Raw genomic sequence first — 121896 nt, 5'->3', positions numbered from 1 at the left:
AGGCAGGGGAATGGGACTAGGTGGAGTGCTATTTCAGACAGCTAGTGCAGACTCGATGGGCTAAATGGCCTCCTTGTGCACTGTAAAGATACTGTGATAATAATGCATTTCAAATATCATAACACACATCATAAAGGACTTGCACTTATATAGCACCTTTCTCAACCTCAGCAAAGCACTTTACAGATAATGAAGTATGCCTAAGGATAAAGTTCTTTAATATCTCCAAAATGTTTTCCTCACTGTAGATATAGAATGTTAATCAAGTGTGATATCATATTAACAGGAATAAATTGGAACATAAACTACCAGAGACAAAGCATTTGTGGTTACATTAGTATCTTTATTGCAACAATACTTTTTAAAATCCCCATCACATCATTCCATCCTTCTCTTGCCATCTCCAAGATGGCATACCCTCCCATTCATTTCATCTCTCTTATTTCCACCTAATCCCCCATCCCATCCTTTCTCCCTATGCTATTTCCATCCCTCATTCCATAATACCATGCATTCTCCACTTCCCCCGCATGCCATTTCGCCATCCTTCTAGCCAAGATAACTTTGTTGTAGGACTCCACTTACCTTCAGTCATATTTTTTCTCCACCAATTCCCCCCACCCCTCCTCCTGCACCCCAGTCTCCACCACAACCATTTACAAGTACCCATACCCCATGTGCTACTAAGTGCATCAGGCTCTGCCCACCAAAGCTACTCACTGACAATTAGAAATGTACACAGACAAAATCTGTGTATCATTATAAATAGAGTCAGTAGATCACAAGACTCCTCAAGCCTGCTCCATCATTCAGTACAATCATGGCTGATCTTCTACCTTAACTCTACTTTCCTGCCCATTCCCCATATCTCTTGATTCCCTTGAGAGATCAAAAATCTATCCATTCCAGCCTTCAATATATTCAATGATGGATTACCCTCAGGAACAGAATCCTAAAGATTCACAACCCTTTGAGTGAAGAAATTTCTCAGTCCTAAATGATCAACCCCTTATCCTGAGTGTGTTCTAGATTCCTGTGTCATGCTGAGCAGGCATGAAAGCATTACAAATTTTTAAAAACCTCTAAGCCCTCTTTAAAAGAGACACTGTTGATCTTTAAGATGGCTGTCACAGTTCACCAGAGTTTACAACTGCAACGTTGTCAAGATTCTGGAAGGCTCCAAGTGGATTGCCAGCAGGCATGCCCAGACATGAAAAGACTTTGAAATTCAAGGAGTGGTCAGACAATTGCTTTCTCCGACATTTGAAAACCTTGGCCCCTTTTGAACACTAACTGAAAAGGAGACTTCAGATACCTCAATGGAAGGTGACTTGGCATATTGTTTGAATCACATGATACAGTGGCCAATTTAGCTCTTTACTAAAGATATTGCAGAAAAAGTCAACCTGTTTCAGATCCATCTTGAACTAACTTCACAAGAACTTAAATCCAGAGAGAGAAGAAACATCCAGAAACAGCTAATGGTCTGCTGAAAGTAACTGGGCAGCTAAAAGTGCCAAGCTTGCAAAACTAGAAGCAAGGAACTCTCTCCTCCCCGTAAACCTGATTCCATCTACAAAGCTTACCTGTTAAAGCAACCTCTGGCAATTTGACAGTGGAAGCCATTGCAGCTGCAGAGACCACTCTACAATCTCAAAATCTTCACTTCAGATAACACAAACTTCAAAACATATCAGGCCCACACCAAATAATAGACTAAACTTGATTTGCATTTATAAGTATCATTTATCTTCATCTGCAACTAATCCTTGTGTGTACATGTGTTAATAACTTTACCTTAAGTAACTTTCAGGGCAATAGTGCGAAATAAACTCACCTTTTCCTTTTTAAATTAAAAGGCATTGCAGCTGGATTATTTTAAATTGAACTTCTCACTCCACAGGTGAGCAAATATGTACACACACACACTTCATTGCTCATACATACTTTGGGAAAACACCTTTAGACCGTCCATGACATCAGACAGAGGAAACATATTAAGCCCTTTCAGAATATTGTATGTTTCAATGAGATCACCTCTAAGGTCCAAAGAGCATAGGCCAAATTTACTTAGCCTCTTCTCACGTGACCACCCTCTCATCTCAAGGGTCAATCTAGTGAACATTTGCCTCCAATGCAAGTGTATCTGTCCCTTGATATGGAGATGAAAACTGTGCATAGCACTCCAGGTGTAGCCTCACACCAAACAAATGTAGCAAGACTTCCCTCTTCTTGTACTCTTGGACTGAAACTCAAAAAATGTATTTAATCTTATGCTACATTATTTAAAAAACATTAATATCTATGCCACTTTCACTGTAAGATGCCTTAAGTAATGTCATTCTAATGCAAGTAATCCTTAAGATGTATTTGTATTGTTCAGAAAAGTATGTTCTCATCAGCAAAAATGGTCAGTTTTACAATACAGTATAGTAAAAAAAAGACATTAAGATGCAAAAAGTATATGTAATAGTCAAAAGTAATTGTACAATATAAACATACCATACTATTGCTTTCCATTGCTATGTGTATATTATATGTGTATGCATATTTGTATTTTGTGCATGTATATAGGTATATAGAGTAAATGAATCTGCATGTAACTGACATAAAATTAAACACTATAATTTATGAAATTTAAATCTGCACTCTGTTAGGATTTTGAAACTTGTTGCACCTTCAAAGTTTCTATTAATATTTGAGTAAACTAAATATTAGGGGCCAACTAGATGAGCAAATACATATAAAATTTAAACCCAATACAAATCTTGGGAAATGGAACCTCACTCTAAAGGGAAATACATTGAGGCAGATATCCTAAAGTTTCCCCAGATTTTCAAGATGTGAATTGATCTTATGGTTGTGAGCTGTTCAATTCAATAAAAAAATTGCATTTTCTCTTTTTAAATTTAGATATTTTATATTAATGTAATACAGAAAAGAAAGATTTGCATTTAGATAGTACTTGCGTGACCACCAGACATCCCAAAAGTGCTGTTAGCCAATAAGCAAGAAGGGTCATCACTCTTGTCATGTAGGAAACATGGCAATTTGCAAACAGCTAGCTCCCACAAATAGCAACGTGATAACAACCAGATAATTTGTATTTCCTGATGTTGATTGAGGGGAAAATATAGGCCAGGATCTCTAACATTCAGCTGAGAGGGCAGGCAGGCCTCATGGAAAAGACAGCACCTGTTACAGTGCAGCACTCTCTTAATACTGCACTGGAGTGTCAGCCTAATTTTGTGCTCATGTCCTGGAGTGGGACTTGAGGCCACAACTAACCTCCTGACTCAGATGAGAGTGCTACCAACTGAACCGCAGCTTACACTGACAGAACAGCAAAAAAAGTGAAGTGCTATATAGTTTGAGAATTATACTTTACAATATCAACATATGTTTAATTATTAAATGGTTCAAATAATGAGTACACTGATTTTCTTACTTGCATTTATTCCAGTGCCTGAAAATTACAATAAGTTTTAGATACAAGAAATTTGAGATATCCCCCATTCCAAGTTTTTGTTAAAACTGGAGAACAAATGTCCTGCATAACTTTGGTGCAAATACTTATCTCCCAAAATATACATTCAATTTTTGTAGGTCTGAATAAGCACATTAGAAAAAAATCATTGTAATATTCTCATTAAAAATTGAAAACACAAATATATTGTAGGGTTCTGAAGTGGCCTCAGTTGATCAAATTTCCTAAGCACACCTAAAGCTTGAATCTTTAAATTATGGCTTGCATTTTATGGATTTTTCATAAGCAAATCAAACACACAGCTCAAATGTATTCTCTTTTATTAGCCAGTATCAAGCATTATCCATAATATGATTTAAAATTCTCCAGCTGTGTACATTAACAGTGCCTACCACGTTTATTATAAATAGCTATGCAATACTGAAGCCTACCACTTAGGGTTAGGTAAACAATTTCACATGAATCAGCTGTCAGTTACATGCAGTAACAGCATAATTTTACATAGAAATATGACAAAAGAATTGCTGCTCTCCTCTCTAGATTATCAGAACTATACTTCTTTGTTTTAAAATATATTAAAATAACATTCATTGCCATAACCCTAAAGCTTCAGTTATTACACTCACTGCAAGTAATGTACAGACCAGCATACTCTGTCACATATAGTTCAATACAGAGAGATGTAGCAGTTTTGTGCAAAGCTGCATTAATGAATTTCCTTCTTAATTTTAATTGTAAAAAGACACACTTCAGCAATTCCTAACTGTGCCAGTAGAAAGGTGGACACAGTCAACTTTCTTTAATCACAATGCAATGCATTCTGAAAGAAAGAATGAATAGCATTATCATCTAAATGGTGATATTTAATGGGAGCGCAGGACAAAAGCAGCTGAGTGACATTGGCTATCCTGCCAATGCAGTGCCTGAAAAATGAGTTTCTAGGACATCTCAGAGTATAGAAACACCTGCAACCTGCACAAAAAGGATCTTCTGGCACTGATGAAGGTACATCAGGGTGAAAGACAGTGTGTCCAACAGGGAGCTAATCCTTTCAAGATGTTGAACAGTTGTGCACAACCTTTTGACACAGTAGGTCAGATCAATGTGTCACAAGAAGCAAGTGGGCCAGGTGTGGCAGAATCATCATCATGTCAAACCTCCCATCTATCTTATGCTTCTCAAAGTTTTATACAATTTCCACCTGCTTTAATTTGCCTCTCCTTCACTTATGTTTTAGCTGCTCCTTTCCTTTCCCCTCTCTATTTGTCTCTGCAACTTTAGACAGGGAAACAGGGCGGCCTTCAAACTCAGAAGGGTTTTAATCAAATATGGCAGCATTGGAATTTAAGAAGGCATATATGCTAGAGACAGCAGTCTTGGTCACTTCTTTGTGGTTGGTGAGAAGAAGTGAGAGATACTACCAGGTGCTGGAGGCAAAGTGGGATGAGGGGAGTCTAGATACTGGTATATTGGGGGTAGTGGTGCTGACATACTTTAGGGTATTTCAAGTTGCTCAGAAGTGAGATGGCTGATAACCACAACTCTCCATCCTGTTGGGAATTGCCAGTCCTACATTCTCCCATTCTGAAAAATGGCCAGATCAGATACTTCTGCAATGTGTCTTATTTAGAAACTATGAGCAGCCTTGATTTGGCCTGTGGCCAGTAATTGGAGACTGATTGTTGTCTATGCACTTCATCTACAATCATTATGTAGAAGAAAGAAATCACAGGTAGCACACACAAGATAACACTGAACTGGTGAACCACTTAAATCAGAGAAGCACATGTAATTTGACAACATAAGCACAAACTGTAAATAAAAGATCATTTTCACTATCAGTCTGACAATTAGTTGTATTCAACATTGTTGTTTTTTTCCAAATTAACATCCACTCATGACCTAAAAATCTGAAAAGCATTATTTTGTCATGATATATGTCTATCCTGAAATAGTTCTGGCCTAGTACTAATATTAGGAGAATAGCCAGCATTCTACCCTGAAATAATTCTGTCTTAGTACTAATATTAGGAGAATAGCCAGCATAGAACCTTCTTCAGCTTTGCTCTGGCTGCAGATGGTTTCATATTGCTGACTCTGTACCCTCTTTGTCATTGAGTTTTTTTACTGCTTAACTATATCATCACGATGAACTGTGTGTAGATTCCAATCCAGTACAACATGCGACAAGATGATAATTTTGCAAACCTTCAGTGTGGAATATAATGATCTTCTCCTCTGTACAGCTGAGCAAATTAAGTTTTAGCAGTGCTGCTTCAAAGCACTCTGCCCTCAGAACTTTTGTTCTCACATATGCATTATTATATTTCCACTGCTTAGTACAGGGAGACCTTGCACTACACATGTCATGCCCGCAAAAACCCAGCCTTAAATTGCTCCTTCACCTTCAAGTGTAGACAAGTTGGATTATATTAAAATAAAAGAATTGATACATGTAGGCAGTTAATTGGGGAACAGCCCAATATGACAAAACTGTTGCTGTTAAATATTATACACCTGGTTGCATAGTGAACTTCATAAAAGCAACAGTTGACACCACAGCAAATGACTCTTGATACATCTCCATGGATGCCTGGAAGGTATCATTTGCATAAAAGTTCAGAAGTGTTGTATCCTTTGCTTCTAAGGACATGGTTTAGTGACCTTGAAGGTTTTCTTGGAGCAAACTAATTTGGTCAGTCAAGACTCTTGGCCAAATATTAGCTTTATTATATCTGCTCCCATTAGACGAGGAAGCTACATATGAGCCAGCCGTGTTAAGTCAGAACCCTGGCGACATCATTGTAGCAATAGAGTAAATGGTGAAATTAATTGATGTATTTACTGTTAAATGACATATACAATGAACAGAAAACATAAGATAAAAGGGATGAATGAATGTGTAAGATGTAATGACAAGGACTACAGGTTTCTGAGTTAGATGAATTGAACAACGTCTCCCATTTGAACTTAGTTTTGTTCAGACAATAAAACAGATTCAATCAAGAAATAATAAACATTATTACTGAAAATTGGATACAATCAATGTTCAATTATCAAAATGGCTGGCAGACATGCAGTCCGTTCATCAACAATAAACTGTCGAGTTATAGATTGAAATAAAAGAATGACTAGCGGGGGAAATTGGGGGCATCTGATTAAGTGCTGGCACATCATATTTGGCAGCCAGCATTCCTGGGAACAGGAAAATAAACCAATAATAGCTGAGCTGGAAGAGCATTAACAGGTAATGGAATTTCTCTTAACTATTTTAAATCTACATCAATTCATTAAAAAATGAGCTCGATTTTCATTAGAAAACGAAAGGATTATGAGATTATAGCCTTTCATCATAGAGTAATTAGTAATTTCTTAAGTAAGTAATTACTTATATTTCAAACTGTTAGTGACTAGGAGGCACTACCACAGCGGCATGCTGAGGCTGATATTTGAATCATTTAAACCTTCACCCTTCTTTAAACACCTTGCTCAATTAATAATAGCCCAGCTGACATTCAAAAAGAAGTTGAAATGGACAGATTCCTAATTAATTGTGAGGATAGCTTTGATGGTAAGGCATTGAGGAAATAACAATGCTTGAAGGGTGTTCCATAGGTGTGGCTAAGTAACACAGCCAAGTGGGTGAAATGAATTTTTTTCTTTCTTAATTTTCCATTCGTGTGCAGCAAAGTTTTAAAATTCATTATAGACAAAACCTTTACAAAAATGTAGCTATATAGAAATGGAGAGATGGCTCTAATAAATCCAGACTGTATTATTCTCTCTCATCCTTATTTTCCAGTTCTTCCCCTTTCTCACATCAGACTTTGTGACCGCTACCTGTTCACGCCGTATTAGATCCGCCTGTCTCACTTCTCTGAAATTACTCCCCCTATGATTTATCATTCACCTATTCCGCCATCTGTCAGGGATTCAATTCAACCACCATCCCTTCTCAAGATGTCTCCCAATATAGCTCTTCAGAATACTCCTGCTAAATGCCACATTTGCTTATAGCCGGCAATTGTGTGTTTGGGAGATTGGTATGGATGAGATATCCTTCGGAATAGTGTATTATTTCTATCACAAAAATAATAAGGCCTTCATTTACAATAAGTATAGGCTATAGTGAAGATGACCAAATATCAATAATGCTGTCACCACTTTTTGTCTCCCTCTCTTTTGTAGTATAATCTTTCTAGCTTTCACAAATGCTGTTGGACGGTACTAACGAGGTGCAGTCACACGTTCTTTTAGTGAACCTGAAGCCTTTAAGGAAAGATTGAATTGAGAAATCTAAGTCGTTAATGACTATTTGATCGTTAATATTCCTCCAATGATACAACTGTTTTATTGGTTCTTGAATTATACTACATAAGTAAGCTATTTTACCCTTTATACAAAGTAAAAGCTTTGACATAAATTTATACTTCACTACAATTTGAATCCTCTGCAAATAAAGAATATATAATCAGCTTCTAGATTAGTTATTTACACATAATTTAAAAAAGTTTGTTTTTGTTCAAATACTCTTCCCACTTCTGATTTGGCAAAACTCAGTGCTAAAAATGGCAACATCTGGTACAATGAGTTTTCATCAAACCCTATACAAAAAAACCTACAAAATACAAATGCCAACAACCTATCTGAAGTGGCGTGTTAACTAGGAGCCTATGTTCAGAATAATGTTATTAGTCCTTTTGGTACAGGCTTCTTGGCATACGCAACGCATGCTGATTTAATGTTTGAAAAACAATAGTGTGTGGTGATCCTGGAACAGGAAGACACTATGCATTTCTGCCAATCCACTATTGTCCCACAGACTTACTTTACTGAGGCTTGGAGCTCAAATTCTTGCTTTTCATGGGTATTGATCATTTGACCATTTACTGATCACTACCCGAGTGAATATTGTCAAATTGTATACACAGCATTCAGTTGGGGCTCCATTGGAAAATCTATTCCAAACAGAACATATGTATTAATTTCACTCCTGCTGAAATTCTCCATAGTCAAATATGTTTTTAAGTCAATGTCTTCCCGCATTGACTCAGTTATGGCGTCCCCATTAGTATATAGAAAGTCAGAGCAACAATTAAAAGCAGACAGAAGGGGGAGGAGAAGGTTTGATAAGCTGCAGAAGGCATGAACACATCTTCATACTTGTAGATGCTGACAACATCTTCAGATACTGGAGGAGAGTCAATATCATGTCGAGTGATTGAACCTTTCAGGTCAACACAAAGCATAAAAAGTAGTAAAAACAGCAAAAATATTAATCAGGTAAGATTACATGTCAATATTTTAAATGTATTTATATACCTTTAAGGATATTATCAAATTACTTCTTTTGGAAAATTTCGGGTGTGATTTTACATCAAAACTCATTGACTGGTCACAACTGAAACTATAGGTTTGGCTCATGAATATATCGTTTTGTATTACCATTGCTAAGGTTTTCTGGTGTTCGCAATAAAACTATCCTTTCAAGGGATAGGGCAGGAAAGTGGAGTTAAGATAGCTCAATCCAGAGATAAGGACCACTGCACCACAAGACCTCCCTCTGATTTCATCTATAGATTAGTTAAATTTTAGCAGCTATAATTTATAAATATCCTAAAAGATCTGAACGACTGTAATACTCTATTACAATTCATCTGTCACACTAATCAATTAGCTATGTCAGGTAAAAAAATCAAAATGTTGTTGATAAATATTATGCAATTGTGGCTTATCCAATCACTGCTACAACAGATGAAAAACTGACCTACCTTGTATAGCAGGACCCCATGCAAATAAGTAATACCAGCTCAAGTGAAGATCAATAATGGTTTCATCTCTAGGGACATATACCGGTCGTTTAAATCGACAAGTCACTCGGTTGTTCTCAAAAATACCTTCTTCATCCCTGGCTGGATTTCTTTTTATCTCTTTGGCCCATTGTCCAACATTGTAAAAGTGTTGGATTCGAACTCTGCCATTGTCATCATGCACACAGGCCATTACATCATCACCTCCCTACAAGCAAATAAAAGATGCATCCATTAACAAACTATGCATGTAATCTCGCCTCAATCAAACCTATTGTCAGGGTACAAAAGAGCATAATTACATTATAAGTGGTGTTAAAGTTCACAAGCTTAGAAAAAATTACACATTCAGTAGTCAGAGTAGTACTTGTGAGTGGGAACATATGTTCCTATGGGTTTCCACTCCAAATATCCTTGCCTGTTGCTGGGAATGCTTATGGGGTATGTCAGATGAAGGCAGGACCAAGTTTGGCAGTGATGCCCTATATGAAGAAGAGCCTGTGGACATTCAATGTTTAGGCTCACATAAGAATGGTCACTTAGGTGAGCACTGGAATCCCAGCACAATTATCACTCTTAGGAGGGCAAAAAATTCACAGGGAACTTTATGTTTACAAAAGTAAAGCAAAAGATCATGTTATGATATGGCAGGTGGTATTTACCAGGCTGACCAAATCCCAAAGGGAAACTTGGCCACGCTATCACAATGATTTTGCAATTTGTATTTATTATGAGGAGGTTTGTACACTGAAGTCAGAAGTAATGAGTCCATTACCACATTTAGAAGTTTTAAAGATTAAATTAAAACATTAGTAAAAGAAAACTGAAACACACAAGGCTACAGTTACGTGTAGTTTTCGTACAGTTCTCACAAGATTTCTACTTAACTAGACATCCAACTACACACCCCTTTCAGGCAACAACCTAAATAGATTCTTAATCTATAAAACATACAGCAATATCACCACAAACACCCACTGGTGCTGTAAGGGAGGTATTTCACAGCTTCTTTCTCCCTCTCACTCGACAATGGAACTCCAAAGGCTTTTAACAAAATCTTGGTTACTGGAACAGCAAACTTCTCCAGGGTGGCTAGAGGCTTTCCCCACACGTCTGTTTCACACAGTGCACCTTTCAAGGTCCCACACGGCCACCCCTCATACAGCTTTCCATCTTTCTTTAAACATATTTTCTCCTTTTAATCTGTAAATCCCATTGTTTCACCATTGCTTTGGAAGTTACTTGTCCCAGAATATAAAAATCTTTCATGTTGTCACTACAGCCAGCACTTTCAGGAAAAGTAAAGTGTATGCAGTGATCAGAAGAAATGGCTGATGTAATGCCAACAAGAAGATCCTGAAAGCTCTGCGATATAGCAGCCTGCAAGTCACCACTTCCCTCCACCCAGGACCTAGAAGCTAATGTACACTGTGGTGGTTAATCTATCCCCTAATGTCACCAGAGATCACAGCTGTATGTCCGGTGAGGACAGGGTATGACCACTTAAACATGATGCCCCCACAGTCAAATATCCCACCAACACTCGGTATCTGGGCTCACACATTATGCCCAAATGGCCATTCTGCAATATGGAGAAATGCTTGGATCCATGGAACATTACTTCAAGAAAAGTCAATGCTATTAATGCTTTCAGAAAGAATGGGAAAATAACGGGTTGGGGAGGGAGGTGGTGGGGTGATCTGGTATTGTAAATATCACAATTTCAGCCTAGGACTTAAGTATACATTATCTAGGTTCAGCTGTGATTTAGCAGAATTTGAGGAATGTTCGGTCAATGGGTTTACTTTTTGGAGAGATAAAATTATACATAAATCAAGTGACGTTAACTCATAAATGTCAAAACTAAGAGTTGATAAAATTCATCCAAATGCTTTTGCTTTTCGGCTGAAGTTGAAATGTAAAATAAAGGTTACCCTCCTAATAATAAATGAGAAACTGCATAATTATATTCATGTACTTCTTTTGTTTCTGCATTCATATTTCTATTAAATGAATGTAGTATAGAAATAATTGAATTGTTCTTTGTGGGGTGAGTGGTTTACCATTAGTTTGTCAGATGAGAATCCAACTGCAACCCAACCATCAGTGTCAGCACTCAGTTCAAATTCCACATCAGCACCTATCCTGCGGTAACTGAGGAAGTAATCGCACGTGTCTGCATCACAGCCAGGTTTCCCATACCTACAATTGGGAAGTAGGGACAGAGGATTAAAAAGGTAAGAATGTCACTGCAACAATACATAACCTTGTCCTATCAGGCACATGAACAAAGCAGCATTGGAAGTTTATACAGAGATAAGTAGTTGTAAATTGGAGCACTTGCTAAATCCATATCTTCTAAGGGCACGACAATTACAAGTTGTAAATTAGCATTATGCATAATCGCTTGCTAGTATCCTATTTGGCATATAGGTTGGGCACTTACATACTAGCACTCTACTGTGCAATGTTGGATCAAAAAAATCTGATTAATGGCTCAAATATTTTGGTCTTTGGATTGTCAGAGGTGCATGACCTAGATGCGTGTCAAGACCCTGCAGGAGTTCTGACACACTGACAATTCCATGAGAGTTGCCAAGAAAGAATTCCCCTACTCCATGGAACCCTTTGCAAATGTCTCTGATTCCGAGTTAGAGTCAGAGACTTCAGAGAGTTCTACAGTACTTACCTGGATAGTTACCCAGGAAATGTTAGACAGATTAAAACCTAACTTCGGGGAACAGAATTTTCTGCCTGTCGGGAAAGCCGTGTGGGAGCGGGCGCAGATCGCAATCAGGTCTGCGCCGCCAATTTACACGAGCAATCCAATTAAGGCCCACCCAGGGTGAAACACGGCTCCCAAGGACAGCAGGAGTAGGCAGGCAGTGGCAGGACTGCTATGACCATCGGGTCCAATGGCGACCCGGCAGTCTGTTTAAAAAGTGCTTCTGCAGCCTTGCAAAGGCTGTCAAACATGGCTAGCAGAAGGGTTTCCCAGAGCGCTGTTGGTGAGTAAGCTAGGCAGAAGGATAGGGCAGGGGGGCAATGTGCCCCTCGTTTCTCAGATGATTGCCTTGCTGCCCTCCTCAAGGAGGTGGCAGCACGGCGGGAGGTCCTCGTACCCCAGGACGGGAGGAGGAGGCCCCCCCACAGGACCAAACATGCCTGGGAGGAGGTGGCGGAGATCGTGAGCTCCCGCAACGTGGTGCAACGCACATGGATCCAGTGCTGCAAGCGTTTCAACGACCTTTTGCACTCTGGAAGGGTGAGAATCATGTTGGCATTGATCACGTAACCCAGCAGGTAGGCAATCCCCCCTGGCCGCCTCCCCCCACCTTGATTCATTGACGGCATGTGTCCTTTGCTGGGTGGGCCAGCAGATACTGCCCACGCCGAGATCACCCTGAGAGGGCGGTGATGAAATGGGTTCTGCACCCACAGCATGTGGTACAGTGACATCCACATTACTGCTTTGGGGGCAACCTGGACGATCTGCACCTAGGCGCAGTGCTGGAACTGCAAAACATGTCAAAGTCAGGGTGCTGACATGCTGGGAGAGGAGCTTCCATTTGGCAGGGCACCGATCCATCTGCTGCCCCTTGCGTTCCACGTGCTTGCACCTCTTCGCTTTGCAAGGTTGGACTGTGTGGTGCCAAACATGATGTAGGATGTAGGCTGCATTTGGCCAATGGGGTGGGGGGGGGGGGGGGGGGGGGGGGGCACGGTGGAGAGAGGGTGCAACAGGCCTGGCATCTTTGTGCGAGTGTGCGGCAGCTGCGGGGTGAGGAGGCACTGGAGTGTCCCAATCTGATTTGGGATGAGACAGCAGTGAAGAGATTCCAGGTAAAAGTTGCACTAATCAATGATATTTTCTCCTTCTCAGGGGAAGAATGCTCATAATGCCACCAAGGGATTGAGAACTTGCAGAGGGCTGGCCCAGTTGGCCATCATTACCAGATTCACGCAGGAGGCCTTCGATCTGGAGAGGTGCCATGCGCCCAGGTCCACCACGGTGAGGCTGGGGTGCCACGAGCAGGTATGTTAGCCCAGCACTTAGGTCACCATTAGTGTCCCAGCAGCCACGGCACTGCTGAATGTTCAGTGACTGAAATTTGCAACATGGCTTGACCATTGCATATGGAAGGATGAGCGCATAATGATCCAGGGACAGGGATGCATTTTGACATTTTCCTCACGTTAACTAATCATATGTCCTTGTTCTTCCTTTCAGCATCAGTGGATCAGGGCCTGGAGGAAGCAGCACAGGGGCCCCCTCTCACACCTGAGGGCCCTGAAGTCTCTGACCCACCAGCGTTACACCATCTCTGCCAGGCAGGCACCAGCGCAGATACTAGCACCTCAGTGGGAATTAGAACATTGGCTAGTGTCCTGGGGCATAGCGTAGAGGGCACTTCACAGTCGCTTGAGGAGCTGGTGGAGACAGAGTGCGCCCATGGTACCAGCAGTCAGAGGACTGCAGGGGACCAGGCACATGCTCAGACGGTGGCTGATGATGTGCCTCTGGAGTCGTCCATGAGGCTGCAAATGCTGGATGTCCAGCAGGGTGTGCGGGAGGATCTGGCGGAGATACAGGAGGCTATGCTTGGCTTGGTCTCCTGGTGGAGGAGAGCACGCGGACCATCGCCAATGCAATGAGCTTCATGGCCGAGTGCCATGCGTCCTCCATGGAGAGAGTGGCGACTCTCAGGGAGAGACTTCTCCAGAAGACCTATCAGGGCTTCCTGGGGATGCGCTCGAACCAGCAAGCCCACACATTGGCAATGACTTCACCTGGTCAGTGCCATTGTGGGAGATGGTCTGGGCACCAAGTTTCCCAGCTCGGTGTCCATCCATCTACAGTGAGCAAGGAGGTCCGAAGCGACCTCACGTCGGTGCAGCAGCTGCCTGTCGTCTCTGCATACTCCTCTCAGGGCGCTCCAGATGAGGGCAGCAGCTTCACCATCTCTCTGCCAGTGACCATGGTGTCCGGTGAGGCTGCAACGACTGGGGAGATGCCAGCTGTGGAACTGGCCACTCCCTCCCAGGTGGGGCCAGCACAGGCTCTATGGGCCAGAGGACGGCCGCCAAGGTCATTGAGGCCAACAGGATAGCACAGTAAGCAGGCTGTCTCAGATGCCAGTGCGGAGACAGCACCTAGGCATAGCACCCAAAAGCATAAATTTAAGGCACCTTAGGCACACCACGGGTTTCTCACTGGTGCTTTTGTGTTGCCCCACAATGAGATCATGATTAGTAACACCTTTGTCATTTTATTTCCTTAAGTTCATTTTGTTATCTCATTAAATTTAGACATGTGACCATGGCTGACAGTGCCTCTTTTCCTCTGCAGCTGGATGGTTACCCATGATGCTATGAGTGATTTGTGTCACATTAACTAACTAAGGGCCTTGTCAATAAAGCTCAATGTTCCTATCCAGGCAGATTTAGCACTCAGGGATCGAGTATGGAGCCTGCAGCACAGGCTTTTGTTGGAGGTCCATCTGCGGTGTTCTAGCTTAAGGTTCATTGGATTAAAGCCTCCCAGGTCCCTGCCTCCCCGGAGTATGCCCGGGTCAGTGTCTACCCCCTCAGCATTTCCCTGTACATGCTCATCCTCGGATTCACTGCTGGACTCATCGTGAGCATCCACAACCAATGCGTCTACGTCTTCATCGTCCACTGCGCCCCACCTCTTTCCAGCGCAAGATTGTGGAGAGTGCAGCATGCAACCAATATCAGCGACACATGATCTGGGGGGTACTGGAGTGCACCCCCTAGGCAGTCCAGGCATCGAAAGCGCATCTTGAGAAGACCAGTAGCTCTTTCCACCGCAGCCCTTGTGGAGACGTGGCTCCTATTGTACTGCTGCTCAGTTTCTGTTCTTGGATGGCAGAGAGGCACCATGATCCACCTTCTGAGGGGATAGCTCTTGTCACCCAGCAGCCATCCATCCAGCACTGAAGTGTCCCTGGGAGTGTCTGAGGATGTAGGCGTCGTGGCAGCTGCCTGGGTACCTTGCACAGACTTGCAGAATCTGCATCCTGTGATCACACACTTTCTGCACGTTCACGGAGTGGAAGCCCTTCCTGTTGGCGAAGGCACCGGGCTCACCTGCTGGCACCTTGATGGCCACATGTGTGCAGTCTATTGCATCCTGGATGCAGGAGAAGCCCCTGGCTCGCTGCGTTTGGCTGGCCTGGTCCCAAGGGCCTTAAGTGGCCTGTTAATTAATGGCGGGCGTGCATTGGATATCATCACGCATCCGCTCACCAAAATATCACGATGGCACACGGTGACGTCAGGATGCTCACCCGACATCACTGCCCGTCATTTTACGCGTCACCGTGCGGGGTCCGCCCCCGCAAGCCAATGGGAAAATTCTGCCCCTGGGTAGCTACAGAACTGACTCCCCAATCACTCTCACTGACATCCCCTGACCTGACTAACCCACCCAACCAGACCAGATTAACCCCGACCTATGTGCCACCCTACCCACCTGCCATCTCACCCCACCAACCCACTTACCTCACTCATCCTGCCCATTCACTCCTTCATCCACGCATCCATTCACTAACATTCATCTATTCACTTTCATTGAGCTTCTCATGGCAGCCAGTGCTGTAAAAAGTCTTTCCCCCAACACTACAATGCTGTGATGCCATTTTTCGATGGCTGCTGTGCTCTGCATTTCTGGACAGCTGGATTCGGAAGACATGACAAAAAATGGAGAACAGTTTTGAGACATGGAAAAGTTTGAGCGGAGCTGCAATCCAACAATGATCGCCGCTGCACGGAAGATCTGGGTCAATAGAGTTTTCAGAGTATGAGTTATTTTTCCTCGTTATCGCAAAGATTAATTTGGAAATCTTTAACAATAATACGTTGTAAAATGTAACTGTAGAAAACCACAGGAGCAAAGTAACATTTTATTATATAATCCAATATCCTACAAGCTAACTGGGTGCATCGTGTGGAAGATTAAGTATTGTTACTCCACAAAAGGTAACATTTTCGTAACTGTTACACAGATCCTCTAAAACACTATCAATTATGAAGACTCATTGCATACAGTATCTCTTTCTTGAGAACCTTCTGTCTTTTCTGTTCTGAATATAGAAGACTGAGAATGGATATGATAGAAATGATTGAAATTATGGAAGGATTGTATAAATCGAATGAAAGTAAGCTTTTCTGCTATATACAGAATCTAAACAGGTGCAAATTCATGACAAAAAAGCAAAGAGGGAATAAAGGGGAAAGTCTATTTTTATTAAACTGGGGGCAAGTATGTAGAAAAGACTACCAGCATAAATGGCGAACAAAACTTGGACCATTTGGTTGGGGGGGGGGGGGGGGGAGAAGAAGAGTGCAGGAGCGGGTGTGCCTCCGATTGGCATCCCCGGTTTTATGTGGGTGGGCAAATTAAGGCCCGCCCAGCATGACATCGGCCAGGAAATGCTACGCACTCCCCGTATGGGCGGGTGGCCGCCAGCCGGGCGTGCAATCTTTCATGCATACCTGAGCGTGCAAATCTCCATGAGGCTAAGTGCTGCCTCAGGGAGATCAGCTCCAATTTAAAATTTTTAATAAACATGTTTAAAAATTTTCCCTGCCATGTCCCCTTATGTGCTCTGTCACATGAGTTGGGACATGTCCATAAGTTTTATTGAAACCTTCCTTAAAAATGTAAACACGCTCATGAAACCTCATCCCACCCATGGATGAGGTTTCATGCTTTTTCCGAAGCTCGCCAGGGCTCCCGGCTTGCCCAACAACCTTAAGGTTGGACGGGCAGGTCCATTAACGACCTTAATTAGTTTTTCAATGGCGTCAATAGGCCGTTGACAGGTCAGCGGGTGCGCAGCTGACTCGGCTGCGCCCCCTGCTGACTTGAAAATGGAAATGACGTGGGCTGACGTCAGAAGTTCCACTCGACATCATCCAGCGTCATTTTGTGTGTCGGCGAGTGGACCCCGATCCCGTTTGCCAACCGGAAGATCCTGCTCCTGGAGTTTGCTCCACTTTTGTAACCACAGACACATGTACTCCGGGTGCAAATCAATTAGGGAGCTTAAAAGATCATGGAATTTTGGGAGTAAGGTACTTATGCATGTATTTGCATTACGCTCCAGTCTTGTCAATCTTTTATAGCCATCCATCTAACGTTCCAGCCACATGAACCCTCCAGCCACAAAACTAGCCATCCATGCCCTCCTCCCCACTCTAAAATGCAAGTACCGTCCAAATTTGCATGTTTGATGGGTTATTTCACACTGAAAACATTTTGTTGCAACAGGTTTTCTGATGTCTTATTATAATTGAGTTTTTTTTTAATTTTCATTGATACCTGCTGTATAATTTCAGTTTCTTTTAATGCACTTTAACAAAAATTAAACATTGAAAAACTCCCACAAGTGCAGGTTCCTCAATATGCTGTACCAAGTGTGCATGAATGATGATTAAGTTAGTTGAAATTTAAAATGTTCATAATTAAAGAGATATATTGTTGGGTTCAGTGCTTTCCTTGGGCAGTGACTGTTTCTGTTAATTTATGCCCATTTTAAGTTCAGGCATATTTTTGTCAGATTGGGAGGATATTGAGGCGTAATTTAATATTGACAAAATGGATCAACAGCGGGCATGTTTTCAGGTCCAACTTCTGGTTTGTACCCACAGAGGATATTCCATGCTCTTTATGAATTTAAGGAAGGAACTATATAGGTTTTTGCTAACAAATGGGATTCAAGATTATTAGAAATTAGGGCTAGATGAACCAAAGGTCTTCGCCTGTCTGAAACTGTTACTATTTAATACTAACCTTTTAAAATATAAGATTTAATTTTCAAACACTGCAACACAATATTGCAACAAAAGGTTATTTGAGTGATTACGTGCAATCCTTTCTATGCATCATGTACAAGTTGTACCATCAGCAATCTGTATCAATACATTAAATTTCCTGAGAGATATGAATAACTATGCAAAACCTCCATTGAGCAAACACTCCAGAATATCAATCCAATATTAAAATCTATATTATTCATCTACCAGGATACAGAATCCTTGTAACCATGACATAGGAGATAGGAATTCCGCCTAGTGCGAGCTCCACATTTGTGATATGTTTTTGAATATTTTGATCATTTTTCCCATTTGTTTCAAGCCCTGACCCCATTCTCTTTCCCCCCAACCCCCATCTCCAGAATGGGTCAACAGTGACCTTCAAATCCAAGATGACAGCTACCTGAGCTTCAAAAACAACTATCAGAGCTGCCAGAAAAGGTTCAATGATGGTGGGCATCACTATCATGTTGATAGAGTTGATTGCTTGATCTTTATTGGACAGGATGGTTTCTATGCTCTGCACAAATCCTTGACACAAATTCTCCATTCTCTGAAATATTACATGCATGCTCGCTGGCAGGCTGTTCAGAGCATCTCACATTTCCTGGTATATGTCCATCAGTAGGGCACTTGAACCCTCCAACCATCCATGCCCTCCTCCCCACTCTAAAATGCAAGCATCCTCCAACTGTGTATGTTTGATGCGTTATTTCATACTGAAAACATTTCATTGCAACAGGTTTTCTGATGTCTTATTATAATTTTGAGTTTTTTCTTCTGTAGCCTGGGACGTCAAAGTCAGCATGCAAGTTCTTTGCAGCAGAGCTAGTATGTGATCTCACTCTGCAGTGAGCTGGCATCTTTGGGATTTTATTCCCTCTGCCCTAGCCTCCTCTAACCTTGCCTCAAGGTGCTATTATCAAAGTTGCTGCAACATCATGAAGACTAGCCTCCTCTCCCTCCAGTGGCAGAATTACATCCACAACTTCCCCAAGTAAAATGGAAGAGATGGACAGGGTTAGCTTTTAATGTTAAGGGACAGCAGAAAGATAAATGGCTCATGAAAGCCTCCATAGCGGTCATGCAGATCATAAAGGGAGAGACAGAAATAATAAGGGAAAAAGGTGATAAGATTTGAGGATACTCTATGCAATGTCTCCTCTGGCAATGCCAGTCAACATGATGCTGCCCCGTCCATGATGCTCAGCCCTTGGGAGTAGTGAGGTTGAAGGTAATACCTTGACAACTCTGGTAAGGCTACTGAACTTTTTTTGGCAGTGCAGCCATTTCCTTGGAGCTGAGCTTCTTACATTGAACTCTTCTGTAAAAACCTTCCAACTGCAGGTGGAATTGTTGCCTGCAAGGCTTTCTGCCTCTGAGGGGGAACTAGATTTCCATCCTCCTGTCCACTGCCTGCACCAGGATTTCCAAGGCAATATCAAAAAATCTTGGTGCCTTCTCATTACTTGCTGCAGCCACTTGTGTGTACAATCACTTCTGTGTACAAAATTATCTCCCTGTTGTCTGTAGCCAGTGTGCCTCCCCTTTAAGGGATGCTGACTGTATTTATGTGGCTTCAGAGATGCCCAATATTCTGCTCCAAATAGACATGCAGTCAATGAATAGTATGGGTAATTCTGGCACCATGCCTGCTTCATTATCATGATCATGAAGATGGTGTGCTGTTTTGGAGAATACCAACAAGCATGTGATGCACTCCCTGATGGCCTTTTTTTGGATGCAATCAAATTTCTAGGCCCATAGACCTGACTCTAAAAATATTTTTAAAAATTTGCTCTTTCCCTATTAGGTTCCCAGTTCCAAACCACACTTTGTAAATATTTTAAGTTTATTTGTCCTCCACACCAAGGGTTACAAGCCTCAAATCATGGGTAAAAATTAATGCCTCCCAAGACCCAATTCAACTCGTCAAATTTTGACTGCCAGTGTTTTACATAGAAATTGCATAGAAATGGCAGAGAAACAAGCCATTCAGCTCAACCAGTCCATGTCAGTGTTTATCCTCCATATGAACAGCAGTCTTGATACCCTGTGCCTCCATGTTCCTGAAGCCTTTTTCTTCCAAATCTAATTTATTTTTAAAATAACGATTTGGTCTCTGCTTCAATTGTTAACCATGGTAGCGCATTATGCATTTGCAACTGGGTGTAAAAGGTTTTCTCCCAATATCTGTCCTAATCTTATATGGATATCCACTTTTCTAGACCCCTCAACCACTGGAAACAGCCTTTTCTTATCCTAGCCTTTCATAATTTTGACCATCTCTACCAAATCACCTCAATCTCTTTCATTCTAATGAAAACAGCCCCCATTTTTTAAATCTTGTGTTTCCTCACATGAGGCACCATCCTAGTGAATATACTTTGTATTCTCTCTATTGACTCAACATCTTTCTTGTAGCTTGGAGTATAAAACTTCAGACAGTACTTCAACTGTGATTTTACTAAGATTTTATATGGATTCATTATTACATCTCAATGTTTATATACTATAATCCTTGCCATAAATCTGGTACTTTTTTTTTTTAAATGGCCTTATCTGCTTGGGTTCTTTTAATATCTTGTGAATCATTGCTCTTCCACATCTTCCAAACTTCCTAAAGTATTCCTTTCTAAATTATATCATTTCACATTTATTAACATGTAATTCTATGGCTATTCTTTGCCACTCTCTTCCCTTATCAATATTCCTTTGCAGCTAGCTTCCTCTAGTCCTCAGAATGATTTACTATGCCTCTAATATTAATGTTGTTGGCAAATGTAGACACTACTCCCTCCAGCCATCTATCCAAATTGTTGATGCACAGTGAACAAAAGAAGTTCCAGAATGCAGTGGAAGCCCACTATGAGAAACTATCTTTAACTCTGGCTATTTCTTCCCTTCTATCCATTTTAGGTGTAATTTGCTACCCTTTCCAAAATTCCACACTCTTTAATCTTCTCCAATAGTGTCCTATGTGGTAATTTGTTGAAGGCTTTCTAAAAGCTACACATACACCACATTCACTGTACTCCACAATCCAGTCCTTAGAAGAACTCTATTGGACTTTGTTGGGTTCTATACATAGAAAGTGGCTAAGTATCGAGAATATGATGTGAGCAGAGAGCACTGTTGGAAAGTTTGGCTAAGGTTACTATGGGAAATCTGAGTTTGAAATGAGTTCTGTGATTAAACAGGCTAGAGACTTTGACATAAAGAATCTATTTCTGATGGTTACAATTAAGGTCAGAACAAGAGAAACAAAGGCAGTAATTGAGGTGTTAGAAAAAGATGCAAGTGTTTTTGGTTAATCACAATATAACCTAAATGAAGAATGAATAATAGATCAGGTTATATGAGTAACAAAAGGAAAACTAATTATAAGTAGAAGGCTATACTGTGACTGGTAGAGAAATGCTAAAGGTCACACCTAAGCACTATCCTGGAAAAACAGGAACAAAATGTAGCCTAATAGAAATGTACTAAGTAGAACAACATTGAAGAGATGAGGCGTGAAGCCAAATTTCTGTATTGCAGAATTACACAAAATTGATTTCTATCATTTTTAGACAAAGACGATAACACATGGGGTAGAATTTTTCTGTCAGCGTGTGGGGCATGGGGCCCGCAAGCCGACACATAAAATGATGCGGGGTGACGTCAGGTGGAACTTAAGAAACCAATTCAGTTCATTAATGGACCTGCCCATCCAACCTTAAGGTTGGAGGGCAGGTTGGGAGCCCAGGCAGGCTTGTGAAAAAACATGAAACTTCATCCACTGGCGGAATGAGGCTTCATGAGGGTTTTTAAATTTTAATGAAAGGTTGCAATAAAAGTGATGGACATGTCCCAACTCATGTGACAGGGTCACATGAGGGGATATGGCAGGGAAAATTTTTAAACTCCTTTATTAAAAGTTTCAAACGGAGCCGATCTCCCTGAGGCAGCACTTAAAACTCGGAGATCTGCGCACTTTTTCACGCGCATGCGCGAAAGAGCACACTCCCAGCTGAGGGAATCCCCCCCGCCCACACAGGGAGCACATAGCGCTTGCTGGCGAATGTCATACTGGATGAGCCTTAACTGGCCCGCCCATGTAAAATGGCAGCCCGCCGATTGGGAGCCCGACTACTCTCACTCTCTCTCTTTCACCCCGCCACCCACACACACAATGGGGGGGGGGGTATTTTTCCCATGGTAATAAAATCAAATTACTGCAGATGCTGAAGACCTGAAATAAAAATTGAAAGTGCTGGAAAAACTTAGCAGGTCTGGCAGTATCTGTAGGCAGAGAAACAGAGTTAACATGTTGAGAAATGACTCTTCTGACTTGAAACCCTAATTCTGTTTCTCTTTCCATAGATGCTGCTTCCAACACTCATTGCTTTTATTACAAAAGCACATGCTGCTGTGGTTCCTTCATATCCTGTGACATCCATAGATGTGTTATAAGTGTAAAAGATAATGTACCCTTGTAGTCAGTGGGCAGCTTGAACTGAAGTCAGAAGAGGTCAATCTCAAGCTCAAGATTCCCAAAGTTCCACATAGTGGACTGTCTACATGCAGTAATGTGGGCTCAAATCAGTTGCCTGTTATTATGACTGATTTATCAACACAAGATAGGACAGAGAGCAGAAAATCTTCCAAATTTTATATTTAGATGCGAGACATGGTTTAGTTGACAGCACTCTCACCTTTGAGTCAAAGGTTGTGGGTTCCAATGTTACTCCAGAGACTTGAGGACAAAGTTGAAACTGACCTTCCAGTGCAGTGCCGTCTTTTGAATGAGACGATACACCAAAATCCCATCTGCTGTCTCTTATCTGTTAAGGATCCCCAGCACATTTTGAAGAATAAGGGAGTTTTCTTGGGGGTGTTCTGGCCAATATTGAACCTTCGACTAATCTAATGAAAACAGTTTTATCTTATCACAAGGCCTTTTCTGGGGCCTTGCTGATGCAATTTTGCTGCTGTAATTCCTAAATATGAGAGTATCATAGTATCTTTACAGTGTAGAAGGCGACCAATTGGCCCATTGAGTCTGCACTGGCTGTCTGAAAGAACATTCCACCTAATCCCACTCCCTTGCCTTATCCCCGTAACCTTGCACATTCCCTCTTTTCAGGTAGCAATCCAATTTCCTTTTGAATACCTCGATCAAACCTGTCTCCACCACCCTTTTAGGAAGTTTGGTCCAGAATCCAACCACACTTGGGGTGAAAACATTTTTCCTCACATCCCATTTACTCCTTTTGGCAATTATTTTGAATCTATGCCCTCTAGTTCTTGATGTCTAATCTTGTATTGATTATACATCAAAATTATTTAATTAGCAAAAGACCTTTCGGACATACTGAGGTAGTGAGAAGCGTTATAGAATGAACTTGCAGTTGTTTCTTAATCAAATAGTAAACGTCGCTGACACCAGATTCTCGGATCTATTATAAGGTAAATGACGAAAATTTATAATCATAATCTTCTTTTCTAAAATTTGTTTCGGTTGTTTCTAATTATTTTCTCCATTTAAATGTTTATTAATTTCATCTTTAATTAAACATTTCAGTATTTTCAGTAAGTCCACGGATGGATTTGAAAACAGTGAGAATTTTAAAATCAAGATGTTGCTTGACCAGGAGCCAATGTAGGTCAATGAGCACAAAGTGATAGGGCAACAGGACTTGCTGCATGTTATAACATGGGCAATATAGTTTTGGATGACCTCAAGTTAACAGAGAGTAGAGAGTGGGAGACCAGCCAGAAGTGCATTGGAATAGTTGAGTGTAGAGCTAACAAAGGCATGGATGAGGGTTTCAGCAGCAGGGGTGAAGTCGAGCAATGTTACTGAGGTGGAAAAAGGCAGTCTTAGAAATGGCACAAATATGAGGTCAGAAGTTCAATTCAGAATCAAATGCGACACTAAGGTTGCGAATAAATTGGCTTAATCTCAAACTGTTGCCAGGGAGAGTGAAGGAATGAATAGCTAGCGAATGGAAAACAAAAACAAAAATACCTGGAAAAACTCAGCAGGTCTGACAGTATCTGCGGAGTGGAACACAGTTAATGTTTCGAGTCCGTATGACTCTTCAACAGAACTAAGGAAAAATAGAAAAGAGGTGAAATATAAGCTGGTTTAAGGGGGTTGGGACAGGTAGAGCTGGATAGAGGGCCAGTGATAGGTGGAGATAGGTGTCATAGACAAAAGGACAAAGAGGTGTTGAAGCTGGTGATATTATGTAAGGAATGTGATAATAAAGGTACAGATAGCCCTGGTGGGGGTGGGGTGGGGGGAAGAGATCGAAATAGGCTAAAAGGCAGAGATAAAACAATGGATGGAAATACACTTAAAAATAATGGAAGTAGGTGGGAAAAGAAAAATTTATATAGATTATTGGAAAAAAGGAGATCGGAAAGGGGGTGGGGATGGAGGAGAGAGCTCATAATCTAAAATTGCTTAACTCAATATTCAGTCCGGAAGGCTGTAAGGTGCCTAGTTGGAAGATGAGGTGCTGTTCCTCCAGTTTACGATAACCTTCACTGGAATAATGCAGCAGGCCAAGGACGGACATGTGGGTATGAGAGCAGGGTGGAGTGTTGAAATGGCAAACGACAGGGAGATCTGGGTCATGCTTGCGATCAGACCGAAGGTGTTCCGCAAAGCAGTCACCCAGTCTACATTTGGTCTAGCGAATGAAGTTTGGAGCAAGAACTGAGACAATGGCTTCATTCTTTCTACTATTTCATTGAAGGACATTTCTGTTCATCCAGTCCTGGACCATCACAACATTTACAGCACAAAATAAGGTAATTCAGACAATTGTCTCCGTGCCAGCTGAAAAACAGCTTTCCAGCCTAATCCCACTTTCCAGCTTGTAGGCTATGACATTTCCAAGTGCATGAGCAAATACTATTTAAAAGAAATGAAGTTCTCTGCTTCTACCACCCTTTCAAGCAGAGTTCCAGATGCCCCATCGCCCTCTGCACAAAAAATATTTGTAAACTTTCTTCCAAATCATCTACCAATTACTTTAAATCCATGCATTCTGATTATTGACCTCCCAACTGACAGAAATATGTCCTTCCTATCCTCTGTCTAGGCCCCTCACAATTTTATGCACCTCAGTTAAAATTTCCCCTCAGCCTCCACTGTTCCAAAGAAACTCAATAGCCCAGTCTATTCAATTTTCCACCAGTTAAAATTCTCCAGTCTTGGCAACATTTTCATTAATTTCCCCTGTACCATCTGTTATGACACAGCAGTTGGTAAAGGCTGAGTTATTTAAATCCCAGAGGGAAATTTGAACAAATATCATAACCAATATTTTCAATTGGTATGTTTGAGATGCAGCACTGAATTCAGGAATAAAACCACCAAGCCTTAAGAGGTTTTTTTTATATAAAGCTAAATTAAACATTTCTTAATTTAACTAATTAAACACATAAACATGTCTACAAATTACTATCATAATAACTTTCAAATAAATCCCCAAATTAATCACTCCCAGGTAAATCTTCACCAAGGCAACAATAATCCACAGACTTTAAACAGACACCAGGCAAAGTACATTTGACCTTACGAATTCAAAATTTGGTTCCTTTGCAGATCCAAATGTAGGCTTACAGGCTGGATAGATCTTAAATGCCTCTGACTAACACACAAGCTCCTTTCTGTTTATACCTGGTTTCCCATTTGAATGTAAATTTTCCATTGCATTACTAGTTTTAATTTAAATTTTACCTCTCCTAACAATAACCCTTTCATTCCACCAATTTTATTAGTAATATAAACACATCGCTTGGCATCTCCCAGCTAGGTGCAAGATTTTGCCCATTCTTTTGAATGGTTTATTTAAAAAGCAAATTGCACTTTACCCTTTAACTTCCTTCAGCAGGATTTTTCAGTTGGCGTGGCGGGGGGGGGGCAGCCCCAACACACTGACATGTAAAATGATGCGCAATGACGTCATCTTGCTGAGTTGCGATGATTCATTAGGTGGGTGCGCGCTGGAGGCAGCTGCATGCCCGCTGGTATGTAAACAGCCCATTAAGGCCACTAAGGAACTAATTAAAGTAATTGTAAACCCTGCCCGTCCAATCTTAAGATTGGCGGGCAGGCGAAAAGGCTAAGCGGCCTTCGCGTTTTTTAGGAAACCTCATCCACGAGCGAGATGAGGTTTCATAAAGCTATTAATTAAATTTAAAAATGTTCATAAATATAAAATCTTGCCCCATCTCATGTGACACAATGAGGGGACATGTTTAAATACATTTTTAAACGTTTTATTTAACAATTTCAAAAGCCCTGCAATCTCCCGGCGGCAGCTTTGTGCCTCAGCGAAATTGAAGCGCTCTTTCACGCACATGCACAAAAGAGCACAGGCCCTGACTCTCCCTGCTCCTCCCGCCCAACCACTGCTGCTTGTGTCTTCCGCTGGGTGGGCCTTAACAGGCTCCGCAACCACTCCCACCCGCTCCCAGCGAGAGCGCCCGCTGCCTGAAAAACTTAATTAACATCTCAAAAAACTACTATACATCATAGTACCTAGACTAGCTGGCTTTAATCTAATTAAGACACACAAAGACACAAACATAGACACAGACCCTACTACAAGTCCAATTTAAAAATAATTTCCAATAATATTAGACATTAATATCTCTTCATTACATATCTCTAATGCGAGCACATCCTTTTTTTAAAAAATTCATTTATGGGATGTGGGCTTCACTGGCTGAGCCAGCATTTATTGCCCATCTCTAGTTGCCCTTGGAAAGGTGGTAGTGAGCAGCTTTCTTGAACCACTGCAGTCCATGTGGTGTAGGTACACCCACAGTGCTGTTAGGAAGGGAGTTCCCAGATTTTGACCCAATGACAGTGAAGGAATGGCGATATATTTCCAAGTCAGGATGGTGAGTGACTTGAAAGGGAACTTCCAGGTGGTGATGTTCCATGTATCTGCTGTCCTTGTCCTTTTAAATGGTAGTAGTCATGGGTTTAGGAGATGCTGTTGAAGGAGCCTTGGTGAATTCCTGCAGTGCATCTTGCTGCTGCTAGTGTGCGTCGGTGGTGGAGGGAGTGAATGTTTGTGGATGTGGTGCCAATCAAGCGGACTGCTTTGTTCTGGATGGTGTCAAGCTTCCTGAGTGTATTGTTGTGACTAATACAGGGCACTCCAGCGAAAGCCTAACTAGCATTTTATACAGAATCTCCCTGCCTCAGTTAATAAAGGAAGGTATCCCATATGCCTCCTTAATTATTTTATTTACCCATTCTGCTACCTTCAGGGATCCCTCCATTCTTCTACACTTCTCAGAATTCTACTCTTTATTGTGTATTTCTTTGCCCTGACGCCCTCCCCAAATGCGCTAACTCATAGTTCTCCAATTGAATTCATTTGCCAATTATCTAACCACCTGACCAATGCACTGATATCTTTCTGTAGTCTACAGCTTTTTTCCTCACAACTACTCAGCCAACTTGTGTCATCTGCAAACTTCTTAATCATGCTCCCTACATTTAAGTCTAAATCATTGATGTATACACTACAACCAGCAAGGGAACTAGTACCGAGCCCTGCACAACCCCACTGGAAATAGCCTTCCAGTCAAAAATAGCACCTGTCAACTATTAGCCACACTTCCTGCCAGTGAACAAATTTGCCACTTTTCCTTGGGTCCCATGAGCTTTACTTTTCTGACCAGCCTGCCAAATGTGACCTTGTCAATGGCTTTGCTAAAATCCATGTACACTATATCAATGCGCTGCCTTCATTGACTCCCCTTGTTACCTCCTCAGAAAATTCTATGAGGTTAGTCAGACGTGATCTTCCCTTATCAAATCCATATTGACTGTCCTTAATTAATCTGTGCCTTTCTAGGTAACAATTATTTCCAATAACCTGCACCAGCACTGAGGTTAGGCTGAATGCCTGTAATTATTTGGTCTATGCCTTTCTCCCCTTTTAAACAACGGTACAATGTTAGTCGTCCTCCAGCACCATGCCTTTAGCCAGAGTAAATTGGAAAATGACGGTCAGAGACCCCACGATTTCCTCCCTTGCTTCTCTTAATAGCGTGGGATACATTTCATCCAGGCCTTGCAATTTATAGATTCATAGAATGGTTGCAGCACATGAAGGAGGCCAGTCAGCCCATTGAGTCTGTGCTGGCTTGATGCAAGGGAAATTTAACTAGTCCCACTCCCTAACCCTTTCCATGTAACCCATGCAAATTCTCTCTTCAGGTGCTTACCCAAATCCCTTTTGAAAGCCACAATTGAATCTGCCTTCACCACTCTTTCAGGTAGTGCACTTCAAATTCTAACCACTTGCTGTGTAAAAAAAAATGTTTTCCTCATGTTGCCTTTGGTTCTTTTGCCAATCACCTTAAATCTGTGTGATTCTCAACCCCTCCATCAAAGGGAATAGTTTCTCTGTCTACTGTCCAGCTGCCACGATTTTGAAAACCTCTTTCAAATCTTGCAACCATCTCTTCTCTAAGAGAAACCAGTTTCTCCAATCTATCTTCATAACTAAGGTCTCTGACAAAAATAGGAGTGGTTCTGCCAAATCTAGACACCCCGGTCGTCTAGAGGAATACAGGGGAAGATCAAACAGAAAAAGAAAGCATACGATAGGCACAAAGAACTAAGCACTGCAGATAGCCTAGACAAATAGAGGAAGTGCAGGGACGAAGTAAGGAAGGAAATAAGGAAATCAAAGAGAGGGCATGAAAAAAGATTAGCAAGTAAAGTTAAAGATAACCCAAAGATGTATTTTATCAATTCATTAATGCTAAAAGGTTAGTTAAGGAAAAAGTGGGACCTATCAGAGATGAAGATGGAAACTTGTGTGTAGATGCAGAGGCCGTGGGAAGGGTTTTGAATGAATATTGTCTCCGTGTTTACAAAGGAAAGGGAGGATGTAAATATAGTAGTCCAGGAGGAACACTGCGAGATATTGGGCGGGATAGTCATAAAGAGAGAGGAAGTACTCGAAGGGTTGGAATCCTTAAAGTTGATAAGTCACCAGGGCCAGATGGTTTGTTTCTGAGGCTGCTGAAGGAAGTCAGGGAGGAGATAGCAGATGCTCTGAGGATGATTTTCCAATCTTCACTAATACAGGAGAGGTACTGGAGGACTGCAGAAATGCAAACGTAGTTCCATTGTTTAAAAAGGGATCAAAGGAAATGCCAAACAATTATAGGCCAGTTAGTCTTACATTGGTGGTGAGCAAATTAGTAGAATCAATCCTGAGAGATAGGATTAACTGTCATGTGGAAAGGCATGGACTAGTCAGGGATGGTCAGCATGGATTTGTTAAAGGAAGGTCTTGCCTCACAAATTTGATTGAATCCTTTGAGGAAGTGACAAGAAGGCTTGATGAAGGTAGTGCAGTGGATATTCTGTACATGGATTTTAGCAAGGCATTTGACAAGGTCTCACATGGCAGATATGTCAGGAAAGTAAAAGCCCATGGGCTTCAGGGTAATGTGGCAAACTGGATAAAAGGTTGGCTTTGTAACAGGAAATAAAGGGTAATGGTCAATGGATGCCCTTGCGGATGGAAAGTTGTCTTAAGTGGTGTTCCACAGGGCTCGGTGTTGGAACCCTTGCTGTTTGTGTTATATATTAACAACTTGGATGTGAACGTGGGGGCACGATTGCAAAATTTGTAGATGACACAAAGATTGGCCGAGTAGTGGATAGTGTACAGGATAGCCATAATCTCCAAAACGATGTAGATGGGTTGGTGGAGTGGGCAGTGAAGTGGCAGATGGATTTTAGCATACAGAAGTGAGGTCATACATTTAGGGAGGTCAAACAGTTACAGGGATTACACAACAAATGGGAATATACTAAGAGGGGTAGATGAAGTGAGAGATCTTGGTGTACAAGTACACAGGTCCCTGAAGGCATCAGTTCAAGCAGACAAGATTGTAAAGAAGGCATATGGAATGCTCTCCTTCACTGGCAGAGGCACAGAACATAAAAGTAAGGATATAATGTTGGAATTGTATAAAACACTGGAGGCCGCAACTGGAGTATTGTGTGCCGTTCTGGTCACCACATGACAGGAAGGACGTAATAGCTCTGGAGAGAGTGCACAGGAGGTTTACAAGAATGTTGCTAGGGTTAGAGAAGTGTAGCTACGAGGAGAGATTGGATAGGTTGGGGTTATTTTCCTTAGAACAAAGAAGGCTGAGAGGTGACTTGATTGAGGTGTACAAAATTGCGGGGAATAGATAGAGTGGACAGGGTAAAATTGTTTCCTTTGGTGGAGAATTCCGGAACCAGGGGACATAGATTCAAGATAAGTGGCAGAAGGTGTAGGGGGAACATGAGGAAGAACTTTTTTATGCAGAGGGTAGTGGGTGTCTGGAATTTGCTGCCCAAGTGGTGGTAGAGGCAGAAATTTTAAACTCTTTTAAAAAGCACCTGGATCTGCACCTTAAGTGCTGTAAACTGCAGGGCTATGGGCCGGGTGCAGGAATGTGGGATTAGAAAGGGCACCTGGGTGTCCTCGGGCTGGCATGGACAAGATGGGCTGAATGGCCTCCTTCTGTACTGTAACTTTTCTATCTTTCTAAGTCTCTCATCGCTGGAACACTCTCATAATTCCTTTCTCACCCTCTTCATGTCCTTCCTAAAAGGTGCGGTGCCTAGAATTGTCACAATACTCCTACTGAGGTCAATAAATGTTTGAAAGAGGTTCATCATGACATCCTTGCTTTTTCACTCTATGCTTCTATTTATAAAGTCCAAGGTCCCTCTTTCTATTTTATTATTCTTTCACGGGATGAATAATTATGTAATTGTAATAATGTTGAGTTAACATTGAGTATCTTTTTCATTTATTCATATTGACTTTCCTCATTCTTCCGATCAAAATTAATCCCTTCACATTTCTCTGCATTACATTGTCTGTTTCTTGTTCACACATTCCAACAGTTTGTCTATGTCCTCTTGAATTCTAATACTGTCCTCCTCACAATTCACAATACTCCCAAGCTTAATATTTCCTCTCTGTACTTTCAAATTTAAACCATGCTGCAATTTTCCCTCAGTAACTGAAATGTCCAAAAAGGGTTAAACAATTTTTTAAAAAATTAATAACATGATTAAACATGATTTGTCTTTTGTGTCCTTCAATGCCTTTGTAATGCTTTTTGCTTGAAGGCCTCAACTACCCAAAAATCTGAACCTGGAGGTGATAATTTTGCCCAGGGCTGTGTCTGAGAACTCAGTTCGGATTGTATAGTCTGAGCATGTGCAGTATACTTAATTATTAAGGATACACGGTTGCCATTTAGCCAGCCATACTGTTAATCATATTTTTTAACCTTCTAGCACCTTCTGCTCAGTAGCTTTACTTGAAATAATATTTTTTAAAAAGGACAAATTTCAAAACCTTTTAGTTAAATTTGTTTTTTTAAAAAAGACTCTGGGCAGAATTTTGCCCTTGGTGGGCGTGCGGGCCCCACTGGCTCAGCAGCGGGCAAGCAGCCGACCCCTGCTGCCGAAATGGGGCCCGCCACCATTTTGAGTGGGCGGGCCAATTAAGGCCTACCCAGCAGTCTGCCCGACAGGAAGCTTCCTGTGCGGGAGGGGAAGCGATTCCCCAGCTGTCAAAGTGCGCTGTTTCGTGCATGCGCGCGAAAGAGTGCTCATCTCCCTGAGACTAAGTGCTGTCTCAGAGAGAGCGCTGACAGTATAAAAATCTTTAAAAATTGAAATAAAAAAAGTAACATGTCCCCCTCATGTGACAATGTCACACGAGATGGGACATGTTAATAAGAAGCACAGAAACTTTATTACAGTTTTTTAAAACAGACATGAAACCTCATCCCGCCAGTGGATGAGGTTTCATGTTTTTTCAGAAGTCCATTGGGGCTCCTGGCCTGCCCGCCAGCCTTAAGGTTGGATGGGCAGGTCCTTTTGTTATCTTAATTATCCTGTCAATGGCCTCAATTGGCCATTGACAGGATGGCAGGCGGACAACTGATTTCGCCCGCCTTCCTAAAGATTTAAATGGACTGGGATGACGTCAGGGGTTCCTCCCGATGTCATCCCGCGTCATTTTCTTGTTGGCGAGCGGGCCCCGCCCCCAAATCGCCGACAGGAAAATTCTGGCCTCAGTGTTAAGATACAAAATGAAAACATTAAAATGCTCTGATTACATGCCTGTTACAGCTTCTGTTTTATGTTCTATAAAAGTATATTGAGCAGAGGGCAAGATGGAGAGTGGAAGAAACACTGGAATTAGAGAAAGCAATATGTGAGAAAGGCTTCGGGTGGAATTGTCCCAGAGTTGCACAAAGTGGAGTAGTGGGTGGGAAACGTGCCATATCGTCCCATTCCTGGCATGTTCTGTCACATTATTAATGAATTCATGGGAAACACTCCGGATTGCTGGCAGGCAGGCTCGGATTTGCCCACCACGCCGTGACCCTCGCTCCAGGCGCCATATTTAAAATGCATCAGAGCACAGCCTACTTCATGTCTACAGACTGCTCTTAACCAGAGATGGCCCAGAAAGCAAAGAAATGGCAGCCCCCTAATTTAGTGACCCCTCCCTGGGGCGCCTGCTGGATGCAGCGGAAGGCCACCGCGAATTCCTCTCCCCGCCCCCCCACCCAGCTCTGGCTGCAGGAGTTCCACCAGAGTCATCAATCTAGCCTGGGAGGCAGTGGCAGTCAGCACCAATGGAGCACAGGTCAGCCATACAGTGCAAGAGGAGGATAAATGCCCTCATCCATTCCGCCAGGGTAAGGCAACCACTTCACTCTCAGCTCACACTTACAAACCCATCACACATCCAGAGGGATCTCACATCTCAAGGGACAACACCTCTAACACTCAAACACACCCTCACTTCTCCATCTGGCTCATATCCTCTGGAACTCGCCTCTTCATCCCATTCATGGTTCTGCTCACCACAGACATTCCATGCAGTGTCATGTGTCCTGCTCACACTCTCTCCATCTGTTTTCATGCAAAAGAAGCTGACTCACAACAACAGGGTAAGGTCTCAGGCCAGGGGTGGCATGGCCCACACTCACTGAGGAGCATGCCATTGCGCTGACTGATGAGGACGTGGACCATGCCTGTGGCGAATGTGGGATCGGCAGTGAACATCCACCTGAGGAACCTGACCATCCCTCTCTCTACGCAACTGTGAGTGCTCTCTCTCCTGCTTTTGATTCTGCTGCCATGCACAAAGTATTTCTACTTTGGTTCACAGGGAGCTCTGCCAAGCAACTGACATCCTCAGCCAGCCAGTCCCTCAGCTCCATCCATGTCCTCACCTCCAGCCAAGAGGACACCTCCTACATTGAAGAGCTGGAAATAAGCAGCCTGGGAGATCTGTTCTGTATGTGCGTTTACCCACATCCTCCACCAGTGCAGAGAGACACACCACAGTAGAACCTAGATGTAGAGCAGCATTCAGGTTCACAATCTGGTGGTCACCACACGGACACGTATCCGCAGCAGAAGGCAGGTTCAGCTGAGCTCCCCGGCACTTAGAGGACAGCTGGGGAAGTGGCATCTGTGAGGTCCGAGTCAGATGATGAGTCTCTGGATTTGGCCTTTCAACTCATCCTGGACAGTCAACAGCAGGCAGGGAAATATTACGCCCTCAACAGAGTGGCACGCAAGTTGGAGGAGTGTGTCCGCCTTCTCTCTGATGAAGTGTTGCACACATATGCGTGCACTGAGGTCTCCATGGGAAGGATGGTGGATGCCATGGAGACCCTGGACCAGCAGAACACGGAGATGCGTGCAGACCTGCACTCCATCACGGTAGCCATGGGTGAGTTCCTGCAGTGGCAGTGTGAGGGAAACAGGGCACCTCAACGTCTTTCCAGGTGCTCCTTCCTTTCAAGAAGTCAGGCCAGGGCCCTCGGGGACCCGAAGGGAGGAGCAACAGCAGCTGGACATCTTTGGGTCATCCACTCAGGAATCTCAGAGGCTGTCTGCCCCCTCCAAGACCCCTTTGCCTGTGACCCCCTCAACCTCATCCTCTGTCACCACAGAGGGAGCAGCTGGCCCACAGTAGGACAGCCAAAGCAAGCTGGGACCCTCATAGGTTCAGCTCTCCAGAGGACTCACAGATGATGTATCTCCACCCACACGTTGATTACACTCCCATGCAGCACTTGTGCTCATCCAACACAACGCTCTGCTCACTTTCAATTGCAACAGTGATGGGCATAGTCAAGCTTTTGATCAGCTTCCCTGTCCTTTCCGCTCCCCCAGTCACCCATATCTTCTCCCCCATCACAGTCGACCCCCCCCCCTTACATCACCTTTCACCTCCTCACTGTCAACTACCAATCTGAACCCTTGTCTTTCCAGGATGTCCAGGTGAACACGCATGTTCCCTACCTACCTGATAGTCCCATTCCCATCCATCTTGACCTCCCTGACCAACTCCTTCCCACCCCCAGGGTCTGTGTCTGACTCCGTGACCTCATCAACCACCCTCGCCGTGCCTTCTCACCCCCCATCCTTCGGGCTCCCTCTGCCCATTCTCATGCTCACCATTCTTTCCTACCACCCTCAGTTCGCTCTCCAGGGGCAGTCATTGGCTCCACAGATCCCTCCCTTGCACATTAACTTGGACATCCCCATCCCTTACTCCACCCTACTCCATTCCCCAGACGCCTGCCCCCCCCACTAAAATCCCTCCACCCCTGGCACACCGTTCCCCCCTCAGAGCTCCTTCCCCCCTCCAAACTCCCTCCCTTACACCTACCTCACTTGCTGCATTCTCTCTCGTTACACCTTCCACACCCTGTACTTCCTCCTCCCCCTCCCTGCCGCCATCTTTGTCCCTCAACTTTCAATCTCACCTTTGTTCCCCCACTTCCAACCTCACCTTCCTTCCCACCACCACCCTCCCCAGGTGCACCTTCCTCTTCCAATTGCACTGGACCTTCTTCTCACCCCTCTTGCCGATCATCTGTGGCAGCCCACGGTGAAAACTGTATTGTTCCAAGGCAGACCCGAGAAGTCAACAAGTGACCTCCCACCTTCTATGAGCTGCTTCATGATGAAGCCAAGTCCATGAGAACCCACCCAGCATGCGATGCACATATTCCTCCAGGATCCGGTAGCTGTAGGGCTCCAGCATCTTCTGCTTCTTGGATGTCCGCAATTTGAGCAAGACCCTAATGCTATGTCCCGACTTCTACATGTCACATTTGTCCAAACGTGTTCTGGGCTAGTGTGTTTTCCTGCTGGCATAATGGTAATCTGGCATGGGAGAACAATTTCAGTGGGCCTTACTTTGCATCCCATTACCGGATGCAAATTGGGTTCACGCCGGCCTCCTGTGGCATTCATGTTCTGTCCACCACACCATTGGATGATCCCGCTGTGATTTTATTCTGGCGTGAAACCAATTTTTGGCCTTCTCACTACATTGTCTCCCGCATCCCCCATCGTCTGCCATGATGCCTGATGCCAATGAAGCCAGAAAATTCCGGTCTTCATGTTAATGTTAGTTTGTTTGTTTTAAAGACAGCAATTGAATTTTGAAGTCAAATAACATTCCCACCTGAAAATGAGACAGATGCTGATACATATGAAAGAGAAAGCAGCAGACAGATGGCATCTTTTCTCAAGCTAAGGCTGGGATTTTCCAGTCCCACTCGCTGCTGGGCTGGAAATTCCCACCTAAAGTCAACGGACTTTTGGCTGTTCCGTCACATTCTTTTATCCTGCCTATAACGATTTCTGCAGGACCAGAAAATCCCAGCCTAAGTCGATTTTATTTTAAACAGCAAGTTGAATTTCGAAGGCAAACATGAAGTAATCAGATAGGTAGGGAGGTAGGAAATTCACTGGTTGAAAGTGACAGGGCCTTTAACAGGTTGAGTGTCAGTAGGGGAGTAGACAAATTGTTTAAAGATCAGGTGAGTGACAGCAGAATAAAGGGGAGATAATTATACATTGAGGATTGAACAGATATTTAAAAAGGGGAAGGAAAAGTGATAGTGATTGAGAGGAAATGGGGCAGTAAACCGTTAGATGAAGTTTAGGAAATGTAAGAAATGTTACATGCTGGGAAGAAGCACGGGCAGTTGGATGAGGAGATATGGAGGGAGCTACTAAGAGCCACATGTTTTCCTCAACCCTACCTTAAGAGCAGCTCTTTTCTTTGCCACATCAGGTCATGCCACCATCATCATTCTCCAAAGGAAAGACAAAAATGCCAGAAGATGACAAAGTGAGAAGGGAAGAATGGTTAAAAGAGTAGAGAAAGAGAAATTCAGGCATGCAGTGAACCCAATTGGTTGGGTACTGGTATTTATGTTAGTAGGGACTGTGGGAGGAGGCCAGGCTTTGAGATAAGGACTGCAACGTGATGTGGCTGATCTGCAATGTTGTGGGATTTATGGAGGAGCAGCTATCAGGTGTTGTTTTAAAAAAAAATTGTGGTTGTTATGAGTGTTATTGACTATTGTTGAATTCTGATCACCAGAAATCTGGGAGGAAAGGAATGTTGATATATTGCAATTATCATGGCATCACTGTTATAAGTTTTCCAACAAAACATTAGTTTGATCATGGCTTCATCAGGTGGCATTTAGAAAATAAATCTGCAGTTCTGGTACCCACCTAAAGCAGCCTTTAGTTTTTCCACAATCATCTACGCGAATTTTTGCAAAAGGGTCCACTGGAGGAGGGGATGGGAAGGCATAATCTGCAATACAAAAATTATAAAATACTATGATCATGACCAAAGAAAACATTTATTTTGACACTATTGGTTGAATAAGAACATAAGAAATAGGAGCAGGAGGGGGCCATTTGCCCTCTCAAGCCTGGTCCACCATTAAGACCACGGCTGATCTGATTTTGGCCCTAACTCCACATTCCTGTCTGCCTTCCCCACCCTCAGAACCTGTGATTCCCTTGTAGATCAAAAATCTGTCTAACTCAGTCTTGAATATATTTCATGGCCAGCCTCCACTGCTCTCTGGGGTAGAGAAATCCAGAGATTAATGACCCTCAGAGAAGAAATTCCTCCTCAACTCTGTCTAAAATGGGAGACCCCTTATATTGAAAATGTGCCCCTCGTTCTAGATTTCCCCATCAGGGGGAACATCCTCTCAGCATCTATCCTGTCAAGCCCCCTCCAAATTTCATGTTTCAATAAAGATCACCTCTCATTCTTCTAAACTCCAAAGTGCATAGACCCAAACTACTCAATCTTCCTCAAAACAACCCCTTCATCCCAGGGATCAATCTGGTGAGCCTTCTCTGAACTTGCTCCAGAAAAAGCATGTTCAGGCCCGTGTCTCTGGAAATAGTTTGGAGGCAGCCACAAGGGCTGCCGAGTACCATGGCAGACTGGTTAAAAGGCCCACTTCGGTGCTCTGGAACTCCATCCCGATTGTTTTTTTTGATATTACACCTTCCGGCCATCACCCCTCACCTTCACCCAGTCCCTATCCACACCAACACTTGCTTCCACCCACCCTCAGGGCCCCTTGTGCCCTCTATGTAAACCTATGCCTCTCCACCCATCCCCAATGGCCCCTCATGTCCTCCATGCCAACCAATGTACACCACTCATCTTGTGCCCATTATAGCCACTATTCCAACTTAGTACCAACTCATGCCAACCCATGTCCTCACCCACCACCCTTTGTCCTTACACTCTCCATGTCAATTTACCATGGGCAGACCTCAGAACTTTATTTTGTATCAGTATGGCTCATAACTACTACAGACATCTCTTGATAAAAGCCTATTCAATTCTTTTAAATCCTCTCAGGTATCCCACATCAAAGACAGCAAAACCCTGAATAATCACTTGGAGCTGTCAACCAAACTGTAAACATAGAGGCCCCCACTGTGATGATAGGTTGTGGAAGCAGTCAAAATACTGTAATGATAGCCCTTAGGGTTATGTCAACAAACAGCTCTTGAAAATGCATGTACCAATTTTTTCCAACACAGAGACACAGCAGAGTTTTTTTCCCCAAATTTAAAGGACAGGGGATTTAAAAAACCTGATAACTTGACAGTTTCACAGTCTTTATCCATCTTTTCTGAGCATTTATGTCTACCTATAAAAATTGTAAGTCCACATTGCAGGAAATGGACCTCGCTCCAGTGAAAATGGGATTTGTTTGAAGTAAGCACAGAGTTCAACTGTTCCTGCTCGTTTGGATTTCCTGCATCTATAAAGTACATACCACCCCCTTTCCCCTACTGGAAAATAGGATGTTAGAAATGGGGCAGGACTTCTGCTTCCAGGGTCCTGGCACCATTTTGGATAAGGAATCTCCAAGACTCTGAAATCCAAGCCTAGGTGTAATCTCTCCAGTGCCCTACAAAGTCCTAGCAAGACTCCCCTTCTTTTATACTCTACCCCCCTTTGCAATAAAGGTCAACATTCCACTTATCTTCCTGATTATTTGCTATACCTGCATAATAACTTTTGATGAATTATGTTGGAGGGCACTCAGCTCCCTTGGCACCTCAGCATTCCACAGTCTCTTTCCCTATTTATATAATATTCTGCTTTACTAATTTTCCCAACTGAAGTGGACAACCTCATACTCCATCTGCCAAATTTTTCCCACTCACTAAACCTATACATATCCTTTTGCAGACTCTTTCATGTCTTCCTCACAACTTGCATTCCTACTTATTTTTGTATCGTCAGCAAATTTGGTTACAATACACTCTGTTCCTTCATCCAAGTCATTAATATAGCTTCTAAATAGTTGAGGGTCCAGCACTGATCCCTGTGGTACTCTACTAAGTTAGAATTTGTCAACCTGAAAAAAATCCATTTATCCCAACACTCTGTTTCCTGTTAGTTATACTCCATCCATGCTAATATATTAATCCCAACGACATGAGCTCTTATCTGGTGTAGCAATCTTTTATGTGGCGCCCTTTTGAATTCCTTTTGGAATTCCAAATACACTACATCTACTGATTCCTCTTTATCAACCCTGCTTGTTACATCCTCAAAGAACCCTAATAAATTGGTCAAACACGATTTCCTTTTCATAAATCCATATTGATTCCACTTGATTGTATTATGATTTTCTAAATGTCCTACAACTACTACTTCTTAATAGATTCCAGCATTTTCCCAATGACAGAGGTTAGGCTAATTGTACTATAGTTTCCTGCTCTCTGTCTTCCTCCTTTCTTGAATAGCTACATTTGCAGTTTTTCAATCCGTTGGCACCCTTCCAGGATCTAGGAAATTTTGGAAGATTGCACCCAATGCAGCCATTTCTTTTATGACACAAGGATGCAGGTCCAGGAGATTTATCTGTCTTTTAGCCTCATTAGTTTTCCTAGTACTTTCGAAGTTCCTGCCTTCCTTTTATCCCTTGATATTTTTACTATTCTTGGGATACTTTTTGTGTCTGCTACTGTGAGGGCTGATAAAAAATACTTGTTCAAAGTCTCTGCCATTTCCCAGTTTCCCATTAGTTATTCCCCAGTCTCATCCTCTAAGGGACCATCATTTATTTTAGTTCCTCTCTTCCTTTTTATATACTTGTAGAAACTCTTACTATTTATTTTTATACCTCTTGCTGATTTAGTCTCATTCTAAGTTCTCCTTCTATTACTTTTTTAGTCATTCTTTGCTGGTTTCTTCTGGCCTACCACTAATTTTTAGAACATTGTATGCCTTTTCTTTCAATTTGATACCATCTTTAACTTCCTTAGTTAGCCATACATGATGCATCCTTCTCATAGAGTGTTTCTTTTTCAGAGGAATATATCTTTATTGAAAACTATGAAATATCTCCATAAATGTCTGCCATAATGAATCAGCAAACAAAGTAAACATTTACTGTTATTTTTGCCTGGTAACAGTTTATTTAATGTTCTTGCATTATCATTAACCAAGATTATCACCTAATTTTACGTGCATTTAATAACACCATACATTCAACATTAATTACAGATTTCTGTAGTAGAAAATCACTGCTGAAATTGCACTGACAATAAATTTGAGCAACTATTTTCCTTCTCTTGTTACAATGTCACAGAGCTAAATTCACACGAGCAAGCCACATGGGTTGCTACAGCACATTCTCTTTCTAATTTATGGGTTGTTTTAATTATATGTTCATTCCAACTAAGGTGGGGGCTGGGAAGGGCTTGGAAAGAGGCAAGGGTGGTGAGAAATTAGATCACAATTGTTGCTTCACACAGTTGAATTGTAATGATCTCAAGGGAAACAATTAACTTAAAAATTCAAATTCCTCGTTATTATTAACTAAAAAAATTACACATGGCTTTATGTTTTAAACTAAAACTTTTACTGTACAAGAGTTAAACAAAAATGACTAAATTATATATTTCATAAACACTTATTCTTTAAGCCCAAAAATCTCGACAGTATACTCCTTATTCCAATGTTACTTCTACCCAATGGTTCCAATATACCTTTACAGGATCTTGAGGATTCCTTCATTCTCCTGGGACCAAACCAAGGAGCACCACAGTTCTCAGGAATTCACTGATTCTCCTCAGTATTCCCACTATTTTCCAAGGCATGGGATTTCTAGGGGTCCTTCCACTAACATCCATCTGGGTTGTTAATCACAATATGTGCTTGTCATGGAAGAATGAGTCCAAAGCTAGTCTTTTACCTCAAGCAGGTTTATTCTCAAGACAGCTCTGCAGTAAAGCAGACTCTACCAGTCCTTTCCACACTGGAGTGTTACAGCTGTACCCATTTATAGGTAAGCCAGCGCCCATCACCCACTTTAACAATGCAGTTGTCTTAACAATGAAAATGCTATACAATGTAATTGGCAGTCAACAAGAAGATTGGTATTGGACCTTGACAATGTAATTACTGATACATTGGCAAAGGTAACCCTCTAACTCTCTTTAAGCACCTAGTTTGTGGATACCCCAGTTCAAGCATGGGCCTCATTGCTTTCTTGCTGAGTGATTCCAAAATCAGAGAAACCCTTGGTTTTTGATAGCCCTTTGCTTCTGATCTACAGCTTCTGGACAATTTTTGCTTTCCTTGTTAAAACGGCTTCCGTTGTCCAACTGCAACAGCTGGCAGCTATCTGTCTCTGCCTGTTTCTAAGTTGTTCCAGCCATAGGTGTAAACTGCCTGTGTCTGTGAGAAAACATACAGATAAACCCAAAACAAAAAATCTCCCTGTAATGCACCTGCAAGGCAGCATGTCACACCTTGGATCTCCCAGATAAAGATGTTAACTAATTAACTTCAATTCCCACAACCTGTCCTTTGATCTGAAAAGTATATGGATATTTTAAGACCTTCCCTTGTTTACCAGCTGCCTTCCAGCCTTTCCTTGATCTGGGAAATTACATGATTGATTTAAACCCCTTATGAAGTCAATTGTAGACATTGCATCTCCACCAAAAAATTCAAAGAGGCCAACCATTATTTAACGTTATCCCAATTCTGACTTTATTAAATAAGCACATGCTACCCCTTGAATGGCAATTACTTCAGTTCTGCTTAGCAGCTTCTTATCAAGGGTTTCCATTCATCTTACATTTAACAATTCAATTCCAAACTAAATTTATATACCGAAAACATACAAATCATGAAATTAGACATTTTCACACCTCCCCAGAGGGAAAAGTAAAAACACAACACCATTATGATATAAAAACAAAAATGCGGATGCTGGAAATCCAAAACAAAAACAGAATTACCTGGAAAAACTCTGCAGGTCTGGCAGCATCGGCGGAGAAGAAAAGAGTTGACGTTTCAAGTCCTCGTGACCCTTCAACAGAACTAGGTGAATCCAAGGAAGGGGTGAAATATAAGCTGGTTTAAGGTTTGTGTGTGTGTGTGTGTGTGTGTGTGTGGTGGCGGGGGGAGGGGGGGGAAGAGAAGTGGAGGGGGGTGGTGTGGTTGTAGGGACAAGCAAGCAGTGATAGAAGCAGATCATCAAAAGATGTCACAGACGAAAGTACACATAGGTGTTGAAGTTGGTGATATTATCTAAATGAATGTGCTAATTAAGAATGGATGGTAGGGCACTCAAGGTATAGCTCTAGTGGGGGTGGGGGGGAGCATAAAAGATTTTAAAATATTTAAAAATAATGGAAATAGGTGGGAAAAGAAAAATCTAGATAATTTATTGGAAAAAACAAAAGGAAGGGGGAAGAAACAGAAAGGGGGTGGGGATGGAGGAGGGAGTTCAAGACCTAAAGTTGTTGAATTCAATATTCAGTCTGGAAGGCTGTAAAGTGCCTAGTCGGAAGATGAGGTGCTGTTCCTCCAGTTTGAGTTGGGCTTCATTGGAACAATGCAGCAAGCCAAGGACAGACATGTGGGCAAGAGAGCAGGGTGCAGTGTTAAAATGGCAAGCGACAGGGAGGTTTGGGTCATTCTTGCGGACAGACCACAGGTGTTCTGCAAAGTGGTCGCCCAGTTTACGTTTGGTCTCTCCGATGTAGAGGAGACGGCATTGGGAGCAACGAATACAGTAGACTAAGTTGGGGGAAATGCAAGTGAAATGCTGCTTCACTTGAAAGGAGTGCTTGGGCCCTTGGATGGTGAGGAGAGAGGAAGTGAAGGGGCAGGTGTTACATCTTTTGCGTGGGCATGGGGAGGTGCCATAGGTGGGGGTTGAGGAGTAGGGGGTGATGGAGGAGTGGACCGGGTGTCCCGGAGGGAACGATCCCTACGGAATGCTGCCGGGGGGGGGGGTGAAGGGAAGATGTGTTTGGTAGTGGAATCATGCTGGAGTTGGCGGAAATGGCAGAGGATGATCCTATGAATGCGGAGGCTGGTGGGGTGATAAGTGAGGACAAGGGCGTCCCTATCATGTTTCTGGGAGGGAGGAGAAGGCGTGAGGGCGGATGCGCGGGAGATGGGCCGGACACGGTTGAGGGCCCTGTCAACGACCATGGGTGGAAAACCTTGGTTAAGGAAGAAGGAGGACATGTCAGAGGAACTGTTTTTGAAGGTAGCATCATCGGAACAGATGCGACGGAGGCAAAGGAACTGAAAGAATGGGATGGAGTCCTTACAGGAAGCGGGGTGTGAGGAGCTGTAATCGAGGTAGCTGTGGGAGTCTGTAGGCTTGTAATGGATATTGGTGGACAGTCTATCACCAGAGATTGAGACAGAGAGGTCAAAGAAGGGAAGGGAAGTGTCAGAGATGGACCACATGAAAATGATGGAGGGGTGGAGATTGGAAGCAAAATTAATAAGTTTTTCCAAGACCCGACGAGAGCATGAAGCAGCACCGAAGTAATCATCGATGTACGGGAGAAAGAGTTGTGGAAGGGGGCCGGAGTAGGACTGGAACAAGGAATGTTCCACATACCCCATAAAGAGACAGGCATAGCTGGGGCCCATGCGGGTACCCATAGCCACACCTTTTACTTGGAGGAAGTGAGAGGAGTTGAAGGAGAAATTGTTCAGTGTGAGAACAAGTTCAGCCAGGCGGAGGAGAGTAGTGGTGGATGGGGATTGTTCGGGCCTCTGTTCGAGGAAGAAGCTAAGGGCCCTCAGACCATCCTGGTGGGGGATGGAGGTGTAGAGGGATTGGACGTCCATGGTGAAGAGGAAGCGGTTGGGGCCGGGGAACTGGAAATTGTTGATGTGACGTAAGATGTCAGAGGAATCACGGATGTAGGTGGGAAGGGACTGGACAAGGGGAGAGAGAAGGGAGTCAAGATAACGAGAAATGAGTTCTGTGTGGCAGGAGCAAGCTGACACTATCGATCTACCGGGACAGTTCTGTTTGTGGATTTTGGGTCGGAGGTAGAAGCAGGCCGTCCGAGGTTGGGCGACTATCAGGTTGGAAGCTGTGGGAGGAAGATCCCCAGAGTAGATGAGGTCAGTGACAGTCCTGGAAACAATGGCTTGATGTTCAGTGTTGGGGTCATGGTACAGGCAGAGGTAGGAGGAAGTGTCTGCGAGTTGACGCTCAGCCTCCGCGAGGTAGAGGTCAGTGCGCCAGACAACAACAGCACCACCCTTGTCAGCGGGTTTGATGACAATATCAGGGTTGGACCTGAGAGAACGGAGTGCAGTAAGTTCAGAGAGAGAGAGATTAGAATGGGTGAGAGGAGCAGAGAAATTGAGACGACTAATGTCGCGCCGACGGTTCTCAATGAAAAGATCAAGAGAAGGTAAGAATCCAGAGGGAGGGCTCGAGGTGGAGGGAGAATATTGGGGATGGGAAAAAGGATCCATTGAACGGGGAGAGGACTCCTGCCCAAAGAAGTGAGCCCGGAGACGAAGACGGCGGAAGAAGAGTTCAGCATCGTGCCGAGCCCGAAATTCATTGAGGAGAGAACGTAAGGGTATGAAACTAAGTCCTTTGCTGAGCACTGAACGTTCAGCATCGGAGAGGGGAAGGTCAGGGGTTATAGTGAATACACGGCTGGGGCTGGGATTGTAAGGTGGGGTGGGGACGGAGGAACAGGCAGGGGTGGAGGGTCCTAGATGGGTGTTGGTGTCGATGAGTTGTTGGAGCTTGCGTTCCTTAGCACTTGAGAGAAAGAGAAAAAGTTTCTTGTTGAGGCATCGGATGAGGCATTTCCATTTCTCCATTTCCCTCCTGGTGTTTGACAAGGTGTTTACTAAAACCCGCTTTCACAGCCATATCTCCTTTCTCAGTGACTGTCTCCGTCTCCGTCTTACCCCATGTGGATTTCAACTGAAATTCCACCCCTCATGTTTCGAACCCACCCAGGATTACAGGTATCTCCGGGACACAAAACGTTTCTCGGACTGCTGTTCCCGTCACATTCTGAAATCCACACTCAGTGCCATGCGCCGCCATATGAACACACTCGACCTCTCCCTCCAGCAGCACCGCCGCACCCTTTTTCAAAACTGCGCATGCCCCCACTTTCATTTTATTCTTCATCTCATCCGACGCCTCAACAAGAAACTTTTTCTCTTTCTCTCAAGTGCTAAGGAACGCAAGCTCCAACAACTCATCGACACCAACACCCATCTAGGACCCTCCACCCCTGCCTGTCCCTCCGTCCCCACCCCATCTTCCAATCCCAGCCCCAGCCGTGTATTCACTGTAACCTCTGACCTTCCCCTCTCTGATGCTGAACGTTCAGTGCTCAGCAAAGGACTTAGTTCCAGACCCTTACGACCTCACCTCAATGATTTTTGGGCTCCGCACCAAGCTGATCTCTTCTTCCGCCGCCTTGGTCTCTGTGCTCACTTCTTTGGGCAGGAGTCCTCTCCCTGTTCAACGGATCCTTTTACCCATCTCCAATATTCTCCCTCCACCTGGACCCCTCCCTCTGGATTCTTACCTTCTCTTGATCTTTTCATTGAGAACTGTCGGCGTGACATTAGTCGTCTCAATTTCTCTGCTCCTCTCACCCATTCTAATCTCTCTCTCTCTGAACTTAATGCACTCCGTTCTCTCAGGTCCAACGCTGACATTGTCATCAAACCCACTGACAAGGGTGGTGCTGGCACACTGACCTCTACCTCGTGGAGGCTGAGCGTTAACTCGCAGACACTTCCTCCTACCTCTCCCTGGACCATGACCCTGCCACTGAATATCAAGCCATTGTTTCCAGGACTGTCACTGACCTCATCTCCTCTGGGGATCTTCCTCCCACAGCTTCCAACCTGATAGTCGCCCAACCTCGGATGGCCTGCTTCTACCTCCTACCCAAAATCCACAAACAGAACTGTCCCGGTAGATCGATAGTGTCAGCTTGCTCCTGCCACACAGAACTCATTTCTCGTTATCTTGACTCCCTTCTCTCTCCCCTTGTCCAGTCCCTTCCCACCTACATCCGTGATTCCTCTGACATCTTACGTCACATCAACAATTTCCAGTTCCCCGACCCCAATCACTTCCTCTTTACCATGGACGTCCAATCCCTCTACACCTCCATCCCCCACCAGGATGGTCTGAGGGCCCTTAGCTTCTTCCTCGAACAGAGGCCCGAACAATCCCCATCCACCACTACTCTCCTCCGCCTGGCTGAACTTGTTCTCACACTGAACAATTTCTCCTTCAACTCCTCTCACTTCCTCCAAGTAAAAGGTGTGGCTATGGGTACCCGCATGGGCCCCAGCTATGCCTGTCTCTTTATGGGGTATGTGGAACATTCCTTGTTCCAGTCCTACTCCGACCCCCTTCCACAACTCTTTCTCCCGTACATCGATGATTACTTCGGTGCTGCTTCATGCTCTCGTCGGGACTTGGAAAAATTTATTAATTTTGCTTCCAATCTCCACCCCTCCATCATTTTCACATGGTCCATCTCTGACACTTCCCTTCCCTTCTTTGACCTCTCTGTCTCAATCTCTGGTGATATACTGTCCACCAATATCCATTACAAGCCTACAGACTCCCACAGCTACCTCGATTACAGCTCCTCACACCCCGCTTCCTGTAAGGACTCCATCCCATTCTCTCAGGTCCTTCGCCTCCGTCGCATCTGTTCCGATGATGCTACCTTCAAAAACAGTACCTCTGACATGTCCTCCTTCTTCCTTAACCGACGGTCATTGACAGGGCCCTCAACCATGTCCGGCCCATCTCCTACGCATCCGCCCTCACGCCTTCTCCTCCCTCCCAGGAACATGATAGTGTCCCCCTTGTCCTCACTTATCACCCCACCAGCCTCCGCATTAATAGGATCATCCTCCGCCATTTCCGCCAACTCCAACATGATGCCACTACCAAACACATCTTCCCTTCACCCCCCCCAACCGGCGGCATTCCGTAGGGATCGTTCCCTCCGGGACACCCTGGTCCACTCCTCCATCAACCCCTACTCCTCAAACCCCACCTATGGCACCTCCCCATGCCCACGCAAAAGATGTAACACCTGCCCCTTTAATTCCTCTCTCCTCACCGTCCAAGGGCCCAAACACTCATTTCAATTGAAGCAGCATTTCACTTGCATTTCCCCCAACTTAGTCTATTGTATTCGTTGCTTCCAATGCGGTCTCCTCTACATCGGAGAGACCAAACGTAAACTGGGCGACCGCTTTGCAGAACACCTGTGGTCTGTCTGCAAGAATGACCCAAACCTCCCTGTCGCTTGCCATTTTAACACTGCACCCTGCTCTCTTGCCCACATGTCTGTCCTTGGCTTGCTGCATTGTTCCAGTGAAGCCCAACGCAAACTGGAGGAACAGCACCTCATCTTCCGACTAGGCACTTTACAGCCTTCCAGACTGAATATTGAATTCAACAACTTTAGGTCTTGAACTCCCTCCTCCATCCCCACCCCCTTTCTGTTTCTTCCCCCTTCCTTTTGTTTTTTCCAATAAATTATATAGATTTTTCTTTTCCCACCTATTTCCATTATTTTTAAATATTTTAAAATCTTTTAAGCTCCCCCCCACTCCCACTAGAGCTATACCTTGAGTGCCCTACCATCCATTCTTAATTAGCACATTCATTTAGATAATATCACCAACTTCAACACCTATGTGTACTTTCGTCTGTGACATCTTTTGATGATCTGCTTCTATCACTGCTTGCTTGTCCCTACAACCACACCACCCCCCTCCACTTCTCTTTCCCCCCTCCCCCCCCCACCACACACACACACACACACACAGACACACAGACACACACAAACACACACACACACACACACCTGAAACCAGCTTATATTTCACCCCTTCCTTGGATTCACCTAGTTCTGTTGAAGGGTCATGAGGACTCGAAACGTCAACTATTTTCTTCTCCGCCGATGCTGCCAGACCGTTATGATATGATTTTTTAATCCTACCAAAATAATAATTTACAACATGCTACATGTTTTAACAACTACCTTATCACATGCAATACAGATATCAATTTCCTACTCCCCCTGCCCCCAGAATGGTCCACATTTTATTCTTGCTAAGATTACTTTGTTGACTTTGTGGCCAGGAACCATGATCCAATTAAAATTTACATTTTTTCTTCTTGTGATGTCTTTTTTGTTCATCTTATGTATAAGAAACCAATTTTATTGCTAGGAAATTGTTCTCCATGTATTAAGTTTCAAGCACAGCCTTTAAACCAGTTTGTTCAGAACTTAAAAACAAAAAAACTGCGGATGCTGGAAATCCAAAACAAAAACAGAATTACCTGGAAAAACTCAGCAGGTCTGGCAGCATCGGCGGAGAAGAAAAGAGGACTCGAAACGTCAACTCTTTTCTTCTCCGCCGATGCTGCCAGACCTGCTGAGTTTTTCCAGGTAATTCTGTTTTTGTTTTGTTCAGAACTTGTCTTCTGAACTCCATAAACCTCCATGTTTGTCTTCATTGTTTAACCTTGAAAAGAATGTCCCATTTAATTCTCCAGTTTTACCATTTTCCTCTTGCTTAATTGCAGTTTATCTTTAAACCTCTTTTCTATACTTAAGCATTTAGAGATAGCAAGTTTAAAATGGCTTCTTTTTGAGCCAATAACTCATTCCTTCATTGGTCTCCAACTCTCTTTAAGCACCTGACAATTGTAGACACCCTGGCTCAAGCATGGGGCTTTTGCTTTCTTGCTCAATTACTCCAAAATCAGAAAATACCCATGGTTTTTGATAGACCTTTCCTTCTGGCCTACAGCTTCTGGCCAATTCTCTCTTTGCTTCTCAAAGCTCCTTCCAGCTTCCAAATGCAAAATACTAGCAGCTTTCTCTCTCTGCCAATTTCCAATCGGTTCCAGCTCCAGATATAAAATGCCTGTATCTGTGATAAACCCAAAACAAAGAAACTCCCTGCAATCTATCTCAATTTGACACACATGGGATGTCCCAGATTGAGATTTTAACTAATTAACTTCAATTCTCAAACCTGTCCTTTGATCTCAAAATTATATGGATATTTTAATCCATGGTTACGAGTTGCTTTCCAGCCTTTCTTTGATCTGGGAAATTACTTGAATAATTTAACACCTTATGAAGACAACTGTGGAATCTTGTCTCCACCAAGAAACTCAGAAAGAGGCCATCCATTGTTTTGTGTTCTTCCACTTTCAATTCTGAGCTAATTAAATAAACACTGGCCACTGTTTGAAAGGCAATTACTTCAGGTCTATTCAGTAGCTTCTCACCAAGGGTTTCCATTCATCTTATATTTAACAACCCAATACCAAAACTAAAACCTGAAACATATAAATTTTGAAATGAGGCATTCCCACAACACAATAATTTGCTAATAACAAAGTTGGAAGAAAATATGTCTGTCATGCTTACCTCTAATTAAAAGGAATTCTGGACAGTAATTAATTTGTCTAAAGTGATCTAATAAACTATAGAATACAGCAGAGAAAGAGGCCACTCGGTGTCCATGCTGGTTCTTTGCTGAAGAACTCTATCCCACTATCTTGCTCTCTCCCCATAGCTCTACACTATTTTCTACTTAAAATTTTGACTAATTATTTTTTAGAAGGGCATCTCCCTCAAACACTCCATGTAGCAAAATGTCCTATGCTCAGCAACTCTGCACATAAATAGATCTCTTACTTTCTCTCCTCACTCTGCTAGTCACAATTTTAAAATGGTGCCACTGATTCCCCAGCCAGCCAAAATAGTCTTTCCTATTCACCTTATCAAATCCCTTGGTGACTTTTAAAAGGTTCTATTAAACCTTCTCTGAAAATTGTTCCAGTATCTCTTCATAATACCAGTTTCTCTTCCACGATATCACCCTGGGTCCTATAATGTACCCTCTATATGGTTTTAATTTCCTTCATCATGGAGTGTCCAAAGCTGCACAGTGCATTAGAATTGTGACATCATTGTTACCTTATACAAACTGATTACCTTGATGTTCTATATACCCCCATTTGTAAATCCCACAATGCTTTTGATCTCTTATCTACTCCCACTTGCATTTTGTGTATTTGAACTCACAAGTCTTGTTAATTTACAACTTTTGAATCTATTCATTAATTGTACACTTCCATTCTTTATTTTTCCTCTCAAAATGCAATGCTTCAGACCTCCCAAATTGCATCTCTGCCCTTTTACCAATTCTGAAAACCTGTCAACATCCTGTTTTACAAACCATTGACTTTTGTGTTGTCAGCAAACTTCAATGTCTTGCTACCTCTGTTCAAGTCCAAACTATCTACCATTGAAAATAACATTCATCCCCAGAAGACAGCACTTGAAAATCTTCCTAATCTCAGTGACACTCTTTAGCTCATTTATTGCCTATCCATCAGCCAACTTGCTGCTCAGATTGCTACATTTCCTCTTTTATCAAATACCTGAATTTTTCTAACAAGCTTTGTCAAATGCCTTCTGAAAATCTATATATCCTATATCTACTACTTCCCCTTGCCTTATCCAGTTGGACACTTCAAATATTCCATTAGCTTTACAAACACAAGTTTCCATTAACAAATCCATGTTTGAGTGGTTTTGGTTATTTCATGCTTCTCGTGGGTTCTGGTGGTTCAATAATTGATCTTGAATTATGTCTTCCAAAAGAGTGTGCATTGTTGACATTAGATTAATTGGTCCACGGTTACCTGGTCTATCCTTCTCTCCCTTCTTAAGTACGGCCATTAAATTAGGCCAAAGGATTGGAGTGTAGTCAATCTGCATATCAAAGGAACTTTTGAAAAATGTAGTTAGAACTTCTGTTGTATCCTTCCTATTTTCCTTCAACAGCCTAGATCTATGCCATTTGGTCCAGGCAATTTATGACCTTGAGTCATATCTTTTTTCCAGAACCAATTCTTGTTCTTCAATTATTCCCAAAAACTGTTCAATATCCTCCTCTGATCTACTGATATTCTCACTTTCCTGTCACAATATTTATTTTATATCACCTCTACATGTTTATTCTCCATAAATAGATTTGCATCTTCACCCCTGAGAAATCCTACCCTCTAATTATTCTTTTACTTTTAATATGTTCAGAAATCTGTTTTCTTTGATATTATGTGCTTTTCATATTCCTCTGCCACTTCTAGCTTACCTTTTTGCCTTCCTAGTAAAATTTCTATATCTTCATGATTTTCTTTTGTTTCATTTGCTAACTTTTCTACTCAATTCATTTGCAGCTCTTACCTTGACAGTCATTATTTAAAATGATGTAGATTCTCCTTTAAAATAAGTGCAAACTAGAAGAATTTAATAGCCTTTTCCATTGTAAAGGAAAAAAATCTGTATTTCACAAATTTTGCTGTAAGGAATTAATATTCATCCCGGTCATAGATATTTACATTACTGCAAGATGAATCTGAGTTGATTATGAATTATAACAAGAAAATATATGATTGGGTCTAGTGAGTTATTACACAAACAATTGTTTGAAACAATGATTATTCAGAATGGGCTGACTTGGCACCATGTGATTTTCATGTTATGTTATGGATGAAGATTAATTTAGTTATGGGAGACGAAGTTATGACTAAGATATCAAATATTTGTATCAATTATACCACAGAATCTCTAGTTCAACTCAAGCTGAAGACCTTCCCTTCCGCTGAGGGATGGGGGTGTAGTGGGATTGAACGCCTGTGGTGAAAAGGAGATGGCCAGTGCATTATATGTGAACTATGTTGCTGCATCAGAGGCCCGGTAGCTTGGTTGACTAGAGGGCTTGCGTGTCGGTCAAAATAAAACCAACAGCGTGGGGCTCGGTCGCCTTTCCGGTTGAGGTAGCCTTGGGATCTGCCTCCTCGCCTTGCCCCGGACTAAAATCACGGTATAAGTTCAGTAACCTTCGAATAATCGAGGCTGCTCCCTGGAGAACAAGAATGATAGATCAGGACATGAGACCCAGGAGACGTACATGAGTATCCGGGGTTTGTAAGCACTGATCACCTGGAGATCAATCTCAACGAGACCTACATCTAACCTTTCACCGAAACCTCAAGGCCAAACATCCCACCAAGGTGCAGCGGCTCGGCCCGGATAAGGAACAGCAATGGATGAAAATTCCGCTTCCCTTGGTGCTGAAACTGGTCACAGGTCAATCCTCCCAAAATAGAGGTGCAGAACACACCAGTTCCGAAATTTGAGTGGGGGTTTATTTGTATCGGAATAAACTAGACAGTGGAGCAGCTGGGCGAGCAAGAACAACTTCCCTGTCCTTCAGAACATTTTAAATGGTCAGTTCCTTTTCTATTTCGCTACCATGAAACCACTCCACCAACCTTCATCCCCCCAGTACCGGGTCTCGAAGAATTCAGCAGCGAAGGTGCTGTAGGATTCCTGGTGCGGCTCGGTGCCGGATTCCTCCAGCTGCAGCCCGCTCTTTTCCAGGTCCTCCAGGCCCATCCTCGCGTTCTCCTGCTCGGGTTCCCGAGCTCCCGGACTCCCCGCTAGTGTTTCCTCAGCTGCATTTGCGGAGACAGCGCAGAGAAGCAGAGAGGCGACAAGTAGCAGGATCCCCGCCATGGCAGTGGCAGCGGCAGCGGCAGCAGCAGCCAGCAATGGGGATATGCCCAAGGATGGGTACTGTCCCCTGACTAGTTCATTTTCAGCTTGTCCCCATGGTTTCTCTCCATCTGCTGCACGCAAGCGCACCCTTACCACCGACAAAACCTTGCCGCCCATCAGTGCGCCTGATCCGCCCCCTCGCCAACGCACTCCTATTGATCTGCAATGTTAACGTTAATACTTAGCATTTTCGGTATTAACACAACTTTTCAGAACACCAACACAGGGCACCATAAAGTATGGGGATTGATAGCGTTGCCAACTCTTCAGATTGGCCTGGAGTCTCCAGGGATTGAAGATCAATCTCCAGGACTCGACTGTGTGCAAACCTGGAGAAAAATCATTGGGACATTGATAAAATAAACAATATTTTTTATTTTCTTGAAACATTTCTCTTTACCACACATAAAATATTGAAAATGTGACAAAAAGGCTGTTTGGCTGACAGTCCATTATTATCTAATCGGGTAATGAGTCTTTTTGCTTTCCAATTGGCACAGGAGGGTAGTGCATCACAAGGATGGATGTGTTGGCTGACTAATGGCAAGAGCGTGGGGACAAGTCATGTGATGAAACCTCCAGGAATACATTTAATCACAGTTGGCAACACCAGGGATTGGTCCATTTGTGCCATTGAGATTTTCATTTCATTCATATCACCACAAATATCTCTTTGGGCAGGAGTCTGCACAGCAAAACCTTTCTCTCTTCAGAATTCTCAATCCACCTGGGCGCTGCCCAGTGGCCTCTTACTTTCACCAGATCTTCTCATTGGGAACTGTCAGCAGGACATCAGATGTCTCAATTTCTCAGCTACCCTCACTAAACCCAACGTATCTTCCTCTGAATTTGAAGTGCAATGTTCACTCAGGTCCAGTCCTGACATGGTCACCAGACCTCACAGAATTGTTACAACACAGAAGGAGGCCATTGAGTCCATAGTGGCTGCATTGACTCCCTGAATGAGAAATTCACCTAGTGCCATTGCCTCCGGCTTCATCCCATAACCCTGCACATATTTCCTTTTCAGATAACAATCTAATTCCCTTTGAATGCGTTGATTGAACCTGCCTCCACTACACTTTCAGGCAGTGCATTCCAGGCCTTAAGCAATCACTGCATAAAAAAATGTGTTTTTGTTTCTTTTGCCAATTACTTTAAATATGTAGCCTCTCTTCTCAATATTTTCATGAATGGGAACAGTTTCTTCCAGTTTCTGTCCAGATCCCTCATAATTTTGAATAACTATCAAATCTTTTCTCAGCCTTCTCCTCCAAGGAAAACAGTCCTATCTTCTCCAATCTATCTTTGTAACTGAAGTTCCTCATCCCTGGAACCATTCTTATTAATCTTATCTGCGCTATCTCCAATGCTTTCATATCTTTCCTATAGTGCAGTGTCCAGCAAGGCCCAGGAGAGAAATCATGGACCCTGGTGATTCTTCTATTTCTGGGACCCTTATCCCCCTCTGCTTTAATTATTGAGGGGGAGTAAAGTGGAGAGGGAGGAATAATGCAAGTCTGGAGAGAGTAATGTTGGTTATTGGAGGTCTTGTGACACAGCTGGAAGCATCCCTGTCTTTTAGACAGAAGCTCCATGTTCAAGTCCCACCCTAGGACTTGATGGCCATGGAAGGTGCATTCGTATCGCGGCCAAACAGCTTGAGTATCAATTTGTAAATCCTTCAAACAAATGCCAATGCAGGAGGTAAGACTGTGAGATATTCCTGGTCAGCCATGTGATGGACAGAAATTCAAGCCTCTGTCATCACTATCCACAGACCCGGGCTACAACCAGCATGTAAAATTTTATGTGATCAAAAAAAGGAGGGTGTGACTGCAGGTGAGGCAGGTATGGGGACGTAGTGTTCGAGGAGCCTCGGCCCCTGCAACTGCCCAACAGTTACGAGGTTCTTGCAAACTGTGTGGACAAGAGCGAGGACTGCGGGGAGGATGAGTGAACTGATCACAGCACCATGATACAGGGAGCCATTCAAGTGGGGGTAGGAAATAGGAGTGTAGTAGTGGCAGGGGACAGTATAATTAGGGGGATAGATACTGTTCTCCGCAACCATGAGTGTGAATCCCAAAGGCCGTGTTGCCTGCCCGGTGCCAGGGTTAAGGGCATCTCCTCAGGCTGGAGAGGAACTTGGAGTGGGAGGGGTGGGATCCAGTTGTCGTCACCCAAGTTGGTCACCCAATTGACATTGATATAACTAGAAAGGAGGTTCTGCTGAACGAATTTGAATAGTTAGGAGCTAAAATAAAAAGCAGAACCTCTAAGGTAATAATCTCAGGATTACTACTTGAGCCGTGGGCAAACAAGTATAGGGTAAATAAAGTCAAGGAAATAAATGCCTGGCTCAAAGTTCGTGTGGGAGGAATAGGTTTCAGTTCATGGGGCACTGGCATCACTACTAGGGTAGAAGGGAACTGTTCCAGTGGGATGGGCTTCACTTGAACCGTGCTGGGCCTGTATCCTGGTGAACTGAATAACTAGGGCTATAGACAGGGCTTTAAACTAAATGGGGGTTGGGGGGGGCGGGGTCCTGGAAAGGGGATACGTAGGCTTACAAAGCAAAAGGACATGGCAGCCTTGCAGGACAGCTATTTAGGTAATGATACTCAGAGTGTGACAGGAAGGATCAGAGTGTACAAACATTAAAAAAAAGTAGCAAATAGGGTCAAAGGGGAAAAAAATGGTAAAAAGACAAAATTAATGGCTCTTTATTTAAATGCACATAGTATTCGGAACAAAATAAATGAATTAACAGCGCAAATAGGGGTTAATGGGTGTGATCTTATAGCCATTATGGAAACGTGGTTACAAGGAAATCAAAGCTGGGAACTAAATATTCACGGATATGTGACTTTTCAAAAGAGCAGGCAGGAAGGAAAGGGTGGTGGGGTGGCATTGTTAGTATGAGATGGAATAAGTATGATAGCAAGAAATGATCTTGGATTGGAAGATGTAGATTCCGTATGGGTGGAGGTAAGAAATAACAAGTGGAAGAAGACACTGGTGGGAGTAGTCTATATGCCCCCGAACAGTAGTTATACTGTAGGACAGAGAATAAATCAGGAGATAATGAGGGCATGTAAATCTTCATGTAGATTGGGAAAATTAAATTGGCAAAGGTAACCACGAGCAAGAATTCATAGAACATTTTCCGAACAGTTTCTTAGAACTATATGTTGTGGACCCAACCAGGGATCAGACTATTTTGGATCTGGTAATGTGTAATGTGGCAAATTTAATAAATGATCTCAGAGTAAAAGATCCCTCGGAAACAGTGACCATAACATGGTAGAATTTAGCATTCAGTTTGAGACTGAGAAACGTGGGTTGGAAACAACTGTGCTAAACTTAAATAAGGGTAATTACAAAGGAATGAGGGCAGAGTTGGCTGGAGTGGACTGGGAAAGCAGTTTAGTAGAAAAGATGGTTGATGAACAATGTTAGACATTTAAGAAAATAGTTCATGACTCTCAACAAAGATATATCCCAGTGAGGAAGAAGGATTCAAGGAAGGGGATAAACCAATCATGGTTAACTGAGGAAGTTAAGGATAGTATCAAATTTAAAAGAAAAGACACACAATGTGGCAAGGATTAGTGGTAAGCCAGAGGATTGGGAATGTTTGAAAAATCAACAGAAGATGACCAAAAAAAAAAGAGGGAGAAAATCCTTCTTGAGGGAAACTTGAGGGTAAATTACCAAGTAATATCAAAACGGGCAATAAAAACCTCTTTAAATATATAAAAAGGAAGAGAGAGGCCAAAGTGAACATAGGCCCCTGAGAGAATGAGGCTGGGGAAATAATAATGGAGAACCAGGAAATGGCAGAGGAGTTGAATAAATACTTTGCTTCATTCTTCACGGTAGAAGACATGAACAGCATTTCAATTCTAAATAATCAAAGGGCAAAAGGTGGGGGGGATGAAATAAATACATAACTATCACTAGAGAAAAAGTACTAGGGAAACTAATGGGGCTAAAGGCCAATATGTCCCTTGGGTCTGATAGGTTGCATCCTAGGATATTAAAGGAAGTAGCTACAGAGATAGTGCTAGTAATCTTCCAAGAGTCCTTAGATTCTGGAAAAGTCCCAGAGGATTGGAAAACTGCCAATGCCTTATTCAAAAAGGGATGGTGTCACAAAACAGGCCAGTTAGCTTAACATCTGTCACTGGGAAAATATTAGAGTCTATTGCAAAGGATGTAATAGCAGAGCATTTAGAAATACATAATCTAATCAAACAGAGTCAGCATGGCTTCATGAAGGGTAAATTTTGCCTGACATATTTATTAGAATTCTTTGAGGAGGTAACAAGCAGAATAGATAAAGGGGAACCAGTAGGTATAATATATTTGGATTTCCAAAGGGGGTTCAAGAAGGTACCATACGTAAGGCTACTTAATAAGATAAGAGCCCATGTTGTTGGGGGTAGTATATTAGCATGGATAGAGGAATGGCTAATGAATAGAAGATAGAATTGAGATAAAGGGGGCATTTTCAGGATGGCAATCTGTAACTAATGGAGTGCCACAGGGACCAGTACTGGGGCCTCAGTTATTTACAATATATATTTATGACTTAGATTAAGGATCCGAATGTACTATCGCCAAATTTGTGATGATACAAAAATAGGTGGGAAGTCAAGTGATGAGGATGACACAAGGAGGGATATAGACAGGTTAAGTGAATTGGCAAAAAGTGGCAGAGGGAATATAATGTGGGAAAATGTGATGTTATGCACTTTGGCAGGAAGAATAGAGGAGCTGAAAATTATTTAAATGGAGAAAAACTGCAGAAGGCTGCTGTACAGAGGGAATTAGGGAATCCTTGTGCATGAATCCCCAAAAGCTAACATACAAGTTCAACAGGTAATAGGGAAGGCAAATGGAATGTATTTCTTTATTTCAAAGGGAATGAAGTATAAAAGTAGGGAAGTCTTGCTTAACCTATACAAAGCACTAGTTAGACCACAACTAGAATACTGTGAACAGTTTTGGTCCCCTTATCTAAGGAAAGCTATACTAGCATTGGAGGCAGTCCAGAGAAGGTTCACTAGGTTGATTCAGGTTTGGAGAGATTTTCTTATGAGGAAAGGTTGAGTAGGTTGGGCCTGTACTCATTGGAGTTTAGAAGAATGAGAGGCAGCTTTATTGAAACATATAAGATTCTTAGGGGGCTTGACAGATGCTGAGAGGTTGTTTCCCCTTGTGGGAGAGTCTAGGACCAGAGAGCATAATCTCAGAGTAAGGGGTTTAAAACCAAGATGAAGAGGAATTTCTTCTCTCAGAGGGTAGTTAATCTGTGGAATTCTTTACAGCAGAGGGCTGTAGAAGCCAGTCATTAAGTATATTCAAAGCAGAGTTAGACAGATTTTTAATCAGAAAGTTAATCAAGGGTTATGGGGAAAAGGCAGGAAAGTGGAGTTGAGGATTATCAGATCAGCAATGATTTCTTTGATCGGATGGGCCAAATGGCTTACTTCTGTTTCTACATCTTATGGTCTTATATTGCCATAGCAACTCAGATACGTAGGAAATAGGAGCAGAAGTAGGTCATTCGGCCTCTCGAGCCTGCTCCGCCATTCAATAAGATCATGGCTGATCTGTTTGTGTTGATATTCCCATCTACAACATACAAACAAGACTGGTGGCAGAATGCCTGAAATCAATGTCCTCACGGATTTTGAAAACAGAGCCAACCAGCTGGCCGGCCATGATCTGAACCAGTCCTGTGCTGACGGTGAGGTCGGTGCTGCTCTACCAAGTGAGGATCCAGTGGTGCAACATCCATCAGACAATCATGCTGTGAGTGGTGTGTCCTCTTTCACAGGCCACTGCCATGCACTAATTATCTCCCCTTACTTTCGCAGGCACGTCTGCCAAACAGCCAACAGAGTCCATGACCCAGGGCCTCTAATCAAATCCCGAAGAAACCTCCAAAGGGGAATCTGAAGGCACCCTTCCTCGAAGTTCCTTTACAACGCTCACCCACACCCTCCGCCAGCGCAGAGACACAGACTTCGGTGGGACCTAGCTCTAGAATAGGCAAGGGATCACATACTAGTGAGCACATCATACTGTCTGATCTACAGCAGGCAGTGGCAGGGAATTCCTAGGTCCCCGGCATTTGGAGGGCTGCTGGAGGCCAGGAACCTGTTGACTTCAAGTCAGATGAGGAGCCTCTGGACTCGGTCATGTCACACTTGCTGGAACTGCAAAGGCAAGTGAGGGAATATCAAGAAGGGATGTCAGCTACACTCCTCAGATTGCAAGGCACAATGGAGGAATCCATCCATCTTCAGGCTGAGGTGATAGCGCGGCATTGCAACACACTGAGGTCAACACTGGCAGGATGGCGGCCGCCATAGAGACATTGGTCCAGGACATCACTTTTTCACTACTGCACAGGCCAAACTCCATCACAGATGCCATAGTTGGCCTCCAACAGTGTGTACGTGAGAGGTGTGCTGGGCATCTTGATCTTACACCAGCTACCCTTTCCCCTCATGCAGTCAGCCTGGGGCCCTTGGGCACCCATAGGGAGGAGGATCAGCATGTGCACACCCCAGGGTCATCCACCCAGGTGACTCTGGGAGTTTCCAGCCCATCCCAATCCCCTCTTCCTGTGACCTCTGCAGCTCCAGCTTCACAGGCCGAGGAGGGTGCCACTGTCACATAGCTGGACCCCGAAAGCAGGCAGGGGCCGTCCAGAGGATGCCTTCCAAAATCACAGACAGGGCGTCGCAGTCAGCAGGCAGCCCCCACCTCCACTGTGGATGTCCGAGGAGCGCCAAGACGTAGCGACAGGGTTAGGGCAGTTAAAGAAAAGTAGTTGCTCACCCTGGGCACGGGTGTTGGTCACTTGTACATACTATCCACTAACGTCAATAAACTCCTAAGAATGTCTCCCGCCTGTGGCTCCTTGTTCTAATGAGCAGTGTTCTTGTCATTCAGATGTGAAAACTTTCTGCACAAGATAAAAGGCCTCTTATAGACTAGGGCCTCTTCCCTGATCTCTGTGCACAGACCACAGTGAACGTCCGACTGCTCACTCCCTGTAAACATTACTGATGCCTGCTCCTCGGTGTGGCTGGTCATTGCTGCTAGGATGTAGTGGGCAGGTGCCACATAGTTCTCCCATTCTCTCTGTGTGCTCCCATGACATTTGAGGTGGGGCTGGCCCCCATCACACCACCGTCTGTGACCATTGATGCTGTGCACCAGCTCCTGAAGGGCTCAGGTAGTGAAAGTGAACATAGCATCAGATGCACCTAAAGTTTCATGGCTGCATCTCTGTCATGAGCTATTAATGTATATAATATTGTTGGAAATTATTTTCAAAAAAATAGACATTTAGTCTGTGGGTGTGTCTTAATTGGATTAAAGCCAGCAAGTCTGGGTGCTTTGATGTGCACTAGTTTTGAGATGTAAGAGGCGGATAGTGCATTGCATTTTGTTGAATAGAGCCTTCAAGGAGGAGAGTGAAATTTGGCACCCAGCTAGCAGAAACCAAACAATGTTTATATTACTAATAAAATTCGTTCTATGAAAGGCGTTTTATTGTTAGAAGAGGTGGAGTTCAAAGGGGTTGGTGAAACAACAAGGATTTACATTCAAAGAGATGTGCTAGGTATAACAGACAGCAGTTTTGTGTGTGCAGGATAGAGGCATGTAACATCAAAGACTATAAGCCTACCATAGTGTCTGCACAGGAACCAAAGTGAAAGGAAACTCATTTTGAATTTGTAAGGTGAGAATGCTTTGCTTGGTGTCTGCTTAAAGTTCATGGGTTGCTGTTGCCTTAGTAGAGATTAATTTGGGAACTTGTTAAAAGTTACGATAGTGGTAATTTGTAGCCATGTGTATATGTTTAACTTGTGTAAGTTAATAAATGTGTCATGTAATTTGATATAAAAACCTCCCGAGGACTGATGGTCTTATTCCGGAATTTAGTGTTGCATCTTAAACATACCAAATGAAAATATAAATTGTGACAGTTGTTTAAAGTTTCTCTCTGGGATTTCTAAATAACTCAGCTTTACCAACTGTGGTGGCATAACAGTCTCCATGAGATGACCCTGATCATGGAGCGCAAGCAAGCTGCCCTCGGCCAGACAGGAGTCAGACACTCACAGAGGCTATATGAAGGTTCATGGAGTGTCCTCGCTGCACATTGTCTCCTCACTGCATGTTGTCACCATTCTCCTGTCATTGAGCGACTATTAGGGCCTCCACTACGTCTCCATGACAGGAGCGTTCTCACAGAGGCACTGCCATAAGCCAGACTGGATTCGAATGTTCACAATTGCGATGTGAGGATCTATGAGGTTGCCTCACTGCATGTCGTCATCATCCTCCACAAATCTGGCAGCTGTGAGGGCCTCCTGAGTGTACCTGCCTCGTCTAGCCAGTGCGAGAGTCTCATCCCCGTTATTGTCACCACTGAGGACCTCCTCAACCACATTCCCACTACCATCCTCCTCATGCAAGGAGACCTCCAGCTCCTCCACAGCCAGCTCGTCTCCCTGATGCAGCGCCAGGTTGTAAAGGGCGCAGCAGATGACGACGATGCATGCATGACACCCTTTGTGGACTATATTACCGGGCACCGCCAGACCGGTCCAGGCATTGGAACTGCATCTTCAACATCCCGATGGTCTGCCCTACCAAGTTGCAAGCTGCTGCATGAGCCTCATTATAGCGTCGCTCTGCTGCAATCTGAGGCTGCCGCACGGGTGTCATCAGCCATGGTCTCTGTGGGTAGCCTTTGACCCCAAGGAGCCAACCCTGTAGCCTCTGTGGACCCTGGAAAACTGCAGGGATCTGTGAACAACTGAGGATGTAGGCATTGTGCACACTCCCTGGAAACCATGCACATACCTGCAGGATGTGTTTCTGGTTGTTGCATACCAACTGCACGTTCTGTGAATGGAAGCCCTTGTGGTTGATGTAGTCCACATGTGTAGCGACAGAGACCTAAGCACCACATGAGTGCAATTAATCACACCCTGCACCCGTGGCAGAGCGGCACTTCACCCAGGCCCCCCGGCAACCCTGAAGCCTGCAAAGCAACAGGCGGCCCTGGCAAGCTGTGAAAAATGATGCTGCTCACTCACCTCAGTTCCCCCAAAGTGAAGGCTGCCAAGTGCACGTCACCTGTGTGCTGTTATGAAGCAAATTGATGTGCTTTCCTGCCGATGTGGGTGGATGGTCTGATGGAGGTCCAAGATCCTGGCGGGATGGGCTTTTAATGATTTGCTGATGTATTACAATGAGCTCCCTGCCGACTGTTGGCGGGAAATGTGGCCCACCATTGGCGGGCTGAGCGGACAATCGCGACCTGCCTTCCCGCCGTCATTAACCAGATCGCACGATATTGTTCGTGCCCACCACCTATCACACCCGCTGCCAGCAGGCATGGAACATTCCACCCATTAGTCTCCAGCTGAAGCAGCAGGAGAGGGAAATGGATCCTCACTTTAGCAGCACCTCTGCCCATGAAGTGCTGAAGGTGGTTGGGCTTTAACCTGGAGGCGCTTTAGTCCTGGAGAGAGACAGGCTTTGAGGCCAGAGGCCTGGCACTGGTGACCGCACTAATCCTCTCCCACCTTTAACACCAGCCTGAGCCATTGCAGGATAGAAACCCCTCACCAACCCAGCCCAACCCCTGAACCAGGAACACATTCACACAGCTTGGTAATGTTGGGGGTGGCTGATATCACCCTGTCTGACTCTTACCTGCTCTTCCCCCTCCATCACTCTTCACTGCCCACAGCCACCTCCACTTCCCTCAAACCCCAGTGGGTTCCTGGGGCTTCATGATGCCCACCATTTGACCCCTGCCAAGTGTCAACCTCTGATGTGAGACAGTCTATGTGTAATCCTGGTACCACCAATCTCCGACCACAGTCCCGCAATACATGACGTCCACTGCCTCCTTGGCCACCCAACACGTAATCCCATCACCAACCACAGTCCCAGAATATGTGACATCCATTGGATGCTCCCCTCACCGCTGCCCAGCATGTGACCCCATCACCACCAATTATCATGAGCTGCCTAGCACATGAACTCATCACTGACAATCATTGCCCATCTGCTGATTCATTCCCTTCATTTTACATGAGAAAGGAGTCTAATTCAGAGTAGTTATTGCCTTGAATTTCTATTCTTTTTATTCCCCAAAGATTAAATGTAGACATTCTAACTGCAATCAGCCTAAATAAACATGTGACATTCTCCCGACGAGATTTCCATTTGTCTCTTTGACTAGCTTTAGTATTGTGAGCCTGGGCCCACATTGTGCACCCTGTCTGGGCCTTGGCATCCAGAATATTCCAGCTGAGGCTGAACTAGTGTCTTATATAAGTTCAACATAACCCTCTTGCTCTTGTACTCTATGCCCCTATTAATAAAACCTAGGATGTCATTAACTGATCAACATGTCCTGCCATCTTCAATGACTTATGTACATATACACCCAAGCCCCTCTGCTCCTGTACTCCCTTTAAAAATATACCCTTTATTTCATATCATCTCTCCATGTTCTTCCTCCAAAATGAATCTTTGCATATTTCTCCACATTGAAATTCATTTGCCACTAGTCCACCCATTCCGCCAAGTTATTTATGTCCTTCCGAAGTTCTACACTATCCTCCTCACAGTTCACAATGATTACAAATTCAAATCATCTGCCAATTTTGAAATTGTGTCCTGTACACCAAGGTCTAGGTCATTAATATATATCAGGAAAGCAAGGGTCTGAGCACTGACCCTCGGAGAACTCCACCACAAACCTTCCTTCAGGCCGAAAAATATCCATTAACCACTACTCGCTGCTTCCTGTCACTGAGCCAATTTCGTATCCATGTTGCTACTGTCCCTTTTATTCCATGAGCTATTACTTTGCTCACCAAGTCTGATGTGCGGCACTGCATTAAATGCCTTTTGGAAGTCCATGTACACCACATCCACAGCACTGTCCGCATCTTCTCTCTGTTGCCTTTTCAAAAAATTCCAGCAAATTAGTCAAACACAATTTTCCCTTGACAGATTTCCCTTAATTAATTCAAATTTGTCCATATGAACATGAATTTTGCCCCGAATTATTGGGTTGTATTTTACAGCCCTCCTCCCAGCATGTTTTCAGTTGGGGGGGGGGGCAGGGGAGGCATGTAAAATATGAGAGGTGGCTAGCCTTCTCGCCTACCTGTGAACTGTCCCCCCATAATATGGGAATGGCAGGTGCCAAAATTGTCAGCCCACCATAATTAATTAATTAAGATAAAAGCAAAATACTGTGGATGCTGGAAATCTGAAACAAAAACAAAAATGCTGGAAAAACTCAGAAGGTCTGACACCATTTGTGGACAGAAAGACAGAGTTAACGTTTTGAGTCTGTATGTCAAATCTGGTGGTCAGCGCACGGACACATGTCTGCAGCAGGAGGAGGCAGGTCCAGCCGAGCTCACCGGCTCTCAGAGCACTGCAGGGGAAGAGGCAGCTGTGAGGCCCGGGGCAGATGACAAGCTTCTGTATTTGGCCTTCCAACTCACTGTGGATAGTCAGGAGAAGGCAGGGGAACATCAGGCAGAGCTGCTGGAAGTCCTCAACATAGTGGCAGGTGGGTTTGAGGACTGTGTTCGCCTGCTCTCTGATGAAGTGGTGCCCACATGTGCGCACATGGAGGTCTTCTTGGGAAGGATGGTGGATGCCATGGAGACCATGGTCGAACAGAACGCGGAGATGTGCACAGACCTGCACTCCATCATGGTGGCCATGGGTGAGTTCCTATATTGGCAACAGGAGAGGGAAACGGGGCACATTGACATCTTCCCAGGTGGTCCTTCCACTCAAAGAGTCAGTTGGGGCCCTAGGGCACCTGAAGGTAGGAGGAGTGGCAGCTAGATACTCCTGGGTCATCCACTCAGTAATCTCAGAGGCTGTCCGCTCTCTCTGAGTCCCCTTTGCCTGTGATCCCCTCAACCTCATCCTCTGTTACCACAAAGGGAGCAGCTGGCCCACAGGAGGACAGCCAATGCAAGACGGGGCCCTCAAGGCCTCAGCTCTCCAGAGGACCCACACCAAAGTCATCAGAGGCAACAGGGCCAACCATTGCACAGGCTGTCTCCACCCTTACTGTGGATGTCAGGGCAGCACCTAGAAGAAGTGGTAGGCTGAGGAAGTTAAGAAATTTTGATCACAAGTGGTTGCATATTCAGTGAAAGTGAATATATTTTCAGATTATGAGTAATGTTGTCTTTCAGTTTCATTTGCAGGCTTCACGAATGTGCCCCCTGCATCCACCTCCCCCCACCCCCAATCCACTAGTAGTTCAGCCACAAACCACTGGACCAGGAGTGAAAATTGAGGGACAGTTGTGTCTGTGGCAGGGCCTTTTGGAGCCTTGTGCAAGCACTCTCCCATGTACATGGAGCACTCATCTTACTGTCCTGAGCATTTTCAACTGTCTGCTGGGGCTCCCTTTTAGTTGTTCATTTGAGCGGCCCAGGCATTGGAAGCGCATCTTGAGAAGACCTATGGTGCGCTCTATTGTAACTTCTCTGCCTCTGTTCTTGGGTGGCGGCGAGGCGTCATGGGCCACCTGTTCAACAATTAGTGCTTTTCACCCAGCAGCCATCCATCCAGTCTGGCTGAAGAGCCTTGGCACCTGGGAGTGTCTCAGGATGCAAGTGTCATGGAAGCTGCCAGGGTACCTTGCACAGACTTGTAGAATCAGCATCCTGTGGTCACACACTATCTGCACGTTCATGGAGTGGAAGCCCTTCCTGTTGATGAAGGCACCGGGCTCACCTGCTGGTGCCTTGATGGCCACGTGTGTGCAGTCGATTGTACCCTGTATGAGGGGGAAGCCAGCAATGGCCGCAAAGCCTCTGGCTCGCTTAGCCTGGTTGGCCTTGTGCATATGGTAAATAATAAAGGTCAGTACCCGTCTGAACAGAGTTTCTGTCACCAGCTTGACGCAACTGTGGACAGCTGATTGTGAGACTCCACAAAGAACCCCCACTGACACCTGGCAAAATCCAGATGCATAGAGGTTAAGGGCCACTGTGACCTTCAGGGCCACTGGCATGAGGTGTCCACTCACACAGTTGGAGCTGATCTCAGGCCCAATCATCTGGCAAATAGAGGCCACGGTCTCCCTGAAGAGACAGAGCCTCCTTTGGCATACCTCAGACATATTGAGGTAGCTGCATCGCCGCCTGTAAACCCTGGCAGCAAGATAGTGGCACCTTCTGCGGCCCCTTCCACCTTGCACTTCCTGCTGGCCCTGCTCCCTCTCCTCCCCTGGAAGCTGCATAGGGACACCTGGCCTCCTTTCTCTTCTACCCCTCTCTTCGTCCTCATAGGAGGTGCTTCCAGCAGAGACCATAATCCCCATGACCAGGGTAAGGGAAGGCTGTCTGATACCTGGAAGAGTCCACACTGTCTGAATCCTCCAAGGGCCTGGCAGACAGCAATGAGACCTGAAATGAGGCCTGGAAATGCTAAGAATGAAGTCCTGAACAGAGATGAAGCTGCTAAGTACCAATAAGCAACCAGCAACAAACTATTTCCAACACTGCTCACTACTCAGGCTGGCAATGCTGTTGACCCTTTTTAAACCACCCTTGGATAAGGTTTGAGAAAATGTCAGCTGGCCGCCTGCCTGTTTTGCCCGTGCGATGAGCAGAAAATCGCACGGGTTAGGAAAAATCACAGTCAATTGGACTGTTAAGGGCCTTAAGTGGCCTGTTAATTAACGGCTGGCACCACTCCGGCACCCACACACGCCTGCTGAGCAAAGTATCACGTGAGTGTACGGTGACGTCAGGACGCTCGCCTGACATCATTACGCACTATTTTACTCCCGATTGAGTCGGGCGCGCACCCGCCCGCAGGATGAAAAATTCTGCCCCCTGGCTCTGTTCTTGCTTAAAACCTATTACATTTCCAACTTTTCCAGTTCTGATGCTTATTTGAAATCTTAATATTGCTTGCCTTTCAATACTTGCTGCCTAATCTGCTGAGTATTTTCAGCATTTTCTTTTTTATTTCGCTCTGAAGTACTGAACGGAGACTAGATACTTGCTTGTAACCAGAAAGTAAATTTCAGCAGAATAATCATCAAAAGGTTGCTGTGAATGATACCGGAAAAGGCCTAGGAATAGATTGTTTTTCTGATTTTTGTGTTATGTGAAAACCAAAAGAATAAAAAAGGCAAAGGGGGAAAAAAAGTAGTGAAATTAGCAAATTGCTCTCTTAGAAAATGAATTAAATTACATATACGTGTACACCAGCTGTGTGAAAAGATGCTTTGTCGGAACATCTGTAAATCGCTTCAAAATTTAACATCCTTTCCCCTGAATCATTTATTTTCTAATTTAGTTCTTCAATAGATGTTGGTCAGGGTTAATTTGCACATTTAGTTTCAGTGGGTGGAATTGTCCCAGATTTGCACGAAGTGTGGTAGCAGGCAGGAAAAATTACACTTTACACACCGGCCGCAAAAGTGGCTTTTCACGCCGTATCGTCCCAATCCTGCCTCATTCTTCATGCAATCCTGAGAAACACGCCATTTTGATAGTGGTCGGACTCTCAATCGCTGCCACGCCATCACCTCTGCTTCATCACACCAGGCGCCATATTTAAAGTACAGGCACATGACACCTCTCAGTGCTTCCAGCCCAGACAGTGGCAAGGAAGACATGGCCCCGAAAGACAAGGAGACTGCAGCTTCCATGGTCAATGATGCATCCCTCAAGTGCCTTTTGGACACAGTGGAGGCCTGCCATGATGTACTCTACCCAGCTCTGGCCGCAGGAGGGACAGCAACATCACCAATCTGGCTTGGGAGGCAGTGGCAACAGTGGTCAGTGCCAACACCCTGCAAAAAAGTACAGCCACCCAATGTCGCAAGAGGATGAATGGTCTCCTCTGTTCCACCAGGGTAAGTCACTCTCCTTATCACTCTCAACTCTCACACTTACAAACCCATCATACATCCACAGGGATCTCACAGCTCAAGGGACAACCCCACTAACACTCACACACACCCTTACAGCTCCATCAGGCTCAAATCTTCTTGAACTCATGCCCTCATGCTGTCCATGGTTCCACTCACCACACAAACATTCACGCAGTGCCATGTGTCCTGCTCACACTCTTGCCATCTGTTTGCATGCAAGAGAAGCTGGCTCACAACAGCAGGGAGAGGTGTTAGACTGAGGATGCAGTGGCCCAACATTGGGCCCTTCATTCACTTTGACGAGCATGCCATCACACTGACTGATAAGGATGTGGACCTGTGATGACGTTGAGGTCGGCGGAGAACACCCACCTGAGGATCCTACACCACATCATCCCTCTCTCTATGCAACTGTGAGTGCTCTCTCTCCTGCTTTGAGAGTGCTCTCTCTCCTGCCATGCATTACTTATCTCCACTTTAGTTCACAGGGAGCTCTGCCAAGCGACCGACACCCTCAGCCAGCCAGTCCCTCAGCTCCATCCATGTCTTCATCTCTAGCCAAGAGGACACCTCCTTCATTGAAGAGCTGGAAATAAGCAGCCTGGAAGACCTGTCACAGCGCTTACCCACACCCTGCACCAGCGCAGAGATACACACCTCGGTGGGACCTAGATCTAGAGCAGTCTCGAGTTCACAATCTGGTGGTCAATGCATGGACACCATGTCCGCAGCAGGAGGAGGCAGGTTCAGCCAAGCTCCCTGGCACTCAGAGGACTGCTGGGGAAGTGGCATCTGTGAGGTCTGGATCAGATGTCGAGCCTCTGGATTTGGCATTCCAACTCATCGTGGATAGTCAGCAAAAGGCGGGAGAACATTACGCAGAGCTGTTGAAAGCCCTCAATGGAGTAGCATGCGAGTTTAAGGAGTGCTTCTGCCTGCTCTCTGGTGAAGTGGTGCCCACATGTGCATGCATTGAGGTCTCCATGGGGAGGATGGCGGACGCCATGGAGACTCTGGTCCAGCAGGATGTGGAGAAGCGCGGAGACTTGTACTCCATCTCGGTAGCCAAAGATGAATTCCTGCAGTGGCAACACGAGAGGGAAACAGGGCACCTTAACGTCCCCCCATGTGCTCTTTCCCCTCATGGAGTCAGGTTGGGGTCCTGGGCACCCGAAGAGAGGAGGAGTGGCAGCTGGACACCCCGGGTCTTCTACTCAGGAATCTCAGAAGCTGTTCTCTCCCTCCGAGTCCCCTTTGCCTGTCACCATGGAGTGAGCAGCTGGCCCACAGGAGGACAGCCAAAGCAAGCTGTGGCCCTGAAAAGCCTTGGCTCTCCAAAGGACCCACACCAAAGTCATCAGAGACAACAAGACCAACCATTGCACAGGCTGTCTCCACCCCTGCTGTGGATGTCAGGACGGCATCTAGAAGCCCAAGGCATTCATGTCCAAATGCAGCAAGACCTGGACAATATTCAGGCTTGGGCTGACAAGTGGCAAGTAACATTTGAGCCACACAAGTATCAAGCTCCAACAAGAGATATTCTAACCATCGCCCCATGGCACTCAATGGCATTACCATCACTGAATCTGCCACTATCAACTTCCTGGGGGTTACCATTGACCAGAAACTGAACTGGAATAGCCATATAACTCCTGTTGCTACAAGAGTAGATCAGAGGCTAGGAATCCTGCAATGAGTAATTCGCCTCCTGACTCCCCAAAGCCTGTCCACCATCTACAAGACACAAGTCAGGTATGTGATAGAATACTTGCCTGGATGTGTGCAGCTCCCATAACACTCAAGAAGTTTGACACCATCCAGGACAAAGCAGCCTGCTTGATTAGCACTGCATCCACAAACATTCACTCCCTCCACCACTGACACACAGTAGCAGCAGTGTGTACCATCTACAAGATGCACTGCAGGAATTCACCAAGGCTCCTTCGACAGCACCTTCCAAACCCACGACCACTACCATCTGGAAGAACAAGGGCAGCAGATAGATGGGAACACCACCACCTGGAAGTTCACCTCCAAGTCACTCACCATCCTAACTTGGAAATATATTGCCGTTCCTTCACTGTCACTGGGGCAAAATCTTGGAACTTCCTTCCTAACAGGACTGTGGGTGTATCTACAACACATGGACTGCAGCGGTTCAAGAAGGCAGCTCACCACCACCTTCCCAAGGGTAATTAGGGATGTGCAATAAATGTTAGCTCAGCCAGCAAAGCCCACATCCCATGAATGAATAAGAAAAAAATTCAAATGTTAAGGAATTCTGATAACAGTTGGTTGCATGGTTTGTCACTTTACAATCCGAAAATATATTCACTTTCACTGAATAATGTGTAATGGTGTCTTTCAGCTTCATTGACAGGCTTAGTGAGTTGTCCCACTTCATTCTCCCCACCCAGCTAGCAGTTCAGCTGCACACAGCTGGCCCATGAGTGATTCTGGAGGGAGAAGTGCATGTGTGGCAGGGCCTTTCAGAGCTTCATGCAAGCACTCTCCCCCACATGCCTATCCTTCCCACATCACATTCAGCTAAATATCCTGGGCATTTTCACTGCTTCCTGCTGGGGCTCACTTTCAGTTGTCCATCTGAGCTGACCTGCATCTCCACCCACTCAGTGATCACACTCCCATACAGCACCTGTTCTCGCCCACAATGGCTATCATTTCACTTTCGATTTAGCAAGCGTGGTAGTGCTACAGTTTTCATTCCACTCCCCCGTCGTTTCCCTTCTCATTTTCTTTCCCCCATCACTGCCAAACTCTCTGGCATCACCTTCCACCTCCCCACTGTCACCTACCAGCCAGAACCTTTTTTCTTTCAGGGATGTCCAGGTGAACAAGCATGTTCCTTTCCTTCCCGAAAATCTCCCCCCCCCCCATCCACATTAACCTCCACGACCTCCTCCTTCCTCAGGGTCCATGTCTGCTTCCGAGTCTCCACCAACCACCCTTGCTGTCCCTTCTACTGATACTGTTGCACCCTCACCCTCCCGCCTCACTTTGCCCTCGGTCATCTCACCATTCCCTCCGACAATGCCCACCCTTAATTTCGCCCCCCCAGGAGGCAGTCATGGATTCAACAGAGCCCTCCCCCTTGCACGTTCACCTGGACATCACCCCCGCTCCAGACTCCTTCCCCCCCCTTGGGACTCCTTCCTACCCCACCCCTGGACTCCCCCCCAACTTGGAACTCCTTCCCTCCTGGCCTCCACACCCCCACCGGAGTCCTTCCTTCCACCTTCCTGACTCCTCCTTCCACTCTTATTTCTTCTGTCACCCTGACTCCTTCCCCTCTCTGGACTCCTTCCTCCACCCTTAGTTCTTCCTCCCCCCGACTCCTTCCCCTCTCCGGACTCCTTACCTTACACCGTCCTCCTCACTTACACATACCTCCCCAGTTGCCATCTTGTCCTCTCTTCTCCCCTGTTACACCCTCCCCCCCAGTACTCCCACCCTCTCCCGCCCTCACAACCCCCCGACACTTTCAGTCCCCCCCCGCCACCTTTCTTCCTCCCCTCCCAACCTAACACCCCCCAAATTCTTTGTTTCCCTACTCCCAACCACACACCCGCCTGACACACCTTCCTCTCCCTGTCAAACTTAGACCTTCCTCTCCCACCTGCTTGATACATCTTCATCTCCCAAATGCAGCTGGACCTTCCTCTCCACTCCCTCGACCATCATCTGTTGTGAGCAGACCCTCAATGATTACTTTCCAACTTCCATGAGCTGCTTCATGGCAGAGCCATGTCCACGGGAATCCACCCAGGGTCCCGCAGCTGTCGGGCTCCAGCATCTTCTGCTCCTCTGATATCCACGATGTGAACAAGGCTCTAACGGTAAGCCCCAACTTCTGCACATCACACTTGTCAAGACATGTTTTGCATCGGAGTGTTTTCCTGCCGACATCAGATGATCCAGCATAGGGGGATGATTTAGGCAAGCTGGGCCTATCTGATATGCAACAAAAACAAAAATTGCTGGAAAAACTCAGCAGGTCAGACAGCATCTCTGGAGAGAAAGACAGAGTTAACTTTTCTAGTCCATATGACGCTTCTTCAGAACGGGTCTGAAGGAGAGTCATTCGGACTTGAAACATTAACTCTGTCTTTCTCTCCCCAGATGATGTCTGACCTGCTGAGTTTTTCCAGCAATTTTTGTTTTTGTTTCAGGTTTCCAGCATCTGCAGTATTTTGCTTTGATCTGATATGTAGATGTGCTACAATGAGCTTCCCGAAGTCCAACTGCAGGAATCACGGCCCAATATTGATGGGCAGAGCAGACAATGGAAACTGGTTTAACAACATCATGCAACTGACTTTTTGGCCTTCTTGCCATATTGTCCACTCACCCTGCCAAACATGCCTGATGCCAGCAGACACGGAAAATTCTGTGCAGTGTCTTTCGTATAAAACATAAGGCTATTGTAGACATTAGAACTGTTTTGTTACTGAAGGACAGAATCACAGTGCAGAAGAGGCCCTTCAGCCCATCAGGTCTGCACCGACACGTGAGAAACACCCGACCCACCTACCTAATCCCATTTACCAGCACTTGGCCCATAGCCTTGAATGTTATGATGTACCAAGTGCTCATCCAGGTACTTTTTAAAGGATGTGAGGCAACCTGCCTCCACCACCCTCCCAGGTAGTGCATTCCAGACCATCACCACCCTCTGGGTAAAAAAGTTTTTCCTCACATCCCCCCTAAACCTCCTGCCCCTCACCTTGAACTTATTCCCCCTTGTGACTGACCCTTCAACTAAGGGGAACAGCTACTCCCTATCCACCCTGTCCATGCCCCTCATAATCTTGTATACCTCGATCAGGTCGCCCCCCAGTCTTCTCTGCTCCAATGAAAACAACCCAAGTCTATCCAACCTTTCTTCATAACTTAAATGTTTCATCCCAGGCAACATCCTGGTGAATCTCCTCTGCACCCCCTCCAGTGCAATCACATTCTTTCTATAATGTGGCAACCAGAACTGCACACAGTACTCTAGCTGTGGCCTTACCAAGGTTTGGTACAACTCCAACATGACCTCCCTACTTTTGTAATCTATGCCTCGATTGATAAAGGCAAATGTCCCATATGCCTTTTTCACCATCCCACTAACATGCCCCTCCACCTTCAGAGATCTATGGACACACACGCCAAGGTCCCTTTGTTCCTCAGAACTTCCTAGTGCCATGTCATTCATTGTATACTTCCCTGTCAAATTACTCCTTCCAAAGAATATCACCTCACACTTTTCAGGGTTAAATTCCATCTGCCAGTTATCTGCCCATTTGACCATCCCATCTATATCTTCCTGTAGCTCAAGACACTCAACCTCACTGTTAACCACCCGGTCAATCTTTGTGTCATCCGCAAACTTACTAATCTTACACCCCACATGGTCATCTATGTCGTTTATATAAATGACAAATAATAGAGGACCGAGCACAGATCCCTGTGGTACGCCACTGGACACTGGCTTCCAGTCACTAAAGCATCCTTCCATCATCACCGTCTGCCTCCTACAACTAAGCCAATTTTGAATCCACCTTATTAAATTACCCTGTATCCCATGTGCATTTGCCTTCTTTATAAGCCACCCATGTGGGATCTTATCAAAGGCTTTGCTGAAATCCACATAAACTACATCAACGGATAAGGGGTTCCTTCTCAGGATGGCGGCCGGTGACTAGTGGAGCTCCGCAGGGGTCAGTGTTGGGACCACAACTTTTCACTTTATACATTAATGATCTAGATGAGGGAACTGAGGGCATCCCGGCTAAGTTTGCAGATGATACAAAGATAGGTGGAGGGACAGGTAGTATTGAGGAGGTGGGGTGGCTGCGGAAGGATTTGGACAGGTTAGGAGAATGGGCAAAGAAGTGACAGATGGAATACAACATGGGGAAGTGTGAAGTCATGCACTTTGGTGGGAAGAATAGAGGCATAGACTATTTTCTAAATGGGGAGAGAATTCAGAAGTCTGGAGTGCAAAGGGACTTAGGAGTCCTAGCCCAGGATTCTCTTAAGGTTAACTTGCAGGTTGAGTTGGTAGTTAGGAAGGCAAATGCAATGTTGGCATTTATTTCGAGAGGACTAGAATATAAAAGCAGGGATGTGCTGCTGAGGCTTTATCAGGCTCTGGTTAGATCACATTTAGAATATTGTGAGCAATTTTGGGCCCCATATCTCAGGAAGGATGTTCTGGCCCTGGAGAGGGTCCAGAGGAGGTTCACAAGAATGATCCCAGGAATGAAAGGCTTAACATATGAGGAACGTTTGAGGACTCTGGGTCTATACTCGATGGAGCTTAGAAGGATGAGGAGGGATCTGTTTGAAACTTACAGAATACTGAAAGGCCTGGATAGAGTGGACGTGGGGAAGATGTTTCCATTAGTAGGAGAGACTAGGACCCGAGGGCACAGCCTCAGAGTAAAGGGAAGACCTTTTAGAACAGAGATGAGGAGAAACTTCTTTAGCCAGAGAGTGGTGAATCTATGGAATTCATTGTCACAGAAGGCTGTTGAGGCCAGGTCACTGAATGAATTTAAGACCGAGATAGATATGTTCTTGATTGGTAAGGGGATCAAAGGTTATGGGGAGAAGGCAGGAGAATGGGTTTGAGAAACTTATCAGCTATAATTGAATGGCGGAGCAGACTCGATAGGCCGAGTGGCCTAATTTCTGCTCCTATGTCTTATGGTCTTATTGTCTTACCCCCATCTACACATCTGGTCACCTCCTCAAAAAATTCAATCAAATTTGTTAGGCATGACCTCCCTCTGACAAAGCTATGCTGACTATCCCTGATCAAACCTTGCCTCTCCAATTAGAGATGGATACTCTCCTTCAGAAATTTCTCCAATAGTTTCCCTACCACTGACGTGAGAATCACTGGCCTGTAGTTCCCTGGCTTATCTCTATAACCCTTCTTAAATAGCGGAACCACATTAGCTGTTCTCCAGTCCTCTGGCACCTCCCCCATGGCCAGAGAGGAATTAAAAATTTGGGTCAGAGCCCCTGCGATCTCCTCCCTTGCCTCCCTCAGCAGTCTGGGACATAAATCATCTGGACCTGGAGATTTGTCCACTTTTAAGCCTGCCAACACCTCCAATACCTTGTCACTCCCTATATCAATTTGCTTAAGAACCTCGCAGTCTCTCTCCCTGAGTTCGATACCTTCATCCTCATTCTCTTGTGTGAAGACGGATGTGAAGTATTCATTCAACACTCTAGCGATGTCCTCTGGCTCCACCCATAGATTGCCCCCCTTGGTCCCTTAAGGGCCCTACTTTTTCTCTGGTTATCCTCTTCTTATAGAATGTCTTGGGATTTTCCCTTCTTTTACCACCCCTCTTTGCTCTCCTAACTGCCTTCTTAAGCTCCACCCTGCACTTTCTGTACTCCACTAATGCCTCTGCTGATTTGCTTCCCTTGTACCTGCAAAAGCCTCTCTTTTCCTTCACATTGTAACCTGAATATCTCTGGTCATCCATGGTTCTCTGGGCTTGTTATTCCTTCCTATCACCCTAGAGGGAACATGTTGAGCCTGTACCCTCCCCATTTCCTTTTTGAACACCGCCCCCCCCCCCCCCCCCCCCCCCACTGTTCCTCTGTAGATTTCCCCACAAGTAACTGTTCCCAGTCTACCTTGGCCAGATCCTGCCTTATTTTAGTAAAATCCATTCTCCCCCAATCCAAAACATTTTTTTGCAACTGGTTGATTTCTTTGTCCATAAAAAACTTAAACTTAAGCGACCATGTTGTGGTCGCTATCACTAAAATGCTCGCCCACCACCACCTCAGCCACCTGTCCGGCTTCATTCCCCAGAATTAGATCCAGCAATGCACCGTCCCTTGTTGGACCCTCTACATATTGACCTAAAAAGTTCTCCTGTACACATTTCAAGAAATCCACTCCACCCAAGAAGTCCTATGTAAGTGAACATTTCAAATAGTAAGAAGCACCAATGTGAGAGCCAATGTAATTTTCCTATAGATTGTCTATTCCTATTTTTTAATGAAAAGGTTAAAAGATATAAAAGGAACTATACAGAATCCTAGAAAATTACAATGCAGAAGAAAGCCATTTGACTGTTTGAGTCTGTGCTGGCTTTTTGCGAGAGTAATCCAAAACTATTCCCACTTCTCTGCAGTCTCTGCATGCATCTTCCTCTGCTTCAAATAATTATTCCACTTTCCCCTATGAGATATAATTGTCCTTGACCATATCCTGTGGGAAAACATTTGGTGTTTCAACAGCCTTTTTCAAAAATAAATTGCCCCTAACCTCTCTTCTCTCTAGGAGCAATTTAAAATTGATAATGCCTCATTGCTGATTCCTCAACTAGGGGAAACAGTCACTTCACATTTACTCTACGAAAAGTATTCACAACTTTAAATACCTATGTTAAATCTCTTTTCTGCTCCAGTGTTAATTGTCCTGCAAGTTACTACAAAAGTTTGGTAGTCATCTCCTGGGGAGATGTTGATTTATGTTGCCATATGACCATTTCAGGTCAACTAATAGAGCTGAAAGGAGAACGGTGTATACCAAAAATCGTATCCACGGCTTAAATAATTAGCTTTGTAAGAACAGTCGTGTTTTCAGTTTAAAAGTTCAGAAAAGAAAATTCATTATCACCTAAATGTTCTGAAATAGTTATTAAGGCAACTTTGCACATAATCTCCAATTTAAATTAAATCCCAAGAAATATGTTTGAACTTCCTTAGATTCCAAGAAATTAATTTGAACTTCCTTAGTTTTGTCCATATACTGAGTTGATTGGAATGGTAAATCAGTGCCTCAGTATAATTGGATTCTGAATTATAAAATACCTGAGAAATAGGAGCACAGGTCAGCCATTTGGTCCTTTGAGCATGCTCCACTGTTCAATAAGATCATGGATGATCTTCTGCTGCCGCTGGACCTTCCTGGATTATCTCCATATTCCCTAATTCCCTTAGCATTCAAAAACTTGAATATACTCAACGACTGAGAATCCACAACCCTATGGAGTAGAGAATTCCAAAGATTCACGATCCTTTGAGTGAAGAAATTTCTCATTTCATAAATTGTGTGTGAGATCATATGGGTGAGGGCAAATTTTTTTTAACCTCTTCCATATAGGTACATAACTCAGTGCGATACAAAAATATTAGCATATTATAATTAAATTAAAAATAGACAAATAAGAATATGTTTGGCTATCTTTGAAGGGATGCTCTGAATCAACAGCTGCTGCATTAAATCCATAATCAAAGCAACAAGCTGATTATTGTTCATTTCAAAGATCAAAATAATAATCATGGGGCATCTGATATCAAATATTTGACTTTGTTCCTTTTACAAAGACTGAAAATTCAATCAGGAAAAATAAAATCAGGCAGAGCCAGAATACTTGCTACATAATCAATTAACAGATAATTGATGTAGCTGTTTTATTGGACCCAAGTAAACAACACGTTACTAGCACAGTTTACCAGTAAACCTCCCATTGCTTGTTCAAGCCAGACCATCCTACCGGTTAAGCATTGTTTTGCAGGATTAGTGGAAATAATTTCAGTCTCTAGTGGCACTGAACTGCAGAGGTGTAGAGGAAAATCAATGTTTATCATTCCTCCTTGTTTTTTTTAAGCACCAGAATTGAAATGGAATACACAGAAAACAATGTATTTAGTAGTGAGGCTTTGGTTATTATAATATGAACACAGAAATTCTGGGTTGATATTTCAATATTAAAAGTAAAGTTACATGAAGGATGCTCAAAAAAAATTGGATGACAGTACTCTGAGTTTTCTGAACATTTTATTGGTACAATTTTGTGCATAATCAGAATTGATTAGCACACCTAAATAAATACTATTAGCAGCAATGTACCACAATGCAAATTTAGTACGGTTGGTACAATATTTGATGCAGGAATTGCAGGGTAGTTCTTGACATAACTTTAAGTACTAATTAACTATAATCATAAAAGCTGCACATAACTGACATCACTTCGGGGAGGGGGGTGGGGGGGGGGGGGGGGGGCGGGGGGGAGGGAGGAACAAGCTTCCTGATTTAACAGTGAAAAATTTCATAATGGCACCACACAGATACAAATTACTGTACCCAATTATCATTCTAAAAATACAATCCAATGAACATTCAGTCAGATACAACTCTTGTGATATACAATTCAATACTGGTATTTTACAAATTTATACCTGAAAATTATTCAAGTACCATCCCTCAAGAGTGTTTCCAATGAAAAAAATAAAAATATACTGATCTAAGAATAAAGTAAACATTAATAAATGTAGTATATCTAAAGTATATATAGTGTTAAATTAAAGGGAACTCAACTATAAAATATTCTGCAGAAATATTCTATTCGTTGAGTAAACTTCCTTTCTAAGCATTCATATGACAAATGAACTATTGTTTCACTGTGGTGCTCTACCATAAAATGGAAACAATCAATAATCTACAAGAAAACATTGTGCACAGTAAGGAGTAGGATCAATTCTTCTAAATTTCAAAATTGTTTAGTCAGGGACCAATTGCTAACTGTGATTTAAAGTGAATCCTGAAGTTAAATGACTGACAACTTTTCAACTCTGACAATATGGGCCACTTAAAAACAGAAACTCAAAAACAGAGTTTCACAGGTGAGAGCAAGCCTGAGGGCTCAGATGATGGTGCAGTGGTTAAATATGAAACATAATACTGGGCCATGCATTCAGGAAGGTCCTGTGTGTGTACATCTGGACTGGGCTATCAGCCAATATCCACAAATGGTGTCAAAACACCCAGAATAAGATTTTGGATAGATGGGGGAAGGAGGGACATTTGGGCATAGCAACAGAAACCACTGCCCCCATTACAATTTGGCACTGTGACCCTTGATCAAGGAAGAGATGTGTTTGTGTGTGCACACTAAGTAAGGACAGGGCAAAGCTCAGCTGTTTTATGCCATTCACAGTTAAATTGTGTGCTGCCATATACTGTACAGCTTCCACAAAAATGACAGCCACTTAGGCTTTGCAGTGGAGAGCTCCCAGCATCAGTAGAACTGTGTTCCAAAATACCTCATTGCCTGCAGGGGAGGAGGAGAAAAAGTAAGGGAACAAATTCTGAGCATTTATTAAAACTCAATTGACAATTTTTACTGTGTTCCATTAAAACTCTCCACCTTAGAAACTTCATCAAGCCGCATTTGAGGAGCTCACAAATGATCATTTCAGTGATGAGCAAGTGTGCTGAAAATGCACTTCGTATTTTACAATAAAACTAAAGCTGCAAGGTTCACCAAATATTAATATTTAAAATGTTAACATGTATTAAGGCCTGTTTTTACTGTAAACATTCTGCGTAACATATTTCTTTAGATCTGTATTCTGCTGCTTCAAAAACAAGTAAATAACAACTGAAAAATAAAGGCAACATTTTGGAAAATATCAATACTAATTAACATACTTCTTGAATCATTCAGATCTGATATTATGTAATATTTTGACTCTTTCTAAAGCTACCATAGTGACAAAATTTTAAAAGAAAAATTCTACTTTTTCAATAAAAAAATACTTAATTGACCATGGCACAAAACAAAATCAATACATAAAAACAATTCTTCTAAAGGCCTATTTTAAGTTGCAGTTTTTACATCAGTACAATGAAATTGTCTTTTTATGCAAAAATGACAGTATAACCTCACAGTAAAGTCACCAACTTGATGGTCCATCCCAACTGATGCAGGCAATGAAGGTATCTAGCTACATACTATTTTGGCTTTACACCATCAGCATTTTAATTGCACTGCCAGAGAGGTATTTAAACTTATTTTTTGATTACTTTAAACTGGTAAAAAGATCCAACTGTTCTGCTGGCAATTTGCTAGCTGAGAAATGTAATTGCTATTTGGATGTGTGCAAAGGTCTACTTTATTTGATTGGCTAGCAATTCAGAGCCAGTGGAAGAAATGGTACCAATCCAAAATGAGTTATCAGTGTCAAAATGCTGTAATACTAGAATGGTGCTGAACATTTAGACAAATAAAAAAAAGTTAATATTAATCCATGCCTTAATTTTGTCATCACTTAATTTGTGTTAGATTTTTCTATGGTTTTGCTTGCATCTACACTGCATTACAGTAATTCAATTAATTAACACATCAGCATGTCTGTCCACTGGTATAATTACCAAAAACCTTATATCTATTGTTTTTTGTCATATACTTTTGCATTGATGTCTATATTTGGTTTGTTTTTTTATTACTTTTCTAACGTTCAACACTTTTCCCGAATGTTCTAGTTTCTTGTTTTAAAGTATAAAATGGGCTTAACTGGATAAAAAGGGACATGATTCACCAGGGGGAAAGTCTTTGCTACAATCATACACGTCGGATTAAAAAAATAGGTTAATGATTCACAACTATATGGAATTGTTTGCAATGATAGTAGTAAGTCATGTTATTCATCAAAGTGAAGCACAATCCTCCAAAAGCACCTTCTAATACTCAACAACCTTTTCCACCTGAAGGACAAGGGAGCAGATGCATGGGATGATTATCACTGCAAGTTCATCTCCGAGTCACACACCATCCTTACTTGGAACTATATCACCCTTCCTTTACTGTTGCTGGGTCAAAATCCTGGAACTCACTCACTAACAATACTCTGGGTGTACCTACACCAGGTGAACTGAAGTGGTTCAAGAAGGCAGCTCACCACCACCTTCTCAAGGGCAATTAGGGATGGGTAACAAAGGCTGACCTTGGCAGCAATACTCACATCCCATGAAAGAATAAAAAACATCCTTTGCTGGGATATGTCTAATATGATACATAGTTTGTACTGAGGATCTCAAGATCTTCTCATATTGTGGGCATTGAAAGGGGCGAACTGGGGTATAAAATTTATAAATCATTGTAGAATCTGTTATTTCAGTAATATCACAAGTGTTCTGGTAAAGTAACAGGGAACACAATGCTTTACCCTCATTAAGTCATTTTACAAATTAACAGAATTTTAAAAAAAAATCAACTTTAAATTTAAACTAGAGTTTAAATGGGCACATTTTTCTTAATAGCATTTATTCAAAGTATTTCTTCTTCTTGAGAAGTAATTTGAAGCTTGAAAGTTGTTCTGCTCATTCAACAGTAAGACAATGGGCTGGATTTAATGCAGCTGTTGCAGTGGGAAACATAGCAGTCGGGGCCACTTAATTGCAAAAGAGGCTGTACGTCATTCTCCTGGTGGTGGGAAACATCCTGCTGTCAAGTTGGAGGCGGGAAAGGGCCCATGGGGGAAACTCGCCCATTTGCAGTGGGTTGTCAATTATTGAGCTAATTGACACCACTCATCCCTGGATGCACCAGAATTTAGTGGTGGCTCAGGAGTGATATGCGAGTGGCATGGTTTTCCCGTGGCTCCAGCGGCTTTCTGAGGGTGGGGGGGGTGGGGGGGGGTGGTGCGGTGGGGGGGATGTCACCCTTTCAAAGGCACTTAGTGCCCAATAAAGGAACCTGACATTGGGCAAGCCACAACCCTGCCCTTGCCTCTGAACCCCCCTGCCAAGCCCCTCGCCCCAAATCTTATTTTCACTCATCTGTGGCCTGTGTCCCTTAGCGATCCTAGGGCCCTTGCTGGGCTCATTACCAGCAGCAGCCACCACTCCTGCTGCCGTTGTCTTGGTGGGCTCCCGGGTTCCTGAATCCCAGAAAAGGCCTGACGCTGCTCAGTTAAGTGCTTGACTGGCACTTATTCCGGGCAGGCCTCCTCTTCAGAAGCAACAGGAGTTTTCTAACCAGAGGGCTGAACCCACACAAATTACAATAAATTCAGCCCATGTCATTTATAATTTAGCTGAGATACAAAATTGACAGATTGCAATCACATCTTTTCTGAATCATTAGTTTCTCGATCAGTGGTGTGAAGATACAAAAACAATTTGGTGGCAATTTGTCAATGCTGTGCACCTTCAGCAACGATACCTAAAATGGAGATGATGGGATGTTTCTGAACAATGCAGGTTAATGACAAACCTTAAGCCAGTAAACATTCTCTGTAGGCATTGCAGAAATACACCTGCATTCAAAAAGACAGGTTAGTGTCTTTTAGGAGAACCATTAAGAACTGACAAGAAAAAAACCAAAAACTTTTTTTATTCATTCGTGGGGTTTGAGCATGACTGACAAGGCCACTGTTTGTTGCCCACCCCTAATTGCTCTTGAAAGCAGTTAAGAGTCAACCACATTGCTGTGGTTCTGGAGTCACATGTAGTCCAGACCAGGTAAAGAGGGCAGATTCCTTCCCTAAAGGACATTAGTGAACAATCAATGATAATTACATGGGCAGGATTTTTCAGTTGGCGGCAGGGTGGACCCGCCACGCTTACGCGTAAAATGATGCGCGATGTCAGGTGTGCGTCCGGACCTCATTGCGCAGTCCCGCGATATTTCATTCGGTGGGCGTGCGCCAGAGTTGGCTGTGCAATCACCGAAATGTAAATGGCCTATTAAGGCCATTAACAAAGTAATTATTGTATTTGTTAACACTGCCGTCCAACCTTAAGGTTGGCGGGCAGACGAAAAGCCCAAGTGGCCATCGCATTTTTTAGGAAACCTCATCCACGAGTGCGATGAGGTTTCCCAAAGCTTTTATTAATTAAGTTTTAAGAATTTCATAAATATAAAAACATGTCACATGAGGGGACATGTTTAAATAAATTTTTAAACCTTTTATTTAATAATTTGAAAGGCCCTTCAATCTCCCTGAGGCAGCTCTGTGCTGGCCCCAACTCCCCCCGACTGAGTGCTACAGCATGTGTATTACACTGGGTGGGCCTTAATTCGTCCCCATCCGGCACCTGAAAAATTCAGGTCATGGTTACTATTACTGAGTCCAGCTTTCATTTCCAGAATTTATTAATTGAATTTAAATTCCACCAGCTGCCATGGTGGGATTTGAACCCTTGTCCCCAGAGCAGCGGGCTCTCGATCACTAGTCCATTACATCACCATCTCCCCTCTTATAAGGCCATCCATAAGCTTCATACTGAATGATTTACTTTTGAGGAGTAGGCACAAACAGTAACAAACTTGCACCCAGCAAGCACAAAAAATGAGATAAGTGACAGATGAATCTATTTTTGGTGTGGTAGGAGGGAATTTAGTATGGTTTGCGGGAAAATCCTGGTTATTTTTGAATAGAGTCATGGGGCTGGATTTTATGCTCTCCACTAGTGGTTTAAGGGCATATAAAGTCCAATGGGTGGCCTTCCCATTGCCTACCTGCACACCCCCAACCTGCCTGAAATGTTAGGGGGTGGGGGAGACATGGGGTAGGCTCCAGTCCTTGGGCCTATTGAGGTCCTTAAGTAGCCAATTAATGGCCAGTTGAGGGCCTCATCCCGTCACCAGCAGATTAACCCCTGTGGAGGGAGGCCCTTGCCATGCGGGAAGCCTTAGCTAGCTTTAGCTGCATGGTGTCAAGTGAGGTGCGGGGATCCCCTTCGCAGGTCCCCTGAGCCCATGGGAAGCACCCTTCCCAAAGCTCATCTCCCTCCTTTAACCATCCATTCTGACCTCTTGAGTCTATCCGGCAGCTCTCTAACGTGGGACTTCCTCCAAAGGTAGAGGTGGAAGTCCTGCCTTAAAACAATTAACCCTCTTCCCAGCACTAAATTGCTATGGGGTAGCTGTGGGGATCATGGGCAGGCTCCCCACTGACTTTTTAGCAAGAGGGGTAGGGACCACAACACCCTATAAAATTCAGTGCATGAAATCTTTTATATTTAGCAGAACTGCACTCTTAATGACCTCAGACGAAAGTAGTACTGCACAGAAGTATGAGACTAAATTATCAGGTAAATTTTACAAATTAACACTCAATGGGAAAAGCCTTAGAGATCATTGACCTATTTTTAAAAAAATCCTCATGCACATTCAAAGTAGGTGAAACTCTGTGCCTGGGGAGTAAATCCTTAAAGTTACCCTTTGTGTATCAACAGCCTACAGTGGGGCTTGAGCCCACTATCTCCTGCCTCACTGGCAAGGATGCTTCTAACTAAGCCTTTGTGGTATAAACAAGTAGCATTTGCCGGCAAGCACAATACTTTTGCTTGAGCTTCACTACAAGTTTGTTAATTATACTACATGTAATTTGAAGGTTTAAATCTGTTTTCCTTTCCAATGTTCCGACTTCCCTGTACATTCCTTCCTGCAGATTTCAGAAGCAAAAAATTCCTGGTCATTAGATTGAGTCAATTTTCTTCTGCATATTAAAGTGATCTTCACTTGGTTATCATTAAATGGTTCTCAGTGGATTCTAGTTATTGTACAATGTATGCCAGTAAACATTATTTTAAAAGGTACGATGCTTTTGAAACCGGCCATCCTGCAATGTATTAGCTTGGTTTAGCTGTTCCGATACTTTTAAAAAATGCATGGGTAGAATTTTCCTGTTATCATGCGGGGTGGGCCCTGCATGTCTGCGCGTAAAATAATGCGCGGTGATGTCAGATGAGTATCCCGTTGTCAACACGCGCCATCACAATATTTCGCTGGGTGGGCACGCAATGATGTCCGATGCGCGCCTGCCATTAATTAACGGGCCACTTAAGGCCCTTGAATATTCAATCGACACCAATTTTTCGGCCCGTGCAAACTTTGGGTCGGCGCACCGGCGCAACGGGCAGGCGGGTAGTACACATTTCGGGTGGGATAAGAGGGCTCACTGGGGTCGTGAATGTGCACAGTCAAGTATTTATTTTTGAATCAAAAACAGAATTACCTGGAAAAACTCAGCAGGTCTGGCAGCATCGGCAGTTTTTTTGTTTTTTTCTATTTATTTTTGAATGTTTTTCAAACTTGCCTGTGTGATCTGCAGTACTTCAGAATGCATACCAGCTGCTTTTTCTGGACTCTTAACCTTCAGGTCAGCACTCTGCAGTGAGGAATCTTTTCTGGGCCTGCAGGTTTCAGGAAGCCTTCCCTTAGCCTAGGAATGGGAGCTGAACTGTCCACTGGAGGCAGCTCCTCTGAGGAGGAAGGGAGGGCCAGAAGGGGGAGGAGGCCAGGAGTGTACATTCAAGCTCCAGGGGAGCCACCTTTGGGAGGATAGGCGCATGTACAAGGGGCGGAGGGCCAACAGGACATCAAAGGCAGAAGGGGCCGCAGAAGACGCCACTATCCTGCTGCCAGGGTATACAGGCGGTGAAGCAGCTACTTCAGCATGTTTGAGATGCAGTGCCGAAGGATGCTCTGTCTTTCATGGGAGACAGTCAACTATATCTGTCAAATGATTGGGCCTGAGATCTCCCCTAACTGTGTGGATGGACACCACATGCCAGTGGCTCTAAAGGTCACAGCTGCCCTCAACTTCTATGCCTCTGGCTCCTTCCAGGAATTGCTGGGTGATCTTTGTGGTGTCTCCCAATCAGCTGTCCACACTTGTGTCAAGCAGGTCACAGATGCTCTGTTCAGGCGTGCATTGACCTTCATCCTCTAACATTAGGATCAGGCAAGCCAGACACAGTGAGCCAGAGGCTTTGCGGCGATTGCTGGCTTCCCCCATATCCAGGGTGCGATAGACTGCACACATGTGACCATCAAGGCACCAGCAAGTGAGCCCGGTGCCTTTGTCAACAGGAAGGGCTTCCACTCCATGAACGTGCAGATAGTGTGTGACCACTGGATGCAGATTCTGCAGGTCGGTGCAAGGTACCCAGGCAACTCCCGCGACACCTACATCCTCAGACACTCCCAGGTGTCGGAGCTCTTCAGTGCTCCAGTCTGGCTGGATAGATGGCTGCTGGGTGACAAGGGCTTTCCCCTCAGTAGGGGTTCATGACACCTCTCTGCCATCCAAAAACAGAAGCTGAGCAGCGGTACAATAGGAGCCATGCCTCCACAAGGGCTGTGATGGAGAGAGCCATCAGTCTTCTCAAGATGTGCTCCTGATGCCTGGACTGCTCAGGGGGCACAATCCAGTACCCCCCAGATCGTGTCTCAGTGATAGTGGTTGCAGGCTGCGCTCTCCACAATCTGGAAAGGGGAACGCCGTGGACAAAGAAGACATCGACACAATTATGGCTGATACTCACGATGAGTCCGGCAGTGAGTCCGAGGATGAGCACACACAGGGAAATGCTGAGGGTGTAGACGCTGACCGGGCATACTCCAGGGAGGCAGGGACATCGGGGAGGCTTTAATCCAATGAAGCTTCAGCTAGCACAACACATATGGTCCTCCAGGACAAGCCTGGACTGTCAGCTCGATACTCCAAAATCTGTCAGGTTAGCAACAGTAACTAAGGTCTTGTTAATCATGCTGCATGTCCAACAAGGGCCTCATTACAGTTTTGGAAACCATACATATGCAGAAGAAAAGAGGCACCCTCAGTCATGTAACATATCTGAATTTAAAGTGTCAAACAAAGCAACTTATTACAAAAAAAAAGACAAGAGTGTTACAAATCAAATAAAATCATAAGGGCCTCATCTCGGTCCAACACAAAAGCACCAGTGAAAAACCCGTGGTGTGCCTAAGGTGCATTAAGCTTTCATTGTGTTTTGTTTTGTCTACGTCTTGCTGCTGCCCCATCGCTCAGAGTGGCATCTGAGACAGCCTGCTGACTCTGCTGTCCTGTTGGCCTCGATGACCTTGGTGGTCGTCCTCTGGCCCGTGGAGCCTGCGCTGGCCCCAACTGGGAGGGAGCTGCCTCTTCCACAGCTCACTGGATGATATGGTTGCAGCCTCACCAGATGATATGGTCACTGGGAGAGAGACAGAGGAGCTGCTGCCCTCTTCTGGAGCACCCTGAGGGGTGCCCGCAGAGACAACAGGCAGCTGCTGTGCCGACATGAGGTCGCTTCAGACCTCCCTGTTCACCGTAGATGGATGGGCACTGAGCTGGGAAACTTGGTGCCCAGACCATCTCCCACACTGACACTGACCATCTGAGGTCAATGCCGATCTGAGGGCTTGTTGGTCAGAGCACATCCTCAGGAAGCCCTGATGGGTCTCCTGGAGGAGGCGCTCCACAAGAACACATGGCACTTGGACATGTGGCTCATTGCTTTGGTGATCGTCCGCATAGACTCCTCCAACACGGAGACCAAGCCAAGCATAGCCTCATGTATCTCCCCCAGACACTCCTGCACACCCGGCCGCATTTCCTGCACCTGCTGCGTCGTGGACGACTCCAGAGGCACATCATCAGCCACCGACTGAGTATGTGCCTGGTCCCCTGCAATCCTCTGACTGCTGGCGCCATGGGCACTCTCTGTCTCTGCCAGTTCCTCCAGCGACTGTGAAGTGCCCTCACCACTGCGCCCCGGGACACTAGCCGATGTTCTAATTCCCACCAAGGTGCTAGTATCTGAGCTGGTGCCTGCCTCGCAGAGACGATGTGACGCTGGGGAGACTTCAGGGCCCTCAGATTTGAGAGGGGGCCTCTGCTGCTCCTCCTCCTGGCCCTGCCCTGATGATGCTGAAAGGAAGAACAAGGACAGTGGATCACTTAGCATGGAGACAATGACAAAGTCCATCCCTGTCCCCCGGATCATTATGCAATTATCCTTCCATAATCAATGGTCAAACTATGTTGCAAAATTTAATCATTTAACATTCAGCCCTGCCATGATTGTTGGGAGGACAATGCTGACCTCACTGTTGGCCTTAAATACCTGGCCGTGGTGCCCCAGCCTCACTGAGACCAGTGGACCTGGGTGCACGGCGCCTCTCCTGATCCTGGGCCTCCTGCTCGAAATGGCTTAGAATGGCGATCTGTGCCTGGCCACCGCCAGTCCTTGCACACTCTGCAGCATTATGAGCATTCTTCTCCTGAAAATGAGAGAATAGCATTGATTAGTGCAAATTGCACGTGGACTCTTTTCTTGCATGGCCCACACCAACCAGAGTGGGACATATCAGGGCTCCTGAGCCTCCTCACCCCGCTGCTGCCGAACACTCACACAAAGATGCTGGACCTGCTCCCCATCCCCCACACCCCCCCTTGGCTACATGCTGCCTACACCACATTAGGCACCACATGGTCTATCCTTCCATAGCAAGGAGGCGCAAGCACGTGAAGCATAGAGCGCAGATGGTTTGTTGCCATGCCACCTTGAAGCTCCCCTCCCACCATCTCATCACCCTGACTAGGACATGTCCTGGAGTTCAAACTCAGTGCCTAGGTGCAGGTCCTCCAGGTTGCCCCCACACCAGTCATGTGGGACTCAGTGTAACACATGCTTTGGAGGCAAAACACATCTCATCACCCTCTCAGGCTGACCTCAGCATGGGCAGTATCTGCTGGCCCACCCAGCAAAGGGAAATACCATCAATGATTCAATGCAGTCACTACACCCAGACTTGGGGCGGGGTGTGTGGGTGCGGTTGGTGGCAGCAGGGGGGGAAAGCCGACTTGCTGGGATAAATGCCCAATGCCAACATTGTCCTCACCCTGCCAGAGCGCAACAAGTCATTGAAGCGCGTCCGACACTGGATCCAGGTGCGCTGCACCACGTCGCATGAGCTCACCACCTCCACCACCTCCTCCCAGGCACGTTTCATTATGTGGGAGCCCTCCTCCTCCTTCCATCCTGGGGGACCAACACCTCCCACTGTGCTGCCACCTCCTTGAGGAGGGCAGCAAGACAGTCATCGGAAAAACGAGAGGCACACTGGCCCCCCCAGCCCTAACCTCCGGACTAGCCTGCTCACCAGAAGCCCTCTGTTGTGGCCTTGCATTTGCCATAATGAGCAGCCTAGAAGAGGTCTTAATTGGCCTGCCCACGTAAAATGGCGGCACGGACCTGATCACAGGTGGTGATCGGGTCCATGCCTGCCCGCGCCCACTCCGTTTCTCCCCTGCAACCCTCCCCCCCAGCCAACCAGAAAATTGAGGCCTATGCTTATATTATTTTTGCTGAACACTTGGTAAAATATGATAAAACTACTATCACTTTCTATCAAAAGATGAGTTCTTCCACAACAGAGTAGAAAATAGAATTGCTTTCTTCTCAGCAAAATTAAATTCCATTAGATTGAATTGTTATTATTTTGTTGCACAGAACTTGTAATTAAAAAGGAAATTCCTTGCAATAAGTGTGTGAATGCAATGCATGTTGTGACCCTGAGCCATCAGACCACAAGGTCCTACGTTCATTTGTTGGTTGGTATGGAGTCAGCTGATTTTGGTCTAGATTGTGCTGCAAATGCCTTCAAGTAGCCCCAGGCTAAAGAGAGGTGAAAATAATCAAACAGATTTTCTGTTACAAATTATTATCCCTGCTGGAAAGTATAAATGTGCAGATGCTGGGTGCGTAAAGGACCAGGCTCTGCTATTAACACCCTCCCTCTCATATCTGCCCAGAGAGGTACAAATGAGAAAGACAATTCTTCCAAAATAAAAAATATTGGATATGCAGATTAGCGCAATCAACATCCTGTAAAGATATGTAAGTATTTTGGCTGGGGTGCAATGTCAGACAGTTCAAGCTCATTAACTTATCAGAATATTAAAGCAAAGAGATAAGGCGGAACCAACATAAAAGTATTGTGTGCAGTGATGGATTTCACACTATAGGAAGGTTGTCCAGGTTTTCCAGAAGGTACAAGGCGAATTCACAAGTATTCTGCCTGGTATGAGGAAATGTAAATATGAAGAAATACTTGAAAAATGTAGGTTTTTTTTAAATTAGGAAAATGCAGATTATGGGGTTATACAAGCTTAAATGTAAAATACTTAGAACAGAGGGCTTGAGAACCTTCTTTAAAGAGTAATGAGGCCGTACAATTTACTTCCAGGGCTAATGGTCAAAGTAGCAATTATATCAACTTCCTAGATTAGATTGGATCAACAGATGAAGTAAAAGGAAAAACAGAATTACCTGGAAAAACTCAGCAGGTCTGGCAGCATCGGCGGAGAATAAAAGAGTTGACGTTTCGAGTCCTCATGACCCTTCGACAGAACTTGCGTTCGAGTCCAAGAAAGAGTTGAAATATATTTATATTTCTCTTTTCTTCTCCGCCGATGCTGCCAGACCTGCTGAGTTTTTCCAGATAATTCTGTTTTTGTTTTGGATTTCCAGCATCCGCAGTTTTTCTGTTTTTATATCGATGAAGTAAAAGGAGTTGGAGAAATGTGAGAGCAAGATTGGTAAATGAGATTAGACTATTTGCTCATGAGAAGGGTAAATACCAACAGACTAGTTAGTTTAAGTGGCCTGTTGGCCTGTTTCTGTGTTGTAACTTTTACATATTAATAAGCATTGTTCCTTTCTGTTTTGATTAATGTGCATCTCTAGCATTTTCTGTTTTTAGTTCAGAATTCCAGCATTGATGTTATTTTCATCTCCATGGAATCAGTCCACAACTGAGACTTTTTTGTTATCCACTACTTGAACTCTTGGCAGTACTCCTTCGTTAAATGGCAATAACACTATTGTCAGAAGGCTACCAGTCAAAGTGGTAAATGGCCATTGCACTTAGCTGTTCTGATGATACCTATTGTACATCTGAATCACAAAATACCCAATGTCGTTGCTGCTTACTTCTGTTCAATACTTTATGACTAAAGTCAGGTTAACCACCTAAAACATAATCCAAGGTCATGTTGAACTACCTATGTATTGGCAATATTACTAGAGTAAATGATTGCTGTTCCAGCATTTTGGATTACATGGTACCACAGCTTGTGGGAAACAATATCCTGAAACTTGTTAAAAGGGTTTCTTTTAAAAAGGGCTCAGTTCCCACGAAAATCAAAAACATTTCATAAATCCCGAGGGATCCAAAATGATGTTTTAAATATACATTTTGTACCAGATATCTAGTAAATTATTTGTTATTATGGTAACATACACCTTCACACTTGTTTGTTTTTGAGACCTGAATGGCCCGCATAGTGTATTAACTCCCAAGGTGAGAGCTTTTAACTTTCTATCATATTACTATAACTGTTTTATACCTCACAGGTGGAATTATAAGGCTTCTCTCACCGGCGGGATTTTCTATTCCTGCCGAAGTCAGTGGAATTTTGAACGCCTCGCCCCATTTTACAGCCCCACCCTTGCCACAACAAGGCCATAAAATTCTGCCTTAAGTTACGAAAGAATCAATTTCACATTTTAAGCCATAACTTTAAAAACCATCCCAATTTATTTAGACAAACCTTGTCTTTAGTAGTATTGTCTTTTAAGCAGCATTATTTACAATAGAGCATTATATCACAGCACCTTTCATTATTTTATTGGCATCAGTACCACTAACTGGTAACTGTAGACATCATCAGAAAGATAAGGTCGATACCGTTTCGGAAAATGATCAAAGGACCATTGAAGAGGTCCACTGCTCTCAACATGCAAGTCACTTAATGTGGGAGTATTTCCCCATACATTTGAAAGAGAGGATAATCTAACATTGAAAATTAAACTATCTTACTGCAGAGCTGGGAATTTCCTTAGGTGTTCTCCCAAATGGTCGCTGTAATTTCAGTGGGAACCAAGCTTATCAAGGCCTATCTGTAATGGGAGACATTGCTGGAAAACTGAAGCAGTCATACAAGCCTTACTGTAATAGTAAACAGTTTTGCTTCAACAATAATTGTGTTATGTATAACTTAAGAGTTAGGTTGTAATTTCCTCAAGCTGTTGTTTGGAACATTATAGGAAGTTAGTAATACAGATACTTAATTTTAAAAACTTTTGATTCACTTTCTGAAAATATAATTTAAGTAATTTCCATGCCAATAGCTTACCATTTTATGCAATGCTAATGTTGAACATTAGCAGTAAAAATAATGTACATGAACTGTACAAAAATCTATTGCATGGCAAAAATGTCTAGGTTTAAAGTAAAATATTAACACAGTCAATTCAATTCTGTCAAATTCTTTGAACATACCATAGGTTTAACAGAATACAAGGTGTTCTGTCAACTTTCCTTTCAAAACAAATTCAGTTACAGGCCATTTTTCCAAGATTTTATTTTTCCATCTGCGGGATGGGTCAAAAGTCTCATTCTGTGCTGTATCAATCTATGATCCTATGAATTGTATCTTAGACACAAATGTTTTGCCAAGGTTTTGTCTTGATTTTAAATATACCTAGATGTGGGAGTATATTGTGGGGACATTCAAATTAGCTCAATATAAATTTGAATTTTGAGTACAGCAATCCCACATCCAGTTGTATTAAGTTAGCTGCAGAACTCATTTTAATACTAACAGATCTACTGTAAATTTACTGTCTTTCAAATAAAACCTAATCCAGCAAAATGTAATGGCTCAGAAATAGCTCTCGTTATACAAAATGACTGTTTTCCATTGTCCTATCAAAATATTCTCCAAAGCATAGTGCAAATATATACAGACTCAGACTTTGTTTTCTTACAATTAAAGTAAGCTGTGTACAGCACTTGTTGTGAATGGCCTTTTCAATAAACAAACCTTCACATTTTTGCAATGGTGACACGTTACAGAGACAGTATTGGAGAGTAAGTTTACGTTGACCCTTGTAAAGCATCTCCTTCCTGATTAAAGCAGGAAAGTAATGTAAACATCCAGTTCAGTATGATAAAAAATAAACACATTTTTATGAATCACAATGAAGTGTAAGAAACTGTACACATTGATGCTGCTTTGTCTGACATTCAAAGAAAGGAATGTAAACAGACAAAAGGCACACAGAGGCCCTGGTCCAGTTCTTGCCAGCTGATCCAAGCTACGCTTTCACAGTTCCGTCATCAAAAGACGTTTCATTATCTTCTCTCGATCCAGTTCACGCCTCAAATTATCGCCACTGTAAATAATGGAAAAACAATTTGTTATACCACACTTTCCTCCAACATTGCTAAGATGTTGTATAACAATAATATTTACAGCTATTTTATGTTAACCACTAATAGTTATTGCTTTATTAGTCCATTGCTTGTTCATTCACATACGGTAACCCCTCTGCTACTTTGGTGATGACAAGTGACCAATTGAAGAACATTGTGTGTTTTTCAACACTAAGTTTAAATTTAAAAGACATATTTTGTAAATTTTGGCTCAGGAAGGTAGGGACTTTAATTCTGGAAAGTTGAATCTTGAAAGATTTGTGCCAACATCTAGTGTAGCTTTCTCTACTCAACAATGTGCCTTAGCTGCAACTTTGATTAAACAATCTCTAGTACACCAGTGTGGTATTTACCAACCAGCATGTGCCCAAGCAAACATTTTGCATACATCATATTTGAAACCAATTTTTCAAAGCAAATGCATTGTGTTTAGTACAAGCCATTTAGTTGTTTGTTAGCACAGAACTTGAATATTGCTGATAAAAGAGACATGTCTAAGCTTTTGGTCTTGCAATCATCAGGACACTCACAACAATACCAACATAAGGGGAAAACAATAATTTATACTGTATGTGAAGAAAGTGCTTATTGGTTGGCAAGTGGCTTTGCCATGGAGAATGCACCACTGATGGTGACTGACAGTTAACTGCCAAGCATTGTTTGAAATTTAAAGCAGGCAGCTTGACCTTGATTGGTCAAGGCACTACCCTGAGGAATGAGTCAGCAAATGGCTGTCAGTCATTTTGTTTAGCTGAAACAGGCGCAATTTATGTACACATTCTTTCTGTCTGCAAAGAACAGGGCCCTGTGTATTAATATATGTAACTTCCAGGACACGCAAATGCTCCACATGCGAGCCTGACTGACAATCTTAAATTGGTTGTCAGTGTAATTCTTAGCACACACTAAGGATTATTTAACAAGTGTTGTCCACTGCGTTTTGGACACTGTGTTTTGAGGTTTGCAAGCATGGGCTGTTTGATTATGGCCTGTACACTGCTCGTTGCAAACAGTGGCTGGGACATACTATTTGATATGATTCACCAGTCTTTGGGATGCATGGCCTACATACCTAGCATCACACTGAAATTCATAAAGCACATTACTTATTTGTGTGATATTCAGAATGTCTTTTCGGCAGCGTAAAATAGCTCGCAAAGCAACATGAGCGGTGTTCGCCACTAACAGGATGCTGCCATTCAGCAAAAAAGATGTTCTGTCTATCACAAAGGGAAAAACTTAGATTATGCAAAAAGGGAGTAGCAGAGAAACTTAACAATGACTCAGATGTAACTATTTGAAAAGGAATATTTACCTAGTACAAAAATTCAGTGAGGAAGGAGTTCAAATGTATTTTATGTCCTTTGAGAAAATTGCTAGAAAATTACAATCGCCAAGGGAAAGCTGGACAGCTTTATTCAGTGTGTTTATGGGTAAAGTGTTAGAAGTATACTCATCTCTTTCAGATATATAATCTAGTGCTTATGATATAGTGCATGGGTTAGTTCTGGAAGCTTACAGGTAAATGTTTAAAAACTTAAGAAACAGAATCAGACTTCTGTGGAATTTGCTAAAAGGAAATTATATTTGATAGGTGGTATAGAGATATGAAAATTGATACAGATTTTGAAAACCTCAGAGAAGCAATGTTAATTTAAGAATTTAAAAATAGTGTCCCCTTAGAAATAAGGTCCCACCTGCAAGACTGTAAAATTTCTAACATAAAGCCGCTGCAATTATGGTTGATGATGACAAATTTTTTAAAAAAATAAATGAGTAGCAGCAAACCTTTGTTTGTAAAATAGAAACTGGAGAGATAAGAAATCTGATAATGAACCGAATACTTGTTACAGTGAGGAAAATAGCAGAAATGAAAAGACAGATACTCCTCAGAGTAGTAAAAAAGACAGTATGGAGGGTAAGTACGATTCGAGCAAACTAACACGTTATTTTTGGTCATAAGAAAGGACATATGAAGGCAGACTGTTGTAAATTAAAAGCCAAAACTGTAGCATTGCGGGTGGGCAGAGCGTGTCTGCAGAAAATGTTCTACCAGTAGGTAGCATTTGTGACCAGCCAGCAGCTTTGAATATGGTTACTATCTAAGAAGACCAGAACATAGATAATTATAAGAATTTAGTATTCAAAGGTGAAGTCTACACATTTTTGTCCAGTAAAGCAGGCAATCAAATTAATGTTCTTTAAAATACAGGATCAGCTCAATTGCTGATGGTGGTGGGTGAAGGAAAACTCCCTCTAGAAGATACACTATTTAAGAACATTTTGATTAAGGATATTATTGGAGGTTGTTTAACCACTCCTTGGATCAAATTAATTTAAATTATGGTTTAATTTCCAGTATTGTAGCTGTGGGAGTTGTGTCAAAGTTGCCTATTTACGGTGTTGATTTTATACTAGGAAATAATCTCGCTGGAGGTACAATATTGCTGTCTCCAATGATGTCAGACAAGCCCAGCTATTGAAATTGAAAATGTATGAAAGAAATTAACAGAAATTCAGTACCATCTGTAATGCTGCTGTGGAAATTACTGTTCCAACTAAAGCTGTGTCCAAAGAATCAAAAGCTCATTTATCAAGGAACAGTGAAACATCAGACTGACAACAAATAGTTAATGACAGTTGGAGATGAATAAAGCTGTCTTAATTCAACCTGCTGGCAGAACCTAAGCAACAAGTATCAAAGCAGATATCAACAGAACTCAAAGGAAAGCACTGCTTTAAAACCAAATGACTCTGCTGTAACAAGCACTGATACCATAGAGCTAAGAGGAAGGATTTGTGTTCTTGAACATAAGTTAAAACTTCAAAATGATTAGTATTGCTTTTGCTAGAGAGAAATTGGAAAGAGTTTGTGTTGAGAGGCAAATCGGAAAAAGAAAAAGATTTTAAAAGAGTATCAGGTTTTTTGACTGATCATCGATGTGACCTTAACAAGGTTCTTAAAGCAGTTTAGGAGGCAATGTTAAACCTCTTGGAGAAAAACACTGAAAGTTTAAATCATGGGAATTAACTTAAGGAGAACAGTAATCCTTCATTTGAACAGGAGGACAACAAATCAGTTATATGGCTGGCTAAGACTTTCTTTACAGACTTGGACATTAAAAATTCTGCAACCATGAAAGAGGATGGAGATCAGGAGTTAAACCTGAGCAAGGTAGTTCAAGGACTGTGCTGACAGGTCAACATTCCGATGACATTGTAATATGTAGTTTTAAAGAAAAACAAAGGGAATTACTGAATCCAGAGGGATTATCAGAAATCAGCAATGTTGCTCTTGCCAAAGTGAACTAGACCAAACTAAGTATACAATTTTGTAACCCAGGACATGGAAAAGCTGTAAAACTGATTGGAAATGGGAAAGGAGATTTGCTGTGATGAATGATGAAAAATGAAGCCACCAGTAGTAAAACAAACTCTTGCTTGGTAGAAAGATGGAATTCCAAGAATTCATCAAAACTGAAATGTAAATCCTAATTGTCCCATGAGAATAGGCGTGACTGGTTAAGCCTTATAATGTTGCTGAGATGGTCTGTTTAATGATGAAATGTGACAAGAGGGAGTATATTACTTGTGCTTTATGTAGTAAGTTAGCTGATAAGATGTTTACAATGTTATATTTTGGTAGTGTTGTAGAAGATTATCACCACAGTAATAATTTTCATCTTTTAAGGGGAGACATTATGAATATGAGGTTTTACAAATTGATTATGTTTTCTGCTGTTTCCTTAATTCTAGGTAAATTGGAGTAGTGAATATGATCTGCTATGATTTCTGCCCAACATCAAGCCTGTGTGGCTTGGTTACCATGAGGCCAGGCAAGCGCAGGTTGGGATTTACTGGGAGCAAGGTGCAAAATGTTCACACCTGAAAACATAGGTAGGAGCAGCTGGGCTAACTGCGCACAGGCTTTGGTCTCTGGATGTTTGGACAAAAAGAGAAAGAGAGAGAGGTCTCACAGAGATAAAAGACTGCAGCTGATATGGTCAGCAGAGTCAAGAAGGCTGCAAGTCCCTGGTCAACTACTAGGTAGAACGTGGGAAGGAGGGCGGTCTATGGGCAAAGAGGCACATCCTATGGCGATCTAAAGACTCTGGAAGATTTGCCCTGGCCAAGCCAGGAAGTAAATGACTGAAGTGAGCTTTACGGCTGGTAGTTGGTTTGGAAATTCTCCAAAAACTGAGGGAAGTGCCTTTTGGTAGTCACTCGACATTATGGGCAGAAATTTGCCCTCGGATGGCATGTGGGCCCCACCAGCTCGGCGGCGGGCGGACAGCTGACCCCCACCACCGAAACGGGGCCCGCCATCATTTTGAGTGGGTGGGCCAATTAAGGCCCACTCAGCGGGCTGACCGATGGGAAGCGCTACGCGCTTCCTGTGCCGGGGAGGTGGGGGGGGGGATTCCCCAGCTGTCAAAGTGCGCTCTTTTGCACATGCGCGCGAAAGAGCACACTGCTCCCTGAGGCAAAGTCCTGTTTTAGGGAGATTTGTGAGGTAAGTAAAGTCTAAAAATATTAAAATTATTAACATGTCCCCCTCATGTGATAATGTCACACGAGATGGGACACGTTAATAATAAACACTTAACATTTATTACATTTTTAAAAAACAGACATGAAGCTTCATCCGGCCACTGGATGAAGTTTCATGAATAATCTGGAGCCCACTGGGGCTTAAGCTTGGACGGGCAGGTCTTTAATTATCTTAACTAGCCTGTCAATGGCCTCAATTGGCCATTGACAGGTCAGCAGGTGGACAACTGATTTCGCCGTCTTCCCACCATCCTAAAAATTTAAAGGGACCGGGATGACGTCGGGGATTCCTCCCGACGTCATCCCCCGTCATTTTCCCCTCGGCGAGCAGGCCCCGCCCCCAAATCACCAAGGGGAAAATCCTGGCCTATGACTTGGCGAAACAGGAAGACATGAACCCATTGGAAGCTGGTATGGTCATGGATTGTTTCCTACAAAGGCTGCAATCCTGGGGCGAATGTGTTGTAACATGTGTTTGTGATGTGGGGTTATCATTTCCACTAAAGCAATAATAAGGTTTATCTTTTCTGTAGTTTAGAGTATTAGTTATAAGTAATATTTAGGCAGTGTTGTTTTTAGTCTTAAAACTTGAAAGCTTGTTGTGGGTTTCCTTGAAGTTGATCACTGGGAATTCAAATACCTTTTTAAAAGTTATTGGTCTCTACAGGGATGGTAATGCTGGGAACATCTGCTCTATATTTACCCTTCTTAAATGAAAGACCTCTACTAAGCCACTCCTGAGTCCTCTCTGTTCTAGAGAAAAGAGCCTCAGCTACAAGGCAGCTGGATATTGAAGGGGCTTTACAAATTGAAAACACAACTTAAAAAATTTGCAAAATTTTTAATTTGTTTACACTTTCCGTAGTTTATGGTTAGGTCTGTTATCATTCTTTCCATGGCCTTTAATACATGGTCTGTGAAGGAATCCTGTGTGAGGATCCATATTTTACATTCATTTCTGGTGTTGGTTTTGTGGTAGATTTCATTGTTTTGTAGTCATTTGATTTTGCTTGTCATGTAATTAATTGTTTATACGTAAGTGTGTTTTGGATAGTGTGCAATAGTATTTGGTTCAAGCCCAAATATATTTTACATCATGTGACTACAGGAACTTGATTTCAAACAACATTATCGTTCATTATAGGTCATCTGGCAGGGTTTACTGAGAAATATAATTTATTAGAATGCAATATTTGCATAAACCTGCAAATTTTCCCCTTCAAATACTTATACAATTCTTAGAGTAGGAAGGTAGATATGGCATTTATACGATCTGGTGCAGCTAAGCTTATAGTCTGTCAGTTTATAGCAGCAAATCAGTCATAGGGGTGAACTGTAATTCCAGGCAGGGCGCAGGAGAGAGCTAATGGCCCTTGTGCCTAAGACACTCCATGGAATATTTTGGTTGATTTTAATGGCCAGACCAACTGCTTAGATTCAGGAAATCATTTGCAAGGCTTGGAAGCTGCCTGATGCCATCTGTCATTAAGTTCATTCATGGAGTGGCAGTGGGTAGAGTTGGGGTCATGTTACATGGGAAGGGCAGGGCCTTGGGGCCTCATAAGTTCACATTTTAATTGAAGGGCCTGAAGAACCACTCACACTGCCTGGCCACAATATGGAAAATTTTTGAATTGCCTTGGAAGATCTCCCATGGAGAAACTTGGACATTTTGCAAGAAACACTCAGTATCGAACAGGAATTGGGAAAAGAATTAGGACAAGTAGAGACTGGTGGAGGCAGAGTTATTGAATATATTCAAAGCTGAATTAAATAGAATCTTGATTGACAGAGGGAGTCAAAGGTTATTGGGGGTAGGCAGGAAAGTCGAGTGGAGGCCACAATCATCCCTCTTCATTAGTCGTTTGTGTCAAAATCTTGGCATTCCTGACCTAACAGCATTGTGGGTCTATCTATACCACATAGGCTGCAGTGGTCAAGGAGAAGCTCACCACCACCTTATCAAGGGTAATTAGTGATGGGCAGTGAATGCTGATCTTGGGTGATGCCCACATTCCAAGAATGAATAAAAAAATGAATGCCATAGGGGATCTTATAAAGTATGGATATGCCAGCTAATAGCAGAATACGGGGCCAAAGAGCCTTCACCAAATTGGATAAATTAGCTTCTGAATGCCTTGACTGAATGTCCAAATCTAAAGCCAAATGAGCATCACAAAATCCATTCTCCAGTTTTCTCAGATGTCTAGTTACTTAGCAATGCTCTTCTATAAAAAGGCTGGCATCATGCCCTTTATACCTTGCTGGGATTAATTCAAATTTATGTGAAGATTATAAAAGCAAAATACTGCAGATACAGGAAACCTGAAACAAAACAGAAAATCCTGGAAATACCCAGCAGGTCTGGCAGTAACTAAGGAGTGAGAAACAGTGTGAACATTTCAAGTCAAAACTGGAAAAAATTAGATACATAACAGACTTTTAAGCAAGTACAGAGGCAGGAGAAAGGAGGGGAGGAAAGAACTAAAGGGAAGGTTTGTGATAGGGTGGAAAAACATGACCAGCACCAACAGCTGCCTTCTACCTCAAAAAGTGGGAGCAGTGGTTATGATCTGACATTGCTGAACTTCATGTTGAATCTGGAAGATTGTAAAATAGCTCATCAAATTCAGACCATTCATCAAATTCAGACCATAACGCCTGACGAGAGATCATTCATCTGACACATTTACTGTTTCTCTCTCCCAGATGCTGTGAGACTTGCTGAGCATTTCCAGAATGTTCTGCTTTTATTGTATGATGGTTTGTCCTGTTAACTGGATGAGATGATGACAAAGCACAATAAAGCTAAAGCTTAGAGCTAAGCTGCTTGGAGATATGGAAACTAAGACAGACCATTTTGCTTGGCCTCTGAACTGTAAGGATTAAGGCAGGCAACACTAGAAGTTTTTCAATAGTGAATTGAACGTTGCAAATACTACAATTGCATGCAATTCCTATGAATTAATATGGGGTTAAGAGGGAAATGAGTTGTTTTTAGTAGTATACAGCCCTAGAACTAAAGGTAGCATAATACCAGAGATCCCTAAAGCATGAAGTTGCACAATCTATGTTATCAGATGCATTTGCTGCTTAATTATTTATTGATGTATTACTGTTGAATTTAAAATTGATTGGCATCTTGTGTGCTCCATCCTGTCATGCACGCTAATTGCCTAAAAAGCTTTAGCATATCATGTTAACATTAACTGCTATTCTTCTCATTCTGTTTTGTGATTCTCTTTCTTAACTCTTTGTTTCATGTTCTTCTCAAGCCTGTAATACATAGTTGTGACATATTTTGTATTCCTGACTTCATTTCAGTTGTAATCTGCTTAGTTATATTTTGAAAGCCTGATATGGTTATTTCACCTTTCAGGAGTACTATGCAGTTTTCCAAATGCTTTCTCATTAGACATCTGTAAGGGGATTTGTCTGTATATGATGTGAGATATACTAATTTAGTTGAATCACAAAGTATTTAATTCTGGGATTAAATATAAAAAAGTATTGGAAATCTATTTTGATACCAGATGCTACAGTAGCCCATTAAAGAATCATTATGCTCCCTTACCTGTCTGTTGGAGATGCAGTGTGTTGAACTGGCGGGAGTGGATCACTTAGATACCTAATAGCATGCAAAGGCATCGCTGATGAAGAAACTCCTGGATCAGTTGGATGTCTAACTGCATGCAAAGGTGTTATTGATGATTTTCCTGGATCACTTGGATATCTGACTGCATGCAAAGGCATTACTGATGATGATGATGCTTCTGGATCAGTCCGGGGTCTATGGGCATGCAAAGGCAATACTGACGAAGAATTTCCTGGATCAGTTAGAGGCCTGACTGCATGCACAGTTGTTACTGAACATTTTCCTGGATCAGTCAAATGCCTTATGGTATGCACAGTTGTTACTGATGATTTTCCTGGGTTAGTCAGAGGCCTGGCTGCATGTACAAATGTCACTGATGAAGATTTTGATGGATCATTCGGAGCTCTAACTACATGCAAAGGCGTTACTGATGAGGGTTTTCCTGGAGATGGTGGAAAGTCATAACATTGCAATAGGCTATCTGTTAATTCAACCTGGAAATAACAGACAAGAACTGTGAGAAATTACAATGTAACTAACCTTCTTAAAAAAAATTACACTGGAAGCGCCATTATTCATTACAATGAAGAAGATCCCTCTGGGGAAACTGGCCATTTCAATCTTAATTTATGGCGCAGCAATGAAGACTAGTATCATGCATCATCAACTTCCTCAATCACAGGAACCAGTCTTATTTACTCCATTAAAATTCTTTATCATTTTAAGATCTCTATTAGCTTTCACTGCTCAGGTTCCTGTATTTCAAATATCTCCTCAGAGTTATAGTTTCTCATCCTAGCACCAACCTAGTGTAGTGATTTGTAAACTGCGATCCATGGACCCCTTGGGGTCTGTACTTTACAGGGGATCCTGAAAATAGTGAGCATCCACCAGAGGCAAGCTTGGTGCAAACCGGGAGATTGTGTTCCAAATTTTCACTGCCATTGACCACAAACAATCATCTGCCACCAGAGTTAACAAAGGAAATGGTGCTGTAACTGCATACCCCGGAGAATATTGCAGGGGGCACCACCTTGAATCACATGTTGATAAAACCCAGTTTTTGGATGTGTGTTGGATGTAGATGTAAGGGATGAATTCTATTCCCTTGAGCCTGCGCTGCATGACCAAAATAAATTTGGTATGCTCAGGTGTTTTGCCTCAAGGACTCAGATCGTAAACAGTGGCAATTTCTTTTGCCAGGTGCAAAATTGCAGCTCAACTAGAACAATACATAAATTCAGTTCAATGTGATATTTGTTAGGAAACACACTTTCCTCTTATCAACATTAATTGAAGAAGTTTAGAATAGAGTTGTGCTAAAAGCTTTGGCAATGACACACCAATAGGTCATGCATTAAACTTCGCTGTAGTTTTTTCTGCAACAGAATACCAATGTCAGGCTACTCCAGCAGTATGCACTTGAGATACACTGATGGCAACTTCAATGTACACTCTATTTGTAAAAGAATGATTGCATGCACACATAAAGACTGCTGACAGTATGCATAGAGACATATCATAATGCCAATCAGTGTGTAACTCTGATTTGACGCCTGCATTGCCATTTTGGAGCTTCATGCTCCAGCCTAACTCCCTCAATTAACCTCACACAGCTGGACATAATGACCCATAACTTCCGCGCCCCACAATGTCGGATTTGGGGGATCCCTCTGGGAGGTTCCCAGGTAAGTGTTTGCATGGCCCAAAGTGCACAATTCCTCTGGACAATTGCACTGCACTGGGAACCATCCAAAAATGTGATTTAAAATGCAAACTTTGGATGGTTCCACTGGGGTTATAATAACAGTTACCTAGAAGATGTAAGAAGAATTAAATCCTCTTCTAACTTGTGAGTGACTATTGTAAAGAACCAGACCGACCCCACGGGATTTCGCCCACCCCCAATACCACCAAACCTCCACCCCTCAATCTCTGCCACCCCCAGAACTCTGACTCCCACCCAGCCCCTCTGGGCCTCAGACCCCCCACAACCCCCGGGCCCGACACCCCCCTGACCTCGCATTCAGCACCCCCCCACCCCGATCTCGGACCCTCTCCTGACCTCAGACAACCTCCCAATCTCGGTCACCCCCTCAACCTCAGAACCCCCTCGACCTTGGAACACCCCCCTGATCTCAGACCCCACCCAACTTTGGACTCTCCCAATTCCGCTCCCCCCCCCCCCCAACACACGCCCTACCCTGACACCCATCCCCAGACTGCCAACCACCCTCACCACCCCTCTGGGCCACCGACCAACCCCATCCTCCAACCCCTTGGACCGCCCCTGGACACCCACCACCCCCTCCAACCGCTCCCGGACACACCCAAACCCCAAATCCTATGCACTCACTTTAGACGCTTACTTTCCCCTGGATTATCAATTTCCCTGGCCCTTTAAACTCACCTGCTTTATGGCATCTCATGCTGTAAAAAAGGGGGTATGGCCTTCTAGAATACACTGAGGCTGGATTTCACAGGGGAGTGCGAGGAGTCTTTTGACAGAGGCCCCAAGCAGTTCCGGCGAATGGAAGTGGCAACGTAATTTTCAAGACCAGGCAAGTAGGTATTTATTTCTTCCAGTTTCTGTGGGCCAACACTTTCTAACACTATAGTCGGAGGTTATGCCCTACTGTCAAGCAACATGAAGCATCCGACCAGAACTTTTTAAATGTATCATCAACTACTTACAGGTTCATTGCTGGGTTATTTCTTCTTGCTGTTGCTGCAAATCTATGAGCTTTAGGTACCTTTGATCGTTGATTAAAGTTTGAATAGTGTTCAGAGAGTGGTGTGGCAGGTACTAAAGTACTTTCTTTAAAGAACAGTTGCTCCCTGATACGAATGGACTGGTAGACTTTCCTCTTGGCATTCAATATAAAAGGGAGAATAAGAAGAAGCCGAGCAGAACAGAACAAGCTGCAAGAAGATGGAGGGGGTTGAGGGAGGAGAGGCAGAAGTGCCCTCAGCAGGAGGCCATGTCTGCAGAGGATGTTCAATGGAACAATTTTCCTACCAGAACTTCAGGGACGATGTAATATTTTAGATATCTGCACTTCAGCAAAGAGGTTGTCACTGAAATCTATCACCTGCTGCAGCCACAACTCCAACTTTACAGCAAGTCAAGGTGTGCATTGTTTGTAGCTGTCAAGGTGACTGTGGCTCTGAACTTCTTTGCATGCTGTTGGAGACCTAAGCAACATCTTTTAATTTGCAGTGCACTGCTTCATAAAGGAGGTCACTCAGGTTTTTTATGCAAAGAGAGACAACTTCATCTATTCTCTTGCCAGAGAGAAACAGGTGGAGCGAGCATGAGGGTTTACAAGAAATTTTGGCTTTCCCATGTTGCAGGGTGGCATTGATGGCATGTACATTGCTTTGCGTGTGCCTCATGTAAACTCTGGCATGTACCTGAACCAGAAGGAATTCCAATCCTTCAACATGCAGCTGGTTTGTGACCATAGGCAACATATGCAGGTTAATGCCTGGCCTCTCCTCATTCGCCCAGTAATACTCAATGACAGGGGCAAGACATACTAGACCAGCCATATATCCTGACAGCAATCACAATTCCTTCATTCTGTGGCAATCTTCTGTGCCACCTGTATTTCAACATCTACAACAGACAAAATAGTGGCTACTGGGTAACAACGGTTATCTGCTAATAACTAATAATGTGAGGTGATCTCATTGAAACATACGAGGTAGACATTGAGAGGTTGTTCCCTTGGCTGAGGAATATAGAACATGGGGGACACAGCCTCAGCATAAAGGGTCCATCATTTACTACTGAGATAAGAAAATAATTCTTCACTTATAGGATTGTGAATCCTTGGCAATGTCTTCCCCAGAGGGTTATGGATGCTCCATGCTCCATCCTTAAGTATACTAAAGCTGAGACACACAAGAGTTTTCTCTCTCAGGGAATAAGTGCAGCTGGTGAAGTTGAGACACATCAGCCACAATTGTATTGAATGGTGGAGCAGGTTCAGGGAGTGGGTAGAGAGGTGGGTGGTTTGGGGGTGGGGTGGTGGGGGGAGTGCGCAGAATGTACTCCTGCTTCCATTTCTTATACAACTATCCTTCATTTGGCACTTCTGATGTGGTCCTAAAAACAGTGCACTAAATGAATGTGTGCTAAACGAAAATCACTTTCCCTTAAGAAAAAATGGGGCAACAGTGGGTTACATTCTTGATCTGTAATTTTTACATTAAAAACCTGTTGGCTTCAATGAACATAATTAGCCCAAGACTCCTCTAACTTACCAACTCTTAATAACTTACTAACTCTTTTCTACTTACCTCCTGTACACTGCTTCCTGTCTCCCGCTCGCCACCTCTTGCAACCCTCCTGCTTCCCTCTCCAGACCTTCCCACTCGCCACCTCTCTGACCCTACTGCTTGCTGCTTCCTGCTCCTGTCTCTTAATCCTTGTGCTTGCTGCTTCCTGCCCCTCTCCCACCCCCTCTGCCTCAAACAAGTCACTGTGTGTAAGTAATAGTGAGGGTTCAGGAGAGGGAAACTACAAGTGGGGGTGGGCAAGGGAAGTGGTGAGTGGCAGTGAGCGGGAAAGTCAGGAGACGGAAGCGGCAAGCAAGAGGGAAGAGCAGGGAAGCAGTGAGCAGGAGATGGGAAGGAGCAGCAGTTTGTTTAAAAAAAAAGACAAAGCATGTGCAGTGACCACGCTAAAATAAAAATGGAGGCAGCGCTAGCTGGGGAGCTTCCCTAAGTTTTGAACCACGCTAAAACAAAAATGCAGCATTAGTACGTGCTTTAAATGGGAGATACCTGTATTATTGTGACTTATGATTCTGATCTGCAACCCATGTACAGTAGGCAAACAATGAGAGCCATGCTGTCACAGGAAATCTGATAGAGCAGATCATTGGTATCCAGAGGCAACGTTTCAGCTGCCTGGACCCTGCAGTATTTGGCTGAGTGGGTCTCAAGATTTGCTGTGGTCCTACAGCATGCTGCACAACCTTGCCATCATGAGTAATAGTTCTTGCCACCACTTATGAGGTGAGAAGCTGAGCAGCAATAGCACAAGGAGGAGGAGATGGTGGTGGTGGTTTTGGCGGCAGGAAAGCAGGAAGAGTAAGGGAGGCTGCAATCTAGACAGCCACTTTTTACTCAGGCTTTGCATGAACAAATAATTAACAAGCAATACCAGTAATCTCAACCCCAATTCCTCATTCACCAACAGTCCCACATGCCTTATCTTTCGTCTGTCACAGATCATCACATCTCCCTCTTTCCCACAATTCAAAAATAAAAGCCAACACAAAATGCACACTCCAATCCAAATTTATAAATTAAATCATGCAATAATGCATACAAAAGTAATCACCCTTGTGCATTTCCTTAGTCTCTCTTTCACATGCCTTTGCTCATTCTAGTGCTCTTATGAGGTGGTTTTCCAGTGCATAGCTGATGGAAAGCTGCTAACTTTCAGTGTAGAGGACTGAAGATGGCCTTGTGTGTGAGCGAGCAGCTCTGGGCTGAGAAGGCTCTGATATAGACTGAACCATGTCATTGAGTTCCATAGAATCACATAGAGTATACAGCACAGAGACAGACAATTTAGCTCAATCTTTGATGATGTTTATGTTCCACTTGAGACTTTTCTCATCTTTCTTTATCTAGCTGAGTTGCTCTTGCAGAGAACCACAGTGGACACAACAGGCTGAATCATTTCCTTCTGTGCTAAAACCATTTTGTGATTCAGCATAATCCTCTATTTCCTTCTCTCTGATACATCTTAAATACATCTATAATGATATAGAGATATACATAACAAAAACAGAATTACCTGGAAAAACTCAGCAGGTCTGGCAGCATCGGCGGAGAAGAAAAGAGTTGACGGTTCGAGTCCTCATGACTCTTCGACAGAACTAGGTAAATCCCAGGAAGGGGTGAAATATAAGCTGGTTTAAGGTGGTGGTTGCTGGGGTGGGGGCGGGGGGGGGTGGTTGTAGGCAAAAGCAGTGATAGAAGCAGATCATCAAAAGATGTCACAGACAGCAGAACAAAAGGACACATAGGTGTCGAAGTTGGTGATATTATCTAAACGAATGTGCTAATTAAGAATGGATGGTAGGGCACTCAAGGTATAGCTCTAGTGGGGGTGGGGGGAGCATAAAAGATTTAAAAATATTTAAAAATAATAGAAATAGGTGGGAAAAAGAAAAATCTATATCATTTATTGGAAAAAAAAACAAAAGGAAAGGGGAAGAAACAGAAAGGGGGTGGGGATGGAGGAGGGAGGTCAAGACCTAAAGTTGTTGAATTCAATATTCAGTCCGGAAGGCTGTAAAATGCCTAGTCGGAAGATGAGGTGTTGTTCCTCCAGTTTGCGTTGGGCTTTACTGGAACAATGCAGCAAGCCAAGGACAGACATGTGGGCAAGAGAGCAGGGTGGAGTGTTGAAATGGCAAGTGACAGGGAGGTTTGGGTCATTCTTACGGACAGACCGCAGGTGTTCTGCAAAGCGGTCGCCCAGTTTACGTTTGGTCTCTCCAATGTAGAGGAGACCGCATTGGGAGCAACGAATGCAGTAGACTAAGTTGGGGGAAATGCAAGTGAAATGTTGCTTCACTTGAAAGGAGTGTTTGGGCCCTTGGACGGTGAGGAGAGAGGAAGTGAAGGGACAGGTATTACATCTTTTGCGTGGGCATGGGGTGGTGCCATAGGTGGGGGTTGGGGAGTAGGGGGTGATGGAGGAGTGGACCAGGTTGTCCCGGAGGGAACGATCCCTACGGAATGCCCACAGTGGGGGTGAAGGGAAGATGTGTTTGGTAGTGGCATCATGCTGGAGTTGGCGGAAATGGTGGAGGATGATCCTTTGAATGCGGAGGCTGGTGGGGTGATAAGTGAGGACAAGGGGGACCCTATCATGTTTCTGGGAGGGAGGAGAAGGCATGAGGGCGGATGCGCGGGAGATGGGCCGGACACGGTTGAGGGCCCTGTCAACGACGGTGGGTGGAAATCCTCGGTTAAGAAAGAAGGAGGACATGTCAGAGGAACTGTTTTTGAAGGTAGCATCATCGGAACAGATGCGACGGAGGCGAAGGAACTGAGAGAATGGGATGGAGTCCTTACAGGAAGCGGGGTGTGAGGAGCTGTAGTCAAGGTAGTTGTGGGAGTCGGTAGGCTTGTAATGGATATTGGTGGACAGTCTATCACCAGAGATTGAGACAGAGAGGTCAAGGAAGGGAAGGGAAGTGTCAGAGATAGACCACCTGAAAATGATGGAGGGGTGGAGATTGGAAGCAAAATTAATAAATTTTTCCAAGTCCCGACGAGAGCACAAAGCAGCACCGAAGTAATCATCGATGTACGGGAGAAAGAGTTGTGGAAGGGGGCCGGAGTAGGACTGGAAGAAGGAATGTTCCACATATCCCATAAAGAGACAGGCATAGCTGGGGCCCATGCGGGTCCCCATAGCCACACCTTTTATTTGGAGGAAGTGAGAGGAGTTGAAGGAGAAATTGTTCAGCGTGAGAACAAGTTCAGCCAGATGGAGGAGAGTAGTGGTGGATGGGGATTGTTTGGGCCTCTGTTCGAGGAAGAAGCTAAGGGCCCTCAGACCATCCTGGTGGGGGATGGAGATGTAGAGGGATTGGACGTCCATGGTGAAGAGGAAGCGGTTGGGGCCAGGGAACTGGAAATTGTTGATGTGACGTAAGGTGTCAGAGGAATCATGGATGTAGGTGGGGAGGGACTGGACAAGGGGAAAGAGAAGGGAGTCAAGATAATGAGAAATGTGTTCTGTGGCGCAGGAGCAAGCTGACACGATCGGTCTACTGGGGCAGTTCTGTTTGTGGATTTTGGGTAGGAGGTAGAAACGGGCCGTCCGAGGTTGGGCGACTATCAGTTTGGAAGCTGTGGGAGGAAGATCCCCAGAGGAGATGAGGTCAGTGACAGTCCTGGAAACAATGGCTTGATGTTCAGTGGTGGGGCCATGGTCCAGGGAGAGGTAGGAGGAAGTGTCTGTGAGTTGACACTCAGCCTCGGCGAGGTAGAGGTCAGTGCGCCAGATAACAACAGCACCACCCTTGTCAGTGGGATTGATGACGATGTCAGGGTTGAGAGAATGGAGTGTAGTAAGTTCAGAGAGAGAGAGATTAGAATGGGTGAGAGGAGCAGAGAAATTGAGACGACTAATGTCATGCCGACAGTTCTCAACGAAAAGATCAAGAAAAGGTAAGAATCCAGAGGGAGGGGTCCAGGTGGAGGGAGAATATTGGAGGTGGGTGAAAGGATCCGTTGAACGGGGAGAGGACTCCTGCTCAAAGAACTGTGACCGGAGATGAAGACGGCGGAAGAAGAGTTTAGCATCGTGCCGAGCCCGAAATTCATTAAGGTGAGGGTGTAGGGGTATGAAACTAAGTCCTTTGCTGAGCACTGAACGTTCAGCATCGGAGAGGGGAAGGTCAGGGGGTATAGTGAATACACGGCTGGGGCTGGGATTGGAAGACGGGGTGGGGACGGAGGGACAGGCAGGGGTGGAGGGTCCTAGATGGGTGTTGGTGTCGATGAGTTGTTGGAGCTTGCGTTCCTTAGCACTTGAGAGAAAGAGAAAAAGTTTCTTGTTGAGGCGTCGGATGAGAAATATACATCTCTGGGTAAAGAAGTTTCTTCTGAATTCACTATTTTTATTCTGAATACCCGTCTCTGCTCTACCCTCATGTCCAACAAGTGTGAGGGGCTCAAGTGCTCCTTTGTCATTAAGATTGGCTGCTTCTGCCACATCCCTCCCTATCCCTAGCCTTCCAGGCCAAACTTCCTCCAAGGTCCCCCCTTGCCTGGGCCCTGAACTTATATCTTTCCCTGGTTTCTCCCCTATCTACCCTTATGCCCTCTTCAGCTTCTTGCCCATGAGACCTACCTCCTATTCCCTTGACCCTGTTTAAAATGTTGACCACCCAGCTTCCCTTCCTAGCTTCCCTGTTAGCTGATACTGCCACTGTCTCCTTCAAATCTTCCATCAACAGCCCTCTCAAAAAACTAACCACTTGAGGGAGAAAGCACTGTGAGAACAGTGGCATAGAGTCAAGAAGATTAGAGAATTAAATACATGGCACAAAGATGGGAAGAAGTGCTTCTGATTCATGGGCCACCAACACGAGCATTGAGGAAAGATGGAGCTGTTTCGTTTGGTTAGGCTCCACTTAATGTGGACTGGGATCAATGTTCTGGCAAATCATGTAACTAGGGTGTGGAAAGGCTTCAAATTAAAATTGGTGGGAGGGGTCAGATGAAGAGAAATTTAAAAATCTAAAGAGAAAAGTTGAGGCAATAGAAGAGTGTAGCATAAAAGCAAAATACTGTGAATGCTGGAAATCTGAAACAAAAACAAAAATTGCTGGAAAATCTCAGCAGGTCTGACAGTATCTGTGGAGAGAAAGAATTAACATTTCCAGTCCAGATGACCCAGTGTAGCAGTTTGGATAAAGACAAACAGAGTGGGACAGAGGGGCGCAGAGTTTAACGCTAATAGTGCATCAGAGAATAAGGTCCATGCAAAGTACAGCAGTAAAAGTTAAAGTTAAAGGTTCTTTATCTGAATGCACAAAGTATTCATAATTAAGTAGATGAACTAGTGGCATAGAGATAAATAGTTTAGATCTAATAGCGATTACAAAGAGGATGGGCTGTATTTTTAAGGTGGTCAGCATCCGGATCAGAGGAGGTGGGTGTGTAATTTGGTGCTGCTGGCCTCTGTGCTGGTTCCCTGCTATGGTCGCATGTGTGGGTAGCCTATTTAGACTAATTAGAGTTAATTATGGGGCCTTTTAAACCCTGTTCCTGCATTGACTAGGATTTCCAGTCAACAATAAGGGCAGCCCACACGGCCTGGACCATTTTCAGGTCAAAGTTGATGAACTCACAGAAGAAGGAAGGATGGGCATGGTGGATCAAGTGAGGGGCCTATCCCAAAATTGAGATGGGCATCTCTAAAGTATGCCATGCAAGGTCAGGGACCTGGGACTAGCCCCCATTTCTGGTTCGCTACCCCTCATTAAAACTTCAACCCATAGTTTGACGGTGAGCAAGGTTGGGAAATAAATATTTCAGGGTACTCAACTTTTCAGAGAGAGAGAAAGAGACAGAATGCTAAATGAACAGGAGAAGCCATGAAAATAAAGGATGACATAAGGATATTAGTGAGTAAGGATCTTTTCTCAAATCAGAAAGTAGGATCAGTACAAGTAGAAATTAAGAATAACAAGGATCAGAAAACACTCAATAGTTTATAGGCTCCCGAAAAGTATTTATGCTATTTGACAGAGCATTAAGTGAGAAATAATTGGAGCTTACAACAAAAGCATATCATGATTGTGGAGGACTTTAATCTTCACATAGGCCAGACCAATCAAATTGACAAAGGTGATCTGGAAGATGAGTTTGTAAATTACTTTTGTGACTGCTTCCTGGAACAGTTTGTGGTGGAACCAACTAGGGATAAAGTTATCTTAGATCTTATATTGTGCAATGAGGCAGATTTTATTGGTAATCTCATTGTGAAAGATTCTCTGAGAAAAAGTGACCATAATACAATTGAATTGCATTTTAAGTTTGAAAGTGAAACTCCCAAACAAAAATCTTAAATGTAAACAAAGCCAGTTTCATAGGTGTGAGAGGATGACTGGCTAAGGTTGATTGGGTAAATAGACTAAAAGGTATAGTGGGAAATATATAAAGAAATAATTTAAAATATTCAGCAAAAATACATTCCATTATAGAACAAAAACTCAGCATGAAAGATCCACCCACTGCTTACTTGGGAATTTAGGGATAGAATTAGATTAAAAGAAGAGACTTCTTGTTGTAAAGTTGCAATGTTATAAGCCTGAGACTTGGGAAGGTTTTATAAACTAACAAAGGATGACTAAAAGTTGAAATAAAGGAAAACATAGAATGTGAAAGTAAACTAGCAAGGAATATAAAAACAGATTTTTTTCAATCTCAAGTAAGAATAATTAATTGGTGGAGGGCCAATTTCAAGGGAATGAGAACGGAACTCACCCAAGTAAATTGGAATCAAATACAGGCAGGCAAAACTGTAATGGAACAATAGGACGCCTTGGAAGAGAAGTTAGGTAAGGTGCAGTTGAGGTACATTCCCACAAGGGGGAATGGTGGGGCAAACAATTCCAGAGCTCCCTGGATGACGAAAAAGATAGAGAGTAAGATGAAGTAGAGGAAGGGTGCATAAGACATGTGTAAGTTTTATAATAAAGTGAGAGCCAGGCTGAATTCACAAAGTTCAGAGGGGGAGTGAATAAAAAGGAGAAGCAAAGAAAGAGTATGAGAAGAGACTGGCAGCTAACGTAAAAGGGAAACCAAAAGTCTTCTATTGGCATACAAATCGTAAAACGATTCGAAGGGAGGCATGGGGCTGATTGGGTACCAAAATAGAAATTTATACCTGGAGACAGAGGGCATATTTGAGGCATAAATAAGTACTTTACATCTGTCATTACCAAGGAAAGGATGCCAAAGTCATAGTGAAAGAGGAGGTAGTTGAGACACTGGATAGACTACAAATTGATAAAGAGGAGGTATTGGAAAGGCTGTCTGTGCATAAAGATACCAGGACTGGACAGGGTTTATCATAGAACCATAGAACACTACAGCACAGAAAACAAGCCATTCGGCCCTTCTATTCTGTGCCAAAATATTATTCCGCTAGTCCCACTGACCTGCACCTAGTCCATAACCCTCCAGACCTCTCCCATCCATGTATCTATCTAATTTATTCTTAAAACTTAAGAGTGAGCCCGCATTTACCACGGTAGATGGTAGCTCGTTCCACACTCTCACCACTCTCTGAGTGAAGAAGTTCCCCCTAATGTTCCCCCTAAACATTTCTCCTTTCACCCTAAAGCCATGTCCTCTCGTGTTTATTTCTCCTAATCTAAGTGGAAAGAACCTACTTGCATTTGGTCTGTCTATACCCCTCATAATTTTGTAAACTTCTATCATATCTCCCCTCATTCTTCTACGTTCCAAGGAATAAAGTCCTCGAAACGTCAACTCTTTTCTTCTCCGCTGATGCTGCCAGACCTGCTGAGTTTTTCCAGGTAATTCTGTTTTTGAATAAAGTCCTAACCTGTTTAATCTTTCCCTGTATCTCAACTCCTTAAGACCCGGCAACATCCTAGTAAATCTTCTCTGCACTCTCTCAATCTTACTGATATCCTTCCTGCAGTTAGGCGACCAGAACTGCACACAATACTCCAAAGTTGGCCTCACCAATGTCTTATACAACCTCACCAGAGATACTGAGGGAAATAAAGGTGGAAATTGTAGAGGCACTGGCCATAATCTTCCAACCATCCTAAGCTATTGTCTTTGGTCCCTACTACACACCCCATTCCCCAGCTACTGATTCCATCTTGCTGGCAATTATCTGAGGCCCAGAGTGTTTACCACCTTGTTATTTTATCTGACCCCAACAGGGGCCTCTGACCACATATCCATGCCATTATTAAGACCACTTATTTTCATCTTCGTAACATTGCCCAAATCCACCCCTTTCTCAGCTCATTGGCTGCTACAAATCTCTTCCATACAATTGTTACCGTTAGATTAGACCAATGCAATACACTCCAGACCTGTCTCCCACTTTCTACTCTCTGTAAATTTGACACCATCCAAAAGTTACCTGCATATATCCTAACTCACTGCAAGTCCTGTTCACCCATCACCCCTACTCATTTAGCTACACTGGCTCCTGGTTAAGCAATGCCTGGTCCATCAAAGTTATCAGTAGAGTCCTTTGAAGCAGAACTAGTGTGAACCTCATTCTCCAGCAAGCTAGCATCTGCACTACCCTTTCCCCGCTTCCCTGGTTGCAGCACACTTGCGCCAGGCATTTCACCACGTGCAGATTTCACTTTTATCCTATTTTCTAAATTACATGCAGTGCCGGTATCTGAGCTGGTGGCTATGACAGTGAAACTGAGTGACAGTGTGTCTTCATCTTCACTTTTTGCTCTTTCCTCCACTGCCTGGGAGGTTGGAGTTCTTGAATGTCTGAAAGGAAAAATGCACAAGGGTAAGGTTGTGGTAAAGGGAGAGGCAAAAGTAAGAAATGCATGCTTACACTGTCAGCAGCATGTAAAACAGTAGAGATTGTGAGATGAAGGACAGGTGGGATGAGAGAAGGTGGATTAGGTATGCAGATACCCTTATCTTCAGTGCCTTCAGCCCCTCCAATGGCCACAGCCTCAGCAATGGTCCATACCATCTCCTTTATGCGGTTAGAAGGTTAGGACACACAGGTGGGCCTGACACCCTCTGTTTAGACTGTGCTGCCTCTGATTGTACACCACCTTATCCTGCAAGAGAGAGGAATGCTTGTCAGTGAATATCATACAATCTGTTTGGATGAGATGGCTTTCATAATTGAATGGCTGTTAGTATATGCAAGCTGAGAGATGTAGATTTGAGGTTTGCAGCAGTGCTAAGCATGAGAGTGAGGTGAATCATATGAATGTTAGGTATGAACCCTGACTGATAATTGTCGGTGGTGAATAATTGGTGAATTGAGCAGTGCTGAGGCTAGTGGTGCAGCTGGTGGCATATGGCTTTTGAAGTTGCATTCACTGATGTTGACCACTCGTGTGAGATCATTAAACTTCTTTCTACACTACATCCATGCTCTTAGAACTACAGCCCTGGCATTGACCTCTGGGCTATTTTATGCCACTGCATTCTGAGCACTGTCCCTCTGAACAGACAGGACAGCTCTCATCCTTTTCACATCTTCAACCAAGACATCCAATACAACATCTGAAAACCTGGGTGTCTCTGATCATCTATTCTTCACGCTTTCCCAAATGAGATTCACTTGTAGAATAACTCCCAACACCCATTCCAGCCACAATACAGGATCTCCCTCCTCCACACCCACCCACTCACACTGCCCCCAACTTAAGAGGTGCAGGGTGACTTCAAGTTGTGCAGGCTAGAGTTACGTACGGATAGGCTTTTACAATATTGGGCCTCCTGCTGATGCATGCAGCCAATGAACAGCATGAGCAGGCAGCAGGAAGGTGATGTGCTGGCTGCATTACACCAAATGTGTGCGGGTTAATCATGCACCTGATCCTGGCGCCTGATTTCAGTGACTAACCAATTTAACCCCCTATGACTCATTAACTGTTGCCATTATGAAGCTTGGTTAAGCCTGTATGTAGTATCACACACAGGCCACCGAGCAGCTCTGCAGAGCAGTTTTAATTTCTCAAGTTCAGTGAATCAGCCATCTTGGTAAAGGTAAATAAGCTGAGCATAAGCTTTTTCCCTTAAACCTGTACTTTGCCCATGCTCCACTCCCTGTCTCTGCTTCTTTGAGATTCCTGAGTTTGTTTTCAGGATCCTGTGTGTTCCTTTTTTATCTGCATTCCTAGCACTGTTGTTGTGCTGCCTTCTACTTCCTATATTTTGGTAATTCAATTCAACTTTCTGACAAGTCTTCAAGCTACCAGCAAAAATTAATCTCTCAACTCTCCTATCTGTTTCACCCCAGACCTCCTCTCTCTCACCAACATTCTTACTTCCATCTACTGCGTCCCCCCTTCTAAGCCTATTTCACCTGAGGACTACAGTTCATTGTGTGCAACACACTGAGAAATCAATGAATAACAAATAAAATCTTATGTTGCTGGCTCCACACTGACAGAAGTTAGAACTGCTGCACAGAAGTATACTTTGATTATACAAGTTACGTTGCTAGGAAACATCAACGTATTGAGCTCTTGATTCACAAAATAACACCTGGATATGCTCTCTAGCAAAAGTTATGATGAAAGGTGATAAAACAGATTACAAATATATCCCAGCAAAATATTTAACACAATATTTGCTGACTTTGTTTCAAAAAAACTTACCAAGTCTGCAAAAAGTTTTGATTGTGAGGTACTTACTGGAAATTGCGGCAAAGGTGAAAAAGGGCGGCCTGGTACTGTCTTTATCTGCAAAATTAGAGAAAACTCAAAAACATCAAAACAAACAAGATTAGTGCTGCAATTACAGACTCAATATCATTGGTATACTGAATTAAAAACATCAGTATTGCTGGAAGTAAATTCCACACAAATCCTCTTTTATTACAACTGCATTCTTATAATCGAGCTGATATGAAATAATGAGCTAATTGGAGGTTTCTTTAATATAAATAGTCAATCATTTATTTATTATTTTTATTCCCCAGTACTCCATTGTTGCTTCCTTATAGGTAGGGATAGATAATTTAATCATATCCATTGGGTGGGCGGGTCAGGAGAGGGTGCCGGCGGACATGTAGCCAATCGCCGCCGGTGATCAGCTGCACGCCGCCATTTTGCATGGGTGGGCCTTAGCGTGACACACACCCGGAAGCACTTAGTGCTCCCTGTGCGAGCGCAGGGAGGGGGGAGAGTTGGGGCATGCGTGTGAAAGAGCACAGAAATCTCCCTGAGGCATGGAGCTGCCTCAGGGAGATTAAGTTGGCAATGAAAAGTTGAATAAAAGAATTAAAAAACATTTTCAGACATGTCCCCTCATGTGACAATGTCACGAGCTGGGACATGTCACTGAATGTCAATAAATTTTTTTATTAAACTTATAAACCCTTCATGAAACCTCATCCTGCCCGGGGATGAGGTTCCATGAAAAATGAGAAGGCTGCTTGGGCTCTTTGCCTGCCCGCCAACCTTAAGGTTGGATGGGCAGCTCAGACAAGTATCTCAATTAGTTTAATAATGGCCTTAATAGGCCTTTGACAGTTCGGCGGTGCACCCGCCAAACTGAGGATCAGAATGACGCGCGGTCACGTCAGGATGCACACTCGACGTCACCATGCGTCATTTTACGCGTCAGCAAGTGGGGCCCACCCCAGCATGCTGATCAGAAGATTCAGGCCATAAGCACCATTAATGCTGTTCTTGGTTTAGCGAATACTGCAACAGTTCACCTCAGATCCCTCCCTCCCTCTGGACTAGTATTTAATAAACCAGCTAAATCAAGACCAGTAATTCAGTATCTGGGAAAATATCAGAAGAGGTACAGAACTCATCATGGAATCTTATAGTACAGAAGGAGAGCATTCAGCTAATTATGCCTCTGCCAGTTTTTTGAGTGAGCTATCCGATTAGTCTCATTCCTCTGCTTTTTCTCCATAGCCCTGCAATCTTTTTCCTTTGTTAGGCATGGGTATGGTGGGCATGTCAATGGTGGGGTCCTGGGGGGGGGCAAGAATCCAGGGTACCGGCGATATGAGGAAACAGTCACAGTCAGAGGGGGGAGTAGGATGCTGTACGATGGCAGGTCCAGTATGAGAGTCTGGAAGGTGAAGGTCTCATCGAATATGTCACGGAGGGGGCCAAGACAAGTGGCTTGGATAATGGGGTGAAGGGGGGCTGGAGAGAGGCAGGGGCAGGGTTAGAGTGGGCATGGGGATGGTAACTGGTGTCGGCTCTGAAGGGGGAAAAGGGAGGTGGATCATGATAGGGTCTAGGGTAACAGGGGAAGGTTCAAGGGTGACAGAGGGGAAGAATGGTGATTTTGGGTGGGTCAGGGTTGATGGGGGTTAGTCGGTGGGTGACAGGGGCAAGGTAGAGATGGTAGAGTGATTTTGAAAAACAACATGCACCATTTTTCCAAACTGACCTCAACCACACTTTTAGTCAGTCAGTGAGATCCCTTCAGGTGGAAGGAGGGTCTTTTCGGGTGGGTGGAGCTCCAGGTCAGCACAAGTAGCTGACTAAAGGGACACTCTAATGATTATTGGGCAACTGGATGTCAAAGATGCTCAGTTCTGTTTACATCTCTATGGTGAAGCCCACATGGCAGCAGGTTTGTTCCCGATTCACAGGTCTCATGACATCGATATCCCAGTAAGGTCTGGAGATGCCATTCATTCTTGCCATTTGTCATTGGCTGTGGTCAGAGGCAGGGATGAAGGCAGGAAGGGAGGTGGATGCCTCCGAGGGGTATGGCTGGTGGAGGGCAGCCAAATTGTGACTCCAAACCTCCAGCCTCCTGGGTGAATAGTCACATGGCTGACAAGGGATAATTTGCTTAATCTTTCTATGTTGGCAAGGCAATAGTGAAGACAAGTGGAAATGTGTTTTCGTGAGACTTCTTTCACATGGCTGTCATCACCTTGGTCAAAGAGCAATGTCTCCATACGCATTCATGTGTGAACAGCAGGAATATGTATCTTTGATCCCCCATGATGTCCTTTACCTGGAATGGATGGGGTGGGGATGCCATGTCTAGGTGGAGGCCAGGTGAAGGGCTTAACTGCAGGCTGTTGGCTTTGAGATGGATGCCAACTTGTAAAGGACATGCTCACTTAATATATAACTTCAATTTGTTCACAGATCCACTGAAGTGTCGATGATGCAGGCTGCAGGAAACCCTGCCTTGGTAATAGCTCTCATTCAGATGAGAAGAAGGAGGGCCAATCGTCAATTGACACAAGGCCATGAGGAACAAGAGCCTGAGCAGCAAGAGGCAGTGGGCCTCCATAAGGTCAAGGGGCTGGCGAACATGGATCACTGCAACAGCAGGTATTGGTCCAACCAATTGACCAGCACCCGGCCGTTGGTGGTCTTATATAGAGATGAGCGAAAGGCAATGCCAGAGGCACCCTGGTATGTCCCGGGATGTGGTTGCTCTCACCAGCCAGCTTCTGCAGGATGAACTGCAGCTGCAAGCACTCTGGAGGAGTAACACGGAGCTCCTGGCCTGCAGTGAGTGAATGTCTGTCTGGGTGACATTTAAATATGGTGCCAGGACCCTCGACGCCATGAGGTAATAGCGGGGTGGGCGACTTCTTCCTGCCTTGCCAAGTTCCTCGTGGATGAATAATTAAAGAGCTCAAAAGCGGAAGATCATGCGTGTTCACCTGCCCAAGGGAAACATCATGACTATCTAACCGCCACCACTCTTAGGGTGGAATTTTCCCCTCCTGCCTGTGGCAGGTTTCGTGGTGGGTGGGACCAGAGAATATGGAGAGAGGCCAAAAATTGAATTCCCGCTGGTGGGAAAACAAGTTTGAAATTTTCCCCTCACCACTTTCATGGCAGCCTGATGGCAGGCTGGGTTTCCCACTGATCCCATTTACACGCATTCCATGTCATGAATGTTCATTAAAAACCTACTTGCCAGAATCACGTTAGCCTCTTCTAATCTAGCACCAAGTCAGTGGGAAATTAGACAGCTCTGATATCGGTTTGGATATAAGTGGTGTGCAGCTGTTGGCCCTCACTTCGCTCATGACTTCGAGAAGAGGGCAACACTCAAAAACTACCTGCAACAGTGCTGCTCTAGGTTCTCAGCAATGCCAGTGAGACACAACACTGGTGGGGGGTGTAGGGTTGGTCTGCTCCCTGGCTTCCTCCATTCTCCAGGAGGGTGTCTAGGCGGGTCTCAGGCAGGGCTGCAGACGAAACAGAGACCAACATTGCAATGGTGGGGTTGGAGTGGGGTGGGGATGATAATGGCAGACAGAGGGGAGACTGGGGCTGGAAAAGCTGGAGCCCAATATGAAAGACTGGAATGCAGACTTAGTAGGGGGTGGAATGGGAACAGAACTGCACACAGACTCCAGAATACAAGCGGTGGGTGATTATGATTGTGTGGCACAAGAGGGATGGCTTGTACAGAGACTCATGGAGGTGGGGGGAGGGGCAAGGCTTGCACAAGGGATGGGTTGCTCAGAGACTCATGGGGGTGGTAAGGGACACTGTGGTCAGCAGCAAAGAAAGAGAGGGAGAGCTCATTGACATTCATAGGGCAGGATTTTCTGGCTCCACCCATGGAGGGTGGATTGTCATGACGGACAGGAACGGAAAATATCACGAGATTGGGTACATCAGTTTATCTTTGTCATAAAAGCAGTTCAGGATCATCCGCTCCACCATCAATGGCAGGCTGCATTTCCCATTGTGGCACGTTGGAAATGTCATTTTAATGCATTTGCATCGCATTATAAGAGCTGCTCGCCAGAATCGTCCTCCCACGCTGGGGGGCACATCAGCTCCAAGTAGACCGACATGTTTCACAATGATACATAAGCGACGTGTACCTGGTGAACTGCCCTATGCTCTTGACTGCGAGGTTTGTTCGTCTACCTTGCATCACACAGTACTCGCAGCAACTCAGACTCAGTGCCAGGCTTCGCAGGCAGCACCACATCACTTTCATGAGGGTGTTGGAGGCAAGGCTCTACCTATCAGACCAGTGGTAAAGTGGGGGTGGCTTTTTATGTGCTATAGGGCAAGGTCTCTACTGGGGGACGGGGAAAACTGCCCTGAGACAAAGGAAGGGGCTGCAGGGTAAGATCTCCAGTGGGAAAGAGGATAACTTGCCTGAGGCAAAGGCAGGGGCTGCAGGGCAAGGGCTCCACTGTGGGGTAAGAGTGAGGAAGGTTGCACTCAGACACATGACTGGGAGGGGTGTGGGGTGGTGGGGAAGCATCCTCAGGGCCAGGATGGGGAGAGAGTATATTACAGAATGACATAAGTGACTTTGGACAAGAATGAGAGGATCACTGAGTGAAGAAGCACTTCAATTTACTGAATTATTGAGCTTGCAAAGACTGTCCTTGTGCCAGTCCAAGCAGGAGGATGGCATATCAGTCCAGTCTCAGTCGTATCCAGGATGTTGTCCACTGGGCATTATCATAACATTAACATGTATCCAGCACGTTGGTCCAAGGGTTTCTGGCATCATACTGGGCCACACATGGCACAGTCAGTGTAGTCAACAGCAGCCTTTAGATGGGGAAAAGACATTGTTGGGGCATTTAAGGGTGTCAGAAGTGGTGGGGGGGGGAAGCGGGTGTATATGTCAGACTATGAAAGATGCGGAAGGGTGAGATCCATACGGAGCATAGGCACATTTACCTCATCATGTTCCAGGGATATCTACCACAATCACAATAGTATCAAGGGATACCAGGGAAGGATTGAGAGGTCCTTGGAGGGAGGGAAACCTGAAAATTAAGCTCCAACAGGATGAGGGGATGGATTTCCACACACATGCAGGGAGGGTCCAAGTTGGTCTGGTAGTGAGAGCTTGGCACCACCACCTTGCTACTTGCAGTGATGGCACAGTACAAAATTAAAATGAAGAGATACTCTGCTGGTGGGGCTCTGAGGGCCAATTGGAAGGCAGGTGCATGCACTGGGGGGTCGGGGGTAGGGGGTGGGGGGTGCTGATTAAAGGGGCTTCCAACTGAACTGTGTATTCCCGAACGAGGAGAGAAGCACTGCTGAGACATATTAGGAGCCTTTCAATGACAATGCAGGGAATCAGGGAAGTGAAGCTATGAAGTGCTTTCATGTGAGACGAATCCCACAAAGTGGCATGATTCAATCTCCTTGTATCAACCCCTTGTTCACAGCGTGGAGATTCCCCAGAGCGTTAATGCACTCCAGAACAACTGGGTGACTAGACAAGCTTCATATGCATGTTAGAATCGTGGTACTGGCAGCTTCACAGAAGAGAAGTTTCAGGCCTCCCTCAAATAATCTCAGTTCCTGACTAAACATTTTCCCTCATGTGTATTCCAAAGAATGTGGTATTAGAGTGCAGTGAGTGGGGATCCAAATGCCTGGGCTGAAAGGAACACATCCAAGCACCTGGCCAAAGCAATCTCATAGTAGTCAGTCATGTAAAGGGGGAGGCGCACCTTGAAACGAATCCTGCGCTGGCCTGAATTTTTGGGGCAATTAGTTTCTGACACTGCAACAAAGCCCTTGAACCCACATTCACTGGCGAGTCATTAACAGAAGTAGGATCTTTGGAGGCTGATGCTGATTCCTAACAAAAACAGAAATACCTGGAAAAACTCAGCAGGTCTGGCAGCATCGGCGGAGAAGAAAAGAGTTGACGTTTCGAGTCCTCATGACCCTTCGACAGAACTTGAGTTCAAGTCCAAGAAAGAGTTGAAATATAAGCTGGTTTAAGGTGTGTTGGGGGGGGGGGAGAGAGAGAGAGAGAGAAGTGGAGGGGGTTGGTGTGGTTGTAGGGACAAACAAGCAGTGATAGAAGCAGATCATCAAAAGATGTCACAAACAACAGAACAAAAGAACACATAGGTGTTAAATTGGTGATATTATCTATACGAATGTGCTAATTAAGAATGGATGGTAGGGCAATTTAACACCTATGTATTCTTTTGTTCTGTTGTTTGTGACATCTTTTGATGATCTGCTTCTATCACTGCTTGTTTGTCCCTACAACCACACCAACCCCCTCCACTTCTCTCTCTCTCTCTCCCCCCCCCCAACACACCTTAAACTAGCTTATATTTCAACTCTTTCTTGGACTCGAACTCAAGTTCTGTCGAAGGGTCATGAGGACTCGAAACGTCAACTCTTTTCTT

General features: G+C 44.0%; 1 protein-coding gene across 1 annotated transcript; it reads right to left on the bottom strand.

Moving 5' to 3' along the window:
- Positions 1-8332: 8332 nt before the first annotated feature.
- Positions 8333-52603, bottom strand: LOC121276514 (DOMON domain-containing protein FRRS1L). Its single transcript, XM_041185015.1, has 5 exons — positions 52237-52603; positions 36761-36845; positions 11361-11499; positions 9259-9505; positions 8333-8714 (listed from the first exon to the last, which is right to left on the bottom strand). Exons 1-5 carry the CDS (start codon positions 52478-52480, stop codon positions 8542-8544), a joined length of 888 nt encoding a protein of 295 aa, XP_041040949.1. The 5' UTR covers positions 52481-52603; the 3' UTR covers positions 8333-8541.
- Between the last annotated feature and the right edge of the window lie 69293 nt (positions 52604-121896).

The sequence above is a fragment of the Carcharodon carcharias genome, chromosome 3 (assembly GCF_017639515.1).
Source record: "Carcharodon carcharias isolate sCarCar2 chromosome 3, sCarCar2.pri, whole genome shotgun sequence".
Lineage (NCBI taxonomy): Eukaryota > Metazoa > Chordata > Chondrichthyes > Lamniformes > Lamnidae > Carcharodon > Carcharodon carcharias.
This window is presented reverse-complemented; position numbering and strand designations above follow the sequence as displayed.

Bases quoted from the DNA above. Each gene is read 5' to 3' on its own strand.
- LOC121276514 (XM_041185015.1), bottom strand. From the start codon at position 52,480: ATGGCGGGGATCCTGCTACTTGTCGCCTCTCTGCTTCTCTGCGCTGTC. The intron at 9,506-11,360 runs GTAAACCACTCA...ATTTGCTTGTAG, and splicing joins TCTCATCTGACAAACTAATG to GGAGGTGATGATGTAATGGC. The intron at 8,715-9,258 runs GTAGGTCAGTTT...TTGACCTGAAAG, and splicing joins ATGGGGTCCTGCTATACAAG to GTTCAATCACTCGACATGAT.